A 143,660-nucleotide genomic window follows, 5' to 3' on the forward strand; every position below is an offset into this window, starting at 1 on the left:
AGAGACTTGGCCCAACACCAGAGACTTGCCCCAACACCAGAGTCTTGTCCCAACACCAGAGTCTTGTCCCAACACCAGAGTCTTGCCCCAACACCAGAGTCTTGTCCCAACACCAGAGTCTTGTCCCAACACCAGAGACTTGTCCCAACACCAGAGTCTTGTCCCAACACCAGAGTCTTGTCCCAACACCAGAGTCTTGTCCCAACACCAGAGACTTGTCCCAACACCAGAGTCTTGTCCCAACACCAGAGTCTTGTCCCAACACCAGAGACTTGTCCCAACACCAGAGTCTTGTCCCAACACCAGAGTCTTGCCCCAACACCAGAGACTTGCCCCAACACCAGAGTCTTGTCCCAACACCAGAGTCTTGTCCCAACACCAGAGTCTTGCCCCAACACCAGAGACTTGTCCCAACACCAGAGTCTTGTCCCAACACCAGAGTCTTGTCCCAACACCAGAGACTTGTCCCAACACCAGAGTCTTGTCCCAACACCAGAGTCTTGTCCCAACACCAGAGACTTGTCCCAACACCAGAGTCTTGTCCCAACACCAGAGTCTTGCCCCAACACCAGAGACTTGTCCCAACACCAGAGTCTTGCCCCAGTCCCATCAGTCCTGGCGGATTATTGATCATTTGGCGAGTATGGCTGAAAAGGGAATTGAGGACAAAAACAAACCCATAGAAAAAAAGAATAAAAAACATACAAACAACCAAACAGCCACAAAGGAGCCGGGAGGAGGGGCTGAAGGATGGGAGTGCAGCATGGGCGCGTGGCACTGGGGGGCGTGGTGGAGCGCCGGGGGCAGAGAGCCTGGGGGACGGAGGAGAGCCGGGGGGGCGGGGCAGAGAGCCTGGGGGGCGTGGTGGAGCGCCGGGGGCAGAGAGCCTGGGGGACGAAGAGAGCCGGGGGGGCGGGCCGGCCAGCTTCATACGATCTTCTTGATGCTGGGCCGCTTGAAGCTGCCGGTGCTGCGCTGCTTCTGGACCTGACTGGCCGATCCGTGGCGCGTGCGGCCGGCCGCGGGGAGCGCGGTGCTCGGAGACAACTCCACGTTCTCTTTATCAAGGCCTGTGGGGTGGAGCAACACACTTAAGACTCAATTCTGGACTGTTGTGACGTCTACTGGAATCAAGGATGTGAGGAGAACGGTGGGACAGAAAGGTGGAAATGTTGTGGGGGGGGGGGGGGGGGGGAGCTTGCATGGGCCTGACCAGAGTTGTGCTGTGAGGATGGAACAGGCCAGGGGGCGGGGCACTCGGCACAATACTTGGTTACACTTCCTGGTTACGAGACCTGCCTTGGCACAATCCCGCCCTCCTTACACAGCCCAGTAGAGATTTACAAAATTACATGCGAGGTTCTAAAAGGAATTTCACCCTGTTCACACACACACACACACACACACACACACACACACACACACACACACACACACACGCATGAGCCAGGTTTAGGAAGGGCAGGAATACCTTTGAATAAGGCAGAGAGGCTTTTCTCTTTCTCCATATCTCTCTCTCACACACACACACACACGAGCCAGGTTTAGGAAGGGCAGGAATACCTTTGAATAAGGCAGAGAGGCTTTTCTCTTTCTCCATATCTCTCTCTCTCACACACACACACACACACACACACACACACACACACACACACACACACAGTCATGTGCACATGCATGCGCACGCACACATACATGTGCTCGCAAATGCATACACATGCACACCACAGAGGAAAGGCACAAGAGTGAAGTGACCATGACAACCCGAGGGAGGAGTGACAGGAAACTGAAAGCAAAGTTGGGGATCGTCTACAAACTACACAATGTGGAGAGCAATGGTGGCAGCATAAGGGCAGCAGATGGAGGGAAGGTTGGGAGAAACAATGCCTGAACATGAAGATGCAATGACCCTTGAACACCAGTCCTATCTAGAAATGAGCAGGGAGGGTTTCATGCAGCAGAAATGAGAAAACATGGTAACTGACCACCAGGAAGCAGGGCTGGGGGTGCTATTAAAATGGGCAATATTTGAGAAGTGAGAAATGAATTTTGCCAGCCAGGACTTGTACATGCAGTTAGTGTGTGAGGGACTGATCTACAGGGTTAAAGCAGTGTGAGAGATGACGAGGGCGGGGCTAGCAGAGAGAAGAGGTGGAAGCAGGAAGATGTGCACAGTAGATACAGGCAGACAGGTTCAGTACTGAGAGAGAGAGAGAGCGAGAGAGAGCGAGAGAGAGAGAGAGAGAGAGAGAAGGAAGGGGGGAGTTGGGGAGGGAAAGAGAAGGGAGGAGGATTCCTAAGTTAGAAATAGGTCATATCTAAGCATCTAGACCAGTGATTCTCAACCAAGACAAACATCTACAACTTTGTTTATGTCAGGAACAGACGTATTTTAAATAGCAGACAACATGTTTTAAATGTACTACTTTCACCACTGCACCGTCTAAGGCACCGTCTACAAATTACCTTAAGACGGACGCAAGTGGAGGTCGTAAAGGCCCCAGAACACTGCGCACTGTTTTTTGCAGTAATTTCAATAGCTTTTAAACGGTATTTCATAAGACTACCAAACAAGTTGTATTACATAAAGTGCATGATGTACGACAACCTACAACTTTTTTTTTTTAGTGGGTTGCGACTTAATGAGAAAATGTGGGTCCCAGGCTGAGACCAGTTGAGAACCCCTGGTCTAGACTTCACAAAGAGAAAAGGATGTGACAAAGGAAAACAGGGTGTGAAGAAGCATAATATATGCGCAAGTGTGTGTGTGTGTGTGCACGTGCGTGTAGGAGTGAGTGAGCGTGAGTGTGCGTGTGTGTGCATGTCTGAGTGAGTGTGTGTGTATGTGGGTGTGTGTGCGTGAGTGAGTGAGTGAGTGTGTATGTATGTATGTATGTATGTATGTGTGTATGTGTGTGTGTGTGTGTGTGTGTGTGTGTGTGTGTGTGTGAGTGAGTGTGTATGTGTGTGTGTGTGCGCGCGCGCGCGCGCGTGTGTGTGTACGTGCGTGTAGGAGTGAGTGAGTGAGTGAGCGTGAGTGTGTGTGTGTGTGTGTGTGTGTGCGTGAGTGAGTGAGTGAGTGAGTGAGTGAGTGAGTGAGTGAGTGAGTGAGTGAGTGAGTGAGTGAGTGAGTGAGTGAGTGAGTGAGTGAGTGTGTGTGTGTGTGTGTGTGTGTGTGTGTGTGTGTGTGCGTGCGTGCGTGCGTGCGTGCGTGCGTGCGTGCGTGCGTGCGTGCGTGCGTGCGTGCGTGCGTGCGTGCGTGCGTGCGTGCGTGCGTGCGTGCGTGAGTGAGTGTGTGTGTGTGTGTGTGTGTGTGTGTGTGTGTGTGTGTGTGTGCGCGCGCGCGTGCGTGTTCTCACCTGGTGAACGCTGCGAGGTGGCCAGTGAGGTCATGGAGTTGGAGAGGTTGAGGTTGGCAGTGATGGTGAGCTGGCTCTGTACGGGTGGGTAGGGCGATGTGGGCGTCCTCAGGGCTTCATCGCTGCCCTCCTCCTCTGTGCCGGGCAGGTAAGTGTCGATCAGAGCATCCAAGAACTTCACGATCAGCTCGGCGTAGTCCGGGATCTGGGTTTGCTGCGGGCGGAAGGGAGAGGGGGTGTGGCTAGAGGAACCGCCTCCTGGGCAGGAGATCGTACCAGTGTACGGTTAAGAGAACAGCGGACAACAGCAGGTCTGGTTCTGACTGACGCTGCTGCACAGTTTCCATGGAGATGGAAACAGGTGCACATCCCACACTGTTTGTATTTATTTGTATTTGCTCTAGAAACAAATGTAAACACCAGCGTTCAGTCCAGAAGGGTTTCGAGGTTGTGCATCTCGTATCCAAGCATTCGTCTGGTGATGTGTACAGGAAGCTCAGTGACTTCATGACCCCATCTGACAAGCGGTTACTGTAAGTTACATGTGGGCAGGTGAAGGGGGGGGGGTTACTACCTTTGAGAAAGGGCCCGCAAATCTCCAGAGTCCATTAAAGCCGAAACCTGCAAACAAGGGAGGAAGTGGAGAGGAAATTTAAACGTCTTTCAGCCAGACTGCCAGTCTCTCACCCACCCCCTCAGCCAATCAGTCAGTTTCCCACCCACCTAGCCCCTGAGCCAATCCAGTCAGCCAGACTGCCAGACATTTTCCAACCCACTACCCCCTCAGCCAATCAGGTCAGCCAGAATGCCAGCCAGTTTCCCACCCATCTATCCACTCAGGAGTCAACCAGCAAACCTCCACTCATCCATCCATCCATCCTCTGCCACATGTGCATGCGTGTGTGTGTGTGTGTGTGTGTGTGCACGTGCATGCGTGTGCGTGCGTGAGCATTACTCTGCAGGTAGGACGGCTGATACTGCGGTGGTGACTCCTCGTGGTACACCACACTCTGCACGATGCCATGCACGGGGTTGAGCAGGTGGGGGTCCTGGCACAGTGACAGCAGCGTGTTGATCTTAGAGTCCAGGAGGTTGTGTCTGCAAATGAGAAGAGGAGCTTTGTGGTGCTACAGGGTCCCACATGGGTACAGTTAAACGGTGAATCACATCACGTGTGCATGTATGCTCTTGTGTGTGTGTGTGTGTGTGTGTGTGTGTGTGTGTGTGTGTGTATCTGTGTGTGTGTGAGTGTGTCTGTGAGAGAGAGAGAGAGAGAGAGAGAGAGAGAGAGAGAGAGAGAGAGAGAGAGAGAGAGAGAGAGAGAAAGAAAGTTAGAATATGTACATAAGGTACAAACTGCTGAAGGGACTTACACAACAGGAAAGACCTTTGGAAACACCACACTGGCCTCAGCTAAGAACTCATAAAGGATTCTCTGGTCAAATTCATCCGTTGTGTTTTTGACCTGTGTGGCCTGCAAAATAAAGGAGTACACAAAATGAATTCAATATCCCCTAAATGGACAAACACTTTAGCAGTATTCTGAATAGTGTGAACACTGATACAACCAGACAACAGGAAACAATAAAAAAAGATACACAGGAAATACACCACTGAAATAGGAACTGAAAACAAGTGGTGAACGAATACCAAAATACCAAAACACCCTGATGATAGAGTGCAAAAGGAGATGAGAATAAACGAGTCTAAAAGTGTGCGAGACACAGCAGAGGTGAGAGATGAGAGACAGAGAGACAGAGAGAGAGAGAGAGAGAGGGAGGGAGAGAGAGAGAGAGAGGGAGAGAGAGAGGGAGAGAGAGGGAGGGAGAGAGAGAGAGAGGGAGAGAGAGAGAGGGAGAGAGAGAGAGAAGGAGAGCAAGAGGGAGGCCCTCACCAGTACGGTGAGCAGCAGTGCTTGGATCTTGGGGTCGGTGAGGACCTCCTCGTCCAGCAGAACGTTGGACTCAGACACAGACACCTTTCGCAGGTGGTGGTGCTGCGAGATCCTTTGAGTCTCTGCACACAAAGTCCCTAAGACTCAGACTTAGTACAGTCAAGGCTGCTCTCCCATGACCGGCCAGAAGGCCTGCGTCATACAGGCTGTGAACCAGCCGCAGTCAACCCCAGATAAAGATCCAATATTCTCTGGGTACTAAGGTGCATTTTCCCCCAGTCTGGGTCGAGGGCCGCAGTCTCACCTATCTCGTAGTCGTTCTCGGCCACCCTCCTCATCTTCGGAGGCGTGGTGATGCCCGACTCCATCTCTGGTCTCTTTGGTGCTTTACTGTCTGATATCAAGTGGTCAAAGCTCTTCCTCGTCCCTGAGAGAGATGCAGGCCAACGCAGAGTGATCGTCATTTCAGGAACAAACCGCACACAAATATAACTCATTCCAGGAAGAAGAGACGTGTCAGAGTGCTCCGGTACAAAATGCCACGGAGCAAAGGAGATTATCTCAGGGTGTCAGAGTAATCAAATGACGTATATTCTGGCCTAATCCACTTGTGTTAAGGTACACTCAAGATTATGGGCGTTTTCACATTTGGACCATTTCAGTGGACTCAGACTGCTGTTTTCAGACTGCGGTTTCCTTTGCACATATGAACACAAAATGAACTGAATGCAGCTCTTGATAATGTCTCAGTTTGGTTTGGAAGAAGCAGCTACAATTCTCACAGATTAAAACCAACTTGAGAGAAATGTCTCCATGTGGAATTGTGTGATCTCAGGAAGAGAGCGTGGCACTTTTGGATATGTGGAAACAAGCATTGAACGTCAGCTCTCAGCAATGCACAAAAACATTACGTTTATTCTTTTGTTTTCAAGAGAACTGAAAACATGCATTTAAACACACAGCCTCAGCTGTATGGTCATTTCCAGGGATGGAAAGTAACTAATTACATTTACTCATATTACTGTAATTGAGTACTTTTTATGAGTAATTTGTAATTTTCTGAGTAGTTTTTGAAATATGTAATTTTTACTTTTACTTGTACATTTTGACCCAAGTAGTTTTACTTCACTACATTTGAACGCCCTCACATTACTGAGTAAAAAAATATTGATGGTGAAAAATTAAATGCGGGCAGAAATTTAAACTTTTGAGTCCCAGAACTGAAAGTCAATTGCGTGGCCTTGCTTTGCGCGCGCCCTGTCCATTGTCTCATAATCAGGTCGTAATCTGGTGCACTTTTTCCAAAAGGATGAGATTGTTCCATCTTTAAATCTTCTATCTATCAGGTTCTGTGGGATCCTGTGGACATTTTATTGTGAAAAGTGGAATCCTGTGGGCACTGTATTTTGAATAGTTTATCCTGTGAGCGTTTTAAATAGTAGAATCCTGTGCGCATTTTGTTTTATTTTGAGATGTGGGATCCTGTGGTCATTTTAGTTTGATTTGTGGCATCTTGTGGGCACTTAATTTTGTGTGCATTTTGTTTTTTGAATAATTTGTAATTTAAATTTCTTTATTCTTACCATAGTGTTGTCCGTTGGACAATAGGACTGAAAATTGTTTGCACTTTATGGTACAGGTTGTGACTGTCCCTGTGCTGTGTAGTATGGAAGTATGTTCCTGAGCCCAGCTGATCTTTTTGCAAGTGTGGATGTGCACTTGAATACACTTTGAAATAACAACTTGTGCTGAATTTGGTTCATGATTCATCCATGCATTAAATAACTGAAAGTAACTAAGTAACTTTTACTCAAATTACATTTTAAAGAAGTAATTTTGTACTTTTACTCGAGTAAATTTTGAGATGGGTAATTTTATTTTTACTCTGAGTAGATTTTAGTCAAAGTAAAGATACTTTTACTCAATTACAATTTTTCAGTACTCTTTCCACCTCTGGTCATTTCTACATCTTAAAATGCCAGACCATGGAGACCCAGGGATGGTTTGGCCCTGTAGAGTCATACCCAGGAGTTTTTTGGTGGTGGCCTGTGACGGCTGACCCATGTCCAGGCTCATAGACTTCCGAGTCCGGGGGCTGATTTGCCCCACGTTAGGGTACTGGGCAACCAGATATCGCTCGGACACTTTAGGAGACATCCATGGCTGGTTCTCTTGCAATGTCCTGCAATGAAAAACAGTTTTGAGCTGGAGGACAAAAAAAAAAAAAAAACCACCAAGCATGAGTTGTGTGTGTGTGTGTGTGTGTGTGTGTGTGTGTGTGTGTGTGTGTGTTACTCTAAATTATGTGAAAAGAAAGCATCTAAGAACAGAAGCAGCATGACCACAGAGCATGCACGCTCACAGAGCACTAGAACACGCACGCTCACAGAGCACTAGAACACACACTTATATAGAGTGGCTATATCTCTATGTAAAACTGAGGTAAACTTGTATTGTGTTGCACCTGCAGCTGGGGTCATTATTGTGCACAGAGTATGTGTCCATGGGAACATTTTCCATGGTTACGTCAGAGAGGAGGAGGGACTTCCTGTGCTTTAGGCTGCAGCGACTGCGTACTTCCTCCGATACGGTGAGCAGGGCTGCCATGACGACAGAGCATAAACAAATATAAACAAACATGGTGGCGGGAACAGGAGAACGAGCGACGTCTGCGTTGCCGGGCGCGGCTGCTGACCTGCGAGGTAGGCCACGCTCTGCGTGTTGACCTCAAACTTATCGCAGTTGAGGTGTTTGCCGACCAGGCCGAGAAGTGTGTGGAGGGTGCGGACTGTTCTGGCCACGGTGGTGGGGGAGGGGTGCCTGTAGCCTGGAACAGAATCGTACGTTCACACATGGACAACAGAGACTGCTTGTTCTCACGTGGCAGTGGCAGTTCTCACGTGGCACCTTTAAGCAGATGCCCCACAAGCGCGAAGTTGAAGTTGGAGTTGAAGTTGAGCCCTATGAAGTGGTCCATCTGCTTACAGTGCCACTCCAGGGGCCTCCGGATCTCCATGAACACCTCCTCGGGACTCTGAAGCAGGAGAAGAAGCACAAGATCTTTGCACACGACCGGCATTCCGACACGCCAACGTGACGTGAGATCGAACGGCCGTCCGACTGAACCCGGCATGCTGGCGCTCTGCTCCCACACGGGCACAGAAGCGCTGCGTACCTTGTCGTTGAAGACATGCATGCTGTCCAGAGTGTGCAGGTTCTGCTCCAGTAGTGCGGTGCCGGCTGAATACAGGTTCACCTCGTCCAGCTGCAACACTGCTACAGCCACCCAGAACAGGGCCTTGTGCATGGGCGAGTCCTGCCCGGGTCAGAGACAAGGGCACAAGCCTCAGAAAAATGGGCAAACCCGGCCTCCCCACAGGCACCGTTGCTCGCCCTGCTCGTGCTGGGGGGCGTTACCTTGGCGAGCAGGGGCTGGAGCTTGGTGAGAGCGATGACCGTCGCTTCGATCAGCACCTGGCTGTTGTAGCTATCCGGACCCTTCAGACAGCTCTCCAGGCCCTGAGAGGAAGGCGGAGGACGGGTCAACCACGGCACGGAGCAGTGGGAGGAGGCACGCGGCCTTCACGACGTCTCCGGAGAAGAACGTTAGGTGAGGGGGTGTTGTGGGTCGGGGAGGGGCAGGTACTAACCCGGTCGATGCTGAGTAGGGGACTCGCCTTGCTGAGAATGCGAATGATCTGCTTGATCTGACCGTGGGTGACCCGCTTGCTGATGCAGCCGAACACCACCAGAGCCCGGGGCTGCAGGGACGGGTTGTACTGGAAGGCGAACCTGTGGGGGGGGGCGTGGGGTAGGTCGAGGGGTTACGAACCACCCTGGAGTCTCCAGTGAGCCACTTCTCTGACCCATCCGGTGTATATGAACTTTCGCATATTAAATGCAGGGAAGGCGGGTGGTGCAGGTGACTCACTTCTGGGCGAGTTCTGTCCACTGGTCCAGCCATTTACAGCCTGGGATGTCCCTCATGCAGGCCTGGGAACACAGCACCACCACCCGTTAAAGTCTCTCACATCATCCGTGGGCTTTAATGAAATCTTCAAAAACACCCATCTAAAGACCGTTTTGCCAACCGATAACTGTGAAATCCCCACGGGATGTTTGAAGCTGTAAAAATAACATAATGCGGAACTAAGACACGGCTTAGGGTAAAAACACAGCTTCACTTTGTTCAGCAGAAGCATCTACCGCACCAGTGTTGTGCTTTTAGAGGTGATGGCAACTATTCTAGTTTTAATGCATCTCTTTTTTTGATGTTTCACGTAGGCTCCTAAATTAATTCAGCATTCAGTCTTTTATTAGTCCCTCTTTAGATGAGTCACTCATTTAAATACAAAATAAACCTGAACACATTTTTACGTTTTAAGTATTACTATGAATAAAATATGTCATCCAAATCATGAAATTAAAATGTATTATCAGAACATCAGAAAATGCACACTTATTCACATTTTTAGACGTTTAAACATGTTATCAAACCAAATGACATGTTTTTATTTGAGCCATTGATGATGACACTCAACAAACAACATTTCTGCAGTCACACACACTACTGAGGACGGCTGTTGGTGTAAGCAGCGCTCAGACAACCATCAGATCCTCCAGCTGCTCCCACCTCCATGATCTCCAGCAGGGCTTCGGTGACCGTCTCCAGAGAGGAGAGGGCGAAGGTCTCCCTCTCGTAGGAGCCCGGCGAGAAGGAGCGGTCCCGGTAGCTGGAGCGGAAGGCGATGACGGCGGCCGACTTCACCTTGCTGATGCCGAAGAGCAGGTAGAACTTGGGCAGGGAGAACTCGGTCAGGCTGAGCCTCAACACCTGCTTGGTCTCCTCTGCAGGGGGTTGGGGAAAGATCACACCGCTGGTACATTTCACATGGGGATACACAAATCACAATATACTATTGCTTAGTATTACACTATACTACTGCTTATTATTATACTATTGCTTAGTATTACACTATACTACTGCTTATTATTATACTATTGCTTAGTATTATACTATACTATTGCTTAGTAGTAATATTAACTTTAGTGGTAATGCTGACCTTCTGTAGTGCATCTGTAGTGATGCTGTGAGTGTGTGCACGTGCGCTGTGTGTGTGTTGGTGTTTTTGCGCGCTCACCGCTGAAGTTGAGCTGCGAGCAGGTGCAGAGGGAGTGTATGATGTTGATGACGAGGCCGTGGGTGGAGGCCCGGAGCGACAGCGGCCCGGTGGCCACCAGCAGCGTGACCACGTGGAACAGGTAGGGCAGGTGGGCCGCCACGTCCAGCGAGTTGTTGAAGGACAGCATGAGCATGTAGCGCGCCAGGATGGCGATGTCGTCCCACATGAGGTGCTGCTCCAGGGTGGGCGTGGGCGACAGGCACGTCTTGTCTATGATCTTACACATGCGGATGATGACCTGCAGGGGGCGGCGGTGAGGGTGAGAAACTGGGAAGGCGCCAAAGGGCGTCTGTACTGGTGACTCACCGAGGGCCGTTGATCCCAGTCAATTGTCTATATGATTAACTTCATTAGGGTTAAATGATATGGGCCAAAAATATGAAGCCCTGCGATCCACAGATGACACTGGTGACCCTGGTGACCCCTCGTTATGTGGTCAAAACCAGCACTGACCTGGCCAGAACTATTTATGTCTGTTATGTCATGTAAATGATAGGAGTCATTGTTCAGAATACACACACACTGGCGCACACACACACGTGCATGCACACACAATTGTTAGACGCCACAGTTGTTAGACTACCTTATTATGTTGCAGCAAAGGCCAATTTAGCAATAATGACTGAACAACTGATATAATCTGCAGAGGACGCGTGCTTGCAAAGGAATAAATGTGATCTTAATCTGAAAACACAAAACCAATGTTACCACTACCCATACCACAGCACACACACACACACACACACACACACAGGCAGACAGACGCAAACACAAGCTATTAGAGCAGTTAGAAGCCGTAAGCAGCCCTACAACCCGAAGTTCCGCCCTAACACCATCACAGTGGGCGGAGACAAAACTGCACACAAAGCTCACACTGCATCACATTACATCATACGCAACAGTCTCTGCACTGCATGGAGGCCAAACTCACATATGTGTCTGCTCACACACGTACGTCCGGCTGGGCGCATGCACGCACATAGACACACTCACACACATCTCTTGAAAGAGAGGAAATGAGATGGAGGCGGAAAAAGACAGGAAAAAGACAGAAATGACTCAGATGACTCTAATACAAATAAGTCGGTGGTTAATGATGTCATGCCAGATGCCAAAAATGTAAATTCTTCATGGGTCATTTGACATGAAAAGGCTGGTTCTTTGTTTAAGGTCTTTGCTGAAGGCCGACTCAGTACAAAGATTATAATAAAGGACTAATATCTCACACACACACACACACACACACACACACACACGTTTCTCTGGAAACTGTACTACAATTTATCTCTCTCAGAGAAACAAGATATTTCCTGTTTCTATGCAATATCCAAGCATTTGAATGGAAAGTTGTTGAGTGGTTGAAAAAAGTACACAAGCAACACAGACAACTGAGAGGATTATAAGAAAAGGAGATTCAAGAATTTGGGGGTGGGGGGGATTCACAAGGAGTGGACGGCTTCTGGAGTCAGTGCTTCAAGAGCCCCTCCCACACACGTATCCAGATGGCGTACTACCAGCGCATTCCTTGCATCAAGCCACTCATGACCCAGAGACAATATCAAAAGCGTCTTAGCCAAGGAGAAAAGGCCAAAATCCTGATTTCAGGTGAAAGTAAATCAAAGAAATCAAGGTCTCAGAGTCCTCAGAGAGGAAGAGTGGAGAGACACACAGGCCCACAGCTTGAGGTCTAGTTTCCACAGTGAGTGATGGTTTGGGGAGCCTTGTCATCTGCTGATGTAGGTCCACTGTGTTATATCAAGATCAAAGTCAGCACAGCCGTCTACCAGGAAATATTAAGAGGCACCTTGAGTGCATATGTTGTATATACTTTTCAGTAAGCCAATATTTATGTATTAAAATATTTTTGTAATTGTCCTTATATAAAATATTAAAATTTTCTGAGATGCTGACTTTTAGGTTTCACTGGCCAGGTACTGGCTGGCAATATACACACGCACACACACTTACATTTATCTTATATACACCACAGCGGCTATCGTAGGGAGCCAGCCAAAGGCGGGGACCTCGGCGGCCTGATCCTTGGACAGGACAGCTAGCTGTTGGGACATGGAATGTCACCACACTATGGGGAAAAGAGCCCGAGCTTGTGCGGGAGGCTGAGCGGTACCAGCTAGAGATAGTTGGGCTCACCGCTACGCACAGCATGGGCTCTGGAACCCAGCTCCTTGAGAGGGGCTGGACTCTTCATTTCTCTGGAGTTGCTCATGGTGAACGGCGGCGGGCTGGGGTGGGCGTTCTCATAGCTCCCCAGCTTAGTCGTTATGTGTTGGAGTTCACCCCGGTGAACGAGAGGGTTGCCTGTCTTCGCCTTCGGGTTGGGAGCAGGGCTCTGGCCGTTGTTTGTGCCTATGGACCAAATAGCAGCACAGAGTATTCAGCCTTCTTGGAGTCCCTGGGAGGGGTACTGAAAAGTGCTCCAATGGGGGACTCCATTGTTCTACTGGGGGACTTCAACGCTCACGTGGGCAATGACAGTGACACCTGGAGGGGCGTGATTGGGAGGAACGGCCTCCCCGATCTGAACCAGAGTGGTGTTTTGTTATTGGACTTCTGTGCTAGTCATGGTTTGTTCATAACGAACACCATGTTCGAACATAGGGATGTCCACAAGTGCACCTGGCACCAGGACACCTTAGGTCGGAGGTCGATGATCGACTTTGTTGTCGTTTCATCTGATCTCCGGCCCTATGTTTTGGACACTCGGGTAAGGGGGGGGCTGAGCTGTCAACTGATCACTACCTGGTGGTAAGTTGGATCCGCTGGCGGAGGAGGGGGCTGGACAAACCTGGAAGACCCAAACGTATGGTGAGGGTCTGCTGGGAACGTCTAGCTGAGCACTCTGTCAGGGAGGTCTACAACTGCCACCTCCGGGAAAGCTTTTCCCAGCTTTCGAGGGAGTCGGGGGACATGGAGTATGAGTGGACCATGTTCTCCGACTCTATCGTTGAAGCTGCTGTACTGAGTTGTGGCCGAAAGATCACTGGTGCCTGTCGCGGCGGCAATCCCCGTACCAGATGGTGGACACCGGAAGTACGGGATGCCGTCAAGCTGAAGAAGGAGTCCTATCGGGCCATGTTGGCCACTGGGACTCCCGAGGCAGCTGATAGGTATCGGCAGGCCAGGCGTGCGGCGGCTCAGGCAGTGGTAGAAGCAAAAACTCGGAGCTGGGAAGAGTTTGGTGAGGCCATGGAGGAGGACTATCGGTCGGCCTCAAAGAAATTCTGGCAAACCGTCCGGCACCTCAGAAGGGATAAGCAGTACTCTGTCAACACTGTTTACAGTGCGGGTGGGGAGCTGTTGACCTCGACTGAGGATATTGTCGCACGGTGGAAGGAATACTTTGAGGATCTCCTAAATCCCTCTGTCATGTCTTCCATGGAGGAAGCGGAGACTGACGACTCAGTGGTGGACCCGTCCATTACCCAAGCCGAAGTCACTGAGGTGGTTTGCAAACTCCCCAGTGGCAAGGCAGCGGGAGTGGATGAGATTCGTCCTGAGTATCTTAAGTCTCTGGATGTGGTGGGGTTGTCTTGGCTGACACGCCTCTGCAACATCGCATGGCAATCTGGGACAGTTCCTCTGGAGTGGCAGACTGGGGTGGTGGTTCCGCTTTTTAAAAAAGGGGACCGGAGAGTGTGCCCCAATTATCGGGGTATCACACTTCTTAGCCTTCCTGGTAAGGTCTACTCTAGGGTACTGGAAAGGAGAGTTCGGCTGATAGTCGAACCTCGGATCCAAGAGGAACACTGCGGTTTTCGTCCTGGCCATGGAACACTGGACCAGCTTTATACCCTTCATAGGGTGCTCGAGGGTTCATGGGAGTATGCCCAACCAGTCCACATGTGTTTTGTGGATCTGGAGAAGGCATTCGATCGTGTTCCTCGTGGTATTCTGTGGGGAGTGCTCCAGGAGTATGGAATTGGGAGTCCTCTACTAGGGGCTGTCCGGTCTCTGTATGATCGGAGCAGGAGTTTGGTTCGCATGGCCGGCAGTAAGTCAGACCTGTTTCCGGTGCATGTTGGACTCCGTCAGGGCTGCCCCTTGTCACCGGTCCTGTTCATAATTTTTATGGACAGGATCTCAAGGCGCAGCCAAGGGCCGGAGGGAGTCCTGTTTGGAGGCCACGGGATCTCATCTCTGCTATTTGCAGATGATGTTCTGTTGGCAGCTTCGGGCCAGGACCTTCAGCATGCATTGGGGCGGTTTGCAGAAGAGTGTGAAGCAGCTGGGATGAGAATCAGCACCTCTAAGTCCGTGGCCATGGTTCTCGACCGGAAAAGGGTAGCTTGCTCCCTTCAGGTGGGTGGAGAAGTCCTGCCTCAAGTGGAGGAGTTTAAGTATCTCGGGATCTTGTTCACGAGTGAGGGAAGAATGGAGCGTGAGATCGACAGACGGATTGGTGCAGCTTCCGCAGTAATGCGGTCGTTGTGGTGAAGAAGGAGCTGAGCCAAAAGGCGAAGCTCTCGATTTACCGGTCGATTTACGTTCCTACTCTCACCTATGGTCATGAGCTTTGGGTAATGACCGAAAGAACGAGATCGCGGATACAAGCGGCCGAAATGAGTTTCCTCCGCAGTTTCCCTGCTCACACTGCTACCTCTGCGACTCGGCTCCGGATAAGCGGTAGATAATGGATGGACACCATAACAGCAGCAGCAGCTCAATCATAGAGCACTAGAACATACACGCTCACAAAAGCACTAGAACACGCACGCTCACAGCGCACACGCTCACAGAACACTAGAACACGCACGCTCACAAAAGCACTAGCGTGCACACACTCACAAAAGCACTAGCGTGCACACTCACAAAACATGTAATACATATACTATAGTTATGTGACAGATTGATAATCCTCTACCGTGTGTACGTGCGTGTACGTGTTCACCTTGCTGGACACCAGTTTGACGTTCCCAGATGCAAGAGCCACAGCAGTGTCGGCCATGACCTCAGCCTTGATGGAGCCCAGGCCGCCCGTAGCACTGGTCTTGATGAAACTGTCCAGCACCACGTCCAGGAGATCTGTGATCTGAGCGGGACCGAGGGAGCGGGACCGAGGGAGCGGGACCGAGGGAGCGGGACCGAGGGAGGGGGCAGAGACAGCTTTGTTTACATGTATGGAAGGAAAAAAAAAACATTACACACACATTGTGTATTGGACACCAATATACTTTTCCTCTTCCTCATCATTATACTGTAATGATGAAGGTCAGGACCAGGAAACACAAGGTTGAATGGGCTGCATGCCAGCTGACATCCAGGGCTTGCCACATTGGCACAGTCAGTTAAAGAGACCATCGAGGGATTTGGAAGATGTAATAACCCCCTCGTGATAGATTCCTAGCCTGACACACCTGACCCAAACTGCCCCAGATCTTGGCCTGGATGGAGGGGTACATCTGCTTCTCATTGATGGTCATGGTGATGAGCTTGTCCAGGATGGCGGTGACACGCTGGCGCTTGGCGTCATCATTGTGCTTGCAGAATCGCACCAGGTTGAGGAGCCAGGGTGTCATGTACTCCAGACACAGGTGCTTCAGCTCGATACCTACACACACACACACAAATACACACGATGAGAAGGCAGTAATCAGGACAAGGAGACAATCGTTGGATTTTTGTGTTGGGTTTGTCTAATATTGACATCAGAGTTGCGAGAATCCTTCATCAGAAGATGCTTTGATTGGGGTGGGCGGGTCTATCTTAAGGGATGGAAGGACGCAGGACTGACTGGACTTGCTGAAGCCGGATATGCACTCCTCCAGGAACTCCAGGGTGAGGTGGGGCTCGTTGGCCGCCAGCGTCTTGCTGATGGAGACGATGAAGAGGGTGTTGTTGGCCGGGATGCACAGGCCTGATGTCTCCAGGAGCTGGCCCTCGATCTTCAGGTTGAAGGTGCAAGTCAGGGCACACAGGAGATTGTAGGCTGCTGACCTGAACAGGGCACAATCAATCACACATCAGGGTGGTGCAACTCCATCAGCAGATCCATTAACACCAGATTCCCAACAGCCATGATGTCTAAGATTAAACAGATTAATCTTTTTTCACAGTGGGTAAGCATTTTATTATTGACCTTTTATGTGTGTTTAGTATCTATACCGTGTGGCTTAATTTTTAAGGGGTCTGTACTGCAACAAACTACCCTGAGCTGCTCCTCGCTACGGTCAGTTACCTGAGACTGGGGTCAGAGCTGCCCAGGTTGAGGAGGGCGATGTTGAGCAGGGTGCCGGGCACGTCTTTGGGCCTGATCTTGGTGTGCTGGGGGATGGAGTCCGGCTGGGAGAGCTCCCAGCGCGTGCGGATGTGGATGATGGAGTGGACGATGGCCTCGCTCTCCTGGTGCATGAAGGTCAGGGGCGTGCCCTGGTTGGCGATGGTCAGCGTGAACTGGCTCTCGTCCACCAGGCAGATCTCCTCCACCTCGGAGGCGTAGTAGATGTCGTTGAGGAAGACCGACTGGCCCAGGACACGCGTGCGCTCTGCTGAGGTCACCTGCACTGCGGTGGAGCCCACCTGAAGAGGGGCGGGGAGAGATGGAGGAGCAGGGACAGGATGACACACCTTTGCTCCGGCCTCTAATCAAGGGCAAATAACTATTTTAATATTACAACACAACTGTGTCTGAAGTATTTTAAAACTCTTCATATACTGGTATTTAGAGACCAAATGTTAACTGAAGAGTGCTTCTGCGCCTGTCCTTTTCACGACACTGAAACGTCACCATGGTGCTCGCTGGTTTGAACCTCAGAACATGCTCCACACACCTTGATGGACACCTTGGTGTCCTTGTGTGCCAGTTTGAGGGCGTTATGGAACATCTTGAGGTCTTCCTCCAGGCTCAGCGTGGCCGCGGGAAGCTTCTGCTGGTCAGGCTCAACATATTCCGCCAGCCTTGCTGGCGAGTCAATGAACAGTAGTTTCTTGCTGCCCTTCAGACCGGTGAGGAGCCTCTCATGGTACTTGGTGTACTCCCGTACCCAGGTGTTGCAGTTGTAGATGTAGATGGCCGCCACGTTCTCATAGGCAAAACCCGGGAAGACGACGAACCACTTGGAGAGGAAGTCGGTCTTGAAACGGTTGCTTGGGCTGGCATGCGTCAGGTCCACTACTATCTCATAAGGTTTGGCATAGTAGGGCTTGAGGGTGAGCAACACGTGGTAGATGAGTAAGTCCCCGTTGATCTGCCCCGTCTTGAACCTGAGAGGAGGAGATAAAGTGGTGGGGGTGTCAGACCGATGCGAACATGAGGGCAATATTTGGGTCTGCTTGTGCGTGACACATGACAGGTGTGAAAAGGGAGAAGTAACAAAGAGGAACCACTGAAAAATTAGGTCCAACACTTATCAGAAGCACCTACAGGACACGTTAGATTTTTTTTTTTTACCTTGATGAACAAGAAATGTCTTCTTGCTGTTCAACACAAAGTGCATGTAACAGCATTCATCAAATATTACCAATGTGGAGGAAAAATGTCAACTCCAGTGAGACAGAGAGAAACAAAGAAAAAACAAAAAGAAGAACTCCTTCTACAGGTTGTTCATGACCTTTGTAAGGCCTGCTGAGGCAGTTAGGGGAGTGAAGGGAGAAATATATGTAGCAAAGACCTTTATGAGGGTTTATATATATTTTGAATAAAACCACCACAGCAGAAGTGAAAGAGGCACAGGAAACGCATCACTTGTGCATGCGAACGCATGTAGCTTGCCCGTGTATCTCCTTCACGCCATCACTGGTTAGTTCTGACTTCACATGAGCTCATTCATGTACCAACTCTTACAGGTCTCATCAGAGGAAACCACTCAACAATGCAGAGGTGAGTAACTCATCTTAGCCTAACCGAAGGTGGGATTTTGGTCCCAATTATTTCAGCATATTAAATATTGTTTGAAAAACATTTGTTTCACTCGAATGGGGCCAATTAAAGCCCAAACACCTTGAGATTTGCAGCGGTAGCAGCTTTCCTTATTCTCAGAACAGAATGCTTCTATAATACATTTTTCTTTGTCATCTGGAACCTGCAGATTTTTATTAAGAACGTTTTTATAGATCCATTTTCTAAGTCTACAATTACAGACTGTTCATGGGTCAGACACTGAGCCTGAATAAAAGCCCATAACTGTGTTAATGTATAATAATGCATGTATTAAGTGGCTAACAAATGTTTACCTTCAAAATCAATATCTTTAGAGTATATCACTAATCTGATATATTTGTAAGTCTGTCTAGTATAATCAAGCATGTTATGAGAGAGTGCACTGAGAGACCAATTAGTACTGTCACAGTTAAGCCATGAGCAGTGATTCAGGTTAAAGGAATTTGGAAAGTGGTTTAAAGGCACAATTTGGGAAAGATTGGGAATATTTTTTTCTGTAGCAATTTTATAACAGGCATGCAATGTGTCTATACCCCTAACCACAAAACGGTATACATACCCAAATATATATGAGAAGCAGAAATAACTCGCTGGCCAGCCAGGATGGATCAATATAACAAAGATTTTAATGCTTTCCTCTTCACTCTCATTACAGATTTGTGAAACTGTCCTGTTTCCTGACCTTCATTTTGGGGGCCATATTAAATATAAATGGACAATCAATAAACACTCCAGAACAAACGTTACTCCCAAATGTTACTACAATTGTTCCTGAAACAAATGGTACTTCAAATGTTCCTAGAACAAATGATACTACAACAGATCCAAGTAGTACAACAACTGACGCACAGAATTCCACAAATCCTGTGGAACAGGACTGGTTCTTTTTGAAAATAGACAATAAATTCCTACTGTATATAATTGCTGGCCTCTTAGTGGTGTGTGTTCTCTTGATGATAACCAGCCTGCGACTGGCCTGCAAGGTTCATGATTTAAAGTACTCCAAACATTACCAGGTCCGAAGCAATACTGAACCAGTCCCCACTCTAGTGTCCAGCTCCACAAGGGACGAGTGTGTCCCTGGGGACGCTGAACCTACCGAGACGTGTCTTATGATGAATGAGAATAGCAAACCAGAGGAAGAGGAGAACAGAACCCCTGGAGAGGAGACAGGAACGACCCCTGGGGGGGAGACAGGAACGACCCCTGGGGAGATCAGCAGCCTGACCCCCCCCGATCCCCTCATAGAGGAGGAAACGCCCACCATGGAGACGTTGTCCTACCAAGGAAGTAAAGTCGACCAAAATAATATCTGAGGAGTGTGAAGCTGTGATGGCAGTGCGAACGCCGGCGTGCGGAGCAACACACTGTGCTGTGTGTCTTCCATTTCAAGGCCAACTCTTGCTTTTCATTTCTACTTTGCGTTTGGTCATCTGTAACCACTTCAGGCAGCTGCAGTTTAGACAATTAAAAGGCCACTGGAAAATGTTGTTTGTGTGAATGTAAAAAAATTATTATAATGGTAATATAATATTTTTATATTATAATTATTGTATTATAATATAAGTTATAATAATTATAATTATAATTATAATAATGCTCTGCAACTGAAAACTGTCAATTTGAGGACAGAGATTAGCATTTTGGTTCGTCTTCAACAGAAACAATATTTTACATTATATTCTTATGTGATATTTTTACAATATTTTTACACTGTTTCTGCAATCTGTACAAACTACTTCAGCTAGTATCCATTACAAAGAAATAAAAGAATGATTAACACAGTTTAACATTCTGTTCATATTGCTTATTGTGTATATTTTAAGCAGAGGCTATTGCTTTTTTAAAACTCTGTTAATGAAGCTAAATGTTTTGAGCAAATCGTGGCAAAAGGTGTCTGATATTCACGATTCAGAGAAAATTGTTATGAAATTACCAGTTAGCCATATTTTTAAAATAAAACATTTTAAATGGAACAACTGTAATTAATCATTATATTTGGTCTAATATACTTCTTTTTTACACTATATTGTCTTTCAGTTTCCATGGGTAGGCCGTCTAATCGTTGTGTTCCTTGTGTCCATCAGTAATGGGGCAGCCTGCTGTACAGATGAGGTTCTTTTCTTTTAGTACTTCCACGTTCTCCACAGAGCGTACATATATGTTCAACAATTACGTCATTCATGTTTCAAACTGAGGCTTTGGTTTGGAAATCTGCACTGTGTGTTTAATGATCACTGTGTGTTTAATGATCACTGTGTGTTCTCTCCCTCCAACGTTTTTTGCCATTCCGGTTTGTAAAATGTATCATTGTAATCACATCCGTTTTTAATAATCAGGAATCTAAAGATAATGACGGTAATCTTTTATTTCTTAAACCACACATCAGCAGCATGTCTTGGAACGAAGAACGTTCACACCATGTGCAGTGACATCACACCTAAACGAGCAGTGACATCACACCTAAACGAGCAGTGACATCACACCTAAACGAGCAGTGACATGTAAACGTAAAATGTAAATGTGCCATATTTTGTCAATTGTGATTTTTCACCGCAATCGAAATGTCCTCCGCTTTTTACTCATCTGTGCGGTTAGAACACGAACACACACACACACACACACACACACACACTAGTGATTACTAGGGGGCTGTGGATCACACATGCCCAGAGCAGTGGGCAGCCCTAGCCCTAGCCCGGGGAGCAGTTGAGGTTATGTGCCTTGCTCAAGGGCACCTTAGTCATGGCCTCAGGTCTGGGAATCAAACCCACGACCCTCCGGTCACAAGACCAGTTCCCTACCAACAGGCCATGACTGCCCCACTGCACATCACACCTAGATGAGCAGTGACATCACACCTAGATGAGCAGTGACATCACACCTAGATGAGCGGCACCCTTGGGTCTCACGCAGTGGTGCTGCTGTTCACTTACAGTATCCTCCTCAGCTCACAGTCACAGCTCCCTGCAAAACCATCTGCACACTCCATCATTAGCATGCTAACATATATGAAGGTACTTCACCAGCGCTGATTAGAGCAAGACCAAGGTCTTGGTTTAAGGCAGACAGAACACTGCATGAGGTAAGACAATCTTGGCTGCATATTCTAATAGTAACAGAAGACTGATTAAATCGGCAATGGTTAATTAGGTTAATTAACTTTTGTTTGTGTACTCTTGGAGGGAAAAGGTGATGGATAAAAAAAACAAACAAAAAAAACAGACATTAATGTACAGGTTATGAAAGATTCTAAATCACAAATGTTATTCTTTATACCTATGTACTCTGTGTATGTAAAGCATAATATTTAAAGTGCTTTTGCAAAAACCAAAATACATCCCTATAATAAGTAATTCAATTTCAAGTAAAAATATCTGAAATGTTTATTTCACTTGATTTTCTACAGGAAATAACTGTAAAGATGGAAGTGTTCAGATATCATATGTACATTTCTTTATTTGCCGTCATGCTGACACCAAGCATCTATCTAACCACACGAATGTGCCTCGCCCAAGAAACAACAGCACAGACACCGAGGGGCGTTGATGGTGTGAAAAAGGCTCGAGAGAAAAGAAGTAATGGCGTTATTTCTTCTGTTAACATAATGATGGAAAAGGCTGTTGTGTTCTACACTTTATGGGGGATACTAGACAGAGCTTTTGACCATGCAGTTTCAACCCAACAACCAGACCCAACCGAACAGTCCACTGCAAAGGTGCAAGATCAAAACACAGTAAGACTGCACCATCCAGCAGGACAAAAGACCTCATCGACAGTACCATTCATATCAAGAACAATTATGGTCAAGAAGGAAGTGTCTACTTCGAAAGGACAAGAACAGCTCGCTAATCCAACAACGACAACAAACACATCAGACCCATCAACAAACACATCAGACCCATCAACAAACACATCAGACCCATCAACAAACACATCAGACCCATCAACAAACACATCAGACCCATCAACAAACACATCAGATCCATCAACAAACACATCAGACCCATCAACAAACACATCAGACCCATCAACAAACACATCAGACCCATCAACAAACACATCAGACCCATCAACAAACACATCAGATCCATCAACAAACACATCAGATCCATCCTTTCATAATACTGGGAGGTCATTCCACAGATTTACTGGGTCACAGTCTTCTCCAGAGGCGTTTACAAGAGCAGCTGAACACTCCAAGGTCACTAAACGCTTAAACATGTCTGTGAAGAACACAAGTGGTCAGTCCTTAAAGGTCCTACATACTCAAGTCAAGCCAGTAAACTCAAGCCACAGTCTCTCAGCACCAACCGATCTATGGGGTTCAATAACCAAGACAAGAACCTTAGATCACACTGCAGGTACGGCAATATCTAAAACATGGATAACACCATCGAACCAAAGAGCAAAAAATATTGTGCTCTCTACACCAATTTCCAGCGAGCCTGTCCTAGATGAACATGCAAGTGATGGGGAATCAACCTCTGGTGAATCAGATGAATCAACCTCGTCTGATTCACAAGAATCAACCTCATATGATTATTCATCAAATAAAAGCAATTATCCAATTCCAGGTCCAGTGAGTGAAATCAAAGACACGCGTGTCCATCACACTACCACGAGAGAAGATTCATCCTGGAGTCAGTCCTCCAAAGATTCATCCTGGAGTCAGTCCTCCAAAGATTCATCCTGGAGTCAGTCCTCCACAGATTCATCCTGGAGTCAGTCCTCCAAAGCTTCATCCTGGAGTCAGTCCTCCAAAGCTCTTGAATGGTCAACCAAAACACCCATATCCAGCACTGAAAAGAGAACAACTGAACAAAAACTGTTAGCAACACAAAAGGAAAAAACAGCTCAAGACAACACAAGAGGACCACGTGAAACGGAGACTAGTGAAAGACAAAGCATATCATACATTTTGCATCTTAAATTGGCTCAAATGCAAACCCCCCAACCACCCAACCTGTTTACAGAAATACATTCAGCCACTGTACCAGCAACAACTGCTTTGAGTGGAGAAAACCCAGAGCAAAGCGATCCTGTAAATCTTCAGACGTCTAAAGTAATATACTTTTCTGGCCGGTCTTCAAACAAAAGCAGCTATCCAACTCTGAATTCAATAACTAAAGTCCATGACAAAAGGGTCCTCAACACCAGCACAAGAGGAAGTTCAAGACTCAATTTCATCTCCAAACTTCAAGTGACTCAAATCAACCCAACCCATATACCAAGTTCCACCCAAAGTCACACCACCAGCTCAGTATTGCAGTCCAATGGTTTTCCCAATAATCAAAGATATTCTACCGATGCCACAACACTGTCTTACAATACTGAAGAAAATAATGTACAGAAACAAAATAAGCTCATCTTCACAACCATGGGTACAAAAACTGAAACTTCCCTTTCAGAAAAGGCCACAGGACATCATACCTTCACACCCTCACTTAAGCCCGGTCTGGAAATCAGCACCAGAGGCAATGAAAACAAGCAGAGACTGGCGCGTGTAACCAAAGAGCTGTTGCCAGACCAGAGCAAATCTTCCACAGCAAAACCATTTAAAAAAGAAGTCACAACAAGAGAGGTACTGCACACAGATGTTGCAACAGCACCTACAGTGACTCAAAACGAAAGCAAACAAGCAGCCCTTATTACAAGAAAACCAGACATCTCCACAACACAGTCTTACAGTCTGGTCAACTCAACTCCACAGAAACCTGGAGTATCCCTGTCCAGCATTCTGCTATACCAATCAACACAAGGCATGTCTCAAAGCAGCCCCAAACTAGCAAATAATCATCTACAACTCCCAAGCCTTGCAACAAGTTCAGATACCACCAGATTGCTCCTTCAAACAGTAGCAAAGGGCTTAAAGAAACCAACAGTCTCAGTCATAGCTACATCTACTGCAGTAGCAGCAACGTCACCACTAACCAGTACTGATGCAAAACATTTAATGATGGCACCAGCGTCTAGGCCCACATCAACAGCAGCACCTATAAGGAACACTACAAATGCCAAAAATATTACACAGACATTCACAACTGTAGGTGAAAAGCCCAAAGTTCAGTTCCCAAGAAATATTACGAGGCATCACAGTAGTCGGCTCTCGGCAACGCCAGTGGAGGACAGCCTGGGTGCCACCACGAGTGCCAGCACAAACCAGCAGCAGAGCACACCATTCGCCCTGACGCTGCTTCAAAAACAAGTCCCTACAAGACAGAAGGTACTAAGCCCAGGCAACTCGCATATTACAGATCAAACACTGCCTCCAAACAAGAGCCCACAACCAGTCCTTTTGGCAAGAAATACAGATTTGATGAGCCCGAGAGAAAACGTTCCAAAAGTAATACCTAAAGAACAAGATCAGTCAAACACGACATCCATTCATGAAACAGCAACTGTTGGCAAAGAAGTTATTGTAGCTAAATGGGCCACAAGGCAGTCACAATGGCCGGGCAGCAAAATACCAAGAACACTATATGCATCCGAGAAGACCAGCATAAAGCAACCAGCACTTAGGACTGATTCACAAGACAACCGCTTGGTTTCAGAGTCACCAGCTTCAAAAACATCTCAAGACTCTGACTTTACCCTGACACCAAGCTTTAAGATATTCGCTAGCACAAAAATAATAATTCTGAAAACGGGAAGGATGAAAACGACATCCGGCCAGAAAAAACACAAAATACAACAATTTCTTAGCCAACCCCCAACAACAAAAGTAACACTCTTGGAAGGGATTAATACAGAAGAAAGAAAGATTTCAGAGCCAGTCTTACTCTTTTCCGTCCTCGTGTTACTGGTGGTGATGCTGGTATTTACACACAGAATTTGGAAGTACAGAAAGAGGAAAGACATCAGCTGGGTAGCAGGTTCTCCATTACTGAACGGCATATACCAGTCACTATATTGGACCGGACAAGGCACACAAAGAGTAGAGGGCCTACCCATAGAAACCAAATGCCAAAAAGTGGGGATAGAGAGGGTTTTATTACTGGATGAAACCAGAGTCTTCGCGGATACTGTGTTTCATAACAATAACAGAGCAATTTAAGTTTCCCCAAACTGCAATTAAGCCCCAACCCTCAACACAAACCACTATTTTTTTAATTATTCAAATTGTTCCATTCTAAATTTTATTGTTAAATGAATATTTCATACCTACTATTATTAAGCAAATCAAAGTGACCAGTTAGCTTTTCAAATAGCAGTGATATGCTAATAATATTTGCATTGTATACTGATGTTCTAGTAGTAACTGCTTCACTATAATGCTTTTGGTATTTACTGCTCTATTTGTGCAATATAAATAAGTTAAAGATGGCAATAAACTAAAATAATGTTTCTATGTGCCACAACTTTCAAATAACCAGGATTTCCATCCATTTCTCATTTTTGTAAAACATTACATTGCGATTATGCCACCAAGTTTTGGTTTGGTTGTTTTAAACATCACAGTATAATGAAAATGTTTTTTTGCCATTGCTACAATACCCTGTTTGTGTCAACAGAATTTGTTTTAACAAGATGAAAAGATTGCTGGGGCTACCTCAAGGTTGTTGTGGCTACCTTCCATTGGACCATTTAGACAGAACTCACAGTAGTAACCAGGAACAGGTCGTTCAGAGTACGATTGACATAGAGGAAATTTACATACGGAATTAAGAGTGCTCTCCAAATGACTCTGTATTCATAGATTTTAGATCAAAGGTTCAGTGGTAATTTAGGCAAAAAAAATTAGCAGATCAATATGTGTTCATATTCTCTCTTCTACGTCTGTATTTCTCCATCCTATCTCACGAACTGCAGCATGCTCGCTCACACACACACACACACACACACACACACACACACACACACACACACACACACACACACACACACACACACACACACACACACACACACACACACAGCAAAGACTGCATTAGTAGGCAGAGGATACAGCACTGCTGGGCATTCTGACAGGACTGTAAAAGAATGCTGTTTTCCTGAGAGAGCAGAGGGCAGGAGGAAAAGTTGGAGTGAAAAGGCACAGAGAGCTTCCACTCTGGCTTGAGATCCTCGTCCGCTTCGCCATGGTTTCAAGCCCAACAAACTGAAGAAGGTGAGAAGATGGTAAATGACCAACGACCAGGAGTACCCAACACAAATCTAAAGAGGACCCATGACTGATCATTACTTAAATGGGGTTTAGATGAACTGTTGTTAAAATAAGTACAAGAGAGAAATCTTCAGGGAGAAGGGAAAAAAGAAGTAGAGATTAGACCTTAAACACACATTCACAACGAATGTAGCGGAGATGTTTGGTATGAAGACAGTGAGGGAGGGAGGGGGAGAGATAGAGAAAACAAAGAACAATCCAGGAAAAACAAAGGGAACATACGAGATGTGTGTGTGTGTGTGTGTGTGTGTGTTGGGGGGGGCACTAAAGTAGAAACTCCAGAGTCAGTCTTTCTTCTGCCTCCCCATCAGCAATCTGTGATCTGGGGCTGCTCCACTCTGCTCGATTCCACCACTCTCCCTCCTCCCGCAAACCCCCCCCCCCCCCCCCCCCCACCTCATTTCCTGTCCCTCGTACCCCCGCTCACACACACACACACGCACGCACCCTGCCTGTTCCACCACCAGCGTCCGTCCACAGCCTGCCGCTGCCGTGCTGGTGTGACTCCGGAGTAGCCACATCGGCCACGACAACGAGCACTCGGGAACCGGACAGGAGAGAAGGACTCGTGTAAAAGGAGGACGAGAGGACAGGAGACAAGAACTCGTGTAAAAGGAGGACGAGAGGACAGGAGAGAAGACACTGGGGAGGAAGAGGAGAAATGACATGGGAGTGATGAAGAGAATGTAAGTAATGATGCAGCGGATCACACTCTAGCTGAGGTAGTGGCACGCACACGGTTTGAAATTAAACCTGCAATGTACAGGACAGATCTGGTCAGACATGCAGAACTTAGTTGGTCAGCAATTAAACGTGTGCTCCGGAAAAGCCGTCATTTCCCCTCTTCTAATCATTCACTTAGTTCAGAGCACCACAGCTGTTCTGGATCGATCGGCTCGCCGATCGATAACTCGCAGTGCGTGGCAGAGAGACCCACCAATTAACAGCAGGGGGAGCTCAGGGGGGGCTTGCGCTGGTCCTGGCAGTATTGTGCGGGCAGAGGGGGCGGGCATGAAAGCGCCCCATTTAGTCACTCTCGTCCCGGTACGTACACTGCACCGAGGGCACGCGGGACGCCCCAGTAACCAGCCCTGCAGAGCTCTTCTGCAGCACAATGCATAACTAGCTCTGTGTGTGTGTGTGTGTGTGTGTGTGTGTGTGTGTGTGTGTGTGTCCACATATTAAGTCATGCAGCTCAGGGACTGCATCTCCTACCAGCCCTGCAGTACAAAAGCTTAGAAAGCAGAAATGCCCTGGCTGTGTTCTCCCCAGTACTGGCACGTGTCCCCGTTTCACCCATGCGTGTTTCTTCAAGAGGGGCTGAGGTGCACTAGTGAAATCCACACGCTCTTTGAAATGCGCTGAACGTGTGGAGGACCTCGAGAGCACCTCTCCGACAACCAATCGCAGTCCTGCCATTGAGACGTGTTGCGTTAGATGTCGTTCGAATTTTGAGTGTATGGAGGAGTACGATGCTGTGGAGGGTGCTGGAGCAAACTCCCCCGCCCCCCGGAAGAGAGCAAGGCATCTCTTCTTGAAGCTGTGTAAAGGGAATACATCAAACTTCACAGCATTTGCTTGTAGGATGTGAATATATATTTCTGTGTCCATCCCTGGTTAGGTTTGAAGTCGTCATTCACTGTTCCTTCTGTCTGCATGCACAGGTGTGCGCTGAAGATGTGTGACTGTATTTCACTGTCCTGCCTGCTTGTGCTGGTTTTCCTGGGAGGAGGTCTTGATGCGTCCTGCCCCCACATGTGCTCCTGCGCCGACGGCCACAGGGAGGTGGACTGCTCCTGGAAGTCCCTCAAACGTCTGCCCGCCGGCCTGGAGCTCAACATCCACACCCTCAACCTGTCCAGCAACCGGCTGTACGACCTGGACCACCGCCTCGCCCCTTACACCCACCTACGCACCCTGGACCTCTCACACAACCGCCTGACGCACCTGCCCACGTCCTTACCGCGCTCGCTGTGGGAGCTACACGCGTCTGGCAACCGCATCCGGTTCCTGGACAAAAACGACACGGCGTACCAGTGGAATCTGCGGGAGCTAGACCTGTCGGACAACCGTCTGGAGCGTGTGGTGTTCATCAACAACACGCTGCCCAGCCTGAGGGCACTCAACCTCAGCTACAACAGCTTCTGGACCGTACCCACCAACATGCCTCCCAGCCTGCAGGTGCTGGACCTCTCTCACAACTCCCTGGTGCAGGTGCTGCCTGGCTCGCTGGATCGGCTGACCGGTCTGGCCCACTTCTACCTGCATGCCAACCGCTTCTCTGCGGTGAGTGAGGGTGCGTTCGAGGGGCTCTCGGGACTCAGGCTCATGACTCTGGGTGGGAACCGATGGGCCTGCGAGGACCCGGCCAGCGTGGGTTACCTGCAGGCGTGGGTCACTCGCACCCCGGGCCGGGTGGTCGGGTGCCCATGCCACGTCTGGTCCTCCTGCGGTGAAGCCCACCTGGGCCGGACGGGTGGCTGGCACTTCACAGCCTACACAGTCTCCCCGCGTCGCCCGCCAGAAAGGGCACTCACCGACGCGCCGCACACCGAAGAGACTCCAAGAACCTCGGTCAGGCTGGTCAGGCCTCGGTCAGAGGAGGGCACCTCTACTCCAGATGTAGGCACCACTACGGGCATGCTGTTCACCGTGGACACAATCCTCACCTCCAGCACGCGGAGGACAACCACACTTCGCACCAGGAGTGTGAAGAGGGTCAACCAGGAGCTTAACAGAAACATAGGCCAGGGAAATGGCTCCTGGGCTATTTTTACAATCTCTCTAAACGTACTCCTCCTGATCACTAACGACCTTCTGAACTACTGACGTCACACAAGGCACAAATCCAGAGCTTCAGCTTCTGTTCTGGTTTTCAAGAGACAGGAAACCTGCCTAAAAACATCTAAAGGTGCTTGTATTTTAAATCATTTTAATAACTCCCACCTGCCGCTCCTACCTCCATTTAACATTATTCTGGAATTTGAACCATTTCATGCTTTTCTGGAAAACAAGCTGTTTGGGCCTCAATTGAATGCAATCGTGTCGTGTCTTTAATGGGAATTCTGTATTTTAAAATCATCCTTCATCCAGGTCTGAGCAGTGCAATTTATGTCAAGGACTAAAAAAAAAAAAAGACACAAACCTTAAAATTAAACTAAAATGGTGTATGAAAGAAACTAATCAATACAAACTTTCATTATTGGACATGTCAGCTTCTGTGACCACTTCTGCTTTGGATGTATGAAGAACACAGATTAAACGCATTTTGTATAATCGACAGAATGGACCCTCGTGTTTTTATTTCAAAAGATCACGGAAGACGCTCGGGTCTATACTTGCACTCAACACTTGTCCCATACACAGTCTGGCATAAATCAGTCACTAGGCAGGACAAATTAAAGAATTATACACTTGAGAAAGTCACTGAGGCCGCCAACAGGGGGAGTAAGATGCTGATTTATGGGCTTGTTCATTCTTTATGATCTAAATGACAGAAGGTAGAGCCTGTTGTTTGATCTCCTGCGCATGTCCTCTGGGTCAGGTAGGCTCAGTGTTCAGACACAACCACCGACACATCCGTCCCTCCCAACTCAAGGCCTGCAGGAAGACCTGCAGAAGAGCATAGAGGCTCTGCTCCGCCCTGGTACCCAGACCATCCATCTGTCCGCAAGGCTGGGACGCTGTCAAACAAGGACTGAAGACTCTTACAGTCACCTATTTTCACCTCTCTCACTATGTCGCTAAGCACTTAAATATTCACTAAATAATATCTCAGCTTTTACTGTCTTCCATTCAAAATAGAACATTGTCTTGATGAGGTTACTGACTTATCTATGCTCAAATGACCATATATACTTCTTTTAGTCACTGTGGACAAGTGTGCCCACCAAATGCTGTAAATGTAAATACTGAGCTGTTAAAATCACCAGGACGCAAACACTAACGGAGACACCATTACATTATAAAATCCAGGACCAGGATTAAATGCAATGGTATACAAATAACAATCACTTTAATAAATTTAATAACAAAATTAAAATCACTGAATATATACAGATCACACATGATGAAAGTATTTTTTTTATGCATTCAGCAAGACCACATCTCTGTAATTGGTGACATAATATACATTTTGAGAGCTTGACCGTGTAGTAGTGACCCAGAGAGTTTGGGCTGAATGATGCTCTCCAAATCAGGGAGTGGAGAACAAAGAATAAGATCACATGATCACAGATCAACCGCATAGAGGATCCAGTTAAAGGAAATGAGGAACGGCTATGAAGAATACATGGAGTCATCATACATGGAACCACGCACCCCAGTGGGTTTGCATTCAGCGTGCCCCCCCTCAGGGCAACCCTGAGTGTGAAAGAACTCTACTGACTCTCAAATGCAAAACATAAACAAAGCCTAATCAAATGAAACACTGCTTTGGTTCAGTGTCACGGGCATGCCCATGTCATTAACCAACGCTGGTCCACATTTACAAAGAAAATACAAGTCATGTGACAAGGCAGCAGTCTCATAAAACAGACACATTTTAGTTTGGGAAGAGCAGGATCCGTGCAGACCACATCATTCTGCTCTGGGTGTAACGACACAGGACACAGGTAGGCATCTTACCAACGTAACTACTGGGACCAGTATGTCAGTGGATAACCAGGCATATTTACATTTAGAATATTCAGTTATGTTGTGATAGTGGCAGAAAAAGAGCACATTACTTTGTTTAATGGACTTAATTAGGTACATATACATGAAGCAGTTTTAGTGGATCTGCATTTATACATTTATCAGTGTATATACATACACATATAAACATCTTCAGATTTTATTTAGAAAAATCTTAAGATGATTCCTCAAATAACTAGTGTTCTTGGGTGAGATACGTAGAGAAATTAAAGTTTGCATTGGAGCACAAAGTTTCTGTTCTGGAAACCTGATGTACTTCATAAGTTTTACCATCAGTCTATAACTACACAACTATACAAGTTTCTATGGTAAATATTGTAGAATCGAGGGCTTTAAACATTTACCTGATGTGGTGCAGACAACACGGGTTTAAAAGGTGAATACTGTAGTCCCAAGATCAGGTTTAAAAGGTGAATACTGTAGTACAGAGATCAGGTTTAAAGGTGAATACTAGGGCTGCGAATCTTTGGGAATCCCATGATTCGATTCAGAATCGATTCTTGGGGTCATGATTTGATTTTTTTTGCCCGATTATTTCGGATCCCAACGATTCGATTCAAAAACAATTATTTTCCGATTCAAAAACGATTCTCAATTCAAAACGAGCTACTGCAGTCTGCTGAATACCTTTATAAAGATATTATAATTGTAAAGGTTTTATCAACATATTGCAATAATGTAAACACACAAAGGTAAATATGTGACAACAAGACAACATGTCTGTTTGAGGCTGACACTCAGAACACTACATTAAACTAATAAAACTGTAGTAAAATAAATAAAATTGGTAGGCTTAGGCTAGCTGCCAGAACTGGCCACTACCCAAAAAATATATTATACAAAAATACTGCTCTTTCTGTAAAAACAACAAATTGCTTCGTACAAGAATTAGGCTTAGGCTAGCTGCCTATTTCTGAGAACATGCCACTTCCAGAAACAAAATTACACCATTTTCCTTAACAAATCACAAAAATTAAAAATATATGAAAGTGCTCCCAAAAATAAAAGTGCTGTTACATTAATAAAATGGGTAGGCTTACGTTAGCGGCCAGAACTTCCACTTCACGGATTATATATATATATATATATATATATATATATATATATATATATATATATATATATATATATATATATATATATATATATATATATATACACACATACACACACCATATTTTCTAAAAGCTGCATATATCTACTGAACTGAACACATTTAACTGATTAACTGAACTGATCAGTTTCTGAACGGTGCCTGTAGCATTTCATGTGCGACAGATTTGGCTTGTGTGTTGTGGCGAATTCCAACTCCCCTCGTTTATCCGCATAAAGACGCTACAGGTTATATTGTTGATTTAGGTTTCTATACATAAATAAGAGCTAGACTTTAATTATCCATCACAGCAAACGGCACAGCATTGCCGTCTATGTCCAAAGACACACTGGCTCAAGGGTGTTAATTATTTGAAATAAAACACACACTGGCTATACCGAAGTTCACCTCTGACCACGACTTTGCAGTATTACAGCAGTATTATGTCTAAATGAACCAAGTTATTTTTATTTTAACTTTATTTTACCAGGAGTTATAATCACTGTAACTCGAATATCATCTGTAGCATCTTTATGCGTGTGCAAACGATCAAGCCCATTCTAACCCGGGCCGGGTTGACAGTACAATCTAAAGTGTTTCCAAATGGTCGCTTTCAAAGACCGCGGAGCCGTTTGGACTTCATACGTTAGCGGCGCAACAACAAATACGGTACACTACACAACCCTCTGTAGCCTAGGCTAGCATGCCTGCACATAGTCAAAGCTGTTTCCTTGTTTTATCTAACACTACGGTGGCTGAGAAGGCACACACGCACCCGGAAAAAATTTATTTTTTGAAAATGAGAATCGATTCTGAATCGTTCAATGTTAGAAACGTGATTCGAGCTCAAATCAATTTTTTCCTGCACCCCTAGTGAATACTGTAGTATTGAGATCAGGTTTAAAAAGGTGAATACTGTAGTACTGAGATCAGGTTTAAAGGTTAATATTGTAGTACCGAGATCAGGTTTAAGGCAATAGGATTCAATCCTCAAGCTGTTGAGACCAAACTGTGATTCAGCAACATTTCAGATCAAAATTGATAATGTATAAATATATTGCTTGTGTTTGTTACAGAGCTATACATGTTTTTTATTTGTGTTTGTTTTTGTAGCATAGCATTCTAGAAGCTTATACTTAAACTATTCTTAACCACATTTATATCAAGCGTTGCTTCATCATCACATTATGAACATGTGCAGTAAGCACATCACATGTTCAGGCAGTGATGACAACAAGGAATGTCAAGTTTTCCTTGTTTTGAGTTGAAAGCTATTGAATTTTCAATTCACACAGGCCTCAAGGAACAAGATGAGTCTCCGTGTGGGCAGATTTCTAATGGTTTTAACTGTAATGTGCAGTTACATGACTACCATGACCAACTCCAGCACAGATACGTCAAGCTCCACATCCAGCAGCTCCAGCATAACCACGCCCACTTCAAGCCCCACATCCAGCAGCTCCAGCATAACCACGCCCACTTCAAGCCCTACATCCAGCAGCTCCAGCATAACCACGCCCACTTCAAGCCCCACATCCAGCAGCTCCAGCATAACCACGCCCACTTCAAGCCCCACATCCAGCAGCTCCAGCATAACCACGCCCACTTCAAGCCCCACATCCAGCAGCTCCAGCACAACCACGCCCACTTCAAGCCCCACATCCAGCAGCTCCAGCACAACCACGCCCACTTCAAGCCCAACATCCAGCAGCTCCAGCATAACCACGCCCACTTCGACCCCCACATCCAGCAGCTCCAGCATAACCACGCCCACTTCGACCCCCACATCCAGCAGCTCCAGCATAACCACGCCCACTTCAACCCCCACATCCAGCAGCTCCAGCATAACCACGCCCACTTCAACCCCCACATCCAGCAGCTCCAGCATAACCACGCCCACTTCAACCCCCACATCCAGCAGCTCCAGCATAACCACGCCCACTTCAACCCCCACATCCAGCAGCTCTAGCATAACCACGCCCACTTCAACCCCCACATCCAGCAGCTCCAGCACAACCACATCAAACCCAACATCCAGCACATCCATGCACTCTTTAAGCAGCTCCAGCACAACCACGCCCACACCAAATTACACAAACATCAGCACAAGCAATTCCTCTTTGAGCACCAATGCAACCTCTGCCTCATCTTCCATGGCTTCCTTTCCCTCCAGTTGGGCCTTCCTGTCCTTCTCAGTCAGTCTGGTGCTGTCTCTTACATAACTGACTTAGCAGCAGTGGGCAAAGCCAAACCAAGCCAGTCAGCGTTAAACAAGCTCAGAGAACTGGCTCCTCCCCAGCCAATGCACCTTATACCTCATGATTTGATCTGTGGATTAAATCTGTTTTGTGGTTGGTTGGTTGGTAATTGGTCACACCCCCCCCCCCCCCCCTTACAAAAACAAGTTATGATATTTTGATATTCAGTTTTTCTGTAATTGCAATAGATGCATGTATTTAAATAAACCATGTATTTTAAAAGTCTTTAAAACTGGTAATAAATATGATGAAAGAAAAAGAAAAGACTGTCATCTACAAGCTTTGTTGTAAATAAACCAGTTCTGTCTTAAACATGGGAACATTGTGTAAAAAGTGCATTTTCAAAGCGACAAATGGCTCTTTTGGTCCTCTACAGCTGCCATGTAATTTTAGATAATTTACAATAACAAACCCTGGCAAACCCATATTATTAGTCTCTCATTCTCACAAATATCACATTAGTCTCTCATTTTCATGAATATCTCATTAGGATAATTTGCTCACAGTTGTATCAGCAGTGTTCAGTAAGAGATCATCTCCTAACTCATTAAAATGACCAGACAACCAAATACACCACAGTTCAGGATTTATGTAAATAAGGAATTAAAAAAGCGAATTAAACAAAACATTTAGAATAATTTTATTTATACTCATATTTAGCAACCAAACTACCACCACCACCAGTACCTTACACTCCTCAGGCCTTTATGAAGTCAAGACACATCCCACAGACCTAGACCAAAATGAGTGGACCTTCAGACCTGCACCACCTCTCCATGACCACAGTGAGGCTCTCACCTGCGAGTGATGTAGTAGAAGACAGGGTTGCCATTCTTTGAGGTGCCAGCCTGGTAGAAGATGTTGAGGGTTTTCAGTGCTTTGAACTCCTCTTTCTCGTGAACCTGGTGTCTGAGCAGAATTGGCAGATGTTAGCCAAGGCACAACCTGGCTTATGCAAGCTTGATGTTAATTGTAATTGCAAGTTAATTGCAACGTTAGTTAAGGTTTCACAAGAGGATATTTCACAATGAAGTATTGGTACTGCAAAAGCATTTTTAAGGAATCCATTCTGATTGCAATGTTAGGGGCTTTTGTGATTTCACAAAATAAATTCCAGAGGAAATGTGTCTAGCATGAAGGAAAGAGGCATAAAAGCTTATATTTTTGTGTGTGGATTTTCCCATTTTAGTTCCTGTTTTTAGAGTCCATTACCTGGTCATGAACTCTTCAAACTTGGAGCTGGTTAGGTTGAGGCTGGACCAGTGTGTGTCGGCCACGGGCTTGTGTTCTGGAGGACCCAGGTAGGCCAGCAGGGTAGCCATCTTGTCGAAAGGGCGACGTCCCACTGCCTTATGGTCCCTGCAGATGAAGTGCAAACGAAGAAAAGTCACATGATCAGACTAGCAGGCAAATGCACGTTTTTAGAGTGCATTACCGTATTTAAAGGTTTCACCGCAAAACCATGAAAAACACATGACGTTCAGATGAAATATGAAAATCAGTATATTTTCAGATGCAAATGAGCACAAAGCCTACATCTGGCTTGCTTAACCTCAACACACGCAAGTCCGCTTTGGGCAAAGGCTGGAAGGTAATACACACGACTCCTGAATAGATCTCTGCTGATCTACAGCTGCTCGACAGCATGGCTTCCAAATTGCCATTAATACACTCTCCCTTTCAAATGGTGTCATGCGTGCAGTTTCACTGTGTGCTGCCTAATACCTGGTTCTAAAGCCAATGTCAGTAATGTCTGGATTTGGTCTGAGCTTAAAATTCATCCCTGAAAGATGCCTGCAAGACAGGCAATACTGGAAAGATATAGCAGTCTAGGCACTCGGCCTACACAAAAATGTCACGGAGGGTGTACATGCAGTGTATATCATACACAATCTTACCAAGTCTGTCTCATTTCCTTTAGGGCTTGTTCAAGCAATGACATGAATAAAACTAAAGCTAACAAAGCCATTCTCTTCTGACTACTATCCTACTTACACATTATATTCATACATTGCTATTACAATCACTGTTAATGTTATTACTGTTCACCACCACCAGAGTTCAGATGAAAAAGTGTAATTCGAATATAGATACATTTAGCCTAAAACGGTTCGCTCAGTGAATTCATTTGGGCTAGGCTTTGACATACGATTAACTGGATAAATCAGGTTTATGTCATATGTAACTTTCAGCAAACTGCCAGCAATGCCATTTCAATAACCCCATAAAAATATCTGTGCTAGATTAATCCTGTAGGTGTGAATGTGGCATTGTGGGAAGATGTAACCTCTGATTTTATGCCATGGTTTGTTAGAAAACACAGATAGTGAAGTGGTCCACCAGTATGTGAATGGCCTCATGCCATTAAGCATTACAATGGGTACCAGGTATCTCAAAATGTTCTCATTCCTTCTTGCCAGATTTTGCAAATTGTCCACACAGCTACAAGAATCATCTTCTGCACATCTCCATTGATGGCCAGAAGGCCTGGCGCGGCACACCTGTTGCTGGAGAGGTACTGGCCAATCTTCTCCTGGTTGTTCCACAACAGGCGGTGCAGGGCCAGCACGTTTCCGTCGCTGATGAAGGAAAGGCTGTGGTTGATCGAGTCACTGGCAGGACAGTCTGAAGCAATGTCCAGGAAAAACCTGAGGAATGGACACACGCTGGATGTTTGTGAAGTGATACACACAAAGGGTCAGCCACAGCATTATATAATCAAGGGGGAAAAAACCTCTCTAACATAAACAATTAAAAACTCTCTTAATATGAATTCAGAACACTACAAGTGTATGTGTGTACAAAACTGTAAAGGAGACCTTGACTTACATTCCATATAATTATCCTGGTGTCTGGACTACTCCTAATATTTGCCTTTAATAATTCAACACAGAATGAATGACGTCTGAGGTACCAGAGTATGCAAAACACCTACTATTAAAAACCTCAGACACACACTCGTGCCATTAGTTTAAGGTCAGAGTGCAGCTATACATGAAAATGTTGCGGGTATGTAACGGCCAGTCAGAGCCAAGCACCAATTCATCTGCAAAATACTTGGTAGTGCTTAAAATGTAAGTCCTTCCTCTTAAAGTCATGGCCTGGCGGTTAGGGAACTGGTCTTGTGACCGGAGGGTCGTGGGTTCGATCCCCAGACCTGAGGCCATGACTGCGGTGCCCCTGAGCAAGGACGTTAACCCTCAATTGCTCACTTGTATAAAAATGAGATAAAAATGTAAGTTGCTCTGGATAAGGGCGTCTGCCAAATGCCATAAATGTAAACGTTAAATGGGGACTACCCATTCATGGGGACTTCCTGTTACCAGCATTGGAAAAAATGTTCCATGCTACACAAAAACAGCCATATTTACAGCAATAGTGTTTTATACAGAAAATTGGGAGCTAGTCATCTGTCAGCTAGTCAACTCCACACAGATTTTTATTATTCATATTTAGCAAATATAAGAGGATTTTATTAACATGCAAGGGGATTTTATATTAATGATTAGGTCTAATTACATATTCTAAAAATACAGCTGGGTATATAAAGATATATTTCTGCTTTGACCAACACTCACTACCGTTCAGGTCAGGTCCATAGAGCTTATCAGGAGTAAACAAAGATGAAAAACAATTTAGAAATTGAGAATGAGAAACTTACAAGCCAATTGATGAATGTGCAAAAATATATTAAAAGAAAACAATTGGAATATTTCATTCAAATATACTATAAAATTCTACACTGGCTGCAAAGCTATTAATCCTGTTCACATGGAAATTCTGCAAACAAAAAGCAGGACCATGCCAATGATGGCAAAGACCATATGCAGTAAGAAGAAACTTCATTCAGTCAAACAAAGCTGTAATTTAGACTCTGGGATATTAACAGCAGCATGGTTCATGTAGAGAAGGTTAGAGGAAGCAGGTTCCAGACTTGAGGCAAACCTCCTGATGGAGTTTACTGAAAGTAGGCCGCCACTGGGCGATACAGGGCAGAGGAACGGCTCGTATTAGTTTAATACATAAAAGACACTTGAGATGAAAACACTAATCTGGTGCTCCAGAGATTTGGGTATAAAGACAATACCATTTCATGTTTGAACGTACTCAACGACTGAACGTACTCGATAACTGCAGGAACATCATTAACCAAATACGCCCCCAACACAATCTGAACACAATATGAAATCTTGAAAGACTAACTGACATGGAAAGCATTTCATACCAAGACAATTATATTTTAAGGGGAAAATTTTAATACATCAATAATAGAATACTCCTAATAATAATACTTTAATACTGGGAGAAATGGATTCTATAAAATAAAGTGGACAGAGGATGCTTAGGTACCTTCTAGCAGCATCAAAATTGCTCTTCACGAAGTCGTTAAACGGCCTCATGTATTCCTCCTTCGTGAACAGCACGTGATTGGCGATGCTCTGCAGGATCTGTGTGACAACAGAATGACTACACGATGAGCCTACACCCCCCCCACGCCCCCGCCCAACGCCCCCGCCCCACGCCCACCCCCCCCCCACGCCCCCACCACGCGCCCCCCGCCCCCACCCCACGCCCCCACCCCGAACTCGCTGGACCACCTTCGACATGAGCTTGAGGCCGCGCTCGATCCGCGGAGGGGGCTTCTTGTCCAGGATGCCTGCTTCGTAGGGGGAGACGATGGCCGGGTTGATGAAGCGAAGGAACATGGCGCTGCCCACGGCACCAATGCTGTTCTGAGGAAAACGCTGGCTCACCACCTGAGACGGAAGATGAAGACCAAAAAAAAAAAGTCAGACATTATAAGTATCGGTTATCAAAACGGATGACGATATTTTACTTGTATAAGTGGTACTCGTATGGCAGTTCAACGAAGCAACCGTCAATCGAGTAATTCTAAGAAGAATGAATGCTTCAGTGCTTCAGTGCTTACAGAAAAGCGTGCCACTGCTGTCCTGTAAATGTGTTAGAGGAGAAATAAGGAAAGCAAGGTGTTTGAAGTCAGCTGACTATGTAGGGGAAGATCACCTTCAGCTTTTAGTAGAAAGGTCCAGGTGCTGGGTGGAAATCAGTGTAAGTTAAGCCATTCTGGTAGGATATGAAAGCTCAGTCACAAAAAAAAGACTACATTACCCACAATGCCTTTATTCCCTCCAAACCCACAAATAGATTCTTCTCAAGCTGAGAGCCTACACAAACGGGGATTGGAGGTAGGCACTGTTGCTGGGAGGGGGGGGTCTTTGTAAAGCGCATCAAATGAGTATCAGAACGCAGGGAGATTAGTAGGATGAATCAGGTGATGGCTGTCAAGAGGTCAGCAGTTCAAAAGAGGTTTTAGAATAATTGAGTCACCCAAGAGAATGAGGTGGTTTCATTGGGTCGGGTGGAGCAGTAACGTAGGAGGTCCGCTGAACTTACGCCTTTTTTGCTTTCCTTTCTCTCTTTAACTGTGGCCTTATTCAGAAGAGAGTGGCATGTAGCCTACAGGACAGAGATAAGCACAAACAGGTAACACGACTAGCTAGAACACACACACACACACACACACACACATGCCCATGTCAAGTATGGAGCAAAAATCAATCCCTGCTCATCTCCTATCGCAATGCGTCATCGACTGGAAGCGAAAGCATATTTGACATGAGACTGAAACACACACACACACACACGCGCGCGCATGCGTAAGAAAAAATACACACCCAACATTTAAACTCGCATCAAGGGTAAAACATGCTGGAGGAAACACTGGAAGCAGTGAGAGAGGCTGCTGGCTCTTTCCTGCCCTACTGCCCATGCACAGGTGAGCCCTCAGCACACAGGGCCGGCGGGATGGAGGTGTGTGTGTGGGCGGAGTCCGACCGCCGCCCTTGCCCCGCCCACCTGGAAGAGGCAGTGACACACGCTCCTCAGCTGCGGGGGGAACTCGCTGGAGGAGCTGGTGATGGCCAGGAAGAAGCGGCTGGTCATCTTGAGAAGGTTGCGCTGGTTCTCCTCCAACACCTCACTGGGCTCCAGTCTGAGGAATTGAGGACCAAAATCAGAAAGATTTCTATTTGGGCCACAGTCGACCACCCTCCACGCTGGCGTTGGTAAATGAGGCACATGTGAAAACTCTTGAAGCCCTGCACGGTCTGGACAGAAAGGGTCGTCACGAAGATCGTACCTGGTGGGATCCACCTCGAAACGGATCATCTGCCACTCGGGACCTGTGATGACCCCTCGAAGGAGGGGTTCCAGAAGCTTCTGCAGGTAAGTAGCACCATACACCTAGAGCGGCGCAACACGGGAGACAAATGTGAGAGTTTGGCTGTTTGGAAGAGAGGGGATGGGGTAGAGGGAGGAGTGTAGGAGGAGTGTAGGAGGAGGAGTGTAGGAGAAGGAGTGTAGGAGGAGGAGTGTAGGAGGAGGAGTGTAGGAGGAGGAGTGTAGGAGGAGGAGTGTAGGAGGAGGGGTGTAGGAGGAGGAGTGTAGGAGGAGGAGTGTAGGAGGAGGAGTGTAGGAGAAGGAGTGTAGGAGGAGGAGTGTAGGAGGAGGAGTGTAGGAGGAGGAGTGTAGGAGAAGGGTGGAGTCCATCTGAACTCAACAGTGCTTTGATACCTTGAAGCAGAAGGTCATGATTTTACTGGCCAGGCTGTTTCCTCGGAAGAGCGTCTGCATGGAGTCTGCCAGCTCCACCTCCTTGGAGAACATATTCCACAGGAGCTGATAGAGTAGGTGTCGTGAGTCAAAAAGAGTCACCAGCACCCTCGCCAGCTCATCCTGGGGGGGTGAGAGAAACATGGGGTCAACCTCCAAGAACCACGGGCAGGGTGGACCGCCAGATATCAAGGCCACGTTCAATTAACACACCCACACACCATTTATTTCTCCAAATATTAGACCCATTAAATCAGGGCTGCAGAGGACATACTGTTTCGATTGTGGACTTATTCTATATATTTAATTCATTTTTATTTAATAGTTTTCTAACAGTCATTGCATGCATTAGTGACACTCATCATTATTATAACATCTTAATATAGGAAAAAATTCAACAGAAGCTGCATGTTCTTAAAAACTGGGATTTCAATAGAAGGTCCAAAAAAATGATGTTTTTGTGAATCACCACCGACCCACTGTGAACATGGCACCACACTGGCCAGCGCCATGGCGATGGGCAGCTCCCCCTGGTCACCCATCATGGTGACGAGCTCGACGAGCCTCTCGAAGCGGTCAGCCAGCACGGTCTCGGCCAGCGTGTCGAACTCCGTGCCCTGCTGCAGGATCTTGGTCAGAACCTCCATGAAGGTGGCCCGGGTCTGCAGGTCCTTGTGGTAGCCCAGGCCTTAAGGGGGTGAAGGCAGGCCAAGGGACGAGACAGGGAGAAAGTCAGGCAGTAGGAGTCTCCTGAACGCTTCATCAAAACGCTTCATCAACTGATTAGTGAACATTAACACGTATATTCTTGCTAGTAGCTCAATCACTAGCTAGGGACACCGCACAATAGCTTATTTCCCATTTTTACTGTTACAGCAGGCGTGCAGCAGGGCGGCGCTCTCACCGATGGAGTGCATGAGGCCGCTGTCCACGTTGGCGTTGAGCAGGTTGGACATGGCGAGGACGGTGCAGTGGCGCAGGGAGGCGAGACGGCGGGACATGCCCCGCTTACGCCCCCCCACCTGCTGCCCGTCCTCCTCCGCCTCGCTGCAGTCGTTCAGCAGGTTCATGAACAGAGTGAAGTACCTGGGGCGAGGAAGAGGAGGAGGATGAAGCCTGGGGGAGGGGAGGGGGGGGGGGGTTGCCTGGTTTGAACAGCAGTTCTGGTAAATCGCAGCAGCAGCCATACGAGGATCTCTATGGTCAGCTGAACGACATGCTCCCAAAGAAAGTGAGGATGCTTCGCACCAGTACATAGTGGCCCCCTTGTGAAGAGTCCACAGCCTGCTAAATGTGAGTGAGTGAGTGAAAGTAGGTTACAAGACTAACTAGGCCAAAAAATAAATGAAAACCAGTGGGAATCACACAATCACACAAAGTACTGTGTCATGGAGAAGGGTGCAGTCATACTTCAGGAAGAGCTGGGACTTGGCCTCCATGAGTTCCACTCCATCGCCCTCCTCTGGCTGGAGGGGCAGACCAGCCAGCAGAGACACGACGGCCTCCATACTGGCCTGGTCCAGGTCCCTGAGGGACACAGGACACAACAGTCGCCAAACATAAATTAACTTATTTTGAAGAAAATAGTTTTTTCCCCCTCAACAACACTTCATATACAGATTGCTTTGCCCTTGAACCTACGAGTTAGCCAGGAACAGGGGCCCGTACCTGGTCAGACACTTGACATCATCATCAGCTGCTTGGTTGGAGGTTCCCATCACCCAGTCCGTCAAATACTCCACCATCTTATTCCTGAGAGAGACGTGCATCATATCGGGTGTGCAGGAGCAAAGGCTGCTTATAGAGCCCGGTTGCCAGGTAGAGATGAAAGCCCCCTCACCTGAACTTCATCTCCTGGCAGAAGGAAAGGTCATCTCGCCGCTCCATCATGACCTCCACCAGCTGGCACAGCTTGGTTTTGATCTGGATGGCATGAACCATGTTGCCCAGAATTCGCACATACCTGCCAATATACCATTCAGACAGAAGCAAGAAAGAAAATCTGCGAATGAGGGCATTTACCCACCCAAAATGTGTTCAACAACGGGCGTTTTTTGTGGGGTTCTTCATGACACAGACACTTACCTGACCAGGTTGAGCATCATGGTCTCAATGCTGGCCTGCCCAAGGTGTTCAGAGCTTCCTTCTGTGTGGTTATCTAACAAGTTCTTCATTATTGCAATGGTCTGCTCCACAAACTGTGTGTTGGTCTCGTTGATGGGCACCTGAAAGAGACATGGAGACTTTTTTAGTGTTAATAACAGGGCATGTTACAACCAAGACCATGCGAGGCTGGTCAGGACGAGTTGGATTGTGAAGGTCTGAACCAGTATGCTGTTCTCTGTTTGCTCACCGGGCCCTGGGCGTCAAAGAACCTGCTAATGCTGTTCTTCAGCTTGGTGAAGAGCATGGGATAGAGGGCGGGGCTTAGCTCCAGCCCCACCAGGTCCTTCACGTTGTTCCGGATGTGTAGGCCCTTCTCGTGACTGCACACCATGAGCGAGAGCAGGCGGTCCAGGAAGCGGCTGAGGGGCGTCTCGGCGTTGCCCTCGCACGACCCCATGGAGACCATGGAGCTCTTGCGTTCGCTCAGGGGCCCCATCGGGGGGCTGTAGGTGGCCGGGCCGGGGGGGATCCGCTGCTGCAGACACACCCCGCCCATCGCGCACAGGAAGCCCGTCATGTTGATCCACTCCTGAGGGAGGACCAGCCAATCAGGTGTGCCGTCCCAGCTTTCGTCAGCAGTATTACATGTTCGCATGCGACGTACCTGACAGTCCTCCAACTTTGTTTTTGGGTGGGTCAGGATTAATTTGGTGGCGTGCTCCCATTTCGCATGCGTGTCCTCCCAGGCCTGAAAAAAAACATCGTCATATTATTATAATTACATATATGAAAACACACACACACACACACACAAACTAGTTAAATATTATATAGAGAGCTTATATATAAAGGGGGTTTTGTGGACCTAACACTTTCTTAAAAGCACTTTTTGTTTTTTGCTAAAACCGTAACAAAGTATGACGAAAGCATGCTGCTCAATTTTCTGCATATTCACACACTCGCGTCGTACGCGCACGCACACACATCCACTCGTGTCACTAGTGATCTCACGTTTTCTTCTGCACTTTGCAGAAAACATCAAGTACGGTTCACTTACAAATGACCATACACTTCGGGCAGGGCTGTCTTTGCATGTCACGCTACATCACTATTCCAAAGAAGTTCATGTAAAACAGAACTACAGTCATGTAAATGTAAATGTGGTTGCTGCAGACATGCTGAGGGCACAGAAGCATCAAGGAGGTGCTTATACCAAATCCACCACAAGTTGCAGTGAATCAGTTTTAGGATGAACAGGTTTATTCATTGCAGCTATCATCTCCCCTATTGCAGTGTGGTGTGGGCCTAACCTCAGTGTTCCCCGGTGTGGGGTGTTCTATCCTCCTTAGTAAAGCCATCACCCTCTTCTGTAGGGCTGAGCGACCTGGAGGAAACACACACACACACACACACACACACACACACACACACACACACACACACACACACACACACACACACACAATATCTATACAGGTGGCACACAGACAAAGCCATTGCTGCCCTCTTCTGGACATCCACAACTTCACAGTCAAGAAGACCTTTCGATACATTTCCCTCAGTTTTCCTACTCTTTTAAGCTTCACGTTCATGTCTACCTATGCACAAATATAAAGTTCACGCCACGCACCTGTGGCCATCATGTTGCTGACGGAGGCAAACTCCATGAAGGTGTTGTAGTTGGGCAGTATGGTCTGCACGGGCACCTCGTCCACGCTACACCGGATGTCGGCCTCTTCGCACAGGTTGCGGAAGCAGGACATGGCCACCAGCACGGCCTCCATGTCCGGACTCCAGAGGAACATGTAGAGGCTGACCTCCAGCTTGGCCTGGGCCAGCCGGCAGTTGGGGATGGCACTGCCCACTGTGGCACGCTCCTGCAGGGGGTGGGGTCAAATGCAGGGTGGGCGGAGTCAGAAGGGGAGGGGCGTTAGGCGATATGAGAAGGCGGCTCAACAGGGTGTGTTAACACGCGGTGGGATAACAGTGTGCAGCTCACTTTGTTTCGGAGGAGGAACTTGCTCCTGCAGATCAGGATCTCCCGCAGCCACTTGAGGATCTCTGTGCTGCTGATCAGCTGGTGGCCAATCAGCTTCGTGCAGATGTAGACGAGGACCTCGGAGCTGAAGGACAGCACACACAAGACCACGGAGGGTTTAGAAGATCACGGTGAAGCTGGGGAGCTGCTGATCAGGGCTCGCCACCCTTCAGGAATCATTTGGGAAGTGGGTCTTAAACGTTGGTCCACAGAAAACACCCACTACAAAAACCCACCCACTACGAAACTGAGCGTCACCCAAAACAAGGGAGCGGAAAACGGCCCAGTTTCGAAATGACTTCATCTCAAGAGTTCCCACTGAAATATGTCAAGTTCCCAGACGTTTCGCTGACTTTCACTCCCCAAAAAGTGGAATTTCCGTGGCCCATAATGAATGGAAAAATAGTCCATCTTTCTAACAGCAGCAGTTAGAAGCCCATATAAAAGTGAAGGTAATCTTTGCTAAACTGTCACTATGTCCTGACAATAAGACAAGAGACAGATAACCTGGCTCCATTTACTGCTACTAATGCCATTTGCAAGAAGCCACCATGTCCCAATCAAAATTCTCATTTTACTTTTCAACTATTCATTGGGTTTCTGTTGTCAGAGATCTAAAATACAGAAATAAGCATGTGCTCGTTTCTTGTAATTAATACATTTTGCCACAGAGGACTGTTTAAAAGATTTTCTTTTTGGTTATTTGCTGGCCACTGGCCAGCAATGTTGAAACTTCACAACATGCACAGCAAGCCTGTGTTCTCCACAGGTCTTTGATCTGATCCCTGAGGTGCAGAAGCATCTTCTGCTCAGCACTCCCATGCTACCTGATGTCCCAGAAGGTCTCCATGTGAGCGTCTGGATTCCACAGCTCGATGATCTCAGGTTGATGCAAAACCAGCAAAGCCTTCCAAAGACAGAACATGATATTATTGGTGCACGCCTTTGTTAGCTCCAGATTAGACTACTGTAACTCACTACTGTCAGGATGTTCAAATAGGAATCTAAATAAACTTCAAATAGTTCAAAATGCCCAGCCAGGGTTCTGACCAGAACTAGAAAATTTCAGCATATTAGACCAGTCCTATCAGCCCTGCATTGGCTCCCAGTTAAATTCCGTATTGATTTTAAAATTCTATTATTAACATATAAAGCACTGCACGGGCTTGCTCCTGAATACCTCCAGGAACTTATTTCCTACTATGAACCCCCACGTCAACTAAGATCACAGGGTGCTGGTCTTTTATTAGTTCCACAAATTAATAAGGTAACAGCAGGGGGAAGAGCCTTTTCTTATAAGGCCCCCCAGCTTTGGAACAACCTTCCAAAATGCGTACGGGACTCTGACACAGTCACAATCTTTAAATCTAGGTTGAAAACCCACCTATTTGGTTTAGCGTTTGATAATTAACATAGATTATCCCTTAGATAAAGGTAGAGATCCAGGGGTTCACAGACGAAGGGTTTTATGGTAGACTGGGGCGCTGGTGCTGTCGTCCTGTCACTGCTCGTGGTCACTCAAGTTTGTTGACAGTGCAGTGGATGGATGCCATTGTCTCAGAATGCCCCCAAGCCTATGTTACCTTCTGGTTCTGCCTTTTTAGCTAGGCTGTAATAATTTAACTTAATGCCGGAGTTGCTGCCACACTCCAGAAATGTTTATAATTTCATCTGTCCTGTATATGTCCTCATACAGAGCTAATTTTCCCTGTTTCACTTCTCCACATGGCTGCCCGCCTGCTTGAGGAATAATGAGATGAGGAGAGACCAGCGATCCATCCTGGGCCGGCCACCTCCTGCCTAAAAGCCAAGATATACTTGCTGTTAACTACGCGTTCGCATACGCATCATGGCTGCTTCGCGTATCCTGCGTCGGTTTGGCGCGTAGGTCTTGCACGTCCTCCAATAGTTAACGCGACGCGTACGTGAACGTTGTCTACGCGAACGCATGGGCAAACAGCAAGTATGTTTCCAGCCTAACCGGATGCCTACACCATGATGGACATTATTACATCTTTTTCCTTTTCTTTCTCTTCTTTCTGTCTAAATTGTTGTTGTTGTCATGGTGACCGGTGTCAGCCAGAGGAGGATGGGTTCCACCCCTGAGTCTTGGTTCCTCTCAAGGTTTCTTCCTCATGCAAAAACTAGGGAGTTTTTCCTTGCCACTGTCGCCCTTGGCTTGCTCACTGGGGGCTAGGACTCGGCACTTGTAAAGCTGCTTTGTGACAACAACTGTTGTAAAAAGCGCTATATAAATAAAATTTGATTGATTGATTGATTGATTGATTATCGCCAGGGACACATGCTACAATCAAAGATAAGCTGAATTAAATATAATAAAACACTTAAAACAAACAAACAAAATTTGCAAGCCAGACTACACCTTTACGAACAGCTCACAAAGGACTGTTTTAATCATTTTACTTGATATTACAGACAAGCGAATGATTTCAGGGATGTACATATGGGTACAACCACCACCCTCATTCTCTTTCTCGGGTGTGGGTGACTCACCTCCATGGCCTCCTGGGAAATGTCACCCATGTTGCCGAGAGGCACCAGCTGCACGAGGCCTTTGATGAGCTCAGCTGTGCTGCTCTGGGTCTCCGGGGCCTGTTTGTCTGGGTTCTGTTTGTCTGGGTTCTGTTTGTCTGGGTTCTGGTTTGCATAGGCGTTTACACACGTTGGTTAGCACCAACACTGAAACAGTGGGAACAACCTAGGCCAATGCAGCTTTCATAGCTAGTTTGTTCTCGGCTAGCCAGATAAGGCAATACTTTAACAGAAAACACAGTTATTAATTTGTTATATTATACACATATATATATATATATATATATATATATATATATATATATATATATATATATATATATATATATATATATATATACAAATAAAATGTAAACAGGGAGCGGGCCCAGGTTTAATGGTCATATGTTATTAAACACGTTATTATTATGTTTACATTTTATTTGTAGTTGTTCGGTATTATTTTTACACTGTGTAAGTGTAAAAATAATACTGAACAAACATGTAAAAAAAATTTTAAATGTAAACATATTAATAACATAATTCAAGATCTTAACAGTCAGATATTCCCAGACACACACCATCACGTAAAGTATAAACCCAAACATCCTCACGTGTAGCATTAGCTTGGGGTCAGCGTGGATGAGTTTGACCAAGGCCAGCAGAAGGTACTTGTGACTCCGTATGTCCAGATCTGTGGTCTTGTCTTTGAACTTACGACTGGTCATCATCTCCTTTAACGTCAGACTCTGGCGATCAAGAAGGTGAGAGAGAACGGCAGGTGAGTCGGAAACAAACCCTCTCCAGAGTCACTTTGGCCAGAGACTTTAGCACCTTTTGACCTTTTACTACCAAAATGTTCCTGTGTGAAAGACAATAGCATGAGAAGCACATGTGCAATTCAAGAAGAGAGGCATGCAGAGGGAGCATGAGATGACACGCAGCCCAAGACACACACACACACACACACACACACACACACACACACACACACACACACACACACACACAAAGCTGGTTTCTTTCCGTCTTGCATATGTTTGATTATAAACTTCAAATTAACAACAAAAAATGGAATTTAAAAAAGTCAGGATAACATATCCGATGGGCCGTAAGGTGACCTCAGAAGTAGGTTACCTAGGCTACCCATGTAAGTGAATTCACAAAGACTATTGAAACACTGAGGTGTTTTTAGTGGTGTGATTGGCCGGTATCTTGCATCAGAGTCATGGGCAGTGGTGTGCGTTAAAATAACATTTATTTGCATAACAAACAACTATCTGTGTGTGTGTCTCTCTCACTGGTGTCATACGCTGCGGCGTGTGTGTCTCTCACCAGTGTCATGTGCAGCGGTGTGTGTGTGTGTGTGTGTGTGTCACCAGTGTCATGTACAGCGGTGTGTGTGTGTGTGTGTGTCACCAGTGTCATGTGCAGTAGTGTGTGTGTGTGTGTGTGTGTGTGTCACCAGTGTCATGTGCAGTGGTGTGTGTGTGTGTGTGTGTCACCAGTGTCATGTGCAGTGGTGTGTGTGTCACCAGTGTCATGTGCAGTGGTGTGTGTGTCACCAGTGTCATGTGCAGTGGTGTGTGTGTCACCAGTGTCATGTACAGTGGTGTGTGTGTGTGTGGCTCACCGGTGTCATACGCAGCGGCGTGTGTGTGCTGCAGCCCAGTGCAATGCGACCCAGCGTCTCGGCGAACATAGCTCGCAGCTCACCGGAGTAGCAGTACACGGCATCGATCTTAGGCCACCAGTCCAGAGGAGACTAGATCGTCAGGAGAGAGCAGTTAACCCATCACTCACACACCATCAGGAGAGAGCAGTTAACCAGTCACTCACACACCATCAGGAGAGAACAGTTAACCAGTCACTCACACACCATCAGGAGAGAACAGTTAACCCATCACTCACACACCATCAGGAGAGAACAGTTAACCCGTCACACACACACCATCAGGAGAGAGCAGTTAACCCGTCACTCACACACCATCAGGAGAGAGCAGTTAACCCACCACTAACACACCATCAGGAGAGAGCAGTTAACCCATCACTCACACACCATCAGGAGAGAACAGTTAACCCGTCACACACACACCATCAGGAGAGAGCAGTTAACCCGTCACTCACACACCATCAGGAGAGAGCAGTTAACCCACCACTAACACACCATCAGGAGAGAGCAGTTAACCCATCACTCACACACCATCAGGAGAGAGCAGTTAACCCGTCACACACACACCATCAGGAGAGAACAGTTAACCCGTCAATCTCACACACAACATCAGGAGAGAGCAGTTAACCCGTCAATCTCACACACCATCAGGAGAGAGCAGTTAACCCGTCACACACGCACCATCAGGAGAGAGCAGTTAACCCGTCACTCACGCACCATCAGGAGAGAGCAGTTAACCCGTCACTCACACACCATCAGGAGAGAGCAGTTAACCAGTCACTCACACACCATCAGGAGAGCAGTTAACCCATCACACACACACCATCAGGAGAGAGCAGTTAACCAGTCACTCACACACCATCAGGAGAGAGCAGTTAACCCGTCACTCACACACCATCAGGAGAGAGCAGTTAACCCGTCACTCACACACCATCAGGAGAGAGCAGTTAACCAGTCACTCACACCATCAGGAGAGAACAGTTAACCAGTCACTCACACACCATCAGTTAACCAGTCACTCACACACCATCAGGAGAGAGCAGTTAATCAGTCACTCACACACCATCAGGAGAGAACAGTTAACCCGTCACTCACACACCATCAGGAGAGAGCAGTTAACCCGTCACTCACACACCATCAGGAGAGAGCAGTTAACCAGTCACTCACACACCATCAGGAGAGAGCAGTTAACCCGTCACTCACACACCATCAGGAGAGAGCAGTTAACCCGTCACTCACACACCATCAGGAGAGAACAGTTAACCCGTCACTCACACACCATCAGGAGAGAACAGTTAACCCGTCACTCACACACCATCAGGAGAGAGCAGTTAACCCGTCACTCTCACCATCAGGAGAGAGCAGTTAACCCGTCACACACACACCATCAGGAGAGAGAAGTTAACCAGTCACTCTCACACCATCAGTTAACCTGTCACTCACACACCATCAGGAGAGAGCAGTTAACCCGTCACACACACACCATCAGGAGAGAACAGTTAACCAGTCACACACACACCATCAGGAGAGAGCAGTTAACCCGTCACACTCACACCATCAGGAGAGAGCAGTTAACCCGTCACACACACACCATCAGGAGAGAACAGTTAACCCGTCACTCACACACCATCAGGAGAGAGCAGTTAACCCGTCACTCACACACCATCAGGAGAGAGCAGTTAACCCGTCACACACACACCATCAGGAGAGAGCAGTTAACCCGTCACACACACACCATCAGGAGAGAGCAGTTAACCAGTCACTCACACCATCAGGAGAGAACAGTTAACCAGTCACTCACACACCATCAGTTAACCCGTCACTCACACACCGTCACACACACACCATCAGGAGAGAGCAGTTAACCCGTCACACACACACCATCAGGAGAGAGCAGTTAACCAGTCACACACACACCATCAGGAGAGAGCAGTTAACCCGTCACTCACACACCATCAGGAGAGAGCAGTTAACCAGTCACTCACACACCATCAGGAGAGAGCAGTTAACCAGTCACACACACACCATCAGGAGAGAACAGTTAACCCATCACTCACACACCATCAGGAGAGAGCAGTTAACCAGTCACTCACACACCATCAGGAGAGAGCAGTTAACCCGTCACTCACACACCATCAGGAGAGAGCAGTTAACCAGTCACTCACACACCATCAGGAGAGAGCAGTTAACCCGTCACACACACACACCATCAGGAGAGAGCAGTTAACCAGTCACTCACACACCATCAGGAGAGAGCAGTTAACCAGTCACTCTCACACCATCAGGAGAGAGCAGTTAACCAGTCACTCACACACCATCAGGAGAGAGCAGTTAACCAGTCACTCACACACCATCAGGAGAGAACAGTTAACCAGTCACTCACACACCATCAGGAGAGAGCAGTTAACCAGTCACTCACACACCATCAGGAGAGAGCAGTTAACCAGTCACTCACACACCATCAGGAGAGAGCAGTTAACCAGTCACTCACACACCATCAGGAGAGAGCAGTTAACCAGTCACTCACACACCATCAGGAGAGAGCAGTTAACCAGTCACTCACACACCATCAGGAGAGAGCAGTTAACCAGTCACTCACACACCATCAGGAGAGAGCAGTTAACCAGTCACTCACACACCATCAGGAGAGAGCAGTTAACCAGTCACTCACACACCATCAGGAGAGAGCAGTTAACCAGTCACTCACACACCATCAGGAGAGAGCAGTTAACCAGTCACTCACACACCATCAGGAGAGAGCAGTTAACCAGTCACTCACACCATCAGGAGAGAGCAGTTAACCAGTCACTCACACCATCAGGAGAGAGCAGTTAACCAGTCACTCACACCATCAGGAGAGAACAGTTAACCCGTCACTCACACACCATCAGGAGAGAGCAGTTAACCAGTCACTCACACCATCAGGAGAGAACAGTTAACCAGTCACTCACACCATCAGGAGAGAGCAGTTAACCCGTCACTCACACCATCAGGAGAGAACAGTTAACCCGTCACTCACACACCATCAGGAGAGAGCAGTTAACCAGTCACACACACACCATCAGGAGAGAGCAGTTAACCCGTCACTCACACCATCAGGAGAGAACAGTTAACCAGTCACACACACACCATCAGGAGAGAGCAGTTAACCAGTCACTCACACCATCAGGAGAGAGCAGTTAACCAGTCACTCACACCATCAGGAGAGAACAGTTAACCCGTCACTCACACACCATCAGGAGAGAGCAGTTAACCAGTCACTCACACCATCAGGAGAGAACAGTTAACCAGTCACTCACACCATCAGGAGAGAGCAGTTAACCCGTCACTCACACCATCAGGAGAGAACAGTTAACCAGTCACTCACACCATCAGGAGAGAGCAGTTAACCAGTCACTCACACCATCAGGAGAGAGCAGTTAACCCGTCACTCACACCATCAGGAGAGAACAGTTAACCAGTCACTCACACACCATCAGGAGAGAACAGTTAACCAGTCACTCACACACCATCAGGAGAGAACAGTTAACCCATCACTCACACACCATCAGGAGAGAACAGTTAACCCGTCACTCACACACCATCAGGAGAGAACAGTTAACCCGTCACTCACACACCATCAGGAGAGAACAGTTAACCCGTCACTCACACACCATCAGGAGAGAACAGTTAACCCGTCACTCACACCATCAGGAGAGAACAGTTAACCCGTCACTCACACACCATCAGGAGAGAGCAGTTAACTCATCACGCTCACATAAACTCTCACACCATCAGTCTGAACTTACATTCGTGATAATCCTGTGCAATGAGTTCACCAGGACAAAATGGAAGGTGGGTGGTGATGATGGCGCCAGGCAGACCTGTATGAGAAAAGGAACGAACGAACACGTGTGCGCACACACACACACACACACACACACACACACACACACACACACACACACACGCACAATAATGAGAAAGACTACTTCACATTAGTGATCCTTCATGATGGTAGAGCAGTTTGTCTGTAACATTGCCACTACGCAGTGCTACTTCTTCTAAAGTTCTGGAAGTGCAGTAGACCCGCCTGACCTGGAGGGGGCGCCAATATGGCTCTCAAACCTTGAAGTGCTGGTTGTTGTGTGGGTTGATGCGGAAGCAGGAGACGAAGCAGTCGATCATCAGGTCCACGTCGGCACTCTGGCTGCCCGCACCACGAGAAAACGGCTTTGCCGGGTTGAACAGGAGGGCCTGCAGGGGAGGGGCAAGGGGAGGGGCAAGGGGAGGGGCAAGGGGAGGGCACCAGGTCAGTGAAACCAAGGAGCAAGCTTAGCTGACTGGCTGTTAAAATATGAAGCATCATTTAGCTATGGTTCATATATGGAAGGTTTTCCCAAAATGAGGACAGAGTATATGGCAGGAGGACTGAATATGAAAAGCACAGAAGACTCAAGAGGACCAATAACTATAGCCTTCACAACCTATAGGGCCACATAACGTCCTCTGCATTCAGCTCAGTTCCTTATGACAAAACAAATTTTTAAAAATAACCGTGCTTTATTAGACTCACAAGTCAAAAATATATTTCATTTGCAAAAAAATGTAGGTGTCCCCAAAACGAAAAAAACAACACCCTAAGAACTGGTCACCCTAATCAATGCTTACAAGGTTACTGTGTTTCCTCTCACACACTTACATCTGTGGCCGGATGACATATCTACTGCTTAATCAAACCCATGACCTGGGCAGGCACTTATTTATATCTTCAAATAACGACGCAGAGTTGGCCCAATACTAACGACTACTAAAAGTGCACATATCGCCTTGAGAGAACGAGGCACGGTCAGAACCTCGATGAGCGGACCGTGGGCTGGGCGGGGGAGCAGTTGGGTCAGCGGGGACAATGTGGGGCAGACAGGACCACAGACCTTCAGGTCCACCACGATGGACTGCACCAGGAGGAAGATGATGGAGTGGTCCTCCCAGTTGATGTAGGTGGAGGCCTTGCATAGCTTAACACAGGCGATGGCCGCACTCTCCGTCAGCTGCTTGCTGCTGCCGTGGCCAGCCAGGGCTTTGCGCAGGTTCTCAAGAAACAGTTTCTGATTGGAGCGGAGGAAAGACGGGTTAACCGAGCTTATGGAGCAGGTGTCATCGGGCTTCACTGGCCCATATTGTGCTGGTCACCATGTGACACGGAGGTTATAAAAGAGTTCATGGACAGATTCACGTGAGAGACGAGTTCAAGTGTGTGTGTGTGTGTGTGTGTGTGTGTGTGTGTGTGTACGTACCTTGTTGGCCTTGGTCTCCTGCACGGGTTCTCGGGACAGCTCCTGCGTGATGTTGGGACAGAGGATGAGGAGAATGATCTGGAGGGGCCACACGGCAGCTTTCCTCTTCGCACTCTCAGCAAAACTGTCCACCAGGTCAAACAACTTCTCCGCACAGTCTACCCCACACACACACACACACACACACACACACACAAAGAAAAGGTGAGAAAAGAACTTTAGTGCTTATATATACTTTAAACAAGCAAAGGGATTCAGAAACACCACAGAGGATGAAGAACAAGACCTGTAATAAAGTCTCACCTGCCATATCAGTCTGGGGACGCTGGTATAGCATCGTAAACTCATCTGGGTAGTTCTCCACCCAGTTCCAGAATGCCTGCACGAACGCGCGCGCACACACACACGCACGCACGCACGCACGCACGCACACTCATTAAAACCACTTTCCCAAAATGGTAAACATATACTGAGCAAAGTCACTAAAACTTTAGTAAGAACGTTTGAACACTCTCCAACATCAAAAGTAAAGGTTTAGATGTTTTATTAACTTTTCTACTTGTGTGCTACAGTAATACATGGCTGGTTGTCAACAAAGCGCAGGACACTGCCATGCGCAACACTCCCAGTGAGTCTGGTAGTTCCATCATTGTGGCAGTCACCACTTGAGGGCAGCAGAGAGCACTGAATAAGTCCAGCTGATTCCTAGAGGAAGACAGCTGATTCTTAAGAGGGGGCAGCAGCATGAACTTGCCTTTTCTAGACTGCAGATGACGCTCAACTGTGCCGGCTTCTTCAGGGCTTTAAATTTGAACACGGTTTCTACAGGAAAGGAAATAAAACAAAGTCAAATTCCTGACAAATCACAGACTGCCATCTCTTTTTAAAATTGCAGACGCTGTACGGAGGCAAAGGAGACTCGCATCATGTCCTCAACACACGGAGCCCACACCGTTCAGACCAGACAAGCCGGGCCTGGTAAAGGCTTCTGCAGCACTGAACCCATGGTCAGGACTCTGCGCTCCAGCATCAAGACAAACGCGTACTGATGAACACAGCAGGACAGCAACACGCACCTTGCAGGAGTTTTTTGAGTTTGGAGCAGTCCACGTTAATGTAGCGGATGAGCTCGATGTCATGGACGTCCACGGTGTCCTCCGAGCACACCGTCAGCTCCTGTAACCTGTGGGGGCGGACGACACTGTTCACTTCGCCCGTGTTGATGGCTACTGTAGCTCCGGGCCAGGAGCCAAACGCTAAAGACACGAGCGGCGTGCCGAATTCTGCAGCCAATCAGCACTTAGCATTTCTAAAGACTCAGGCCACGTAAAACCAACTCTGCAAGGCAGCATTGTATACGCAGTAATATTATAATGCTATTTCATAAAACAAACAAAAACAAAAGGCACATTTAATGCAATTACTGCAGGATAGTCTGTAAGACGGCAAGAGGCTGGAGACTCCTGGCTAATGGCTACACACCATCCCCACAGAACACAAACAGGGTACGGCAGCTGAGCGCAGAGACAGGTGGAGACGGGGTGAGTGGAGCGCCCTCTATAGGAAGAGATCACACCGCCCTCGGCACCTCTCGGCTCGCGGGTGTCTGTCACCACGGCCACCTCGGGGGGGTGGGGGTGGTCAGCTGACGGCACAGCGCGTGTGTGAGTGTGTGTGTGTACCTTGTGGAGATGCGGCTGAAGACGGCGTTGAAGTTGTTGCAGCTGAGGGAGAAGAGGACGCCCGAGGCAGAGTTTCGCACCTCTGCCGCGTACTGGTTCCCCTCCCTGTACGTGTGGATGAAGTGGCAGATCTCTGGGAGAAGCTGCTTCACCAGCATGGTCTCGTCCAGACGCATGCAGTCCTTCGGTTGCTGGAGAGGGGGATAAGAGAGAGAGAGAGAAACAAGTTCTTGCAACCTGTGCTGTTCATATTCTGTACATCGCCGGGGTTCCGGTAACCAACAGCTAAGCATACACACATGGATCCGAATCATTCACAGAACCAAGCTGCAATCCCGGCGAGACAGTGAGCGTTGTGCGGAAGAGGGAGGAGGAGACAGGAGGAGGAGACAGACGGAGTGAGACGGCTCGAGTGACAGCATGACAGTAAGCGTGAGAGATTAGTCAGGCTCCAGACACAAGGCCCTCTCCTACGGAGAAAACGGCCTTCTGAGCAGGGGCACAGGAATCACGGGGGCCGCGCGGGACACGTCGGCTGGTGGTAGAGCCTCCAAGAGCACCAGGAAGATGTATCCAAGACGAGGAGAGGGGTCAGTTTCAGGGCGAACCCAGAGGACAAAGGGCAGCCCCGAGGTTTAGGAAAACGCACTCGTGTCCACAAAGCTCCTCTTACAGAAGCAGGCGCAGAGCTGTCTAGCTGATACCCGTCTGCCCTTTCTCCAACACAAGCAGAAGCAATAAAAACGTTGTCTGCAACAGTTAGAGCAATTACACAGCCACAACAACCACGGCAACCGTTACCACGCCTCCAAGGCCAGGCACTTCGGAAGAGTAGGTTTACGTACAGCGTATTCCCCAGAGTCCGAGTACATTGGAGGCGTGACGTTAGCTCCCGCCTGACCTCGGTAAACAATATCCAGTAACACTTCAGTCTGCCGTCGCGGGACGCGGAGTTCATGCCTTGGGACTTTCGGCTGGGCCGTGTGGATCTGATGCACCTTCTGCCTGCAACAGTGGGACGAGGCTCACGGCACAAAGAGTTTCACCTCCAATAGTGGTCCAGATAAAAAAAAATAAGACCTCTTCACAGCAACGCTCCAGGGAGCAGAATTGCGGCCCTGGGACGGCAGGTCCAGCTCTGGGGAACGGGAGCAACATCCCGGCTGAAGCGGAGGTAGAGAGTAAAGGTGGAGCTACTGCATGAGGAGGAAGGACCTGCAAACCTGCCCTACACCAGAAGGGAAGGGGGGGCGACAGCAGGCGTTTCAGAGCGGAGGAAGAGTCAGCTTACCCCCGCGAGGCACTTCTCCAACGTGTCCAGGATGATGAGCTGGGACAGGTAGAGGTTCTTCTCAGCAGCTTCCCCAAATATTCTCTGCGAGAGGCACAACAGTGGATCAGAACCGGAGCACGGAGCAGGAGCACGGTCGGGTCATGCACTCCAGCTGCTAGCGTCCGACGGCCTGCTGTCGAGCACTCCCCATACCGAAGTCCCACAACCCAAAGCGCAGTGAATTCTAGCCTGCTTCCGTCTTGAGACACCCCAACCCCCAGCAACTGAAATATGATGTTCATTGAGAAACAGTGTTAGAGGCAGTAAAGCATGTTGAACCCAAGGCCCACAACACTTCTATACAACTCTCAGCGGTGTAGGAATGCAGCTGCGCGTGACCCGAATGTGCATAACAGATGGGAACTTCTCACCATTAGAATTATTTATGCCATTTCCTAACCACTCGCATATTTGCGCAGTTTCTAACCACTTCTAACCATCCGTGGCCCTTAGCGTTAAGTACAAATGAAGGAAGATCTCACATACATGGACGTGAATAACAGGAGAGGGAGAAGAAACACTCACCATGTTGTTCACGTTCTTCAGTATGTTGGTGAGGCCACTGATGACCAGGGAGAACTTATACTTGGAGATGTTGATGAGACATTCCCTGTTGTGCTCCGTGCTGACTTTGGTGTGCGTGTTCTGGTGTCCGACCTTCACCGGAAGCTTTAAAAACAAACAAACAAACAAACAAACAAACAAACAAGATGTACAACACAATGAGTCCAGAGGGTTTAACAGGTCGGACAAACGTTTGACCTAAATGGTGATGAGGACGAGCGGCCATTCAGACATTAGAACCGAGTAAGGCTGGGATATCGCACACAGTGCCAACCACATCACAAACACAGCGGCGGTGCGTCACCCCGAGGCCTTCGCCGTGGTTACACACGCACACACAAACGGATCAAGCCGCCTGTCAGACGACGATGACTTTAGCGCGGTGCTGCACCTCTATGGGACACGTGCGCGTACAACTGCCGCAGCCTCACACACAACCCAGGCAGAAAAGTACCCAGAATTCCATCTGATCACTACATATTTCACTCATTTATGACACAGCACGAGTGGGATGGGGTCACCAACCACCAAAAGTGTACAAAAGTGATTAGCTGTGTGTTGACCTCCCTTACCAGGGTGGCAAGTGAAACAGATAAAACAAAGACAGAAAGAAATGAGAAGAAGAGAAAAGACAGAAAAGGAGAGAGAGAGAGTTTGGAGAGTGGGAGGAACCATAAAGAGAGACACACCAGACCTGCCAGGCACCCAAACAACAGAAACAGAAAATGGAAATGTGAACCTCGGGATCAGAGGATGCAAGGCAGGAACACACATGCAGTTTCTCCCTCTCTCTCTCTCTCTCTCACACACACACACACACACACACACACACACACACACACACAACATGTTGACATCCATATTCATGCCAGGCCGGCAGACACAGGGACACTTTGTTTTGCTGGGCGAGTTCAAAATTCCCTTTAGGCCACCGCCAAGCTCTTTTCCTTGTGGGCACTTTGGCGAAAGCCACCATGTCGGCGGAGACCAGACGGGCTGTCCCTCCAAGTCCCTTCACCCAGAGCACAGGAGGACAAGGCCTACAGACCATAAGTGTTTCAGCCTCTCAAGTTCTTAAAGAACCCCTTTTAAAAGAACATACGCTTTCTAATAATCTGTGTTTCAAAACAAACAAACAAAAAGTGCACAAGCTTCTTAATTAGCGGACCTCTGTATACGACCTACCAGCCAGACCAGGCCAAGATGTCCAGCAGGTGAACGTCCGAAATGCGGATTCATGTTCTTGGGGTTTCATTCATGCCCCCCACCCCCCCCCCCCACCCCACACACACACACACACACACACACACACACACATTCCACAACCTCTGTGTAAGTGTAAACGTAAACTGTGAAGTGTTCATCAAGCAGTCCTGCCCATTGTGGGTGACTAACTAACTCAACCTGGGTCCTCAAACCTCAACTTGACCCCTCCAACCCCAACACCACTAGCTACAAACAATGCTATCTCTCGCACAGAGTAAGACTGCTTATGTGCTTACTGAAATCTCTGCCCTTAAACACAAGTGCTAACATACACGGCTCAATTTACCTTTCCCATGATCAAGCCAGTGAATAACATTTTTTTCAGAATTGTCTGTTTCTACTAATCACAAAGCAAAAATTACTGTCAGCTGATAGAGTCTGCAGTTTTATTGTTTTGTTTCAATCCGATAGCACAATTCACAGTGAATACACACTTGCACTGTCAAACTGGGGTCGGACGGACCTCTAAAGCAAAGCTATGCATCATCTATCAACCCATGGAGCACCCCTTCAAGGACCCTAATTAATATGAACAAATTATTTTAAAATGAAAAAAAATAGGACATTTAAACCTGAAATGAAAACTTCGATCCTCATTAACACTATTTACATGGTAGATTTCAAAGAGGCGAAGAGCTGATTTCAGTTGCACTAAAGCCATTAGCCCCAAATCCTATTTTACGATAATCTGTAGCTAAGACCAAGCTTAGCATTCATTAAGATCTAATGAGCCACATCCTGGTAAAGACTGACAGCCACTCTGAGAACACAGAGGCCAATCTCACCCTGCGGGGCTGTTAAATACATCCCACTATCTGCTTCCATTGGCTTACAACAGGAGAATGCTAATTAGCACAATTAAATATTGATCAACCTTGATCTGGTGACACAGGCAGCCAAGACAGCTGCTATGATCACATTAATCAAACACCTTCGTGGACACAGGAACCTTGATGCACTCAGACTGTACGTTTGGTATCCTGACCCTGAAGTGTCCAGTCTGATGACCAAACCGCACTTTGAGTCCCACTTTGTGTTGAGCGTTAACTCTATTGCAGCACCTGCTATATGAGCTACCGCTATTATAACATCTATCCTTTCTGTGCCATGCCAGTTCAGCAACGCAGGGTGACCTGAAGACCATTAACATATTTATCGAATTCCAGTGCATTCAACAGGTGAGCACTACAGAACAGGATGCCTGTAGCTCGGTGAGACCAATAGACTAAGCGCGTGAAACATTAGTGCCTTTCAAAAAGTTCAGCTCGATTAGCGCAGGGCATCTCTGCCCACATGTACAACAGTGTAGTATTCATTTCTCCAGACAAAAGTGAAAAAGATTTCACATATTTCCCAGCCAACACACCTTCGTGGGTGCCACACAGGCTGGACATGCCCTTTAACGGTTCTACACGTGCAAAGGGTTTAAATCTAAAAGGAAGACAGAAGAGACAGATTTGGCTATAAAACTATTTTGAAAAGAACTTAAGTGTTTAACTTGTGACAAGCACTTTGTATGCACTTCATTCTGACAAACGAGTTTCATACCGCACTGCTTACTACAGAAGATTAATAAAGTGTACAGTAGTCGTCTTTAACGGGAGGTTTTCCAAACACGGATTAACAATTACACCTGGATTACAAGACTATTGTCTAATTTATATTAAACTCTCATGCACATTGCACAGGACTGGCTTAATCATATTTGTAACGTTCAAGACCAAAAAAAATACCTCTGAAGTCTTTGGCCAGGGGTGTGTGGTGTTTTTAAAAGCACCTGGAGGTGAACGGTGAGCCAGACTGGGTGACGGTCGCGTTAACGGAGGCCACGACTGAAGACGCGCTGATTTATTCGCCTCCGCTCGCTGACGGCGGGACCCCGACCCCGAGCTAGCGCAGCTCGGTGTTTCAGGTACCAGAACCGAGTCATTTAAAGTCGTGTGTGTTAACTCACAACACGCCAGCCACACAAACCCACCGCAACTCAGCAGCAGCTGGTCGTGCCGCGACGTAAAATAACGGCTGTTCGTGAACGGGAGACGCTGTGAATCGCCCCGAAGAGTTCTTGCGTTAGCCAGCCAGCTAACGTGCGCGCTCCGGCCGTCCCCAGCCTCCCCTCCAGCCGGTGGTGCCGACGGCCCGGTCCAGTTCCTCACCCACACCGAGGGGCTCCTACACAGCCCCTTTGTGTATGTTCCTCCCTAGACCGGGACCACGGGGAGGATTTACGTGAAGGGAACCACCGTGTAGCCCAGACGCCCGTGTGGACACCGTCTCCCCCGCGACGTGCCCCGTGTGGCATCCGTTCACTCGCCCCGGTGCGGTTCTGCACAGGGCTGGAGAGAGCTGGCCATCCACCCTCCATCGGTACCACAACCGGCTGGCCAATCCTATTTATTTAGATGCAAACAAACCCCTATATATATATATATATATATATATATATATATATATATATATACACACCTTCTCATAATCTGTGAGCGACTTGTGCATCAAACACGGACCGTGCACCATATGAGAAGGAAGACATCGGCTCCTGCACGCTCCTACCTGCTCGTCGAATCTGTTAATTACGGCCTGGACCCATTCCACGGGTTTATGCGCCGCCATGGCCGGCCGGGATGAACCCCAAAAGGGCTACGTGTAACTCCTGTATTAATACTGCCTCTTCTGCGATCTGCGACCCGCTAATCCTCGAATTCGGATGTCAGGGCCGTGTAGAGGGGGTGGGTTGTTATTTTCTCTTTTTTTCATCAGAACCACCACCATGCCGCCATGACAGTGCCGGAAGTTTGAATCCTCTTTTCCAGTGAGGCAGCAACACAGCAAAGCGGCTGCGATGGGAGCGCTACTGCGCATGCGCGGCCCTATGCAGTGTGTCTACGAGAAATCTTGAGTTGGGAGGATTGATACACACCAAAATAAAAAAAAATGTTTTTAGCAGTTTCTGTCGAATCACCTGTTACTCTAAAGGTGAAAATACTGCTCCTCCATGTCACCACAATCCATTAACCTTATGCACTAAGTTAGGGAACTTTGAGCTTCCACAGATTACTGCAGGAAACAAACCCTATGAATAAGAACATAGCAAGTAGTGTCAACTGATTCACCGTCCCTGTGGATAACGTCATCATGTTTACTTTCTGTTGTGTGTATGACATCAGGAGTATTATGGGCTAGATGGGATGTTAACTACCCTTTTAATACTTCCGGTATTCTACATTTCTTCTCCCAGTGTTTCGTGTAAACGCGCACATGCCAAAGCGTTTCACTGCTGGCTGTACCGTGTATGAATAAGCGACAAATAAACTTCGAATTGATATGGTAAGACGTTCACACAAAAAGATTCAACCAGAATTTAGAGTAGTAGATATTGGCAAATGGGTCTCAAGATTAGCAAGACTGTGGAGCATTTGCAATACGAAGCCCTGATGAACGATCTAAGGTGGGCAATGTGACTAATGGAAACATATAGTGATGGCATCATACAGCCACACACACACACACACACACACACACACACACACACACACACACACCCTGTTCCTTTGAGGAGCCCGTCTGATGTCTGAAGTTTGTGTGAACTGGGTTTAGTTCTGATAAGGAATTACTTGGGGAATGTGGAAACCCCCTATTTCTGAATTGGCCAGTCATCTGTGAAGTTACCACAGGACCATCATCATCACACATGGACGTAATTTTGATTTCAAAAGTGGGGGGGACATGGATTCGTCGCTATTTAAATATTTGGTTTTAACCGTAAAAACTGGGGGGGACGAAAACCGGCTTTTGAAAAAGTGGGGGGGACATGTCCCCCCTGTCCCCCCGTCCCCCCCCAAAATTACGTCCGTGTCATCACAGCTCTAACCTGAGGACACTGTATTTACCTGCTTCTTCACTGTTCCCAACAGAAACGTCGGTCTAAGGGTGGAACTGCTACCCACGTGGGGTTCGGGTTCATTCGATTACATGCAAGGCGACAGAACTTAGTGGAAAAAATCAGCATAAATATGTGAATTTCAAACTTTAATACATTGAAATATGATTAAATTCAACAAGAGTCTCAAGAAACAGCTGTGATTAAGACAATGTATTTTACAATACTGTATCAGATTAAACTTCACAGGTTCATTGATCACACATTTCTTTAGTTAAAAAAAGCGTTTTAAATTAGTTTTGTCATACATTGCTATAGCCGATCACAGGCCCGTTGACAGTCTTGCTGGGCATAGGCGGAGCCAAAGCAGGGGCCGGGGTGGCACTGGACCCCCCTGAATTCTGATTGGCCACCCCAAGTGCCCCCCCAGATGACTGACATGTCACCGCATCGCACATCTTGTTGAGAGCCTGTTGCGTTTTGTAATCGGTAATAATACTCAATGCTCAATTTCATTTAAAACATGCAAGCAGCAGGCACGACGGAGAATTTTTTTCAAACGAACGTGTTGTGGCGAATTCCGAGTTCCCTCGTTTGCACACGCATAAAGACGCTACAGATGATATTCCGGAGTTACAGTGATTATAACTTAGTTCACTGAGCACTCTAGTTTTGTCCTAACTAGATATTTAGACATAATACTGCTGTAATACTGCGATGTCGTGGTCCGAGGTGAACTTCGGTATAGCCAGTGTGTATTTTATTTAAAATAATTAACACCCTTGAGCCAGTGTGGCTTTGGACATAGATAATGCAGTTTGCTGTGATGGATAATTAAAACCTAGCTCTTATTTATGTATAGAAACATAAATCGACAATATAATCTGTAGCGTCTTTATGCGGATAAACGAGGGTTGTCGGAATGCCCCACAACACCGGCTGACAGTAAAAAGTGTCGCACGTGAAATGCTACAGGCACCGTTCAGAAACTGATCAGGGGTGAGTTTCCCAAAACGTTCTTAGCGCTAAGTAACTTCGTAACCTCGTACATTTCATACGAGGTTACGAAGTAGCGCTAAGAACGTTTTGGGAAACTCACCCCAGTTCAGTTAAATGGGTTCAGTTCAGTAGATATATGCGGCTTTTAGCCCGGTGCAGCTTATAAAACATTTTACTTTCTTTTTTTTTAACTTTGTAGGTGCGGGTAATATTATGAATGAATTATATTATAATTTTACATATTGTACATAAATAGTAAAAAAAGACACTTTTCTAGGAAAAATATTATACTACACATTACATCTACAGTGGTTTCTTTGCCCCGACTTAAGCTTGTGTGACCGTATCAGTGATGTAAGTTACTGAAAATATGTAGGCCTACTCAAATGGAATTAATTATTTCAAAAACAGTCACTCAATGATCGAGGGAATGCTGAAAGCAGCTTTCGTATTTCGTATATTTGGATTGTAAGATATGCCAGAAGTAGCACATCTGTGTTTTTACTTTTACATGTTGTACATTTTGCACATTGTTAAAAAACTGCAAATTTCATACACAAATCTGATCTCCTGCGTGTTTAAGATGTACTTGATATGAAAAGTATAACATTTACAGATTTTGATTGCAATTGAATGCTTTTCGTAAATATACATTGTCATAGTCTATGGACCCCCTAAAATAGCTTTGGCCACCCTCTGGCCACCCCAAGGATAAAAGTCTAGCTCCGCCACTGTTGCTGGGGCCCGGGACAAGAAAGTCCCCCCCCCCCCCCCCGGACGTCATTTGAATTTCCTCTGTAGCAGACAATCCTTGAGTTAGGTCATATAGTATATAATATAGCCACACATCAAAGCTGTTTCTGACAGCTGACTGGTTTATACTTGACGCGGCGCGAGGGTTCGCGCGGCGAAAATGACGTAATTGCAGTGGCACCGCCCGTGCGCGAGGGCCTCACGCGCTGTCGATTCGGGAGGTCGTGCACTATGGCGTCAAAATAGGTCCTATCAAAAAACTGAATCCATAACCAAGAAATTACGTTTTGTAATTGAGAAAACTGTCGTTAATATTGAGAGTTAAAAAAGCAGGTTTGTAAACACAATCTTTATGTTTTTATGTGTGTGTGTAGAATGGGGTGGGTGGGCGGGGCTTAACTCCATCAGCCAATGACTGTGTAAATCCCGCCCACCTGTAAAATCAGGTCCAAAAGTCAAAAGCGAGAAACTTCTGGAGGTGAGACCGAGACTGAGAGAAGCGCGAGCGAGAAAAGGCACAACGAAATGAAAATGGATTCTTCAAGAATATTAAACCCAAAATAGACTATTAAAAACATAAATATTCTGTTTACAAACCTGCTTTTTTAACTCTCAATATTAACGACAGTTTTCTCAATTACAAAACGTAATTTCTTGGTTGTGGATTCTGTTTTTTGATTCTCAAAACTATAGGACCTATTTTGACACCATAGTGCACCTCTCGACTTTTGTAACTTCACGCACGCCGCGCCTCAGCGCAATGAACAAAGTCGTGTTTGCAGGGTTCATACACCTTTATAAGGTGGAATTCAAGCACTTGCACGTCACTTTAAAGGTCCATTTCAATATTTTCCAGCACGTTAAACTTATTAAGTTAAATATTTATACATATACTCGAAATAATTCGCTTTTTATCACATTATTTAATGGTTGTTTATTTTCAAAACGCCCAATCTTAACTTCTTCACGTTCTCTCATGTTTCGTCCTGGAATTACAAGAGGCTCGCATTTGTTAACGTAATACAAGATAACTGTTCAGTTAGATATTTGTTGTGAAACGAAGTAGTTACAATTTCAAGCATTTTCAAGTACTTTAGCCTAAATTCAAGCACTTTTCAAACCTGGAACACAATGTAACTTTAAAATTTGTCAGGTCAAATTTTTTCCTTTCTTTTCTGCGCTCCAGATTTCTGTATTTACTTTAACTATCCACCACTGTATTTCCCGCTGTTGGGCGGGTACCGGCCGGCTACAGTCGGTGCTGGATCAAACCTTTTTCCAGTGGGAGGCGGGGGTGTATGCACTTAATGGAAAATATGCAGATAGGTAAAAAACATATATATTTTAGCCATTGAGCTTATTTTGAGTACAGAATTTTATATTAATGAAAGATTTCAAGATTATTAAAAAATTATAGACTTTAAATAAAAAATAAATTGCTGGGCTCTTTGATGGGCCCCCTTGGCCCTGGGGCCCGGGACAACAGACCCGGTTGTCCCCCCCTGTCGACGCGGCTGGCCGATCATTCTGTAAGCAGAAAAAACTAAGTTCATGTTTCCTCCCGTTCAACCTTTTATGAGATCATTTACCAGTCTCATGCACCAAAATGGGTTCAGTTCAAAATGGGTTCAGTTCCCAAAGGGACATTTGGGAGGAAGAAGGCAGACTTGTTGCTCACTAGGACTGTATGAACGTCGCACGCAGAAAGGAGCACCAACACTAGTGAGAACAGCATGATGCTGGAGGAACAGTGCACATACTGTACAAAAGGAGCACCAACACTAGTGAGAACAGCATGATGCTGGAGGAACAGTGCACATACTGTACAAAAGGAGCACCAACACTAGTGAGAACAGCATGATGCTGGAGGAACAGTGCACATACTGTACAAAAGGAGCACTAACACTAGTGAGAACAGCATGAAGCTGGAGGAACAGTGCACATACTGTACAAAAGGAGCACCAACACTAGTGAGAACAGCATGAAGCTGGAGGAACAGTGCACATACTGTACAAAAGGAGCACCAACACTAGTGAGAACAGCATGATGCTGGAGGAACAGTGCACATACTGTACAAAAGGAGCACTAACACTAGTGAGAACAGCATGATGCTGGAGGAACAGTGCACATACTGTACAAAAGGAGCACCAACACTAGTGAGAACAGCATGATGCTGGAGGAACAGTGCACATACTGTACAAAAGGAGCACCAACACTAGTGAGAACAGCATGATGCTGGAGGAACAGTGCACATACTGTACAAAAGGAGCACCAACACTAGTGAGAACAGCATGATGCTGGAGGAACAGTGCACATACTGTACAAAAGGAGCACTAACACTAGTGAGAACAGCATGATGCTGGAGGAACAGTGCACATACTGTACAAAAGGAGCACTAACACTAGTGAGAACAGCATGAAGCTGGAGGAACAGTGCACATACTGTACAAAAGGAGCACCAACACTAGTGAGAACAGCATGATGCTGGAGGAACAGTGCACATACTGTACAAAAGGAGCACTAACACTAGTGAGAACAGCATGATGCTGGAGGAACAGTGCACATACTGTACAAAAGGAGCACCAACACTAGTGAGAACAGCATGAAGCTGGAGGAACAGTGCACATACTGTACAAAACCGATCCTGGAGGAAACCCCCTATCTTAAGAAATATGAATCGGTTAAAGGGGCAGTTAAACTAGCCTGTGTAAGCACTAAATCAGCATAATCAGCACAAGCATGTTTTCTTAGCACTATACAAAACGATATCAATGATTTTATTTACTTGACCCTGACCAAACCGTTACTTCAATGGGCCTGTACAAACTCATTTAGCATACATGAAAATTATGAGTCTGATTTGTCGGTAAGTAGCATTTGGAAATTATTGGTGTTTGATTTTAATACAGGTGGTTATTAATACTTCAAAAGATGAGAATCATGTACCATAGCAATCCATATAAAAAGGCTAATAAAACAGAGCAACTCTTCCCTTAAAGGAGTTTATTGAATATACCCGCAGAATACAAGGGAAAGCCTGTCCCTTGCAGGTCATGGCAGGCATAACCACAAGTGTGTGTCTACGCATCAGATTCTTATGTAAATGTTAGATGCATAATTAGCATGTCAGAGAAATCACAAGATAATTCATTAATAGATTATTCAAATAGGTGATGTTCTATATGAGACCTGAGATTTGCTTTGCAAATTTACTGCAGAAGCAGTATGAAGCAAACGCATACAGTAAGCAAACAAGCTGAACTGAACAACTCTGAGTGATAAAAAAAAAAAACTAACATTAAGTACATCGGGCTTTGCATTGCAACTAGTGTATTTGTGTCTTTGAAAATATCCTGAAAACATTATCCAAAACTGAGCACATTTATTACGTTTCATTAAAACATTTAAAAATTATAATGCCCAACGATCACTTTTAGATCAATGTCTTGATGCAGAATCAATATCTTCCGGATGACGTCCATTGATTTTTACACCATTACATAAGTCAAGCTAATATTACCGTCGACCTCCAAGATGTCAATTTCCTGAAACAGGAAGTAACGGTGGTTGTAAGTGAACATTTGTACACCGTTGACCATGATCTTGTAGCATGGGTTGTCACATATGATGGACACCTGAAATAGATCATTTAGTAAATTAACCGTTATTAGGTCCAACCACTCATGCCACACGATCTGATCACAGACGCTACGTGATGTGGACAAAGTGTTGGGAGGAGTTGCGCACCTCGAAGGGCTGGCCTCTGGAGAAGGGCACGCCCCCACCCCGCTCCTCCGCCCCCCACCGCTCCTGCAGCAGGCTGTTCCGCACCACCACGCCCTCGTTGAAGCGCGGGTTGAAGTGAAATGCGAGGCCAGAGCTGAAACGCAGGTTGATGCAAAACCTGGAGGAAAATGGTAGAAACTTCAATAAACACCACCTGTTAATACTCCGCTTGGCCAAAAGTATGTGGACACCCCTCCCAATTATTGACTTCAGGTATTTCATCCATACACCCTTCATGCTTCTGCTAGCGGGCCGCCCAATGTAGGATGGGTTCCCTTTTGAGTCTTGGTCGTCGTCCCAAGGTTTCTTCCTAATCTCTGCCTAGGGAGTTTTTCCTTGCCACTGTTGCCCCTGGCTTGCTCATTATGGATCTGGACCCATGCAATTGTAAAGCCACTTTGTGACAACATGCGTTGTAAATAGCGCTATATAAATACATTTGACTTTGACATCCATCCATGAAATCGAACACATAGCTTTGCAATGTCTACAAGCGCTGGCTGGTTGAGCCGAAGAGCGCAGTGGTTTTAAACCAACCACGGTTGAAGCACGCTGCCTTCGCCACAAGTCAGTTCTGGAAGTTTCTGATCAGCTAGATCATCACCCACCCAATTCCATAGTACTTTGATTTTCAAACGGTGTTAAAACTGTGGCAAACGGCATTAAAACTATGATGGTCAGTTGTCCACATACATTTGGCCATACAGTGCATGTTACTGCTTTCACTGAACCTCAGTAAAACATATTAATATCAATGATGTGTTGCAAACAACATTTGCCCAGAACTTTGCAGGTGTTTCGTGAATCTTTGTAGTGCTCATGACATCTGTGTGCACCTGTCTGCATTGTGGTTGACAACACCTTGGACCATAATCATTTTTCCTGGGCACAATCCACCTTGGATAATGGCTTTGTAAGGCAAAACCTATGGAGACATGAAAAACTACATATGATAAAAAAAACTATACATGATAAAAATACTACCACGTTTTATACCCCCTTTTTTAAGGCTATACATGGTTGTCCAATCATGAACAGCACACACTTTATATCTTCTTAAGTAAGAGACATTTAGTAAAAAGGTACAGACAATTTGGTACAGCAACTGAAGCTCTAACATAGCACACGTCGTTTGGAAAAGCCCATATGCAGTGCATTGTGGGATGTGTAGTTCTTACATATTGTGGAGGACAGTAAGGAGGAGGATGTGACTGTGAAGACAAACAGAATGTGTTAAGAGAGATGATACATTCTAATTCCAGTAATATAAAATAATAAACAAAAATAACAATCAAAAGTTTTATTAATAAAATCTAAACAATTACATCTAAACCTAATCTAAAAATATTTTCCAAAAGAAGAAGACCTGTCATGATCTTGTATGATCTTGAGCTAATCACAAAATACAGACGGCTGGAACAACAAACTTTCTTAATTTGCATGCATGCATCACTGAAGTAGAACCAGAAAAAAGCATTTACCTAAAATAAAATTTAAACTAAACTAAAGAACTTAAATAAAGAGAAAGCATCAAAGCTTACTGTAGGCTGGGGTGGACCCCATCCACCCCTCGGCGGCATTGTACAGGGTGAAAAGTTCTGCGCTTTGTTTTTGCTCCTATTTCGCTGTAAATGAAATAAGTTTTTTTGTGTCTGTGTCTTTGTGTGTAATGGCAACAAGCTGAAAATGTTTCCTTAACAGCACTTTGTGTTATTATGCCATTGAATAACTACCTGGTGTGGAAAGCCGGGCTCTAGGATGTCAGGAGTCTGTAATAAAGAATCACACAATTAAATGGGTGCATTTCACAGCCGACAACGTCCTCCCATATATTTGCTGTTGGCAAATACTTACTGTTGGATTTTGGAACTCAATGGACTCGATCTCTACGCCTCCGTCCACTGAAACTGCGTTCACACGAGACACAGAGAGACGGTGCAAGTACTCCATGAAATGGGTTCCGTTGACTATTACCTAACAGTGTCACAAGAACGAGTCGATTCAGTTATGATGTGCCTGTGATGCACAACACGTGCCAGCTGTCGCGAAACATGCAACGTGATCGTGAAGCTGCAGGATCTTCTTTCTTACGGAATACGAATCACGGTTAACCAGGAAGGTGAGAACGAAGCTCGCGCCTCGGGGGAGCGGGCCGGTTCTGCTCCGTTCCTCCGAACCCCAGGAGCCCTGGAAGGTGTTGCAGACCACATAACTCGACCACTTGCTGTAGCGGGGGTTGAAGTGGAGGGCTATGTCCGTCGACCCCACAGTACCACGTTGCAAATTTACATTAAAGCTGTTAAAACAATTCAAAACGGTAACGGTTAATTGAGCACTTTTTATAAAACGGACTGCATGAATACATCTCGTGTAGCTCACCTCTCTGCTCCTGGGAGAACTCTACCTTTTATCGTGATAGACTTTCCTTCGAACAGGCCTCCCTTAATTTGACCCGTAAATGGGAGTTTCTACCAGGAAAAGCATTCAGCTACACATCATTTTTTACTTCATGAACCAGCAGAACCGTTTAGCAAAACAATTCCGCCACACCTTTCATGCAGAAAGCATCATACATTTTATTCTTTGCGCTGCGAAGACTATGGGGCGTCTTACGGACAGCGAATTAAATTAATGAAACATACCACACATTAAAACATGTAAAAAAATGGTAACTTTGATGTAGATTGAAGCACTTACTGGATTCAGATAAGAGTATTGTTGAGCCATCTCAGTGGTGAACTGTCAGAACTGAATTACACCGTAGACAAGGTGCAAAGGTTTAACCACGAAGGCTGTTCGCTTTCGATTTACCTGTATAGGTGTAACTTATCTTATCACTACATTTTTTCATGCTGTTTAATTTGGCAAATGTCCATAATTCCTTCAAATATGACATCCACGCACAACCACAGGCACTTTACAGGCTTTGTTTTATTGTTTTCGAGGATGAAAACAGACAACATGTACATGTATACAGAATGATAGCCACATGCAATACAAAAATATGAATTTGTACATGACAACATGTATTCACCCATTCTAAAAAATTTACATTTTTACAGTGCATTTGTACATTAAAAAATATAAAGATATATACATCTGAAATAGGAGATCAGTTCTTATTCAAAAATGTCATGATGTGCATTATATATAAAAGTTTCATATAAATATTAAAAGAACGGCTGGCTGTACAATAAATAAATCAGATTTATACATGTATATTTTACACTTTGACATTTCCATACCACAAATACTCCAGTCTTTTACAGGAATTAACCCATATATTTTTAACACATTACACACACACATGCACACACACACACTCACTCACACACATACACAAAAACACAAGCACCCACAATACCCATCAACACACAAACTCGCACGAGAGGTAATGTTAACGGTACTTGGAATGGAACATGGCCATGCTTTCTGTAACCAAAGCAGAAGGACGTCGTTGGACACTAAATGTAATCAGCTGAAAACTGAAAAATTAAAACTAAAGTTGAGAAGACAACCATGCTTCTCAATGGTTGACTGAGAGCAAGCACAGCGAACAGTCATTAGGGGTGGACCAGTGGGGTATCAAAATGGGCTCCTTGAACACAGACACTCAATTTCTATCTGGAAAACCTTCACTGGCTTTGGCGATTCTTTCACTGCTTTCTGAAGAGACCGTGGCTCTGTGTCTGCCAACAGTTCGAGTTCATTCAGAATTGCTTTCCTACACTCTGTTAAGGAGATATTTTGGGGCCAGTGATACTACGCAGCCAGAGAAGCAAACAAGGGTGTGACAGGATCTGACCCCATGTCCGTGCAAAGAGAGAGAGAGAGAGAGAGAGAGAGAGAGAGGAAGAGAGGGAGAGAGAGAGAGAAACAGTATAAGAGAAAGAGGCAATATCACACAGCGTTTAAGGAGACAGAAGCAATGTAAGACCACTGAAGAAGCTAGGGAGAATTTGTGGCCACCTCCACCCGCGAATGCTTCACACGCCTGCCTCGGACACGGTGTCTCGCCTGCCTCGGACACGGTGTCTCACCTGCCTCGGACACGGTGTCTCGCCAGGCCTCGGACACGGTGTCTCGCCAGGCCTCGGACACGGTGTCTCGCCAGGCCTCGGACACGGTGTCTCGCCTGCCTCGGACACGGTGTCTCGCCTGCCTCAGACACGGTGTCTCGCCTGCCTCAGACACGGTGTCTCGCCAAGCCTCGGACACGGTGTCTCGCCAAGCCTCGGACACGGTGTCTCGCCTGCCTCGGACACGGTGTCTCGCCTGCCTCGGACACGGTGTCTCGCCAAGCCTCGGACACAGTGGTCTCGCCAGGCCTCGGCGTCCCTGTGGGTTTGGGGGGGGGGGGTTGGGCGCCTCCCACCGGTCAGGCGCTACAGCCCGCGGCTCCGGTTCCAGCCAAGACACCGAGTGCCAGAGACGGTGAGTCCAAAAGAGACACAGGGGGAGCCGCCGACGCTAACTCCTGCGGGTGGGGGAGGGGTGGGGTGGGGGGGGGGGGCAGAAGGGAAGCTCAAGGCCCCCTTCCCCTCGTTTCTCCCCTGGGGGAGCGAGAGGAAGCGTTAAAGGCAGGGGTGTGGGGAGGCAGAGCAGCAGAATTGGGTCTGGCACATGCAGGCCGTGTCCTCCAGGTCCAGCAGAGTCACGGAGCTCAGCACGCATGCAAGGCGGAGCCGGATCTCACTCGCCTCGGGTTCAGACAGATGGCTACAGCCTACAGAAGGAGAGAAGGGAGGACAGGGGAAAGAGAGAGAGTGCATAAGGCTGTTAATACGAGTTTAGAAGTAGGAAAAGCAGAATGAAGCTGGAGGTGTGGATCAGATGTTAGCGGGACCGCGCTCGGACGCAAACAAGTAGGGCGGAAGGTGAAAAGAAACCGAACGTCCAATAGTTTCTGGCGTAAAGCAGTAAGAGAGAAGCTGGTGATATATCAGCCAATCCAACGAAGGCATTCACCCCGCCGCACACACCCAGTCTGGTGTGGTCGTGGAGCTACAGCTGACCGCTCACTCTCTGCAGACTGTCGATCAAAAGGTCGGGCTCGAGGTGGTCGGCCACACACCTCCACACGCGCCGGCCGCATCACAGAGTGGGGAAGGAGGGCGGGGTCAGGTCGGGCCCAGCAGACCGCCCCCCATTCTAGCCCCGTCTCTAGGATACGTACTCTGCGGACTTCCAGAAGTGGCCCGGGTGGGACAGCCTACGGTTCAGCTTGGGCAGCTTCTCCAGTAGGTCAGCCAGCTGCGTGAAGGTGGGTCGCTCGCGTGGGTCATACGACCAGCAGGCCGACAGGATCTCCTGTGGGCGGAGTTACAGAGGGGACTATAACTCTACATCTTTCCTAGTAGTTTCAATAATAATTGAGCAATATGCCTTAACATTAATAACTAAATAATTATCATGTTTAAAAGCTTATTACATAAGTCTATTGAAAACATGAGGAAGGAAAATAAGTTGCTTCTACTTCTAAATAGATACAATAAATTCAACAATTCAGCCCCATCAAAAAGATATAAAACATTTTCATGAACTTTATATAGGCCGTGACCTCACCGTGACCTCCTTGCCAAGGCTGATCTCTGCTAGCACCTTGTTGATGCCCTCTCCGCTGCCCACCTGCCAGATGGTGGCTTCCACTGGCTGGTTGGTGATTGGCCAGTCCCGCGCCTGCAGCTCGTACCATATAGTGCTGAAAGCAGTAACGATATGGACCGGGAGGCGGGTCAGACTGCATTTCCAGCAGTTCTGGCAGGTGTTTGTGGGAGGGTCTCTTACCCAAAGGCGTAGACATCGGCGGCGTCTGAGAAAGGCAGGCGGTCCTCGCTGTTGCCTGGACTCATCTTACGCACAATCTCTGGAGCCAGATAGCAAATCCAACCATGGGGAAGCTTCAGTTCGTTCTCCCGCCTAGACACACCCACACACAACTGTTTGTTTACCCTGGACACACCCACACACAACTGTCTGTTTACCCTGGACACACCCACACACAACCGTCTGTTTGCCCTGGACACACCCACACACAACTGTCTGTTTACCCTGGACACACCCACACACAACCGTCTGTTTGCCCTGGACACACCCACACACAACTGTCTGTTTGCCCTGGGCACAGTGTCTCATCAGTGAGGGCAGTGAGCGTTCGTTACCTTCCCTCCTGAACAACTCCAGAGATCCCAAAAAGGCCAAAGTCTGTTATCACCACTTTGTTGGTGTCATGAAAGACGTTCTTAGACTTCAGGTCCTTGTGCACAATGCCCTTTGCGTGCAAATAGCCCATTCCCTATTGGGGAACAGGGAACCAATGAAAACAAGGCTGGCAAATCGAAATAAGGGGGAGGGGCCATAAAGAAAAGTTAATTCAGTTCATGTAGTTGCGTATGATTACAAGGAAGTATGTGTTAATATATAAGCTAACCTTCACAATCTCTTGGGCAATCTGTCTTGTCTTGTTGATGTCCAAGATGTTCTTTGTATCTCTCACAACTGAATACAAAGTCCGGCCTTTACAGAAACTAGGAAGGAATTACAGAGTTTTAAACTAGCAAGTTTCATAATTATAACATATAATCAATCCAACTATTTATTGTTGTAATATAAAACACTAACACTTCTACTGATTTCTACAGATATAGAGAAGTGGTCCATTTTTCACTTTCTGCACGCTGACTGTTGTACAGTAATGGAAGAGTACACTGGGACCAGGACTGGGTCCAGGACTGGGTCCAGGACTGGGTCCAGCACTGACCTGGTAATGATGGCTAGGTGAGGAGGTGCCATGCAGGCTCCCATGAACAGCACCACGTTCTCGTGCCTGGTCTGCCGGTAGTTCATCACCTCCTTCTTGAAGAGCTTCAGGTGGTCCTGGTTGTTCCCGTCGATCTCCAGCAAGCGGACGGCCACCTCCCCGTGCCAGCGGCCGCGATGCACCCTGCCCCAGCGCCCCTTACCAATCAGCTCGCCCAGGTCCAGCTGCTCGAAGGGGATGTCCCACTCCTGCAGGTACACGCTGGTCTGGCTGGCCTTGCGCGAGATCGGGCCCTTCCAGTGGGTCCCGCCTCCGGCCCCGCCCCCACCCCCAGTACGTGAACTAGGCAGGTCGTCCAGCTCATCTCCCTCACCCTCTCCCTCTGAGCCACCGTCCAGCCTGCCCTCATCCTCTTCTCCCTCCTCTTCCTCTTCTCCCTCCTCTCCCTCTTCGTCCTCCTCATCCATGCCTGGGTCTTCCTCTTCCTCATCGTCATCCAACTCTTCCTCCTGCGAGACAGCCGAATTTGTCAACTCAGCTGTGGCCATGTAACACCGGGCTGCCAGAAGACGCTCGGTTCCAACGCGATGTTCACACACGCGGGCACACGCGGGCACACGCGGCTCTGTGAGAGGCCATCTTACCTCCCCATCATCGTGCTCTGCCAGTTCATCATGCGCATCCTGTGCTGACGATTCGGTCTCGCTGTTGATTGACGGGAAACAAAACATTCAACCATCACAAACACAGCACGTCAACGTCAACACAGACAGCACACTCATTCAGGCAGGGTTAGTCAGAAGGGCCGCCTTACACTGGATCTGGGACGGGTTCTGGGTGAAGAGTGCTGGTGCTGGACACATCTGTGAATACAAAACAAAAATGGATTACGGCCAAAAATTTGGTCTGTGCAGCTGCAAAGGAGAATGAGTTTGGCAAAGAAACCATTTCCTTTTCCAGCACCTGAACGCATTTGATTTATCATTAACTCTTTCAGTTATTGAGATCGTACGACATGCAACACCGTAAATGCCCAGAAGGAGGCATCCAACCCCAAGCGAGAGCGTGAGGTGAAGTTAATTCAAACCCAAAACCTCATCAAAACGATCACTAAGGCATGGCATCGGCTAATTAAGGAGTACAGACCTATCTAAGCTCACGAGGAGCTGCTGGCTGGCCAATAGGAGTTAGAAGGAGAGATTGTGGGTGGGGTGAGAGCTTATAAGGGTCTCTCCCGTACACACTCACCAGGAAAGATGAACTGCTGTCTATGCTGAAAGTAGCAGGCAGCTTAGGAGAAGAGCGTGTGAGAGAAACCAACAAGCAAAAAGGGGGGGTGACAGAGGTCAGGGGTTAAAGGGCAGCTCGAGACCCATGGATGTTCCTCCTTAGAGAGTAAGCCATGTTAGTGCATTACAGTTCGAACAGGAGAGAAGCACATTTGAAACTCATGTAAGCGTCACGGTTACGACTAATGGGCCACCGTAAACGCATGAGGATCTTTTTAATGCCTCGTGTCTGTACAAATACATATGATATAAACAATAAATTAGCTGCAAATGACTTTAGTAGATATGACCAGGTGTCCAGTGGAGTCACCGTGGCAATGGGGAGACACTCACCTGGGAAGTGGAAGCGGTTGTCACGGTGACCCTTGGGTGATGGGTTGGGGGGTGGGGTGGCACTGGGGGGGTTGCTCTGTTGGAAGGGGGCAGGAGAGGAGGGTGTGGAGGAGGTGGTGGAGGATGGGTTACTGCTGGAGTCCAGCTGATTCAGCACAGGTGGATGTTCCTGGGGGGGGGGGGGGTGAGACACAGAACACTGGTGTGAGCAGAGATGACATCATAGTTATTTTTAGCTGATGGTGGGAATGTGGCTGAGTGACTCATCAATTTTATATTGAAATTATAATTGAGAAAGAGCTCAGTGCATATATAACAAGCCGTAATATTGTTAGCAGTGTTGTTGGGATTCTTAGATGTGTACATATTTTATTGCTTTCTAAATTTTTATTAAAGTAAGACAAGCCAGTAATTACACTTGACAAATGTTTTATGCTACGAGTACACATCTGACCTTACAGCTCAGATTACATGACATCAAACTTCATTTGCGATCACAATATTGCACAGAAAAAAACTCCCCCAAATTTCTCCTAAATTGTATAATCATATAAAATAGATTTGACCTGAAGTGGGACTCTTGTGGAAGTCCATGTCATAATCTTTGGTGATCAGTAGTAATCCGTGTAAAGGTGAGATGGCCTCTATGGTTTAAATACAGTGTGCAGACATTACTGTTCTAGTGGTTCATCATAAGGGCTGTACCTTCTTGGTTAATGCCTTTGGCAGAGTGCCAAACTGTGGTGCCTCGGACGGCCGGTCCACCGGGTTGTTGATGTCTGATGGTACGGACTCAGTCCTCCTTATTTTAGTGACTGGTAGAGAAGCATTGTGAAATATGAGAGCAAACCTTTATAAGCGCTCTGTCATTTAGACCCTCTGAATTGAAAACAGAGCACTTACTTGGGAGGAATGATATTCTGCAGGAAGGAGCTTCTTTTGTACATTTATTATGACACTTTAACCTGCAGAGATGAAGGCAGCCATTACAATACAGGTGAGTGGAAACGTCCTTGACTTTCATAATGACTCAATGGAGCACTTCAGTTACCATAAGCCACTTCCTCTGGACAACTCCCTTAGCAACCCCCCTCACCCCGCCCTTAGCAACCCCCTCACCCCGCCCTTAGCAACCCACCTGCAGTGTTTGCACTTCACTCCAAAGATCATGTTCTTTTGGCATACTTGACAGGTCTGTGAGAGCCAGGACTTGGTGGAGAACCTTAAAACAGAACACATGTTCAACCCAGATCACTATTCTCGCTGCCATTAGCCTTTATTATATGCTAGATCACTCGATTTTTAATGATTAGCAGAGAGAGCAGGGACCATATTGGGGGGCGGGGTCCACCAGAGAAGGGGCGGGCTTACCTGTGAGTGACGGCCAGGCCGATGTCTCGCCTCACAGCCTGGGGAGAGTTGCGGTGGACAGCTATGCTATCTGCGTGTGGGTGAGGTGTGGGGCGGAGGGAGGAGACAGAGAAGAGAGACACGTCCAGAATCTTTCTTTCCTTCCCAAAGACACAAAGCAGCCTTTGAGGGAGTATTGCATGACTCTCTGGGCAGGCAGAGATAAGAGACAAGTTCTCTGAATGGAAACACAAGGTCAGAGGATCTCCTCACATTCCTGCCCCCACCCGAGGCAAGGCTTCCACACACAGTGATGCAAACACAAACAGAAAATGGGCAGTTTGGGAGCAGGATCACAGATAACCCTTAACCACCCTGAACCAGTGCAAACATTCAGACAGCACAAACCCAGAGATAATCATTTGCTTCAACCGATACTCAGTACATGAAAGACATACGCGCATCAGAGTCAAACTTTGGATTTGATCAAAGTTGAAGCATGAGCAATTTTGGTCTTTACTCAATACAGCTGAGGCCGAGTACACCAGTTCCTTTTCAAAAGGCTTTGTGGTGCTAATATCAGACACACTGCCGGAGGTCCCACAGGCTCTAACAAGATCTTTCTGCTGCACTAAAGAGAACATTCAGTCACTTCAGTAGAGCATTCTCCTGGGAATAAAGTACTCGCAGTCCCAAGCACAGGACCATCTAAGCATACACATTCTTCAGCTACATTGGGTATAGCCCTCTACCTGTGTGTGTGTGTGTGTGTATATATCTGCATGTGTGTGAGACTCACTCCTCAGGCCTCCATACTCCTCCAGCAGCGTGGGGGTCCCTGGGAGAGTGTAGGGGGCGGTGGCGGGCACAGCGGCGGGCACAGCTCCGGGCGTGCGGGCGTTCAGCAGTGGGGAACGGGACGAAGTGTCCTCACACCCGTTACCATTGATCTGGACGTTCAGGAAGAGCTTGTTCTTCTTCCTGCACCTGGACACACACACACACACACGTACACACACACACACACACACACACGTACACACACACACACGTACACACACACACACGTACACACACACACACACACACACACACACACGTACACACACACGCACACACACACACACACACACACACACACACACGTACACACACACACACACACACACACACACACGTACACACACGTACACACACGTACACACACGTACACACACACGTACACACACACGTACACACACACGTACACACACACGTACACACACGTACACACACACGTACACACGTACACACACACACGTACACACACACACGTACACACACACACACACACACACACACACGTACACACACACACGTACACACACACACGTACACACACACACGTACACACACACACGTACACACACACACACACACACACACGTACACACACACACACACACACACGTGTACTCAAGAGCTTGCCAGGTGCTGTAGCCAAGTCATGCTGTGCACACATGCAGGTAGAAGCTATAACACAACACTGCTCAACACGGTATTACAATGACTATCAGTCCAGGTTACAATGGGCACTGAGGTAGCTTAAGACTATCTATGTATGAGGGTGGGGGTGTGTGGATAAGGGAGGAGGTGGGGGTGTGTGGGTAAGGGAGGAGGTGGGGGTGTGTGGATAAGGGAGGAGGTGGGGGTGTGTGGGTAAGGGAGGAGGTGGGGGTGTGTGGGTAAGGGGGGAGGTGGGGGTGTGTGGGTAAGGGAGGAGGTGGGGGTGTGTGGGTAAGGGAGGAGGTGGGGGTGTGTGGGTAAGAGAGGAGGTGGGGGTGTGTGGGTAAGAGAGGAGGTGGGGGTGTGTGGATAAGGGAGGAGGTGGGGGTGTGTGGGTAAGGGGGGAGGTGGGGGTGTGTGGGTAAGGGAGGAGGTGGGGGTGTGTGGATAAGGGAGGAGGTGGGGGTGTGTGGATAAGGGAGGAGGTGGGGGTGTGTGGGGTAAGGGAGGAGGTGGGGGTGTGTGGGTAAGGGGGGAGGTGGGGGTGTGTGGATAAGAGAGGAGGTGGGGGTGTGTGGGTAAGGGGGGAGGTGGGGGTGTGTGGGTAAGGGAGGAGGTGGGGGTGTGTGGGTAAGGGAGGAGGTGGGGGTGTGTGGGGTAAGGGGGGAGGTGGGGGTGTGTGGATAAGAGAGGAGGTGGGGGTGTGTGGGTAAGGGGGGAGGTGGGGGTGTGTGGGTAAGGGAGGAGGTGGGGGTGTGTGGGTAAGAGAGGAGGTGGGGGTGTGTGGGTAAGGGGGGAGGTGGGGGTGTGTGGGTAAGGGAGGAGGTGGGGGTGTGTGGGTAAGAGAGGAGGTGGGGGTGTGTGGGTAAGGGGGGAGGTGGGGGTGTGTGGATAAGGGAGGAGGTGGGGGTGTGTGGGTAAGGGAGGAGGTGGGGGTGTGTGGATAAGGGAGGAGGTGGGGGTGTGTGGGTAAGAGAGGAGGTTGGGGTGTGTGGGTAAGGGAGGAGGTTGGGGTGTGTGGATAAGGGAGGAGGTGGGGGTGTGTGGGTAAGGGAGGAGGTGGGGGTGTGTGGGTAAGGGAGGAGGTGGGGGTGTGTGGGTAAGGCAGGAGGTGGGGGTGTGTGGGTAAGAGAGGAGGTGGGGGTGTGTGGATAAGGGAGGAGGTGGGGGTGTGTGGGTAAGGGGGGAGGTGGGGGTGTGTGGGTAAGGGAGGAGGTGGGGGTGTGTGGGTAAGAGAGGAGGTGGGGGTGTGTGGGTAAGAGAGGAGGTGGGGGTGTGTGGATAAGGGAGGAGGTGGGGGTGTGTGGGTAAGGGGGGAGGTGGGGGTGTGTTTGAATAAGGGGGGAGGTGGGGGTGTGTGGGTAAGGGGGGAGGTGGGGGTGTGTGGGTAAGAGAGGAGGTGGGGGGTGTGTGGGTAAGGGAGGAGGTGGGGGTGTGTGGGTAAGGGGGGAGGTGGGGGTGTGTGGGTAAGAGAGGAGGTGGGGGTGTGTGGGTAAGGGGGGAGGTGGGGGTGTGTGGGTAAGGGGGGAGGTGGGGGTGTGTGGGTAAGGGAGGAGGTGGGGGTGTGTGGGGTAAGGGGGGAGGTGGGGGTGTGTGGGTAAGGGAGGAGGTGGGGGTGTGTGGGTAAGGGGGGAGGTGGGGGTGTGTGGGTAAGGGGGGAGGTGGGGGTGTGTGGGTAAGGGAGGAGGTGGGGGTGTGTGGGTAAGGGGGGAGGTGGGGGTGTGTGGATAAGGGGGGAGGTGGGGGTGTGTGGGTAAGGGAGGAGGTGGGGGTGTGTGGGTAAGGGGGGAGGTGGGGGTGTGTGGGTAAGGGGGGAGGTGGGGGTGTGTGGGTAAGGGAGGAAGTGGGTTTTGTATGAGAGGCTTCATGACAAGGAGGTCAAGGGAACCATGGTCCAGGATAGTCCCTGACCAAACCCTCCGTCATCATCCTGTTTCGGCATCACGTAAGGGCATACATGACAATGTGTGTGTGTGTGTGAGTGTTTGGTCACTCTTACTTGCCCTCTTTTGGACATCAGGCCTGGGAGTGTATCCTGTTGTGACAGTGCTCATAAACTCTGGGAAATCTGTAGGGGATTAGCCTAGGGCATCTACACAAACATAGACCCTCTCTCTCTGTCTCTGACACACACACTTCCAGAATATAATACAGTGGAGGAAGTGTGCCCTATTTCCAGTTGGGTTGTGGGTTGTAGCAGTAAACAGTGCACAGCTGCCCACGCTCTTGGCTTTAGTGCGTCTACCAGGGTTGCCAGATTGCTCTGGCGATTCCATCAAATCAGGAAGAGTGTGAAGCACTCAAATAAAGGAAGGGAAACACTTCAAAACTCAGGAAGGGCCCTGCTGCAATTCAAAAGCAGTTTCCTCTGTTTCATTGGTTTATATCAAAATGTTCAATCTAACCTTCTTCAGGCCAGTAATATTATTCATATTTATCTCTCTACCACCAAGTAAAAGAACCCAACAGCCTTCAGTGTTCAAATAATATGGATTTTTTATTTTAAGAGGAATAATCTTTGATTTTAAGATTGCATTTACAAAACATTAGATAGTTCACACACACACACATACACACACACACATGCATACAATATAAATAAATGCTCATGTGATACTCATTTAAGCTGAGCTTGAGAAACTGCTCTCCAAAACAGGAAATGACTACTTGATGGTGGGCGTGACCTACTTGATGGTGGGTGTGACCTACTTGATGGTGGGCGTGACCTACTTGATGGTGGGCGTGTCCTCGATGCGATTGCCCAGCTGGCTCTCGTGGCTCTTGCTACGTGTGAGGGTGATGTTGGGCAGCAGGTGGAGCACTTTCCGGGAGGGAGGTGGGGGAGTGCAGGGCGGCTTCAGGCGGTGCCGTCTCTTGGAAGGCGGGGTGATGGGCGGGGTGGAGGTGTGGCCATGAAGACGGACGGGCCGGGAGGAATAGTAGGGACTGGGATCCGTCAAGCTGTCGGCGTAACCGTGGGAGACGTGGGCCTCTGCGGCGGAGAGAACGTGGCGAGGGTGGGGGAGGGGGGCAAGAGGCGTGGAGGGCGTGGCCGGTTGTCGAGCAAGAGGGGAGGGGCTGTGTGGCCGGAGGGGCCCGCCCAGTAAGGGGATGTGATCAGCTGTGGTCAGGCCACCACTGTCCCGCCTGGTGGGCTCAGACAGCCAGCACCCTCCATCCTCCTTAAACTCTCCTGGAAATAAAGCAGAGCTGAACTAAACACACAGCATCCTCCAGTCTTCATTTACCAACACAGGCACCTTTCAACTAAACACACAGCATCCTCCAGTCTTCATTTACCAACACAGGCACCTTTCAACTAAACACACAGCATCCTCCAGTCTTCATTTACCAACACAGGCACCTTTCAACTAAACACACAGCATCCTCCAGTCTTCATTTACCAACACAGGCACCTTTCAACTAAACACACAGCATCCTCCAGTCTTCATTTACCAACACAGGCACCTTTCAACTAAACACACAGCATCCTCCAGTCTTCATTTACCAACACAGGCACCTTTCAACTAAACACACAGCATCCTCCAGTCTTCATTTACCAACACAGGCACCTTTCAACTAAACACACAGCATCCTCCAGTCTTCATTTACCAACACAGGCACCTTTCAACTAAACACACAGCATCCTCCAGTCTTCATTTACCAACACAGGCACCTTTCAACTAAACACACAGCATCCTCCAGTCTTCATTTACCAACACAGGCACCTTTCAACTAAACACACAGCATCCTCCAGTCTTCATTTACCAACACAGGCACCTTTCAACTAAACACACAGCATCCTCCAGTCTTCATTTACCAACACAGGCACCTTTCAACTAAACACACAGCATCCTCCAGTCTTCATTTACCAACACAGGCACCTTTCAACTAAACACACAGCATCCTCCAGTCTTCATTTACCAACACAGGCACCTTTCAACTAAACACACAGCATCCTCCAGTCTTCATTTACCAACACAGGCACCTTTCAACTAAACACACAGCATCCTCCAGTCTTCATTTACCAACACAGGCACCTTTCAACTAAACACACAGCATCCTCCAGTCTTCATTTACCAACACAGGCACCTTTCAACTAAACACACAGCATCCTCCAGTCTTCATTTACCAACACAGGCACCTTTCAACTCTCCTTTTCGTTCTCCTGCCTCGTAGGCTTAGAGAAATCCAAACCAAACCTCCCAGCACACCTGATTCAGTGGCACTCTTCAGGCAGGAGAGGGCAGCACTGAGCCGGGCGCACTCCTCTGTACTGGAGCCCAACCTCCTCATGGTCTCTCGCACCTGGGCGCCGGGCATCTCCAGTAAGGCATCCAACGACAACTTCACAGGGACCGCCTACGCAGAGAGAGCAGGACAGACAGCAAGGCTGGTGAGAGGATACACACACACACACATACACACGAACGCATACACACACGCGCGGGCACACGCAACATTTTTTTTTGGCCAGTCTTGTGCCAGTCAAACGGGGGAAACTGGGATGCTGTCGGCGCCAGTATCTTCTGTATCGACACCGGGCGCCCCTGAAGTGGTGGTGGTGTGACGGCGTTATCTTCCACACGGCTACCTACATGGCCTACAGGCCAACACGCTGGACGCTCTGCTGCTCAGAACGACTGCATTACTGCTTCAGGGCTCTTGAGAGTGACCTAGAAACATATTAATTTTTTTTTTTGCACTAAGTGGAGGTGACCCAGTGCCTTCATGTGAGAGAAACTGCCCCAGGGCTGAACTGTAGCACTGTTACCTTAAGCTAACACAGAAAGGACCACTGACCTTGGACTGTTAGCCCTTAGCATGTAGCCACCTCACAACTTCACGTACTCAAGTGTGCATGGAGTATGTGACCTAATCAGCTCGTTTTCAGGGACAGTGTAAATACAGGGACAGTGTAAATACAGGGACAGGGCTGCATGGACATCCATGGTGTGATACTGCTGCAGTGCTCAGAGGCGACCAGCCTGAAGGTGAGCAGCACAAAGGACAGCTGACCACGACCCACAAGCCCCGCCTCCCCCCTTGTCCACTCACACCCACTCCACTCACAACCCAATGGCAACTGTTTCCTTGAGAAGCCTGTTCCTCGGTTTCTCTCCTTCACTCTCTCAGCCTCTCCTCTCTCTCTCCCCTTCTCTCTCTTCTCATCTTCTCTCTCTCTCCACTCCTTCTCTAAAGGCCCTGATACACATGACCTCTTAGATTAATTAAGCCCTAGCAGGTAAACCCATTGCCTAATCACAGAGTTGTAAGATGGGAGGGCAGGCGTGGCAGGTGAAATAAAGCTCCTGCAGGTGGCGCTCCCTTAACACCTTTCAGCTTAGACGTCCCTCCCGTAGAGTCCGATCACACCTTTAAACTTTGACTTCCTCTCCATTTTGAAACCGCATCAGGAATTCTCTTTCAACATGTGTCGTCTAAAGGCCCAAGCCTGCCTTTAACCATGACCGTTCTTCAAAGGACATATACCAGCAGTAACTGTTTTAAGATCTGCCCTCAGGTCGTGTTATGGCTCCCCGGGCATCTGCATGTATGTTTTGACAACATGCAGGCCCTCTCGCACCGTGTGGTTGTAAGGACTACAACGTGCGTTGGGGAGGAAGAGGAGGAAGAGGAGGTCCACTCGCAAGGTTAGTCACAGCTCCCCCCCCCATCACAAAAAAACCCTACTGTGGGGCTTTTCACTGGGGCATCTCTGCAAATCCCCCACATGGAGGAGGGGTGTAGGGGTCAAGAGTCAACAGCTATCACCCTATGGAAATATGAGTGTTATAGATGAGTGTTATACTTACTTTGGTTTAAAAATTATTTACAACTGCTAATAAAAATGTTTTGTGCACTTTGGTCCTCAGAAATGTGTTTTATGTCAGATTTACATAAAACACCACAAACCAAATGAAAAATGTGGTTTTGTAATCCCCTAACTGTGCATTTAAGCCAGATAAGACATAATATTAACAAACAAGGATGTTAGTTCTTGTTAGTTTACCACCTAGGGTAAAAGACCTACAGCCTAGTGTAAAAACCTACACTCTAGGGTAAAATACATAAACCCTGGGGTAAAAACCTACACCCTAGGGTAAAAGACCTACACCCTAGGGTAAAAGATGGTTACAAATGTGGCTACATTAGACTGTTGGATGGATGGACAGATGGAACTTTCTTGATCCCAGGGGGAATTGCAGAAACGTACAGCAATATGTTTCTCAACACCAAAGCTCTTAATGATGATATGATATATGTAAAAGTAAATAAGGGAAAATAACAAAGAAATAGGAGTAATGCAATTGTAATGATTGAAAGTAGCAATAATGATAAGCCTGTATGATCAACTATTGATTTTACCATCTCACTGTAAGGCCCTCTCTAGGTCCAGAGTGCACACACACACACACAGGCTCCACCCTGCAAAGGTTAATTACGAATTGCAAAAACTCAGTTCTCAGCATGGTCCAGAGAGAGAGAGAGAGAGATAGAGAGAGAGAGAGAGAGAGAGAGAGAGAGAGAGAGAGAGAGCGAGAGAGATAGAGAGAGAGAGAGAGAGAGAGAGGTCTGACTCAGCATGCTCCAATACCTGGAAGACTCGATTGCAAGTGGTTTATGGTCTCTGTGGGTTTGGAAAGAATTGCTGAACCAATGCCACAAACATTAATGTCACCTTCAGAACAACTCAAAGCCTGTGATTTCATCTCTCTCGTTCACACACACACACACACACACACACACACACACACACACACACACACACAGAGCCTCTGTGAATGCAGGGAATTCACATTACTCAGCTAAAGGGAGGAGTCTCTCAGTTATACCAATAACAGGACATGTCTGGGTGGGGTATTTGACTCATGACCCCCCAAACACACACACACACACACACACACACACACACACACACACACACACACACACACACACACACACACACACACACACACACACACACACACACACACACTGTTCATGGATGTACACATACATCTTTAGAGTCTATGTTAACAAGTACAAAGAAGCACTGAACTCTTGGTTTGTGGTCAAAAGCAGAAACATATCACATGCCTCTACTGACCACTTTCAAATTACCAGAAATGTCCCATCCTCATATATTAGATCATCTTGGGTCACAATCAGTTCTCATAAACCTGTCTGTTGCTAAAATTAAATTTTTGCTAAAAATAGTAAAAAAATTGCTAAATTTGCCTCAGCATACACCACACACAGACACAGGCATACACACACACAAAGACACAAAGACACACACACACACACACACACACACATGGCATATTGGCCCTCTACCTCTATGAGCTCGGGTCTCAGGTTGATGATGCGTAGCCAGTCCCCCAGTCGTGGGTAGCTGTCCAGGGCCTGTGGCCTGTCAGCCTCCGGCACCTTCAGCTTGCAGTGCAGCTGCTTGCAGATGTACTTCATAAGCTTCACCTGCAGGGGGCAACAGAGCACACAACAGAGGAGGGAGTGACAGGTTAGCCAGCGATGAAGAGGCAGACCCAGGCAGGCAGAATCAGGCTGACTGAAGGCCTAGCCACCCTGCATAGTTTCATCTCATTCTCCTTAGCAAAGCATTATTGCAAATTGAGTTTAGGTATAATAATGCAGCTGCTTTTTGGAGCTGTCCATGACTACATCTGTGGAAACAGTTACAATGTGGAAAGCAAATAATGTTAACACAGAAATAACTAAACCAAATAGTGAAAGAACACACTAAAAGGCTGATCTTTATTACAATTAATATAATATATCTGGGTGTATATTAATACACATTTAAACATTTTAAAAATACCAAGCTTCAGGGAATAATCTCACGATTCACCTTTGAACAAACGTTTTGCCCAGCCTGTAATTCCCTTCAAGGCACCCAAGGTCTTGCACAGATGGTTGGGAATGTTCCATAACCATCAAGTGCTCTCGCTCTCTCTCTCTCTCTCTCTCTCTCTCACACGCACACACACACACACACACACACACACACACACACACACACACACACACACACACACACAGTCAATTTTTCCCCTCTACATGAATGTATGCATTATAATATGATGTATTATAAACATGATCATACCACAGACAGTCGTTCAAAAAGATTGAAGGTGTTAACTTGCACTACAAGACGTAATCTGGTATGGTATAGAGTAACAGTGCTGCCTTTCCTGTGAACGCTTCTGTGTGAGCACGTGAACCACGCTGTCCCATTACGAGTCCTTGAGAAAGACTCCTACAGTGGCTGAAACTGTAAATCACTCTGGATAAGTTCCAAAGGTGAATAAAGTGTCTTAATGTAAATAGAGAAACGTAGCGGTGGTGTCCTACCCCATGGCTTTACACAGGACTCTGCAGAAAGATGCCTGCTCTCTGCCTACAGGTGGACTAACCGTTTTAGTATCTACTTAATTGAAGGCCAGTGCTGTGTGCCAGTCAGGCCCGTGCTACTGAGAACGGCAGGAGCTTTAAACAGCCTGGCAGGCTGCTCATGTCTTGAGTCCTGAGAGGCATCTCAGCGTGTGCTTCAGACCTACATCTGCAGGGACACACTTGCGTAATGGACCACTGCAGCTAATTTTCCACGTTCAAAACGCCACTGGCAGCATCACCATCATCACATCATCACCGTCACAGCACACGTGAATGTTAGCATCCACTCACGCACCCAAAGGAGAGACAATGAGATGAGCGGCACCACTCTAACGAGCTCCACCTAATTACGCATACGCTGAAGAGTTTGGGTGAAGCACCCGCACGACGAATTAGTCTCGACATACGAGACATGCTGCAGGAGAGGTTCTGTGCAGGACGAGGGGTCTAAGCTTTATTCCGACAGCAGGACCGCCAGTCATGGCCTGGTGGTAGGGAACTGGTCTTGTGACCGGAGGGTCGTGGGTTCGATTCCCAGACAGGCCATGACTAAGGTGCCCTTGAGCAAGGCACCTAACCCCAACTGCTCCCAGGGCGCCGGGCTAGGGCTGCCCACCACTCTGGGCACGTGTGATCCACAGCCCCCTAGTAATCACTAGTGTGTGTGTGTGTGTGTTCTAACTGCACAGATGGGTTAAAAGCGGAGGACAAATTTCGATTGGGGTGTAAAAATCACAATTGACAAAAATATGGCACATTTCATATGCAATCTGACTGGTACCTCACCCACAACCCCCCCCCACCTCCACCCCCCAATCTTTTTTCTCTCCTTCAGCAAAGAGGGCCGTCAAACAGATATAAATAGCTGTTATTATATGGGAACAGCAAGCAGACCTCCTCTTGGGGGGGCGTCTGCACTGCTGGCATGGTAACCGAGTGTCATGGAGAACATTGCCGCCAGTGACGGCAGGGGCATCATGACATCAGCGCTGCGAGAGACGGCGGGTTCACAGCGAGGCTAACGGCCCCCGGCACCGTCCCCGTGGAGCAACAGCACGCAACGCTCCAACATCTTCAGACGCGCCCGTCTCCTCTGGGCTCTTCTCCCCGGGTTTCCAGCCCGTGTTTGGGTTTTTTTGTTTTCCACCATTTTAACCCCCACCTCCTATCCACCCCCCCCCCCCCCCCCAGCAGAACGTCAGGATCTTTTGGAATAACAAACCTGATGTGGGAGGGAACGTTCTCCGAGGCATCTCTCCCTGATCCTTCACAAACAAACAGCACGGGATGAATTTTCCAGCTCCGTGGAGAATGCTGACCAGAGCAGCATGACAGAGACAGTGAAGGAGAGAGAGTGGGAGAGAAACGAACAGAGAGAGAGAGAGAAGCACGAGGGGGGGAGTGAGGGTGGGGTTTAAGTCACATCATCGGATATCTAGGATGTGGGGTACTTTCATCTTAACACAGCTGTTGCGCGCTCTCTCTCTGTCTCTCTTTGTGTTTTTAACGAGGACAGGTCATGCAAACACCTCAGCAAGTGATGACGCAGGTAGACGGGTGGTGGGGACATCAGAGTCTCCCTCTACCGCATGGAGCAGGAGGAGGAGCTGGCCTGACCAGACGGGCGTCCGTGCGGCTGCTCACTGACGCACACGCCGGCCCCGTTACCACTCATCCTTTCACACACACGCCTGCAGGACGGCACTCCTAATGAGCGTGGCACCCAGTGGCCTGCAGCCAGTCAGGATGGGACAATCGCCCCCAGAACTTCTCATAGGAACCCAAAAGCCAACACACTGCTACTAGAGCATCGGACACAGGCTGCGCTTTGGCCAGGGCTGGACAGGCGAAGTCTTGGGCAGACGACACACCATAATCTGAGGTCCGTGCTCTGTTGATAGGTCAGAATTCTGCACGGAGGAGCTGACGAAGAGCACGTCTGCTTTTAAAACGACTGTGTAGTGTCATATGTCTTTACCCATTCGCGCACGATTATATCTCTTCACCGGCTGTGGTATTATATCTCTTCAGCCAGCTGCATGCTATTATATCTCTTTTCCAAGCAGGCAGCCGTGGGCTGTGAAGACGTCCCTGAGAGCCGCCCACCCGTCACCTTTCGAGAGGCCCGACGAGGGACTCGAGTGGCTTCTCTGCCTCGTTCTGCGCTCGCGTTCCCCTCACGCAGACACGCCGCCAGCTCACCACCTAACAAAAAGGGCCATTTCCAGCCTAGGGAGAGGCATCCCCATCAGCGTAAGTGGTGAAACAGCCGTCGAGGGGCAGAGCGAGAGCTGTGTGTTGTTTTGTTTCTTCATCTTTGATGAATGCGAGCGCTCTGCTCCGGCGCACTAATAAAAGAACAACCTTCCGCCGCCACCACAAAGCCCGGAGCCTCTTAACGTCTCAGCCGCAGCTCGTGGAGAGCCGGGAAGAGGAGAGGTGTGTCTGTATAGCAGGCCTGAAATGCAGGGAAATTAACCTCAGTGAGAAGAATGTGAAAGGGTTCCCTGTGTGGACTTCCTGCATTTAGTCGTTCACACGTAGCTTAACCTGGTGCGGATGTGTTCTATTGGATGTGGACGTAGATGTGGTCTGACCTGGTTATCTCGGCTGCCACTGGTTGGCGCTAGACATTAGGCAGATGAACTGATATTGTTTTCCTCAGTTATTCGCTTGTGTCCCTGATGCTAGAGCAGGATTCATCAATCGAGTGGATTTAACGGCGAAGGTTACGATCGTTCGGGCCTGGCGCCCATGTACCTGATCCTGGCGGTGTCAGAACCCAGACATGCTGCCTCTCTGGGTTCTCAAAGGTGGTGCTCACCCGTCCTGTGCCCACCATGACTGTGAATAGTCCCGCCATCCACAAAAGAGCTCCTCAAACCTATCGCTGTGGATCAACACACACGGGGAGAGAGGCCAAAACAGGAGACTCCCACATTATCTGAATCGCCGGAACCTTCCGGAACAAGCCTAGCTTTGTGTGAGGTGGCGTTGAGGCGTTGAGATTGTGGTCAGCCGGGGCTCAGTGCGTTTGTCATGTCTGTGTCCATGTGCATGCATACACACACACACACACACACACACACACGTACTGCAGGTAGTTAGGGGATCACGCAGCCATCACAGAGAACAATACACTGGTGCAGGTGTGACGTCAGGTCTCCTAGCAACCACACTCACTGGTCTTCAGTGTGGCTTTCTCAGAGTGGGATTTTCCCACAGACAGACCACATATCCAGCATATCGGCTAGGAGACAACAGTTTTACAACATGCACGGAGAATTACTCAGCTCTATGGCAACCAGATGAAATCTTTAAGCTTTGATGTCTTTACAGCACAGTGCAATCTAGAATACTAGAATATGTCTTAACTAAGATCTAAATGTAGGGCCTGGTTTCAAGTTTGTTTATAATGTGACAGTCCTTAATATATTTTAAGAATGCCTTAAGAAACAACTTGCTTTGAACTGGATATTCATGAAGGCCGTTAGGATTCATCACACGTCAGTGTTCATGATGAATGATGGGAATGCCTTCTCTCTCCACCGCAGAACCTTTTCAGACCTGGCCTGGTAGTGTACGCACCCCTGCACGACAGGGGAGGAGTCTGGCCCTGGCCTGAGGAACAGGGCCTGCCCACCCAGATGGAAGTAAACACAGGCACCATGCTGCCATGGCAACGCGGCCGTGACGTCCGCGGACGTGACTGACAGCTGAAGGGCGTGACCACACCCAGCCCCTCAGAGCCGCGGGGAGAACAGAAGGCCAGACGGCAGACCTTAAGAACAAAACGAGACCCGGCGGTGCGTCAGGGGCGTGTCCCCAGCCAACGACGCGTGTGCTGGCCCTGCTGCGGCATCTCGGCCCTCCGCTCGTTAGCGTGCTGCTTAGCGCATCTTAGCGGATGCCTTTGTGTTTAGCAACGATGCTCTGTGCGCAAGTGTCTGAGAGCAGCTTCCTGTTATCCGACACAGACTCCCGGTCCCTGACCACCTGACCAGACAGGGGCTTGATGCTCGGACTTACCTAAACCACCCACCCAGACCCCCGGGGGAGGGTACAGTTAATACATCAGTGAAAATCACAAGTCGTTTGCATTTCATTTCCATATAATGACAGAACACCACAGTTAGGGCTAACAGTGGACAGCCACTTAAAGTAATAAAGCTAATCTGAGGCCAGATATGAGAGAGGCCTTTAAAATGACACAATTTAGGCTTCTGCAAACAGCACTGGAAAAGCAAGCCAATCTAGGAGGTCTTATTACAAATCATATTGCAATGGTGCAGAGAAACGTATCCCACTATCAAGCAACCCAGCATGAGGAGAAACTGGACCAGAAGAAGAGCCCACTAACCACACACACGCATGCACACAGACACGCATGCACACACATGCACGCACGCACTCACACACGCGCACACACACCCTCGCTCCACCTGCCCAGCCTAACCAGAACCCAGAACCAATGTAACAACCTGATCATAAGCTGAACGGTTGCCCTGTGACTCAGTGTTAACCACCGAGTACAAAACAAACAGCACAAAGTTCTCTTCAATAATAGAACATGCTTTTTTATCCATGTACAGCAATGCAAGTCTAATTTAGCATCGCAGAGAAAAAATAGATCTACAGTTGCAGCTCACCACACAAGGGGGTGGGGGGGGTTGATCAGTGCTGCAATCACCTGCTCCTCTCTACACCTCCCCCAAACACAGCTAGCTGGAAGCCACGCCCCTCACACAGCTGATTGGCTGCCTCACCTCATCATCCACCCCCCCCCCCCCCCCCCCCCCACTCCCCTCTCACTCAGCCTCTCTGCACGTCACGCGATCGTCTTATTTAACAATCAACACTGAAAACACGTAGGAAGAAAGACAGGCCAAATATAGACACCGCCACAATAGCGCTCGCAGCGAGAGGCCAGGACACACACACTCCCTGCCCGGAGAGGCCACCAGGGGGCGCGCTCTCTCTCAAGCCCATCCGCTAGCAGATATACCGGCCCGAGGCACAAAGTGCCCCTTACAGAAACAGGGTGACTGCGCTCTCCCGTGAACCCACACACTGAACTCACACTGTTGGAACAGCACAAGGTCTGTCGCCTTCGCACGCTCAAGACCTCGGTGGCCAATAGGTCAGAGGGCGGGAGGGCAGGGCGTTCAGGGTGAGCTGGTGGGCGCAGGCGCACGTCAAATGCACCATGGGAAACGGGCATACCGTAGCCGGCAGGCCGGGTGTAGCCGACAGGCCTTACACAAACAGGTTTACTCCTAAACAGGGAAGCGATTGCTTTTCGACTGGGGGAAAAAAAGCGAAGGTATGTCTGGGTGGATCTACTTCCATGACAGCTGCAGTGTTCCACAACTGAACGCACAAAGGGTACGCTTCACACACTGCAACAAGGCAGGCTCGGTAAACTTGGGAGGGCCATCTGGAGGAGGAGGAGGGAGAGAGAGAGAGAGAGAGAGAGAGTGGGTAACACCAGTGGTGCGAGTCTGGTGCAGGCCAGGATCAGCGTGTCTGAGCTGAAGCACCACCTCGCGGTACTCCAGCTGGAGAGGGACTCCCCACTCACGAGTACGGCCTGGTGTAAGAAAATAAAAAAATAAATAAAAAAAGAACGGCCTCGAGTGGAATAACAAAGTGCTGTTTGTGTCTAATGTGAATTCAAGCCTCTCTTGATTGCACTGAGGTCCAGGTGTCGATGACAGTCAGGTGGTGGTTGGGGGGGGGGGGGGGGGGGGGCTTCATGAGTGGAACGGCCACTTTAGCGCAGTGAATGGATTAATAGGACATCCAGGGCCCAGTTACACTGCGTGAGGATCAACAAGCTCCACTCTGCCCTGCTCAGATGGCCCGTGTATGCATGTTTTCCATGTCTGGGGGGGCACGGTGGTGCCTGACCCCTTTATCACGACACCTCCCACTAGCCATCACCGATGAGCTCTACCATTCCACCACTAACTGAATACTGTGTGACCCTGGGGGCAGGTCAAGGGGTGGGGGGGGGGGGGGGGGGCAGATTATGGGTGCCTAGCAGCGGCAAAGACCCAAAGGGGAAGTATGCCCAGACTGAGAAGCTGACAGGGCGAATCCTCAACAGTCACGCCCCCCCCTGCTTCCTGAAGCCACAAGCACCCAAGGCCCCAGATGGCAGGCACTGGACTACAGGTACACGGCCAGCCGGCTTCCCGCTCTGACAGGAAGCAGAAATGAAAGTGGCAGTTGGCCAAGGCACACCAGAATGGGCTGACTGGCCACGCTTTGTTCCAACTGCCTGCCTGATATTTGGCCCCTCGAAACACCGCAACAAAAACACCGCGCCAAAGCTTTACTCTCGAACCCACCACGGTTTAAACACCACCACAAACGTGATCATCCCATCAGGTTCTCGGGTGGCGCTGGGCTCGTGGGGAGATGTTTCGGAATGCCCGCACTCTTCAGCATCTCTGGTATCTGCTTGTTAATAGCTGCGCACCGCCTTAATGTTTGGCACCAGCAACCCGCGCGCCACCCCGATCCAAGTGACTATTTCACAGCTAAACTTAGACACCAGTGGTCCAACTAGCCGCTATGCCAAGTAAGCGCAGACGTCCATGAGAGACGTGTGAGCAGCGCTCTGATTCAGAGCCTTACTTTCATCTGCTGATTTCTAAAGTGGAAATCTGAGATGTACAATTAGGAACATGTACTTCATGCATGAACCACAGTAGTAGCAGCCAGTAACCTAAACCGGCCTGAAGTTTGCCAGACTACATCCCGGCCCGTTTCACCGGGAGACTGGAGCGATTCTCGTGACGTTATCAAAAAAAGACTCTGAGGTCAAAGAAATTAGCAGCCGTCCGTATGCTGTAATATAACTCACACGTATCCAAACTATATGCGAAACTCGTGAGGACAAATGAATAGACTTTAATGAACAGTTACAATGTTTAAAAAATACCGACAGATGCGTTTTTTTTAGCATACACCCCCACCCGTCGTCACGGAGGCGATGCGGACCATCACCCAGTGCGCAGGCGACCCGGCGGGCCACGTCATCCGATACACGAACCCATTGATTCCTCATCGATGAACCCAACAGGTGCAGTGGACGCACACTTCCAAATCCAACTGCTCTCTAGTGCCGACGTGATGGCCATAGCGTGCTGTCAGTCACGGTCATAAACTAAGGCCAAAACCACGACGCAGAAACGACGCCCCCCCCCAATGATTATAGTTTCAGTATCGTAATTGTTTACATTTCCAAAGCGGGGGCTGCGAATGCAACACACAAGAAATCCATCACGTAACCTACACATCGCATCGGCGCACGGGAGAGAGCGCACACCTCGGGTATGTTCTACGCAGTCTAGTGCAGCAAAATATCCGGGGGTTACTGCCAAAAATATTTCACCAAGCACCCACAGAAGGAGGTCAAAAATAAATAAACCACCAACCACCGGCGACCACGTCTGTTCAACCCAATATCGATAGATTACTGTCCTGTGAACTCGTGTGCAGTGTGGATTTACCGTAGTTCGGGACATTATTAACAGTTGGTTACACTTCATGTTGCACCACAGATAGAGTGGGCTACGGCGACGTCCCTACAGCACACACACACACACACACACACACACACACACACACACACACACACACACACACACAGCCCGGAGCAGCATCGGCCGTAGATGACACTGCAAATCGGCCTGTAATGTCAGTGCGCTCCTGCCTGTGAATTACCTCTAAAGTGCGTATTTCCTGCTGGGTAAGATCGTTGGACGCCGCGCATTTGGTCCGGAGCCCTCGCAGGCTGGAGATGGAGATTTCGATCATGTTTTGGATGAGTTCGCACTGGTGTAGCGCGGCCATCGCTGCGCCAGTACCACCATCCCTCTCACCGCTTCCGACCATCATTCCTCTTCTACCATTCACACAGTCCATTCCTCGTCATTTGGGCTCGGCTCGGACGGGCAGATATGAACTACAGACGGGAAAAACGTACGGACACTAAAGATGCGCTGCCATCAAACACTTGCAACCGACAGTCTCTAAGACCTTAAATAAAAGAAAAGCGACGTTAAAATAAAAATATATATCCTGTGGTCCGAGGCTACAGCGAGTCCTGTTGTACTGTACGAACAGCGTGGTTGGACGGATCCGTGTGCGATACAGCTCTTTCTGCTGCCAGACTCCTACCCCCTGTTCCCTGGCCGCTCACACAGGCTTTTACCGTCTGTCAGCTGTTAGAAACATCGTGTGACGCTATGCACCCTGGGAAATGAAGTCCTTAGGCGAGTGGCCGAAAACAACCAGATGCAGTCGAGAAAAGGGGCACTAGCACAAATAGCAGCCCTGTGCTTTTATTCAGAATAACTTTTTCGGGTTATTTGGCGATATTTTCTTCCATTACTTGGTTCATTCGCTCTACTATGGCTAATAAAGATGATTAGATTGGGTTAAAGGTGCAACACACAAACTGATTATGAAATGAGCTTTTTCCTGTGTTCACATTCACAATCGCTCACTTGTGCTCATAGGCAGAATAACAGACTTTAGGACTGTGACCTTGGACACCAGTAATGGACAAATGATTCTGAGCGAGTTTCGCAGTAGATATTAGACCTGTGTAAATAAAACGGAGAGGGAGAGATGGAGAGAGGGAGACTTGGGACAAACCAGCCGCCACAAATGTTTCTCGTCTTTGGAAGGTGCGATTTTCTCCCATATTAAACGTTCCCATGTCAGTGCTGAATCATTCTGCCTCTCACACCATCTGTCCCTCTGAGAAGACAGTGCTTCAGAGAGCGCCCATCGCTCTCCATCTGATGCCACATATATTTTCTAGATCAGTCCTTATACTGGGCTCCGAGCTCGTGGTAAGATCATGTGACGGGATGCGCCTGTTCCTGCACTGGCCGCCTCCCTCGTGTCACCTTACTGAAGACAAAGGCGGTGAGAAGCCCGTCTCGGTTATTACAGGACACCGCCTAGTCACGCACGGGAAGGGTTCGTGTCGGCACATATTACTCGATAAAATTCTGGCGCATGTAAACACATAAAAAATACAATTGCAACGCTTATACAAAATAATGGCTTCGTGACGTTTTAATTATTTAAAAAGTGCATCTTGCTTGAAACGTCAGCCACGTGGATCTATCTTGCCTCCAGCGCGTGTAAAATGTCCTAATCACCAATGGGAGAAGAGAAAAGTGCGCGAGCTCACCTCACCTGCCTCCCAAGGGCACGCGAAGGCCGCGCGCGCTTCTCCATCTAATTACCACAACGTGATCAGCGAGGTCGTCTCGAACCAATCGAACACAGGGCCACTACACCGCGCGCACCTGGGTGTGCAGAGCGTTTGTCCTCGTGAACAACGGGACGTCTGGCGATCGCACGCGGGCCTCCTCATCTCGTCGGCCGCGGAGCAATTGGCATTGGTTATACTCCCTAAGTCAACCATATACAAAGTCAACCATTCTCAGAGCAGTAGGAAATTACTGTTTCTAATTACTTTAAATTTTACATTAATATTTAACTCAGTATTATTTAATTAGTAGAAATAGCAATTCTATACAATAATTCGTTTTTAATCCAATTCTTAAATCCTTAACTGTAACACCAACGTATCGATGTTCTCGACGGTGTATTTAAATAGACCACAAAGCGCTTATGAAAGTCTGTCCTAAACGCAAAAGTAATCATTTTCGATCTGAGGGGTGGAGAGAAAGAACGCGTCCATTCTACTACGGAATTACACACAATAACGCAAAAGGCTGGAGATGATGCAAGTGACGTAATGTACGCACGATCACCACGACGGAATCCAGGTGCAAGTTTGCAAACGTAAGCCAGGTTAAGGTTAATGATGACGGGGAGAAAGCTCTGAGGGCCTGACCTAGCCAGAAACACTTGCCTATCCTGCACTACTGTCGGTCTTTACTCCTTCCAAGCGCTCTACGAGCACCTTGCTGGCGTTTTTACTACATGAAGCTCGCTGTATGAAAATCTGTAGATATTGCCATTTTCTTTGATTAATAACATTTCTGAAGCAGAGTTGAGCGTAGATTTCAAGCATTGGTCTTTGGTTCCACCTACTGGATATCTTGGGTTACTGCAACACATGTTCGAATAACTCGGTTACGTAGGCTTTAGATGGAAATGCCAATTCTGGTCTTATCTCCATCTTGAATAATAATTTTGTTGAAAGCATTCGAAAAATGTATACTCTTATGCTGCACACAGCATGTCTGGTTTTGGGGTGAACAAAATTGATCATTTTAATCCAGGTGACTATGTCAGGTCTTTATGCATAAATATTCGTAAATTGCATATTGATGGAACCACGATTATGCTTATCCCATTGAGGGTAGTTCGTGTACTGTAGCTACCTTTATATTAAGTTCTCATTCTTGTTTTTTTGCGGTTTACGAGTATGACAATTATTCTACTTCTGCTTTCCTCTGACGTCTTCTCGGCCAAAAAGTGTGTCGTGACATCACGCCCTTTTTGCACGCAATAGACGTAAAACCTGGTAAGCAAACATGCGCTGGTCCATTGCGCCCCATGGGACACGGTTAAGACGCGCCCTCTTCTGGTAGGATGTGGGAGTGACACACAAAAGCGTGACGGAGCTTAACAAGTATCACGGTGAACTGAACTTCCTGTACAGAAGGCTCATGTGCCCTGTGAAGCCCAGAGAGGCTTGAGGAATTCTTCACTCACACTCGAGACAGGATGAAAGGAAGTAAAAACAATTGATGGAAGACGTGGAATGCTTAATTGAAACAATGGAGATGCAGATGTGAGAAGCTAAGAGATAAAAGTACCTGTGTGTGGACAAGGGCTTCAAAGCGCATCTGTCTGTCTATGAACAACATAAACAAGGAAATGATTGCAGGAAAGGGACTTGTTGCATTTACTTTATATACACTCATTTTAAGTCACTCCTTAAAATTTAATAAACAGAACTATTTAGCCTAGTGTACAGTGACAAAACACAGGCACACATTTTAAAAAGTCTTTTAATTTGATTTCATTTACGAAAGTAATTTTAATCAAAGTAAGGGATTGGTACGAAGAGGGTCCACACTGCACTGAGAGTGCAACAGAGTGATGATGATGACGGAGTAATCATCTATACTTCAACGCCGAACGGAGGGGTCCCTCTGCGTTCACACCAATTCAGACAGGAAGTTCAGCACTAGAGACTGAATTTTTAAAGTCATAAAGAAGGATGACTGAGGAGATTCAGAGTTATTACATGAGAGTGCATAATATATATATTATATAATATATATACACACACACACACACACACACACACACACACACACACACACACACAAGCCACATTCTTAGGTACACCTGTCCAATTGCTCATTAATGCAAAAGTCGATTCAGCCAGTCACATGGCAGCACTTATTGCATTTAGGCATGTAAACATTACATTTACGACATTTGGCAGACGCTCTTATCCAGAGCAACTTACATTTTTATCTCATTTTTTATACCAGTGAGCAATTGAGGGTTAACGTCCTTGCTCAAGGGCACCTCAGTCATGGCCTCAGGTCTGGGAATCGAACCCACGACCCTCCGGTCACAAGACCAGTTCCCTACCACCACTGCCATGACTGCCCCAAACATGGGTAAGATGATCTGCTGCAGTTTAAACCGAGCATCAGAACGGGGAAGAAAGGTGATTTAAGTGACTTTGAACGTGGCATGGTTGTTGGTGCCAGACGGGTTGGAGTGATTATTTCAGAAACTGCTGATCTACTGGGATTTTCACACACAACCATCTCTAGGGTTTATAGAAAATGATCCAAAAAAGAGAAAATATCCAGTAAGCGGCAGTTCTGTGGGCGCAAATGCCTTGTTGAGGTCAGAGGAGAATGGCCAGACTGGTTTGAGTTGCTGCAGATTTGTCAGCTGCACATCCATGACGCAAATCTCCCGTTCCACCACATCCCAAATGTGCTCTATTGGAATGAGATCTGGTGACTGTGGAGGCCATTCAAGTACAGTGAACTCATTGTCTGAGATGATTCATGCTTTATGACATGGCATGTTATCCTGCTGGAAGTAGCCATCAGAAGATGGGTACACTGTGGTCATAAAGGATGGACATGGTCAGCAACAATACTCAGGTAGGCTGTGAAGTTGACACGATGCTCAATTGATACTAATGGGCCCAAAGTGTCCCATGAATATATCCCCCACACCATTGCACCACCACCTGCAGCCTGAACCATAGATTCAAGGCAGGATGGATCCATGCTTTCATGTTGTTGACGCCAAATTCTGACCCTACCATCCAAATGTCGCAGCAGAAATTGAGACTCATCAGACCAAGCAACATTCCTCCAATTTTCTATTGTCTAATGTTGGTGAGTCTGTGTGAATTGTAGCCTCAGTTTCCTGTTCTTAGCTGACAGGAGTGGAACCCGGCGTGGTCTTCTGCTGCTGTAGCCCATCCGTTTCTAAGTGTTGTGCGTTCAGAGATGCTCTCTGACCTCTGACATCAACAAGGCATTTGTGCCCACAGAACTGCTGCTCACTGGATATCTTCTCTTATTTGGATCATTCTCTGTAAACCGTAGAGATGGTTGTGCGTGAAAATCCCAGTAAATCAGCACTTTCTGAAATACTCATGCAACACCAACAACCATGCAACATTCAAAGTTACTTAAATCACCTTTCTTCCCCATTATGATGCTCTGTTTGAACTACAGCAGATCGTTTTGGCCATGTCTACATGCCTAAATGCATTAAGTTGCTACCATGTGATTGGCTGATTCAACATTTGTGTTAATGTGCAGTTGGAAAGGTGTACCTAATAAAGTGGCTGGTGGGTGTAAAACATTTTTTATATATCTATATATACACACTATATTAACATGAGCACACACATAACTTGTGTTTGTGCACAAAAGCTGTATTGGTGATGTTAATGCTCCTGAGTTTAGGCAGAAGACCCGTCCGGCAGCAGTGCTGTGTACTGTGATGAATATCGACAGGGAGTTTGTGCTTGTGTGGAGCCCTGAGTCTCAACAGAATGGAGACGCCAACCAGTGCATGTTTACCACTGCCCTCCTCCTCCCATGGTCACGCGTCAGTTCTAGACTAAAATAATCACCGGCAGAGCACATGGATGACATGTAGTAGCTTCCATTTAAATGACGTGATGAATTTGGTAAACAGAACTACCGCTAAAGTGTAAACGAAGGAATCTTAAGCAGAGGACTAAATCCCAGTGTGCTGCCTCGCTGAGGCGATGATGAAGCGTAGTCTCTCCGGCCGGATGGTGCGTTTGTTCCTGTGCTCGGCTCAGCAGGCTGTGACTTACTGCAGGCCCATCCGGATAATGAGAGGGGCGGATCCGTAAATGAGAGGGGCGGATTCAAAGGTCGACCCACCTCCAGGGAGAACAGCAGGGGCACAGCATGAAAAATATCACTCTGCAAGGACACACACACACACACACACACACACACACACACACACACAGTTAATTAACTCCTCAGATGTTAAGCTCTTAAGCTCGGACTTAATAAAGACAGGCGGAATTGCCTAATAGGAGTCCAGCTATTTACAATCATCAAGACTCTATGGTCTTGCTCCCTTTGTGTGATCTCTTACACCCTTACACCCTGGATCTCACACAATGATCCTCTGGTACTGGTCTGCCTATGGTGTCTAAGACCAGACCAGTCACTCCAGTAGGCACCATGGATCCTAATGAGCTGTTGCATCCCACAAATATCTCCACCACCACACTTCTTCTGTTTCAGATCTCTGCTGAATTTTCTTCCTTAGTTTGTTCTTTCTTTGTGTGCACATTCTCATTGCATTACTGTTTTTTGAAGTAGCCCTGAATGTGAGAAAGACACTGTATATAAATTACATTAAGGTCAAAATAATAATTTGACCTCTGTATGTATATAGTAATATAAGCTGAAGATCCATTTCAGATTTCCTCAGGCAGTTTCTGTGAGAACATGAGCACTTTCAACAAAGGCGGCATGTAGAAGTCTCACCATGACACCACTTCCTTGGTCAGCTGGTCTTTTTTCTGAGCTCCTGGCCCCCTGGAACGGCCGTCGTCCTCTGGACACAGGTTGAGCTGCATTAGGAACAGTGCCAGAAATGACCTCATTTCTCACCAGGAATGCAGGCGAGAAAGGCTTACCTGCTGGAGGTCCCTCAAGCTCCTCCAGAAGGTTGGTGGTGGAGGCAGCCGTGCTCAGTCTAAGGCCAGGGTCAGGGGCATACCACATGTACTGAACGCTAACATTGAGCGTTTGCATTTCTGATATGATGAGGACTGACATTTCACCAGCCCGACTGTGGCCATTAGAGACATACAGTGGTGTGAAAAAGTGTTTGCCCCCTTCCTCATTTCCTGTTTTTTTGCATGTTTGTCACACTTAAGTGTTACGGAACATCAAACCAATTTAAACAATAGTCAAGGACAACACAAGTAAACACAAAACACAATTTGTAAATGAAGGTGTTTATTATTAAAGGAGAAAAAAATCCAAACCATCATGACCCTGTGTGAAAAAGTGATTGCCCCCCTTGTTAAAACATACTATGGATGCATCTCAATTCAGGGGCTGCAGCCTACATAGACTGCGCAGACCGCAGCCCACGGAGGCCACACACTTCGAAGGCCGGGTAGGCTGCATCTCACGGCTGTTAAATGAGACAGTCTAGTCTACGCAAGACGTATGTATTAGGGATGGGGAGATTCACCGATTCACATCGGTGATTTGGCACACATGTCTGCGATTCGACTGCACCGGTAGATTCAACGTGCATCGGGTTTAATTTGCGGGCGAATTTACGGTGCATCGACTCTAGACTTTTTGCATCGGCGAATACCATGGTTAAATCGGGTGTTTTGTTTTCCAGTATCTATTTCTTATTCTAACGTATTTACAGAGGCAACATACTTTTTATTTTTATTGATTTCTTTTTTTTCGAGGCAACTTAAATGCACCATCGTGTCCTCAGGTACTGACGCAAACACGCAGACGTACACAAAAAAAGATGGAGGGAAACGAGAGCATTAGCAACGACAAATATATTTAATGCACCAAAAAAGACACACAAATCAAACGTGTGGGAATATTTCGGGTTTTTTAAGCAATGTGGTCAACTTGACAAGACGCACGAAATCTGCAAACAATGCCGTAGGGCTATCAAATACGTTAGTAGCACAAGGAACCTGGCGACACACATGAAAAGACGGCACGGTGTGGACATCTCTGCGGCCGCTACTCCCTCGTAAGTCTAGCAGACAGTAGTGTTGCAAATCATAATTTTCACTATGTTAATACAGTACTTTTAAAAACTGTTCACCTTATGTTTTAAACGTTTTGTATAAATATAGATGGAGAAAATAACTGAATAATTCACTCGAATAAATTAATGCTCTGTCTGAATATACTAAATTATGCATTTTTTTATATTATGTATTGGTTTTGCTCCATTGAAAACAACCAGGGGTGAGTTTCCCGAAACGTTCTTAGCGCTAAGTACTTCTTAACCTCATACGTTTCATACGTGGTTACGAAGAGCTACTAACGTTTCGGGAAACCCACCCCAGATGCATACATCCCTTAAATTGTTAGAGAGTAAAGTAGAATTGTGCTATTGAATTAAGAAAACTGATGGGTTAGGCCAATACATCCTCAAACCTCAACTAACTGTATCGAATGATCATTTATCAAACCGAATCCTCATATAATAAGTCATATCTTTATCAAATCATTTTGAATCGCATCATATCGTGAACAGGAGTGATTTGTATCGCATTGTATTGACAAGGGGTTTCAGAGTATCGCAGTTATATCGTTTCGGTGACAGTGTATTGAGATGTGTATCAAATCTACCTTAGTGGTGAAGATATACATCCTTAGTATGTATGTTTGCGTGACCACGCTCTGCCCCGTTATATATGTGTTACATATGTGTTACATACGTTACATACGTGTTGGCGAGCTGTCCGACAAAATGGAGCCAGAAATAGCATTTTTTATATGATATTTTAATAATTGGCATATTATTTAGCATCTCATTGCAGTATAAATTTCCATATTTAAAAAAATACCTACATTTAAAAACGAATTCTTTGGCCCGTACACTAGAATCCGCCATGTCGCCTGTTTATTGTTCATAGAGCAATGAATCCTGGGATATGGAGGGACGTGAAGGATACTCAGATGCATCCTTCGTTTTCGGGGTTTTGAAGGCTACATTTGTCGGCTGCATAAGAAGGAGCCCACCAATTGGGCCAGCCTTCGGCGCAGCGCAGTGACGTAACCGGCCTACAAATGCCCACTTCATGGGCTGCAGCCCCTGAATTGAGATGCACCCATATATAACTGTGGTTTTTCACACCCGAGTTCAATTCCTCTAGCCACACCCAGGCCTGATTATTGCCACACCTGTTTTCAATCAAGACATCACTTAATTAGGAGCTGCCTGACACAGTGAAGTCCACCAAAAGATCCTGTAAAGCTACACAGAGATCCAAAGAAATTCAGGAACAATTGATAAAGAAGGTAATTGAGATCTATCAGTCTGGAAAGGGTTATAAAACCATTTCCAAAGCTTTGGGAATCCAGCGAACCACAGTGAGAGCCATTATCCACAAATGGCGAAGATATGGAACAGTGGTGAACCTTCCCAGGAGTGGCCGACCGCCCAAAATTACCCCAAGAGCGCAGCGACGACCCATCCAAGAGGTCACAAAAGACCCCACAACAACGTCCAAAGACCTGCAGGTCTCACTTGCCTCAGTTAAGGTCAGAGTTCATGACTCCACCATCAGAAAAAGACTGGGCAAAAATGGCCTGCATGGCAGAGTTCCTAGAAGAAAACTAAAACCACTGCTGAGCAAAAAGAACCTTAAAGCTCGTCTCAAGTTTTCCAAAACACATCTTGATCCCCAGGAAAACATTCTGTGGACCGATGAGACAAAAGTGGAACTCTTTGGAAGGTGTGTGTCCCATTACATCTGGCATAAAAGGAACACTGCATTTCAGAAAAAGAACATTATACCAACAGTAAAATATGGTGGTGGTAGTGTGACGGTCTGGGGCTGTTTTACTGCATCTGGAAGACTTGCTGTGATAAATGGAACTATGAATTCTGCTGTCTACCAAAAGATCTTGAAGGAGAACGTCCGACCGACCATCTGTTCGTGACCTCACGCTGAAACGAACTTGGTTTCTGCAGCAGGACAATGATCCTAAACACACCAGCAAGTCCAACACTGAATAGCTGAAGAAAAGCAAAATGAAGACTTTGGAGTGGCCTAGTCAAAGTCCTGACCTGAATCCTATTGAGATGTTGTGGTATGACCTTAAAAAGGCCGTTCATGCTCGAAAACCCTCTAATGTAACTGAATTAGAACAATTCTGCAAAGATGAGTTGGCCAAAATTCCTCCAGAACGCTGTAAAAGACTCATTGCAAGTTATCGCAAACACTTGGTTGCAGTTGTTGCTGCTAAGGGTGGCCCAACCAGTTATTAGGTTTAGGGGGCAATCACTTTTTCACACAGGGCCATGATGGTTTGGATTTTTTTCTTCTTTAATAATAAACACCTTCATTTACAAATTGCATTTTGTGTTTACTTGTGTGGTCCTTGACTATTGTTTAAATTGGTTTGATGTTCCGAAACACTTAAGTGTGACAAACATGCAAAAAAACAGGAAATGAGGAAGGGGACAAACACTTTTTCACACCACTGTATGCTCACGTCAGGAACAGACGCGTACAGGGGTATCTCTCTCACATCACACAGTCTATATGCGACATCAGACACATACAGGAGTATCTCTCTCACATCACACAGTCTATATGCGACATCAGACACATACAGGAGTATCTCTCTCACATCACACAGTCTACAGTTGTGATCAAATTTATTCAACCCCCAATGCTGCGAAGGGTTTTATGGAATTCAGTGCACATTTGTAATTGTGTTCATAATGAAATCTTACAAGGACTTGTTAAAGAACTAAATGCAACTAAGATAGCATCAATTTTTTTTGTCATAAAGTATTAAATGGCCTTTTTGTGATTTCTTCATTGACACAATTATTCAACCCCTTTACGACTACCACTCCTAAGAACAGAGGTTCATTCCAGTGTTTTCCATCAGGTATTGAAAACATCTGTGGATGTCAACGAGCAGCAATCAAGCATGATAAGCACCAATTAGGCAGATTTAAAAGGACTGTGATACTCAGCTCCTTCTAGACATCTACTGGTGTGTTTCCAAGCATGGTGAAGGCAAGAGAATGGTCCCAGAAGACAAGAGAAGAGGTTATTGCTCTTCACAAGAATGGCAATGGATATAAAAAGATTGCGAAGTTGTTAAATATTCCAAGAGACACTATCGGAAGTATCATTCGCAAGTTCAAGTTAAAGGGCACAGTGGAAACGTTACCTGGTCGTGGCAGAAAGAAGATCCTGACCGCGACTGCTGTGCGCTACCTGAAGCGTAATGTGGAGAAAAATCCCCGCGTGACTGCTAAGGAACTGAAAAAAGACCTGTCAGATGTGGGCACTGAAGTTTCAGCTCAGACAATAAGGCGCGCACTGCATAACGAAGACCTCCATGCCAGAACGCCCAGACGCACCCCCTTGCTGACTCCAAAGAACAAGAAAAGTCGACTGCAGTATGCCAAAAGTCATGTGGACAAGCCACAAAGGTTTTGGAACAGTGTACTGTGGTCAGATGAAACTAAATTAGAACTGTTTGGGACAATGGACCAGCGCTATGTTTGGAGAAAGAAGAACCAGGCTTATGAACAAAAGAACACCTTGCCTACTGTGAAGCATGGCGGGGGGTCAATTATGCTTTGGGGCTGTTTTGCTTCTAATGGTACAGGAAAGCTTCAACGTGTGCAGGGTACCATGAATTCCCTTCAGTACCAGGAGATCTTGGAGGAAAATGTGATGGAGTCAGTCACAAACCTGCGGCTTGGGAGACGTTGGACCTTCCAACAGGACAATGATCCGAAGCACACATCCAAGTCCACTAGAGCATGGTTGAACATGAAAGGCTGGAACATTCTAGAGTGGCCATCGCAATCACCAGACTTAAATCCAATTGAGAACCTCTGGTGGGACCTAAAGAAGGCAGTTGCAGTGCGCAAGCCTAAGAATGTGACTGAACTGGAGGCTTTTGCCCATGAAGAATGGGCTAAGATACCCATAGGTCGCTGCAAGACACTTGTGTCAAGCTATGCTTCACGCTTGAAAGCTGTCATAACTGGAAAAGGATGTTGTACTAAGTACTAAAAAATAATGTCACTAGGGGGTTGAATAAAACTGATAATGATGTGAGCACAGTAAAGACATTTGTGGTTATTCCATCATAAATATTATGTTATGTTTGTCTAATTTATAAGTGCCTCTTTGATATAATTGTAAATAAGATGACTGAAATGATCAAAATCAATGTCAAACTGGCCAAAACACTTTATTTCAGTGGGGGTTGAATAAATTTGATCACAACTGTATATGCGACATCAGACACATACAGGAGTATCTCTCTCACATCACACAGTCTATATGCGACATCAGACACATACAGGAGTATCTCTCTCACATCACACAGTCTATATGCGACATCAGACACATACAGGGGTATCTCTCTCACATCACACAGTCTATATGCGACATCAGACACATACAGGAGTATCTCTCTCACATCACACAGTCTATATGCGACATCAGACACATACAGGAGTATCTCTCTCACATCACACAGTCTATATGCGACATCAGACACATACAGGAGTATCTCTCTCACATCACACAGTCTATATGCGACATCAGACACATACAGGGGTATCTCTCTCACATCACACAGTCTATATGCGACATCAGACACATACAGGAGTATCTCTCTCACATCACACAGTCTATATGCGACATCAGACACATACAGGGGTATCTCTCTCACATCACACAGTCTATATGCGACATCAGACACATACAGAAGTATCTCTCTCACATCACACAGTCTATATGCGACATCAGACACATACAGGAGTATCTCTCTCACATCACACAGTCTATATGCGACATCAGACACATACAGGAGTATCTCTCTCACATCACACAGTCTATATGCGACATCAGACACATACAGGAGTATCTCTCTCACATCACACAGTCTATATGCGACATCAGACACATACAGGAGTATCTCTCTCACATCACACAGTCTATATGCGACATCAGACACATACAGGAGTATCTCTCTCACATCACACAGTCTATATGCGACATCAGACACATACAGGAGTATCTCTCTCATCACACAGTCTATATGCGACATCAGACACATACAGGAGTATCTCTCTCACATCACACAGTCTATATGCGACATCAGACACATACAGGAGTATCTCTCTCACATCACACAGTCTATATGCGACATCAGACACATACAGGGGTATCTCTCTCACATCACACAGTCTATATGCGACATCAGACACATACAGGAGTATCTCTCTCACATCACACAGTCTATATGCGACATCAGACACATACAGGAGTATCTCTCTCACATCACACAGTCTATATGCGACATCAGACACATACAGGAGTATCTCTCTCACATCACACAGTCTATATGCGACATCAGACACATACAGGAGTATCTCTCTCACATCACACAGTCTATATGCGACATCAGACACATACAGGAGTATCTCTCTCACATCACACAGTCTATATGCGACATCAGACACATACAGGAGTATCTCTCTCACATCACACAGTCTATATGCGACATCAGACACATACAGGAGTATCTCTCTCACATCACACAGTCTATATGCGACATCAGACACATACAGGAGTATCTCTCTCACATCACACAGTCTATATGCTACATCAGACACATACAGGAGTATCTCTCTCACAACACTCAGGTCATACACTACGTCCTGAAACGTGTTGAAGGATACGAGTGATGTTTGAGGAGAGCCCTTTTTTTGGACTTTCTCCGGCGGGTTTTTTCAGAAAATGATCTGGCGATTTCAAAAAGCTTCTTCCTCGTAGCTGCACAGCACAAGAGCAAGAACAGACAGACATAACTGACAGGAACCAGTTCATTCTTCCTCGTAGCTGCACAGCACAAGAGCAAGAACAGACAGACATAACTGACAGGAACGAGACAAGAACAGACAGACATAACTGACAGGAACGAGTTCATTCTTCCTCGTAGCTGCACAGCACAAGAGCAAGAACAGACAGACATAACTGACAGGAACGAGTTCATTTCATACATCTGTATAAAACTTCTGCATCACTTTCCTTCTTCTCAGGGACATAACGAACGTTGTAAGCATTTCATATACACCATCACGTTTTTTATTTTGCTTTTTAAAAATATTTCTGACATTTTGTCTGAAGAAAGATAGACTGAAAGAAATAGGAAGAGGAAGAAAAGCTATTACAAATGTAAAATCAAGTCTAAAAATTGCTTTAAAGGGGCTAAACCAGAGGTGGGGACTCGAGTCACATGACTTGGACTCGAGTCAGACTCGAGTCATTAATATTAAGACTTGACTTGACTTGAAAAAATATTCAGAGACTTAGACTTGACTTGGACTTTTACACCAATAACTTGGGACTTGAATTGGACTTAAACCTGTTTACTTGCAAAGACTTGATTTTTTTTACCCCAAATCTAAATTTTGAAACGCATATTAATATTTATAAAGTGCGCCCCATTAATTTCATTTCCGTCCTTCTGACGCAGACCGGCGTTACACCAGATTCTGTGAGCGTCGAGTTTTGTGACCACAGGGGGCGCTATTTCACAGTTTCTGTTCAGAGGCACAAACGCTTTACGAATGCTACGTAAACTACGCTGATGCACTTTCTTTACTCGTTTTGTTGGTGTCCACGAGCCAAAATATGACAGATGTTTATATTTACATTTATCGTCTCTTAATTACATAAATCTACTTAAACAGGATTTACCATCCCCTCACCATTGCAGCCAACAAAGAAATCATGAATGGGATGTACAGGTGAGCCTTTTTAACTGGGGTCACCAATTCTGACGGCAGCCATCAGAATATGTGACCCCACTGAATCTCCAGGTAACAATAGTAGCCTACACCGTGACCCCACAATAACAGAAAACAATGAAAAAATAACCCTAACCTTTTATTAGTCTATATTTAAACATTTTATCCAAATGTTTAGAATAACCATTCGTAATGACAGCATCTTGCTTACGATGAAGCTGGCTATTTTCGTGTAAAATTATGTAACGAAACATTCTTGTTTAAGTACATTTATGTAATTAAGAGAAGATAAAATGTAAATGATCTGTCATCTTTTGGCTGGCGGACACCAACAAAACGAGTAAAGAAACGCATCAGCGTAGCATTCGTAAAGCGTTGGTGCCTGTAAAAAAAAAAAGACTCGAAAGGACTTGAAATTCCAAGTTTCAGACTTGGGACTTGACTTGACGGTTGCTTGTCTTGACTCGAGACTTGACTTGAGTTGACTGTCTTTGCTTGAGACTTGACTCGGGACTTGAGGATAAAGACTTGGACTTACTTGAGACTTGCAAAACACTGACTTGGTCCCACCTCTGGGCTAAACACAAGCTAGGAGAGCACTCCCTAAAAACAGGCCATGTCCTGATGAGGTGCTTGTGTCACAGCTAAAGATCTAACCGTACTGTATATTAGAGCCATCCTTCATCTACATTACTAAATTTAGCAATGACGCAGCTCCGACTGCAGCGGAGCCCGCACGTGGGGCCCCAGAGAGAAAGAACCAGGACGTGATCCCACGCACAAGCAGAATAGACAGACCCTCCCATGCAGGACGGAACAGGCTCCCACCCCTTTAGTTACTCTGCACCGGGTGTGATTTATGATTCAACACGGCAAAACAAGGTGTCACGAGCGTGATGGTTGTGATGATTGTCTCGTGGTGGGAGTAACGGGAGTGTCCTGCTCCTTACATTTCCCCATGTGCTTGAGCTTGTCCCGGAACAGGGCGTCATCCGAGGGGCAGACCTCTACAGAGCCTGACACACAATGATTTCCTGCAGAAAAGGCATGAAACAAAAGAATCATGCACACACGTGCACAATCACTCAAATAATGATTTTGCAACAATTTACATGGAAGCTTCGGAGATGGGTTTGGGGAACGGTCTGAATGCAACTAAAACCTCTTCCACAAATAAAAGGTCTATTTTATGACAATGCGAACGACCTACTTATCTGTGCGTGTGTGTGTGACTTTGTAATCACCTTGAGCACATCACCGACTGGATGCGCCAAGATATTAGAGGTGTGCCAAAAAATTGATTCATATATCAAAAATCGATTCTCATTTACTACGATTCAGAATCGATTTTAAATGTCCCAAAATCGATTCTAAGTTGTGGTGAACTCTCGTGTTATGCAATTACAAAATTACGCGATACTTTACGCAGCAGGTTCTGGGACACACTCATGTGCGGAAAAGGTTCAAAACAGATGGAGTAAAGAGATTCAACCTGCCCCGTCTTCATTTAAGGCAAAAATATGGGTTCATTTTGGTTTTTACCGAATGCCGGGGAAGACCGAACTGGACACAATGTAGCTCGAGTGCAAGGCTTGTGTAACGCGGTGAGCACGGGAGCGTTAATATAGAGAAGGGTGAGAAATAATATAGAGAAGGGTGGACCCAAGTGAAATAATATAGAGAAGGGTGGACCCAAGTGCCGGTTCGCAAGATCAAGACGTTTGACACTTGTCACATGTATAAGCGAGAGGGAAACGCGCACAGCAACCCAGAACGAACAAACAAAACAACACGGAAGACTCGACCGTGAGGGCACGGAGTAAATAACAACGCGGAAAATACAACATGTGAAAAATAACACTCAACCGTAGTGAGACGGGAGGAAGAAACAAAATATAAACAGTAACTAAAATACAGCACGGATAAATGCAACACGAAAACGAAACCAAGGACGCCAGCAGAAGTAACTGCAGCAAAATAAAACCCTTCCCAAAAATAAAGGCAAAACGGATAGGAAGAAATACAGGATTGGGAAAACTTGAGATGGGTCAGGAAGCGACGCAGGAGATAGACACTCAAATAAGTAAAGAGAAAGCATAACAGAGAGGTGGCGAGACACCAATAAACGATAAGCAATCACAGAGAAAGCAGAGACTGGCTGAGAACGTACGGTCACGCTGGTTTTGTCTGGGACTGACTCTGGTGCCCCTAGCAACAGCTGGGGGAACTGCATCCGAGCCAGCCCTGACAGCTTGCAAAATGAAGCTCAAGAATTTTGGTAACACAACAAAAACCATTTTATTTTACCAAAGCACTTTATTTTTGTTAATTAAATGTGAAAGACACTTCATTTAATAAGATCATGCAGATTTTATAGACTGAAGCAGACATTTTTATAAATCAAATCGTTTTTTTAATCAAAAATCGTTTTGAATCGAAAATCGATTTTGAATCGAATCGTGGCCCCCAAAATCAGAATAGAATCGAATCGTGAGATAGTAAACGATTCCCACCCTACAAGATATACAGATGAATAAAGATAAAACACATCATCCATGGCAGAGAGAGGCATGCGCTAGCTGCGTTTTTGGACGTCAAAGCCCTCAAATCTGAAGAGCGCACCCGTAAACATAGACTCTGCTTTCAGTTTTAGCACTCACAACAGATCATTCACCAATCAACAAGATCAGAGCTTTGCTGAGTAACCCAGAGCTAGAGAAAGCCGTCCATGCTTTTATCTATAGTAGGGCTGATTTCTGTAGTGGTCTTCAAAAAGGACTCTGACATCACTGCTGTTCTAAAGTCCTCACACTGGCTACCAGTATAGTCCAGAGTTGCCTTTAAGGTATTATTACTGGTCTGTAAATTGCTTAATGTTGTAGGACCATTGTGTCTTTGTATGGTATTGTTACTGGTATCTACATCACCTATTTGATATGCTATGTTGTAGTAAGCTAGGCAGAACCCTCAAAATGATTCTGTCAGTCCTGCCCCAAATACAGACTAAGCTAATAGAGTAATGTTCAGCCGTTATAATGCTGTTAAATGGAACCGGTTTTTAAACATTTTTCAGATTACACATCTTTATTTTCATCTTTGTACATGTTGAGGATAATTGGTGTTATTTTTAATTAACTAATATTTAAATACTTTTTTTTCCAAAATTTCCTTTACATTTAATTTAGTTCATTTTTTATTTATATTAGCTGTATATTTTGTTGTATTTTTGTCACAAACCTTCTTGAGGTGACAGATCTCAGGATGTCGTAAGCTTTATTGTAGTAAGCATTATTGTAGTAAGCGTTATTGTAATAAGTGTTATTGTAGTAAGCTTAATTGTAGTAAGCATGATCTCTAATCTGTAGTTCATATCCAAAATTTTAGAGATAGTAGTTTATTTGCAACTCTCTTCCTTCTTACAGACAGAACATGTCAGAGTTATTCCAGTCTGGATTTAGAGCTCATCACAGCACTGAAACTGCACTGACTAAAATACTAAATGATCTCTTAATATCCTCTGATAAAGGACACATTTCTTTTCTCATACTGCTAGACCTCAGTGCTGCTTTTGACACCACTGATCATAATATTCTACAAAATAGGATGGAGACACTCATTGGCATAAGAGGTCAAGTACTCTCTCCTGGTTCAGATTCTACCTGACAGATCGTTACCAATTTGTACTAGTAAATAATGAATGTTCAGAACGTACAAAGGTAAAATATGGTGTCCCACAAGGATCTGTACCGGGCCCCATATTACTCTCATTATATATGCTACCACTGGGCACTATTATTCGTAGGCATGGTATTAGCTTCCATGATGATACGCAGACTTGACTTTATTGTAGTAAGCTTAACTAGTAAGCTTTTTTTGTAGCAAGTGTTGTTATAGTAAGCTTAACTATAGTGTTGTTATAGTAAGCTTAAGTGTAGTATGTGTTATTGCAGTAAGTTTAACTGTGGTAAGCGTTACTGTAGTAAGCGTTACTGTAGTAAGCGTTATTGTAGTAAGCGTTACTGTAGTAAGCGTTACTGTAGTAAGCGTTATTGTCCTTCAGGGTCTGTGTGAGGCTCAGTGTACCTCCTCTCTCCAGCGCCAGCAGGAAGTCCCGGTTGCGTTGCAGCTCCTTCATGAACTCCTCATTCTGCAGGAAGAGGGCAATACGCTCATCCTCCAGGTACTGCTTCAGCTTCCCGTCCTGCTCCGAAGCCCCACCCACCCCGCCGGCACCACCCGCCCCGCTGCTGGACGCTGATGAGCACTGCGTCAGGGATGACAGCGAAGATGATGAAGAAGAGGAAGGCTGAGATAGGTTGCTCTGAGAACGCTGGGGAGAGAGGAGGAGGGGTTTAACCTTGAATGGCAACCCTATCGTCTGAATCTACATTCCAGTTTAGTTTAATTTAGTTCCAGGTTATGGAAGTTTTTCAGCAGGGCTTTCATATGAAGCAAATTCAACACAGCAGATTATTCATGTGACATTTTCCACCTAACCTAATGAATCAGTGAAATCCTATGCTGAACTCCACATGTTCCTCATGCCAGCAGGCCCCTGTTGCAGGGGGATTACAGAGACTACAACTGTGGACAGATCCCAGAGACACGGTGCCTGAGGTAATGATCCATTACAGCCCATGAAGAACGCCATAAATCTACCTGCAGACTGTCTTGCTGTTGAGGCAGAATCCGCAAGAAGTCATCAGGGAGGTTGCCTAGTAACGGCGGGTTCCAGTTCCTGTAGCCGCTGACCTGACGATGCCCAGGAGGGGGCAGGGCATCAAACCTGGCAATAACGTTGGCACATGAAACCAAGGTCACTCCTCAGACAGAGACCCATCAGTGAGCATTAAAGCTAATGAAGTTCTCCCCGCCTTTCTTGTTCGCGGGCTGTGGCCCTTCAGGTAATTATCCCTTTGTCCCAATTACACAAAAAAAGGGTGGGCTGATGTTATGTCTGGAGAAGTAATGATATTTTCGCAGCAGAAAGAGCAGCACCTTTGGCAGTCTACAACACCCACAGGCGTACGTTCAGAAGGTGCAGTAACAACAGATCACCACCAGAGGGGGCATTAATAACATGACAGATTAATAACAGGAACCTGTTCAAAGCCTTTACAATGTCAGCCAGGGAAAGCTAAGATTCCAGAGGTATCTTAATTCGTAATTCGTAAATTACAACTAGTCATTCCAGTAGATCCCTCAGGGATGCTTGAAGAGGCCCCGTGTCTTTCCCAGCTCTCTCTTGCCTAGGAGGAGGGGTGGGCGGGATGTCTGCTGGGTGCTTCCTGTCATAGATGTGCATGTCATAGGAGGGCGGGGAATACACGGGTGGAGGTTCCTCGTCCGAGCTGTCTGGCTCCAGTGTTCTCTCCAGGATCTGTACACACATACAAACACGGAATTGTCCCAGATTAGGTGATGTATGTATGCTAAATACATTAATAATGCATCTAATACATCTAATTAATGCTTAATAAGAGGATCCAGCAATCCTTGCTTGTGTGTATAACCTTTCTTCAAAACCTTCAAGGTTCCATGTTATCTATAAATCCATGAAAATGTATAGGAATACATAATTTATCCAGGAAACAATGGACTCTTTGCATCTTTTTTTCATTTGCATTGCAGCCAGCTTCAGATCCATCGTGCTACAGTCGACAGAGCAGACATCCTCTGGGGCAGCTAGGGCCGTCTCTGGCCACAGCTGTGCATGACGCCGGTTTAGCACAGGGCAGGTGCTGTCGCTGCCTGGCAGTACCGCCCGACCCAGTTGCTTGAGGAGGTCTGTGCGGAGTTCAAATGCTCCGCTCCTCTCGTGGGAAGCCCCGCCCCTTCCTGGGTAGCTCCACCCCTTCCTTGCTCCCCTCTCCTCCCCTGCAGAATACGAAGTAGATGGTTTGGGGGCAGCCCACTCAGACCAACCTGACTGCCATGCACCGCATGACCGGCGCATGGAAAGAATGCGGCCAGAGAAGGATCAACATTAAAAATACATGATCTCCGCTTGACATGCACCCGTCTGCTGATCTGGAGTGGACACGCAGTATCTGCAGATGCAGCAGTATGTTGTGATTTACTTTGGAAAGAGGTCATAGCAGTATTGAGAAGCTAAGGGAGAATGTATGTGAAGGTGTATGCAGAGAAACATGTAAATACATGTAATATGAATGTATATGAAATATTCTGAATTTGCTACTAAAGTGAGCACATGGTTTCTCTCATCTTTAGCCAGTCCTGTATCCAAGACAAGGGGGTGTCCTGTGTTATGTATGGGGTCATCTCTCCTGTGCCTCACCTCGGGGGGGATGCTGTCCTCAGAGTCAGAACTGTCGTCCAGGCCCTGGGCGTCCAGGCTCAACTGCAGGAGCTGGTCGATGGTGGAGTCCACGGCGCCGTCATTGGACCGCAGCACACACTCGATCACCTCGTGGTCCATACTGGGAAACATGGTCTTGAAATCGTCCATGGCCTGGTTGAACTCCAGCCGCCGCACCTGCCGTGGCGGCTGGCTGTTGTTGAGGTCTGGAGGGGTGCCTGAGACTCCGCCCCCCTGTGTGCCCCCGCCCCTGCCATCGCTACGACGGAAAAGGCTGGTCATCATCCGCACTGTCGCCAGCTGACGTGCCGCGTTCCTCCTCCCCGTCGGGAACGCCGCCCTCTCGAAATGCTGCCTTCTGGACCCGTGCTAAACCCCGCCCACTCCACCTGAGGCCCCACCCCTCTTGTTCTACTCCCACCCCTCACCACACCCCTGTTATCCTCTCATGGTGCACACAGAGTAGGAGAGATGTGGACAGGCTGGCAGCATCGACTGGGTCCCTCCTCTGCTGCTGCGTGAGTGCCAGCAGCATTCAGCACTAATGGAGGACCTCAGACTCGCCCACACTCAGACTCGCCCACCACTCAGACTCGCCCACCACTCAGACTCGCCCACCACTCAGACTCGCCCACCACTCAGACTCTATCAGCGATTCAGACTCTTGTTCATGCATCTCCTGAGGATCTGCAACAGAGCAAAGGTAGAAATGCACTTAAATCATCCCATATTACAGAAAAAAATCACTTTACAACACCATCTGAATAAAATCATTCATAGGAAAAATGCAGATTTTTTTCATGTACACATAATCCCAGGTTTACACCGTCACTGCTCCCCTGACGACAAAATATTCAGGTTCTTCTCTTTCACACCGCAATAATGAAGCATTCAGTGAGCGGCTACTGGTAAAAAAAAAAGTCTCAGAGAACCAAAATTCACCTCTTGCTGTCAGCTAAGAGGATCACAGACAGGTATACATGACACACACACACACACACACACACACACACACACCAGACGCACACACTTGAAGGTGCCTGATCCAGCTGTCTGTTCAGATTACGTCTCCATGTTTCTTTATCCACTGGACACCCACGAGCCTACCACTTCGGGCATCCCCGTTCCCATGGCAATACAAGCATCCCTGATCACCAAGGTGATTCGGGCCAGTGCCAGAATGGACGCGAAGCTGTGGCGATGTGTCACATAGGATGTCCAAGTGCAGACCAGAGACAAGAGGATGTCCAAGTGGAGATCAGACTCAAGAGGATGTCCAAGTGGAGATCAGACTCAAGAGGATGTCCAAGTGGAGATCAGACTCAAGAGGATGTCCAAGTGGAGATCAGACTCAAGAGGATATCTGAGTGTGGGGGATGGGGGTGGGGGCACATTTTTTGCACATTGTGACATTTTCCATGGTCATAACTAAGGGTGGGCATAGATTAATTTTTTAAATCTAGATTAATCTCACTGAAATCTTGAAATTTATCTAGATTGCTACCCAAGTAATAACTAAAAGTCAGTTTTTGAGATAGGGTTTCTTAATACAGAGGGTGCATTAGACCAAGGGCTCATCTCCTGTTTCCAAAATGCATCAATGACTGTTTGAGGAAGCTGTTCTACTTTGATACTTGAAGAAATAAAACATGCTCAATAAAATGTAGGCTACTCGGTTTATTCAGTTAAACATGAATTTGTAAGCCTACATACTGTACATTAAAAGGGGTTGATAACATGTTTATTCAGCTAAACATGATATTTGAAATGTAAGCCAACATTTAGTACATTTAACCTCACGGACGTAATTTGGGGGGGGACTTTTTCAAAAGCCGGTTTTGGTCCTCTGCAGTTTTAATGGTTAAAAAGAAATATTTAAATAGCGACGAATCTAGCGCTAGGACCATGCAGAAAACGACCGCTCCGGGCTCCGCTCCGGTAACACTTTACGTTCCTAAAAATGAATTTTCCATGAAGCAAACCGGGCGACTTTGTGGCTGCATCCATGTAAACACACGTACGATTTGTAATTCACAGGTTTGAAAACTCGTTCTCGCCCCTACTGTGCAATTTGGTTAGGAATACAGCCGAGCTAAACTATCAAGTTGAAAGTCATCATAGTTTGCTTACCCATTTTGACCCAGTTCCCAACCCAACTTTAAGAATAGATTAACGGCGATAATTTTTATATCGCCCGATAAGCGTATCAAATTAACGAACGCCGTTAACGGCCCACCACTAGTCATAACACAAGTTGCGCCATAAACTACAGATGTCCATCTGCCCATACGTACCACACTCGAGAAAGGTCATTAGGGCCACACAGGACAAGTCAGCATATGTAGCACAAGACAGGTGAAATCACTGGAAAAATCTGGCAGAGTGCAACATCCAGACCCGAACTGTGGTCAGCTGGCTCGTGTCCAGGTCCAGGACGAGGTCGCTGAATCAAGTGCCCACTGTAGTCAGGGGAAGGCACAAGGCCCATTCCACAGGGTTTCCCCACATCAAATGTTTCAAAACACAGATAAAAAAGAACAATAGATTGTTGCTTTATAATTGATCAGAACATTTGCAGAAGCATATTAATAACCACAGAGAACATCCATCCATCCATTTTCATCCACTTCTCTGTGTCTGGGTCGTGGGGCAGTAGCCCGGGCCCAGGTTTTCCTCTCCCCAGGAACCTCTTCTAGCTCTTCTGGGGGGATACAGAGGCATTCCCAGGACAGCCGAGAGATACATTATATTGCCAAAAGTATTCGCTCACCCATCCAAATGATTGGAATCAGGTGTTCCAAGCAGTTCAATGGCCACAGGGGTATAAAACCTGGTGTATGGTGTAAGCCACGAAGTGGTAGGTCACATAATTGACGGAGTGGGGTCAGTGGATGCTGAAGTGCATAGTTTGAAGAGGTCGCCAACTTTCTGCAGAGTCAATCACTACAAACATCCAAACTTCATGTGGCCTTCAGATTAGCTCAAGAACCATGCGCAGAGAGTGTCATGGAATGGGTTTCCATGGTCGAGCAGCTGCATCCAAGCCCAACACCACCAAGTGCAATGCAAAGCGTTGGATGCAGTGGTGTAAAGCACGCCGCCACTGGACTCTAGAGCAGTGGAGGTGTGTTCTCTGGAGTGATGAATCACACTTCTCCATCTGGCAATCTGATGGATAAGTCTACATTTGGTGGTTGCCAGGAAAACAGCACTTGACTGACTGCATTGTGCCCAGTGTAAAGTTTGGTGTAGGGGGGATTATGGTGTGGGGTTGATTTTCAGGAGCTGGGCTTGGCCCCTTAGTTCCAGTGAAAGGAACCCTGAATGCTTCAGCATACCAAGACATTTTGGACAATTCCATGTTCCCAACTTGTGGGAACAGTTTGGAGCTGGTCCCTTCCTCTTCCAACATCACTGTGTACCAGTGCACAACGCAAGATTCATAAAGACATGGATGGCAAAGTCTGGTGTGGATGAACTTGACTGGCCTGCACAGAGTCCTGACCTCAACCAGATAGAACACCTTTGGGATGAATTAGAGCAGAGACAGAGCCAGGCCTTCTCGTCCAACATCAGTATGTGACCTCACAAATGGTTTCTGGAAGAATGGTCAGAAATCCCCAAAATCACACTCCTAAACCTTGTGGACAGCATTCCCAGAAGAGTTGAAGCTGTTCTATCTGCAAAGGGTGGACCAACGTCATATTGAACCCTATGGATTAGGAATGGTATGTTACTTAAGGTCATTTGTGAGTCAAGGAATGTGAGCACATACTTGTGGCAATATAGTGTATAATCTCTCCAGCAGGTCCTGGGTCTTCCCCAGGGTCCCCTCCTAGTTGAACATGCCCGGAGAGCCTCACCAGGGAGGTGCCCAGGTGGCATCAGGACCAGACGCCTACCAGATGGCTACTCTCTACATGGAGGAGCAGCGACTCTACTCCAAGCCTCTTTCGGATGACCGTGCTCTGTACCTTATCTCTAAGGCAGAGCCCGGACATGCGGAGTAAACTCATTGTGGTCACTTGTATTTGCGATCTCATTCTTTCGGTCACTACCCAGAGCTCGTGACCATAGGTAAGAGTTGGAATGTAGATTGACCAGTAAATCGAGAGCTTTGCCTTTTGGCTCAGCGTTCCTGTAGAGAACATATTGTTAATCATTTATATTTTAAATGCTTCAAAGGCTTCCAGTGATTAAATCTATCAAAGGTTAGACACAAGTTTGCAACAAGGTTTTATAATATAAAAACAGAAGAAGCTTTATAACACTTAACCAATAACACCAATGTAACAAGTCAATATTCTGAATACACAAACAGCTCAGGCCATCTTTAATAAAGTCAGGGAGCTGGACAGAGGATTAATTCTCTGTAAATCCATTAATGGACTCAGTTCTTGAGCTAATGCCCATCACTTTGACCGGAGTGTCTTGCTGAGTCCAGAGAAGATTTGGTCACTTGCCATCAGTAACTAAAAAAACAACCCCTGTTATTTTTGATCTTTTCTAAGACGCTGCTCTTTTGATCGACATGACGATATCTACAGTGAGAAAGGATTCTGGAAAACAAAATGGCTCCCCAACCAGACTCTCTTTCCTCAGGCATTCACCAAATGAGATGAGAAGTGACAAGCAAGAACTCTGCCAGAATGGTAAGTTTTAAAAACTGTCCTCCTCGGAGGACAGGCAGTAGTTTCACTGAATCAGTTCTGAAAGGACTAGACCCCAGACGAAAATGCAAATGATGTCTGACAACTGTCTCTGGGGCTACAAGCTGGGGAGGAACACCTGAGGTGATATTCTGTTCTAGTAACACACTCACAAACTTTCTCTCTACACATTACGTGCCATTTATACCAAATGCTCTACCCTAGGGACCACAAGAGAAAGTGTTTTTTTTTTTTTTACTGTATGTAGTTTGACACTCTGGAAACAATTGTAATTATCATTCCCTTAAGATTTACTGTAGAACAAACATTCTCAGTCCAGTCCTCAGGAATGTCAGCCAGACCAATGTTCCAGCTACTCACATGCCCAAACCCAACCAGCAATCTCTGAAGAGCTCATCGCTACCCTGGGTGTATCGGGAGATGGAACACAGTAAATATATGTGAACTGGCTGGCGGTCTCTAAGGATCAGATTTAGAACCGTAGAATGCTCTAATAATACTGAAAGATCGACATACCCGGGCTCTCAGAACGTTTCACTAAAAACGGATCAGGTGAACCACATTGCTGCATTCTGAATCAGAATCCTAACAGATTCCTTCCCCAACCAATCCCCATCCAAACATGGAGTGATGTGCATTAGTGACGGTGAGAGAGCTGGCACTTCATTTGGCTGGTGCACTGCACACAAACATTCTTCTTTGTGGTTCTGTGGTTTCTCTCCTCCTTCACACTGGGACCAAATGAAATCTATCTTAATCCCACATATTACAGCAGGAGAGCCCCCCTTTAGACGATCCAGCTGCAAAGGTTTATTTTACCTATTGAGTTGGTAATGGGTGTAAAAATCTGAGGTCAGTATTTGATATCCAATACTTGCTAAATACTTTTACGTACAAAAATGTATGACTTCAACAGAGCACGGATTATATATTGCATCAGGTCAAAAAAGACAGCAAAGTAGCACGAAGAAGTGACCTAATTAAACATTGCAGTTGAGTTATAAATAGTACAAAAACAGTTTTTTTATTTTGTGTTTTAGCCCAAGTTGATAATGCTGATGCAGAAGGCAGGGCTGCCGTTGTGGTCTAGCGTGAGGCCGCAGTCTAAGTCCTTTCCCCTCAGTGGCAGCAGACATTCCGGATTATTGCTCCACTCCGGCTAAAGGGAGTGATAATGCTGGAGTAATGGTACCACACAGCACACTGCTATCACAGCCAAACAAAAGGTGACTATATATTACCTGCTCTCCTGAGTCCCAAAGTTTACTGAAAGCAAACTTATGGTCGTTTTTGTTTGTGAGTCTGTGCTGCGCGTCGCTGTGCTGTGGCTAGCTGGGCAGAGGCTATCTGGGGACTAAGCCCAAATTATCTGACGTGAATAGCTTGCAGCAGAATTGACAGAGTAAAGTCAGCCACCCTGTGAACAAAAAACGTTCCACTATGCAGAACCTGAGGGAACACACAAGCTGCAGACCCAAAACGTTCATCCCTCCTTCTCCAAGCGCTTCAGTCGTGATAAGGTTGTTAGCAGGCGCCAGTGCTGCTTGCCTAGCGTGTTGTTTGCATCAGTTACGTCGCTTCCTATCTATGCACTCGGCTAGTAAGAGTTCGCTCAGCCCATGTCTCTGTGGCAAGCCCTGCCTGTCAGTCCAGATATGGTGTTGACTCTCAGACTAATTTAATCATTAAGGATTACGGGCTTTGAGGAAGCCCTCCGTTCAGGGATGCTACATAAAACCAAAGGATTTAGGACAAACTGATTTAAAATGTGAAGGGCTGTACTGTAGTATGCCTCCAAACCCAAGATAAGGTTATTTTGATTGATGCACAGCATTCAAACTAGCACTGCTGTTCGCTCTGAATCCAATTAAGAACCTAACCTAGTCTTCCCTAATCTTATAATACCACAGAACACTGATCCAGTCAGGGTGGCAGCGAAGTGATAAAACTGACAGGATGTTCAGATAATATAACATAAAATATATTACACAACCCTAAGCAGTGATCAGGAATTCAGCAATAAATGAAGGGTCCATATATGCCAAAAATGAATAAAATCAAGATCCCTGGAAGAAACAAGCAAACGTTTATCATGTTTCACCTGGCACAGGACGGAAGTGCCCGGCTGGCATGAAGAGAGGGTCAGGGATGCAATTAACACACAACCATAAACAAAAGACTTTTGGTCATCGTAAATGGGCCAGATCTGAAAGATGTGCCTGCCAAAATCGGCCATCTTTGAAACTGGCACCATGCTCTCACTTCAAAGCAGGGCCAAGGGAGGGCTGCAGTCCAGAGCAGCAGACTGTAGCGTCTGTCAGCCTGGGCTCCAGGTAAAGCACTACATGTCCTGACTGTGGCATAGCTGAAGGCCTTAGTCAGAGTAAAGTAATTGATTTTTGAAGATTACACCGTTTATCTGCTTACTTTCCCAAATTATATCATGATGGGAGCCAAAAAAGAGAGAATTAGATTCTGCCGTTTCCAAACAAGCAAACCATTTGGGGATTTTTAATGTTGTCTTTTTTTTTTTTTTGGTTTTTCTATTTTAAGCCATTCACTGTTGGTTTTAGCATGAGAGCTATCATCTGCATAGATAAAGAGTGCAGTCTACAAGTCTGAAGGAGAAAGCTTAGCTCTTAACACTCAACACTGTGAACATGCCGTCTGTAATTGAAAGATCAACAAGTTTCAACACTGCATCTTCAGCAGGGCGACTTTACAGAGCAACACCAGCTCCTGTTCCTCGGTACACCAGAATCAAAAGGGCTAGACCATCATCCTTTAAAAGAAAAATAAATCCCACCACTAACCCAGATGCCTACTTCCTTAAGGTCTGTAACCAAAGATGCTTATACTATATTAAAACGAAACCAGAAACAAGAGAGTTTTTCTATTGTCTGGTGTTGGGAAACTGAAAACAAAATTAAATTCTTTTGAAGTGATTATCTGCTTTACTGAAAGAGGTGAGTATCTGTTTTCAGTAGCAACAATGAGGTTTTTGTGAAAACAAAATTGGAACTGAGGAGAATACAGGAATGGCACTGAAGCAGGCGCTGTTACCACAGTGGTCCCAGATAGCACCCTTGTTTATGACCCGCTTTAGCTGAGAGAAACTAGAGGGAGAGAGAGAGAAAGAATGGAAAACAAAGAAAGAGGGAGATAAGCAGGAGTGATGCATTCTGAAACACTGAAGTTTTCTTTATATATTCCTGCCTTTCCAGAAGCCTCCTCTCTGTGTGCTAGCAGTGTGATTAAAGCTTGCATTAAAAGCTAATAAGGAGTACTTTGACACACAAAGCGGGCATATCTGGGTCACACAGCACAAGATTGCCTTTCACCACAGAGAGCAGGAGAACACACTCATGCATGGAAACACACATACAGACAGGACATATGCATCTTACATACCGAGACGCCAAAAACCCCTGTACTTGAACATAAAAAGTCCAAATGCCTTCTTCAGGCAATCTTGACTTATGCTCACAACTCAGTAGAATTCTAGGTGGTAAATTCCAGTTTGTCTGGCCTACGCTGGACAGCATCTTCTATAGACACAAGCAGTGAGGCTAATTATATACATTAATACAAAAAGTAAATTGCTTCATATATTATTACAGAGACTATTATATTATATTATATTTTGTCATCTATGGTCAAGTTTCCTGGACTAAATCTAAACCTAGACTAAAAGGAATTTTCAGTGGTAGTCCACCATTGACATTGCAAGACTAGGGCCGATTCATGTCCAGGAAACCAGCTCTATATATGTTTGAACCATTATATTTGAAAAGTAGAACACTGACCTAAATATTTATGCCTGTCCTTGGCTAATTTAGTTCTGAGCAGCCTTGTGAGCTGCTGGCACGCTCACAGACCTGGTCATGAAAATAACGATGGTGACTCCAACAACACCTAATAAAGCCAAGCAAAGGTAAAAAATTGAAACCATCGTGAATGCAGAGAGTCAGAAATGCTGCGTTATCCAAGTGACACCACGTCACAAGGACACAGTTGCTTGCTCTGCCATTGTCTGCCTGACTTCACGTGTCATGGAGGAAACACACGTTAACCCTCCATCTCCTGGACAAAGAAGTATTATGTGACATTAAAGAAGGTGTGAAGCAGAAAGCGGTGACTAAGAGTGGTAGGATGCTGGCGAAGGCTGAAACGAAGCGGTACCAAGAAGGGCTGCATCTGGAGCAGGAGCACGCGTGAGCCAGGAGGCACCCTGATTTCTTATGGTCCTGTGCAGCATACCAAGATTAAATCCAGAGGCTGTGTGGAGATTAGCAGGAAGTGTGTGAGGTTACTGATACGAGAGTAGATGCACGTTATGTAAATAGAGGATGGGAAACGGTATTACCCATTAAACATGACATCATTCTCAGAAAATGTTAAACACAGAATAGGAGTATTGATTGAAAACTGAAATCACCCCGTAATTTGGTTTTGCAACTATGATGGTATGTGCGATGTGTGTCACTGACTAGGTGTGTACTCACCTGGCTATCACTGTTTGACCAGATCGATAGGATGTAAGAGGAAAGCTCGCAGATGGCTGAGGATTGCAGCCAAGACCGATGGAGACCAGCTCTAGGAATCTTCCCAGAATCTTCCAGGACCACAAAGCGAATCAGGTCACGGTCATATCACACCTCCACAAGGGACGCATTGGTTCTAGAGGTTTTGCAGTAACATCAGCTTGGTATGTGCAATGTTCACTCTTATTTTTTAAAGGAACTCCTGCGTGGAAGTCCTTTGCTTGATAAGTAACAGCCTGGCACTGTTTCTGCCAGCACACCCCAGTCCAAGACCCTTGTGCCCTGGCCCAAGTGCCCTGCAGATGCCCTGCTGAACTTGATACATGCCAAAAAGGAGCTATAAATCACGTGGAACGGCCAGTAAAGTTATATATCAGGCTCCAGCAGAGCAGAGAAAGGGTATAACAGCTCACCTTCATGGAGAGGGGTGGGGGGGGGGGGGTGTTAAAATATTACTTTGGTGCAAAAAGATGCACATTATAAATAACAGCAATGATGTGTCAGAGTCGGTCACTAGCCATAAGAGGGTGGGGGAGGGTGTGTGTGTGTGCATGCGCTCCTGCGAGAGCAGTCACTTTTTTATAACACATCAAACGCTCTCTCTGCAGTGAGGGAGAGTAACATGGCTTAAACATACGGAGGAAGGAGAGAACGGACTAGTCTGCTAAACTGATGTCACACACGTTACACTTCATCATCAGTTAAACGTCACCTTGATCAGTAGCGTCATTAAAACAACAACAAATTATCTTTTTGCTTCCAATAAAGTACATTGTTGAGAAATGTGAACGCGTTTTTTTATTAGAGGGAAACAGTCACAATAAAGCAATATTTTGTGTCGAATTTAGCTGCGGACATGTAACCCCCTTCCGAAACCACGCAAATCACTGCCAGAGTTTCCGCTTTGCGTGATGCTATAATGAAACGTGAAGGCAAAATAATACGGATACACGGCACCACAATATTTGGTTAGGCAAATATTATTCTTCAGCGCGCGCGGCCTTATTACCCCCATTGAAATAGAGTCACCGATGATATTTTAACGTGCGCTCCATCGATTTTGTCCACCAGTAGCTTCCCAGAGCTTCTTAATTTTAATAAAACGAGGAGTCGTCCCTTTTCAAACTAAGCAAATCTGAATGCAAGTAGCCATGTAAACGATACCCTCCGGCACAGGCGATGAGCATACAGGAGTAAACCCCTTACCAGGTGAAGCGGGAGAGATTCCAATTCATCGGTGACACATTCCTTCGTATCTCAAAAAAACATCATCGTCGTCTGACAGTTGCGCACAGTAAAAAAAAGAAGCAAAGGTATTTGAAAAAAAACGGCGTCTTCCTGTTAAATCTCAAGTTTGGACGGGGCGCTTCTAAAGGAGGAGATGCAACACTTGCGCTATAGCCAGTTTTTGTATCCACAGCGTCGACAAGTGGAACGAACGCGGCCATGCGCACGTGAGTTGGGGAGCATCCTAGCGGATACATGTGAGCAGTACACCCAAGTTCCCAACGACATGTTTCAGAAAACACGTAAAAGTTCTTAACTATTTTTTTTCTTTGTGTTATGTCGATGTTCCAGTAAAATGTATTTAAATTAAACGACAAACAGCATTTGCAATCATAATGCAGTAGACCGTTACGTTTTATCATTATAGGCAGATGGTGAACAACAGTATTGTGCACTGAAATCACAGGCAATTATTCCTTTAGCGTGGCTCGCAGTCTTTATCCCCGAACTGAGCAAAAGGAATGAAACAAAAGACCTTGAACCAAACCACCTGCTCTGGACAAGAGATTACGCCTCCAACTCGCACAGCCAGAGATTATAGCGGCCTGATGGTATAGAGATCCGCAGGGTGCGTCACGCATGAGGGGGATCGGATGGGTTATAACGTTCCCTCTATAGACCCATGGAGATGAAGATTTGTTTCACTTGACAAAACTGATGTACTGAGAATTTCCATAGTACACGGCAAAGAGGCCATATCCAAAAGGCCTCAAGTGGGGGATGGAATGACAAACGGTACCAGATGGAGTCGGATTAATAAAAGATTAAAGAAGCCGGTTCATTTTCGTATTTTTCTGTTAGTGCGTTAAAGTTGTCCTATACGTCCAGCGGTCAGGAAAGGGAGTTATCGATTTTCTCCTGTTGCCAGTGACCTTTCAGGATGTGTGATTTCCCGCCGCTAGAGTACATTAATAGATCTACTACAATTCAGGTCAAACAGCCATTTTCTCAATCTCGAGACTTCAAGCGCCAAAACCAGTTCAAGGTCGCCCGCGCGCTCGAGTAGCGTCATGGCAACACGGCGCGTGCACGTTCACGCCGCGTCATTGGAGCCAAACACAGTAGATCGTTTAGCGCACGAGAACTGGCAAAAAATACATGCAGATCCCCTTCACACCAAGAATATATCTGTGTGGACGCTCGGGACTGCTGCATCTAGCAGCAGAAGTCTTATTCCTACAGTATGTGTACGTTAAAGGGCAGTGGGGCCGCCATGTATGAATAGCCTCTTTCTTCCTCACATACCTGAACCAGAGCGCAGCTAACGCGCTCCCACATTCTCTAACAGGACGCTGGTCGCTCCTACTTTTCATAGCGGATGGAGGCTTCAGGAAAAGTATGTTAAAAGTGCAACGTAAACTATCCAGGCAAAAAGCAGCGCAATAAATCAACTACCACGAACGCCTTCCAATGGGGTCTTCAAACAATCCCAAAACCCGCGAATGCCCAACTAGTCAAGACCACGACCACACGCGTGTGTAAAAACTACCGCCTACTTGAAAAGACGGCGTGAATGAAAGTACAATGCACACACAGGATCGTTTTATACTTTTCTTTTATTTAGACAACCCAAATAAAAGGCACATAAAACATTGCGCATGTTTACATAATTATTTCTGACAAACATACATTTAAAAAAATGTAGGAATGTTTTCCTTTCTGCTAATCAGAAAGCCTAGTCTTCATATATACAAAATTACCATTGTTAATGTTCTAATACAAAAGTGTTTTTTTTATTTTTTTTTTTACTTTTTATAAAATGTTATCTTGCTTTTTCCTCTTTCACATGTCTATTTGTACTGTAACTACCACATCCTCAGAGCTAAACTGATTTGTACAAAGATATACATTCAACTGCCTTCACAGGGGTCCGAAATATTCCAACTCATTGAGTGAATTAAAAATGACAGACTCAATTCATACTGGTCAATTCATTTCAATTGCATTTCGAGACTGGTTTGAATTTGGCAAACAAAAGAGGCAATTGTAATGCATCTTTTTCTCCTTTCTTTTGTTTAAAAAATAAATGTGTAAGAGCAACACTTTCCTCATGACTGTTATTTAAAACTAAAATGTAAAAAAAAAAAAAAAATTCAAAGAAAAAATATATATATCAAACTACCACATGCATGCATTTCTTCCCTCTTCCAGACGATATAATGCCTTGCACAAAGTGAGCGCTGTCGCCATTTTGGCAGAGCAGGGCAGGAGGATGCTCTCACACCCGTCTGGGCGGAGAGGAGGGCATGAACGCTCCACCCAGGCAAGATCTCCTTGCAACGGTTCCCACCTCACTGACTGTAGCAGGACAAACAACTGGCCAATAAAAATAACAATAATAAAAAAGCTAAATTAGTGTTTTCACAACACCACACTTGCTCCCTCATGTTAGCTAGCTCCATTTTCGTGGAGCATGTAGTTTTTAGTGAGACACGTGATCACTGAAGCAAATCAAAGCACGAACCTGTGCACCAACAGTGGTCAACAGCGTACCTAGCATCACATTGGCAGGGCTCCAGAACCCCTGTAGTGACCATCAGCACACGTATCCTTCTGGACTCGTGCTTTTGTAAAACAGAGTGTGTTGTAGATCAACTCCCGAGTGCAAACTCGGGCAGGTGGCTGGGCGGGTCTGAGGCCCAAGATACTGCCGTCCACCTCAAACCCCCCCGCCCACGCTGGAGACGCAGGACGCAGCAGACCTCCAGGGTCGGCCTCACCAGGCCAGGCCTACCGTGAGACTGCTGCAAAGGCTCATGGGAGGAGGAAAAAGCCCTGCGATAAACTGGAGTCACTAAAGTCAAACTTCTATAGGTGACGGACGCCTTTAGGCCCCCCCACATGGGCAGGGACTTCTGCACCCTGCAACCCCACACACAGTTTCAGCGGGGGAGGGGGTGTGCATGAAGAGATAAATATTTACAAAATAAAAAGTTTCAGTATTTCCAGCCATAATGCTAGAATTTTAGATAAAATAAGCAGTTTACAGGGGTGACTGGGCACATTTCCTGAGCACAAAGTCCATAAACAGGGTCGTTGGGAGGAACAATAATACAAACAATAATAATGAAAAAAATGTTAAAATCAAGGGTATAAAATTATGCACTAACTTCCCTGTTAACGTGATAATAGTTTAAATAAAAAATGTAAAAAGAAACTAAATGCAGCTTTAGTCAACCACTAGATGGCCCTGTAATCTCTTGGGTGGTTACCCAAGACTCAGCTTTGATCTTTGATAATACTGTCTTTTCTCACAAGGGATATACTTTCAGTGCAAGGTCCTCTCTGTTCCTGTGTGTGTATATGATATATAAACCTAACTAATGTCAGAAAAAAGCACACCCAGCCTTTCAGAATACAGAGTACAGTTAAGAGTGTCTTTTCACTGCAGTTTGGAAATGTTCACAATTGTAGCTGGTAAAAACTCAGTAAACTGTAAAAGAACTGTACAAGATGCAGTTACTGTACCTCAAATAATAAACACGCAACTTTTGCCCACCCGTTCCACAAAAACCCAAAGAATACACTCGCAAAGAAAAAAAAACGAATACAAAATAAAATAAAAAAAACAGTAAACCCCTCCCAATGCCTCCCAAATGTGTTTAAAACTCATTTTCTAAAAACATTAAATACTGATTAGCAGACTACAGCTAAATCTTACAACTTAAAAGAAGGCTCACTGTTCTGGGAGAGGAGCTGATGAACTGTAACATCAGGACTTATTGCATTTGTCCTTTGGAGACCCCTCACCAGTCCTCGGGGTCTGCGTGTGCAGTGGTGGCTGAGGGGAGAACCGCTTCCGATGGACACAACTCGCTCACCGTGTAAGAAATCCTTCAGGAGGAGGGCGAAAAAGAAAGAACCGTGTATAAAACTTCACAGCAGCTCAGCTAGGTCTGTGATGCAGCGTTGCTTGCAATGCGACTGGAGGATACCTCCAACCGCACTGAAAGAGAAAACACTCGGGGGGGGGGGGGGGGGGTGGCGGCTGTACGAGGGTGGTGGAGGGGGGGTGGAGGCGTGGTCAGCTGGTAGGGAGAATCAGGTTCGACTCGGGGGTGCCGCCTCTTCCGTTCACCAGTGTGGCGATGAGGGCAGGACCTGGGAGAGAAATGGCATGGTCTCCATGGGCCTCATGGCGATGTTGAGCGGCCCGGTGATGTTCATGGGCATGGGCGTAGTGATGGCCACCGGGTGGGCGATGTTCATGGACGCGCTGGCAGGGATGTTGACCGAGGCGATGTTCACAGGGCCCGTGATGGTGACCGGGTGTTGCAGGCTCACCGGCGAAGTGATGTTCACCGTGTTGGTGGTGATGTTCATCTGTGCGGCTATGGTGACAGGGTTACAGGCGTTGCCACGGTTAATCGCCGTGGTGATTGGAGCCGAGGAGGTGACGGGCGTGGCAGAGGCGGAGTTGCAGACTTCGTGGCTGTCTAAGAAATGACAGACAGAGGGGAGGAGTCAGGGATTTTTGTGGAAGGTCCTCCCCTTCCCACCCATTCCCCCTTTGTGTGCAAAAACTGAAGTATTTAAAAAGCAAAACACACAAAAAAAAAAACCCCAGCATAAAACATCTATGGGCTGCACTGAGTACAACAGTAACATGGTCTATCACTCAAAGATCTCCTTGCTTGGTTCTTTGAGCACTGACTGATGTCTGGTGAGTCTCCCAACAACCTTCTGCATTTTTTTTCTGCATTGTGTGTGTGTGTGTATGTGTGTGTGTGGAAACCCTCCACCCCAGTCAGGGTGTCACAGTAGGTGTGTGTGTGTGTGTGTGGAGACCCTCCACCCCAGTCAGGGTGTCACAGTAGGTGTGTGTGTGTGTGTGGGGGGAGACCCTCCACCCCAGTCAGGGTGTCACAGTAGGTGTGTGTGTGTGTGGAGACCCTCCACCCCAGTCAGGGTGTCGCAGTAGGTGTAGGTGTGTGTGTGTGTGTGTGTGTGGAGACCCTCCACCCCAGTCAGGGTGTCACAGTAGGTGTGTGTGTGGAGACCCTCCACCCCGGTCAGGGTGTCACAGTAGGTGTGTGTGTGGAGACCCTCCACCCCAGTCAGGGTGTCACAGTAGGTGTGTGTGTGGAGACCCTCCACCCCAGTCAGGGTGTCACAGTAGGTGTGTGTGTGGAGACCCTCCACCCCGGTCAGGGTGTCACAGTAGGTGTGTGTGTGGAGACCCTCCACCCCAGTCAGGGTGTCACAGTAGGTGTGTGTGTGGAGACCCTCCACCCCAGTCAGGGTGTCACAGTAGGTGTGTGTGTGGAGACCCTCCACCCCAGTCAGGGTGTCACAGTAGGTGTGTGTGTGGAGACCCTCCACCCCAGTCAGGGTGTCACAGTAGGTGTGTGTGTGTGTGTGGAGACTCTCCACCCCAGTCAGTGTGTCACAGAAGGTAGAGGTGTGTGTGTGTGTGTGTGTGTGTGTGTGTGTGTGGATACCCTTCACCCCCACAGGGTTTCTCATGGATCTACATGTTTACCGCAATAAGGGTGTGTGTGCACGTGTGTGTGTGTGTGTGTGTGCGCGCGTAGCTCCCTCCCCTGGTCGGGGTTCTTCACATGGATCTACATGATTACCTTTTCGCAGCCCTGGCGAGTTCCACTGCCAGTCCCCTATTCAGAAATACAGACACAGAGTGTTATGAGGTCCAGCCAGCCAGGGCTGTGGCTAGGGGCCTTTTTTTTTTGTACCCCTCATCAAACCCGTCCCTCCCAGTAGCTACTGGGAGCAGGTATGGCTGGCTGGGGGCGTGGCCAGGAGCGTGGGGCTAAACGCTGCTCCAGGTCTCAGCAAATCACCACGTCCCGCTGCCGCTCCTCTCACCATGACCACGCCGTGCCTATCTTGGCGCGGCCCTAATCAGCCAATCAGTGCAAAGGACAGGGGAGCTCGGAAGGAGCTGCGAGGGAGCTCAGCCTCAAATGATGCTGCGTGATGAAGTATCTGCCGCATGGGGATCATGGGTACGAGTGAGCTACTCATACTGTGCCATTCACACCCTGTTTCCGTCGCCACGGTCACACGATGCAAGCATGACAATCAACGCACAACACCATCAAACAACAAAAGCAGTAATGGCGAAACGGGGCTGTTATGGGTATCACAATTACGAGTGTCAAAAGACTGCTAATGCATCCACCTGTTCACAAAAGCAATGCAAGTGACACACAAAAAAGGTGTGACGTCTAAGGAACCTCCGTATGATGAGAAACAGGATGGGTTTATAGGATGGATGGATGGAAAAGCAATGATGCAAACGATGGAAAACGCAGAGTAGCGTCTGAATGGAGGGCGTCGTGCACACAGCAAGCAGGTGCAGCCCTGCTGTGCCTCTGTAATGAGTCAAGTTTAAAAGACCTAATCTTTCTGGCTCCAATAAAAAACAAAAAGGCAGTGGATGTAGCAGACAACCTAGAGGCACTCCGGTGGCCTGCATGACATCATTACGCCGTTCTGTGAAGCTCTGTGATGCAAAAAGTCCATGGTACTCTCCTGCCCTAATGATGGTAGAGCACTTCTTAATCTGCCCACTTTGACACCGGTAAGCTCAGGTCCTGACCCTATTGGCAAGGCTGGCTAATTTAACTAACCAACTTGTGTCCGATGTAGTTATCGTCGTTCAGTGGCTGTGCTGCAGATGTCCTAATCCACATCCGATTGGAGCAGTCTGAAATATTCAAGAGAGCTCAGCTGAGTGGTGCCCCTCCCCCTCCCAAAGGCTGGTTAGAGCGAGTGATGGAGAACACAGAAGCTTTGAAGTGTACCCTGGAGCACTATGAGGGCGCTTCTGATCGAAGGCCTCAGCGTATGTAAAAAGGCCCAAGGACACGGTCATATCTGATCCTCCGACACTCTGCCTCTGACAAGCTGCCATGATATATAGTCGGAGAGGGTGGAATTAAAGCCCCATTTTGCATTCTTGACATGGAATGGGGGTGGGGGGGGCGTAAAGGGGACATGAAAGTAGCTTACGTCAACATGAGGTGAATATTAGTTTAAAGCATGTCCAACTACCAATTAGAGCTACATGACTGATCCTTACTGAGGATCCAAAGTGGTATGATGGCTGGTGCAGTGGTCCACGAAGAGCTAGGACCCCGAGGCCTCCGTGCGGGGCCGGAGAAGTTGGCGGCCGTACCTTTGCTGCAGGAGTTGCTGAAGTTTGCCTGGCCGTGCGTCTTCAGGTGGCTGGTGATGTAGGCGGCGCTCAGCATCTTGCCGCAGATGTTGCAGGTGACCTTGCCCTCGTGCCGGATCATGTGTGAGCGCAGGCGGTCTTTGGTGGCGAAGGCGGACGTGCAGGCCTGCCCAAAGAGCGGAGAAGAGTGAGTGACCCGCCCGGCCCGTTGCCGGAGACCGACGCTGGACTACCGCCTACAGCGGGTCAGTGCAGCACTCTCCAGAAGGCCCCTTTCAGAGTTTACTACACCCCTAGGTAGGCCTGTCACGATAACAAAATTCATAACGATATATTGTCCCAGAAATTATCGCGATAAACGATAATATCGCAGTGGCTCCGCCCATGCACGAGGGTGTCGCGCGCTGTCGATTCGCGAGGTCGTGCATCTCCAGAGTTGCAATCTCCTCCCCCCCCCCCCCCCCCCCCACCCACCCGTCAACAACTTTGGGCTAGTTTAGGCTTCTGAGGGGCGGGTTTTACACTGACTTTGTGAGGGAAATTTTTGTAGAACCTGGCAACCCTGTGCACCTCAAATTTTGTTACTTCGCGCGCACCGCGCAATGAACAAAGTCATGTTTGCAGGATTCATACACGTTTAAAAGCACTTGTACATCACTCTAAAGGTCCATTTCAATAATACCCAGCACATTAAATTTAATTAAGTTAAATCTTTATTATATATATATATATATATATATATATATATATATATATATATATATATATATATATATATATATATATATATATACGAAATAATTCACTTTTTAATCACATTATTTAATGGATGTTTATTTTCAAAACGCCCAATCTTAACGTCTTCACGTTCTCTCATGTTTCGTCCTCAAATTACAAGAGGCTCATAGTAAGGAGTTAACGTAATACGAGAGAACTGTTCAGTCAGCTATTTGTTGTGAAACGAACAAATTACAGCACTTTTCAAATCTGAAACACAAAAGCAACATTAAAGTTCGTCAGGTAAATGTTCATTCCCCTGTTTTTGAGGGGTGTTTCTTATACTACCACATATCGTTTCGAACAACACTGCAAAGAAAAGCAAGTATAAACGCTTCCACCGTTCGCGGAGGTAGGCGACGATCACTATAATAAACAATGTGATAAAAAGCGAATTGTTTCGAATCATTTCGAGTCCTATTAGCCTCGAATACGTTCGCGAACACGTCTCCACGTGTATGTGTGTGTAGGCACTGTTATTGACACATGCGCTCTCCGTGTACTGCACTCATTTCCTAACCTGTAGATGTCGCTCTCTGATCACAGATTCGTCTTCCCTTAAGGGGGGAGGGTGCGAGAGAGCAGCACTACGTGCCTTTCTGAAATCTAACGTAGTTGCGGTTTACTCTCGTGTAAACAAATGTGCGAGTCTAGGGCAGTTCCGCTGCCCGCTAGGGCAGTCATGGCCTAGCGGTTAGGGAACTGGTCTTGTGACCGGAGGGTCGCAGGTTCGATCCCCAGGCCATGACTGAGGTGCCCCTGAGCAAGGCCCTTAACCCTCAATTGCTCACTTGTATAAAAAAATGAGATAAAAATGTAAGTCGCTCTGGATAAGGGCGTCTGCCAAATGCCATAAATGTAAATGTAAATGTGCGAGGAAACCCAATGGCCAATTATCGACATCAGCAAAAATGATTGCGGTAAAAAAAATTATCGTACGATAAGTCGATAATGTAATTATCGCGACAGGCCTACCCCTAGGTCAGGTGATCTCGGTACAGCCGTGGGGCTTAAAACAGGCCCACATTTTCACTCTCAGTGGCTAATACGTGCTTAGGAAACATGTCTCTTCATCTCTGTGTGCTTATAGCAAGAGATTTAAGCACTAAATCTTGTCTACAGCAAACATAAAAAGGCTGAGGCAGTGATCTATGATTGGTGCAGGTGGTGCTGGTGTCATACCGTTACTTGGCATTTGAATGGTCTCTCTGAGGAGTGTACATGTTTGACATGACAACTGAGGTGATCAGGCCTGAGGGAAGAGGAAAAAACAAAAGAAAAACAATTAAGAGCATTTATCTTGTAGCAAGACAGAGATAATGGAGAATAAGATTTCTGCCGTTGGCCCTAAATTCCTGAAATGAAAATCATGGAATTTAGGCATTCGGTTGGTTGTTTTGGAAACTTTACATCACTCTACAAACAGTACACCACATTCGCTCTCTCGAGGCAGCCCCCTGCCAAGGAGGTCACAGTAGGTGTGGCTTCAAGCTGGCTCCGCCTCTGCCATCATGGACAAGAGTCACGGTGGACCTCCTCAACCACGACGGCCGCCCCGCTCCCTATTCCCCGCCCCGTCAGTTAACGGACAGCGCGCGACCACGACCCGACGCGGCTCAGCGGCCGCCGTGCCGCTATACAAACTTTCTCAAGCAGACGGCTCGAACCCTTTCTCCGGAACGTTCCACTGGCTCCGACACAGACCCGCCAGGCGCTCGGACTGTAGGACGGTTTGTCAGCATGTCGGCTCTTCGCTCAGACAGCCGGAGAACAGTTGGCGGGCTAAAAACGGCTCCTTTCTGCTCGACTCACATTGCTCACCCTGAAATTAATCCCCAGATTATTAGTCACACAGCACCACGAACTGGAACAGGATGCGGAGCGAGCATTGCTGACGTACGTGGCGCTGCACCTCTGAAGGGGGGACAGATAGAGATAGATAGAGATAGAGATAGAGATAGAGAGAGAGAGAGAGAGACACTGTGGCTTGCTTTTAAAGAAGCTGCCATCATGGCTCGTGTTACATCGTGTTACATCCTTTGGGGTTTGCAGAGAGTACGAGAGGGAAGCCTGAAACTCACACCTAACAGGCCTCCGTCAGTTCCTGTACTCCATCTCCCTCCCGCCTCCTCAAGAGGGGAGGGGCAATGAAGCCTAGCTGAATGTATCCACAGTGCTATATGGGAATCAAAGCAGTTGGCTTCAGTTAACCCCCCCCCCCCTCCCCCCAACACATGCACACTTTGGGGAGGGCCCACTCCAGGAGGCGGGGCCAGCAGGCTACCGCGTGCTGGGTAGCACAAAAGCAGACAGTCACAACTATTCACTGCCGCTATAAATCAGTCAGAGGCAGCCGGAGGGGGCGAGACAATGATCACGTCATATGGAGCAGCAGATGGCGGAGAAGACTGCGGCTTTCTGCGCATGCTCCAACAACGGCTACTAACGAAACCAACCCACAACCCCACAAAAAGAACAGCCCACTGACATCACTCAAATTCTGTCATTTGAGGCGGTAACACGCACTACCAACAAGAGTGATCCGCTCACGCGCACCGCCCCGGGGCTGAGCACCCTCTTCACGCACACTCCGCTAGCTGACAAAGACGTCACATCTGTGAGAGCGCACAGCTGGATCGGATTACCAGACGTCTCGGACCCCACAGGAAGGAAATACCTTCGGTTACACGAACCCTATCGTGGAGACACTAACACCGCAACGGCACGTGGGGGGGCGGACGCGATGGAGAGCTACGCGGGACGGGCTCGACGAGCGGCTGTAAAGCGTCCTGCTGCAACTCCGCCACGAGAGGCCATACCTCGAGAAGCCCTTCCCACAGACGGAGCAGACGTACGGCTTGTGGACGCCGCCGTCGTGTGAGCGCACGTGGTACGTCATGCGGTCCTTCCGCTTGAAGCGCTGCTGGCAGATCGGACACTCGAAGGGCTTCTCGTCGGAGTGCGACAGCTTGTGCCGGTTGAGGTGGTAGACGTCGCGGAAGGCCTTGCCGCACATCTCGCAGCCATGGTTCTTCTTCACCGGCTTGGCCGACTTCTTGGGCACCCCCTGGTGGCCGGTGCCGGGTGCCATGCCAGGAGCAGAGGTGCCGGAGCCCGGCGGGGGGGCCGCGCCGCTGGCCGTGGTGAGGATGCCCGCCACGGTGGAGACGTACGACGTGTTGCCGCTGTTCTCCCGCGCCATGGTGGAGATGAGGGGCACCATGGTGGGCGCGGTCGGCGTGGTCTTTTTTGGGCGCGACACCATCTTGACGCCCGTGTGGCACGACTCGTGTCGGCGCAGGTGGTAGCTGTCGCGGAAGGCCTTGCTGCAGTAGCCGCAGATGAACGGCGTCTTGGTCTTGTGCTCCTTCTTCACAATGGGCATGGGGCCTCCGCCCCCTCCTCCGCCCCCTCCTCCGCCTCCCCCGGTTCCACTGGCCACGTTGTCCTTGAGCAGGTCTGCAGCGCTCACCGGGGGCTTCTGGTCCAGCGGGATGGGCATGACGGGCTTCTGGTCCTGAGGCTCAGCCCCGGAGTTCAGCAGCGGTAGAAGGCTGTTGGGGCCCACCTGGTGCTGGTGGTGGAGGGCTTCATTGGCTTGCTGAGGGGAGACGAGAGAGAGATTTCAAACCAATGCTGCAAGGATCACAGTGAAATTCTGGAACTGTGACCTGCACACTCACATGGGAATCACAGATAAAGCAATAAAGCATGTTGGGAGCTGAGACTAAATAAACATTCCCAATGAATATTCAACACTAGAAATGCAATATACACCAATACTGAACCACATCTTAGAAACAGTAACAAATACCCCCCTCCAGGGAAACTGCATAAAAAATGTGACCATGCCAAAAATCGAATTAACACTTTCAATACTTTAAAAGTAAATTGGGCTGAGAGGCAATAGTGGGTGCCACATCCCTCACACGTGTGAGAGGAGAAGGCAGCTCACACCACACCCCTAGTGTGGGGGTCTAGGGGAGCGATCCCACAGAGCAGAACTGGAACAGGACCGGTGGGGGGAGAACCGGGCTCAGTGGGGCTTGGCCCCTACCCCTGAGGTCTGAAGCCCCACGGTACACCTCCAGCTCTGCCCATAATGAGCACCATTTTAAAGTTTAGCTTACATTTCCTCAGTGAACACACACACACACACACACACACACACACACACACACACACACACGAGAAAACAGAGTAGGCAGACAGGAAATTAATCATGCAATGATTATGCTTCCAGAATGGCTCACTTAATGAGTGAAGGCTGAGTCATGGGGCAACTTTGGGAGCTCAGTGATGCTACCTTTTTAAATACTGATCTGGGACCAGTTTTCTGTGCTCACGACCTTCATCAAGTCACCCTACATTAGGGTCATAGGGCATCTACCAAAAAAGATTTGCTGCCGACTCCTGCAAGGTTGGCCGCTGCAGAATCGGACCGCTGACTTGGAGTGGCATTTTGATTAAATGCAAGCAGCACCATTTGCTCAGCCGGCCACCGGATGGCGCTAGTCAGCGCAGGCGAGACGGAATGAGGGACATACTGAAAATGACTGAGCACACCAGGGGAAATGGCCAAACAAACAAGACTGAGCCAAGCGTCTGGAGATCACCACAAAAAACAGCAAGTGACTCATTTCAGGCGCGCAGGGTGTATTGGGGATGGCCGGCCCCGGTCAACATTCCCACTGGTCTGCCCGACGACAAGCGAGGACACGATGGGCACGTGTCCAATAGCAGGTCCTCAAAGAACCACCAGGAAAACGTACAGAATCAAAGTAAGAAAATCTTTCCCGCTCTGCACAGTCACCACCTGGCAGCTGCCCAAACATTTTGGGCCAATCACGTGTCCTTGGTATTTCTGGTTAGCGCTTAGTCATAGCCGAAACCGGCTCCATGAATGTCATGAATGAAACACTCTGTGAAACGGGGGCAATGCCAGCATGTATGGAGACACACAGGAAACCAAGGGTCCCGTCAGCCTGCAGGATGGAAATGGAGCAGGTGTTTGACAGCACACCAAACAGCGATATCACCCAGCTTCAGGCTGGTGGGCAGGTCACGTGACTGCGAACATAGCCGGATGAAAGCACGACTGGATGTGCAACTTAAAGTCCACAAGACTTTACAAGTACAGTCCACAGACTGCACAAGAACGCAAAAAGGTTGAATACAGGCATGTAAACCCTTCCCTACACTACTTAAACTCAACGTACACAAAACAGCATCCAACGGCTTCCATGCCGTGACCAACACATGGAATGCTGTTAGTAGATCTTCTATACTGTCAAACGCATGATGTTACTGATGACAAAAACGTGTCTGGGCCAAAATTAACAGAATGAGACAGATCTCTTCTAGTTAAGACACCTCGTGGTAATTCCCAGCACGTCCAATTAAAAGCTGCGTTTCCGAGCCCGTGCGTTATGTCTGAATCTGCGAAGTCCCGTCCTGCAGATGCGCGCTGTCTCCCCCCCCCCCCCCCGAGGGGAGGGGGGGTCTTGAACACTTCACACGGTGCATCAGCACAAAAGCAGGCTGGGATGCCACTGGGCTGAAAAAAAAGTGCTGCGCCTCTTGCACCATTGTTGTTCAATGGAGCATCTCAAATGGCAGAGGGCCAGCACATATTAGGGTCCCGCCACGGACACAATCATTCCTTAATCTCCATTATGGCTGCAGACCCTGCCCAACGGCCCTCTAAAACAGCACTGTGCCACGGACGCAACAGGCCAAACCAACCAACCAACCAACGAGAAACGGCTTGTGTGTGCGTGTCCCAAAAGTTTTGTAGGAGCCTTACCATAATTACAGTCCCTTCATAAACACATTGCTTGGCAAGTCGTGACATAGCAGTGCTCGAGTCAAAACGATAAGAACAACCAGTGACGGGTCAATGCAGTACTCTAGTGGGCTTATGGAGAGGAACGGCGCTGGACGGAACGTCGTCACGTTGCGCAAGTCGTTCATGTGAGACGGCGGCCCGCGTCCAAGCGACTCTGGGAAAGGAGGGCGCCGCAATTAAGACGAGCGCGTCTTCCGCAGTCCAGAAAGGCCAGGGTTAAACACCTGACCCCTCACATTCGGGTTCAGCCATGCATCCAGCAGCACAGTCTGACGTGGAAGGAGACAGGTGGGGGGGGGCGTACATGTGTGTGTGTGTGTGAGAAAGACAGAGGAAGAGGGGAAAGAGAAAAAGGAGAGGGAGAGAGAGAAGAAAAAATTAATTCCACATTTTGGTCCTCATTTCATCTGCTCCATTGTGTTGCCCCCCCAAACCGGAGCAGCGATGCACTCGGGGCCCAGCAGGGGGTCTTTGTACGGGAGTCTTCGCTTATTTGGTGCCTCCATTCATTGGCAGAGGGACTGAATTTCTGCACACACCCCTCGGTGAGATACCGAGGCCTGCCTTGCAGACGCGGGGCGACCTGGGAACTCACAGGAACGCAACGCTAGGGGGGATTGGGTGGGGGGGTTTAACACCCACCATAGGCCTACTGTCTGTACACCTGCCTGGTCGGTACCTACTGGAATTCTAGCTGCCCCCGTTATCATTTCAACATTTCTGCGAGAGTGGGTCAGAACCTGAGCCAGGAAGAAAAAAAGAGAAAGGGAAAGAGAGAGAGAGCAGACAGGCATCCGGACTCCCAGGCAGTGTGATTCTAGCCTGCTGTGCCTTCATGGCACTCAAGACAGTTTTGATCCAAATCGGTTCTGAAGGCCGGGGTCACTCCAACGCAAATAACATCCCAAACCGCACCCGGCTCACGAACAAGCAGCTTGTGAAAAGGCGGCTGTCCCACAATAGACGACGCTGGGGCTCGCTTCAGCCCTGCAGCACATGGTAATTCATTTTTGAGCTTATCTTGCATTTGAATTTGAAAGGAAACAAGAGAAAGTGGAATGGGCGTTTTGGGGGAGGCCTGACAAAAGACGCCCAGTGCTTCTCAAGGAGAGGGAGCAGGCTGCAGCACTGTACGAGCTCCACGTAATATTGAGACAGTAACTTTGTTTTGCATCACCTTTCTCACAGTCTCGTTTAGCACCAGCAAGTCCTTCCACAATGAGCTCATGTTGAATAAACGCTGCTTCGTTGCCTGATGAAGCAGTATCTAGACTGATGAGTAGACTCCCACTGGCAAAGACTACTTTAAACACATCCTATCAAAGGCAATATTCTTCTCAGGAACAAGATCGTGCATGTTTGCCTGGGTGACATGGAAATGTTGTCTCATGCTCTATAAAAGGCAAGATTAAAAAGGAAGAAGTTCCCGTCTCCTGGCACAGGCTCGACAGAACGCCACAGAAAAATTCTAGAGAAAACCAAAACGGAGAAGGCTCCGGAGGTGTGATGCGACCCCGCAGAAGTCGGAAGAAATAGCGTAGCCACGCCGGCCCCGTGACGTGCTCCAGGACGGGTCAGAGAGCAGGGGGAGGGTGGGGGGTGTCAGTGGGGTCATTCAGTACCTCACTAGCTACTGAACTGGAAACATCCTGAAGATCAGTGTCTGGAGTGGGGGGGGGGGGGGGGGGGGGTTGTCATGAGAGAGAGACACACAATAAACCACCGAAAGAGAGATGGGGGGGGGGGGAGTGAGAGAAACAGGGGAAAAGAGAGAGATGTGCGTTTCTCAGCTGGGCGGGAAAAGACCGGCCTGGGTGAGCTAGAAGCGGCAGTGCTGGTGCTACTGGGTTGGCGGCGCTAACAGGGGCCCCAGCTTCAACTCTCCCTCTTCGCCGCGCTTCAGCGGAGTAATAAAGGGATTACATGTGCTTCCACTCTCTCAGGGCCCGCACAATGCCTGCCGTGCACAACCATTCACATGAAAGGACCACCAAACTAAACCCTCCCTCCCCAACAACAGAGTGCTCCACTGCTGTCCAGATGCGAGTCTTCTGTTGGTTGGAAAGTTGATCCAAGCGGTCCGATTCTATTCCTGCTTTTCCTCCTCGTCCCGCCAAACAGCCAAACAGCTCCGACTCGCACTGCCCCAATTTTGCCCCAAAGTGCTGGCACAAAACTCTGAAGAGTGCCCAGTTTGCTCACACCTTCCACAGAAGCTGGTAACGGGGCCGCTTTGGCTACAGGGACGCGCGCCCGAGCGGACACAGTCCCGCAGGGCGGGCTACGAGTCCGCTCCACCGTACCTCGCCTCCAACCCGGAGCGGCGCAGA

The 143,660-nt window shown here is 47.3% G+C and overlaps 7 protein-coding genes and 1 long non-coding RNA gene across 17 annotated transcripts in view; 2 read left to right on the top strand and 6 right to left on the bottom strand.

The window, feature by feature from the left end:
* Positions 1–822: 822 nt before the first annotated feature.
* LOC143487624 (neurofibromin) lies at positions 823–62,478 on the bottom strand. Of its 4 annotated transcripts, none has more exons than XM_076986655.1 (57): positions 62,202–62,478; positions 58,344–58,487; positions 57,777–57,860; positions 56,486–56,676; positions 55,880–55,986; positions 55,558–55,625; positions 55,107–55,182; positions 54,804–54,961; positions 54,441–54,614; positions 53,635–53,763; positions 53,316–53,390; positions 49,489–49,620; positions 48,470–48,604; positions 47,838–47,981; positions 46,151–46,230; positions 45,285–45,408; positions 44,916–45,162; positions 44,596–44,669; positions 43,950–44,033; positions 43,533–43,874; positions 43,265–43,404; positions 43,020–43,142; positions 42,848–42,931; positions 42,590–42,706; positions 42,084–42,265; positions 41,656–41,867; positions 41,141–41,302; positions 40,707–40,810; positions 40,424–40,559; positions 39,896–40,024; positions 39,145–39,303; positions 38,897–38,994; positions 37,048–37,194; positions 35,759–35,905; positions 35,345–35,455; positions 17,225–17,657; positions 16,633–16,973; positions 16,189–16,391; positions 15,812–16,005; positions 15,346–15,486; positions 10,395–10,674; positions 9,887–10,101; positions 9,185–9,246; positions 8,904–9,045; positions 8,671–8,772; positions 8,429–8,569; positions 8,161–8,287; positions 7,949–8,080; positions 7,718–7,853; positions 7,278–7,435; positions 5,558–5,680; positions 5,254–5,375; positions 4,733–4,833; positions 4,315–4,457; positions 3,934–3,980; positions 3,360–3,573; positions 823–1,070 (listed from the first exon to the last, which is right to left on the bottom strand). In XM_076986655.1, exons 1-57 carry the CDS (start codon positions 62,259–62,261, stop codon positions 928–930), a joined length of 8,379 nt encoding a protein of 2,792 aa, XP_076842770.1. In that variant the 5' UTR covers positions 62,262–62,478; the 3' UTR covers positions 823–927. The 4 variants fall into 4 exon arrangements, with proteins under 4 accessions (XP_076842770.1, XP_076842771.1, XP_076842769.1 ...); XM_076986656.1 differs by having other exon boundaries at positions 39,962–40,024; positions 62,202–62,477; XM_076986654.1 differs by having other exon boundaries at positions 39,962–40,024; positions 43,533–44,033.
* LOC143487611 (oligodendrocyte-myelin glycoprotein) lies at positions 26,896–29,694 on the top strand. Its single transcript, XM_076986641.1, has 2 exons — positions 26,896–27,186; positions 28,165–29,694. Exons 1-2 carry the CDS (start codon positions 27,167–27,169, stop codon positions 29,327–29,329), a joined length of 1,185 nt encoding a protein of 394 aa, XP_076842756.1. The 5' UTR covers positions 26,896–27,166; the 3' UTR covers positions 29,330–29,694.
* Positions 30,029–34,403, top strand: LOC143487573 (uncharacterized). Its single transcript, XM_076986593.1, has 3 exons — positions 30,029–30,146; positions 31,048–31,113; positions 33,584–34,403. The coding sequence occupies exons 1-3, from the start codon at positions 30,029–30,031 to the stop codon at positions 34,255–34,257; spliced, it is 858 nt and encodes a 285-aa protein (XP_076842708.1). The 3' UTR covers positions 34,258–34,403.
* A 5,789-nt stretch (positions 62,479–68,267) lies between the features above and the next one.
* Positions 68,268–71,913, bottom strand: LOC143487543 (galectin-9-like). Its single transcript, XM_076986531.1, has 10 exons — positions 71,763–71,913; positions 71,445–71,533; positions 71,157–71,361; positions 70,920–71,039; positions 70,799–70,834; positions 70,607–70,690; positions 70,244–70,276; positions 69,902–69,990; positions 69,027–69,183; positions 68,268–68,914 (listed from the first exon to the last, which is right to left on the bottom strand). The coding sequence occupies exons 1-10, from the start codon at positions 71,790–71,792 to the stop codon at positions 68,768–68,770; spliced, it is 990 nt and encodes a 329-aa protein (XP_076842646.1). The 5' UTR covers positions 71,793–71,913; the 3' UTR covers positions 68,268–68,767.
* A 65-nt stretch (positions 71,914–71,978) lies between these two features.
* ksr1a (kinase suppressor of ras 1a) lies at positions 71,979–96,929 on the bottom strand. Of its 5 annotated transcripts, XM_076986527.1 has the most exons (20): positions 96,417–96,929; positions 87,606–87,746; positions 84,497–84,644; positions 83,013–83,475; positions 79,597–79,784; positions 78,819–79,005; positions 78,586–78,669; positions 78,351–78,412; positions 78,153–78,262; positions 77,448–77,616; positions 77,074–77,115; positions 76,640–76,688; positions 76,470–76,530; positions 75,826–76,334; positions 75,496–75,592; positions 75,227–75,360; positions 74,853–74,984; positions 74,631–74,766; positions 74,242–74,375; positions 71,979–73,791 (listed from the first exon to the last, which is right to left on the bottom strand). In XM_076986527.1, exons 1-20 carry the CDS (start codon positions 96,615–96,617, stop codon positions 73,785–73,787), a joined length of 3,054 nt encoding a protein of 1,017 aa, XP_076842642.1. In that variant the 5' UTR covers positions 96,618–96,929; the 3' UTR covers positions 71,979–73,784. The 5 variants fall into 5 exon arrangements, with proteins under 5 accessions (XP_076842642.1, XP_076842644.1, XP_076842641.1 ...); XM_076986529.1 differs by having other exon boundaries at positions 71,979–74,375; positions 78,819–78,888; XM_076986526.1 differs by having other exon boundaries at positions 71,979–74,375.
* A 4,546-nt stretch (positions 96,930–101,475) lies between these two features.
* Positions 101,476–117,462, bottom strand: cuedc1a (CUE domain containing 1a). The gene is made up of 9 exons (XM_076986623.1): positions 117,043–117,462; positions 115,994–116,124; positions 115,404–115,530; positions 114,828–115,074; positions 111,695–111,778; positions 109,674–109,767; positions 102,865–102,923; positions 102,713–102,782; positions 101,476–102,133 (listed from the first exon to the last, which is right to left on the bottom strand). Coding segments are annotated over exons 1-9 (1,119 nt in total). The 5' UTR covers positions 117,349–117,462; the 3' UTR covers positions 101,476–102,132.
* A 7,924-nt stretch (positions 117,463–125,386) lies between these two features.
* LOC143487595 (uncharacterized) lies at positions 125,387–128,512 on the bottom strand. The gene is made up of 3 exons (XR_013124302.1): positions 127,484–128,512; positions 126,239–126,413; positions 125,387–126,011 (listed from the first exon to the last, which is right to left on the bottom strand). It is a non-coding gene; the product is annotated as an uncharacterized LOC143487595 (long non-coding RNA).
* Positions 128,513–129,230: 718 nt separating this feature from the next.
* vezf1a (vascular endothelial zinc finger 1a) overlaps positions 129,231–143,660 on the bottom strand; it is a 16,351-nt gene continuing 1,921 nt past the window's right edge. Inside the window, exons 2-6 of one of the 3 annotated variants that reach the window (XM_076986503.1) lie at positions 138,338–139,083; positions 136,665–136,734; positions 134,706–134,871; positions 133,144–133,179; positions 129,231–132,000 (exon numbers count right to left, since the gene is read on the bottom strand). In XM_076986503.1, the coding sequence (XP_076842618.1) occupies positions 131,639–132,000; positions 133,144–133,179; positions 134,706–134,871; positions 136,665–136,734; positions 138,338–139,083 (1,380 nt within the window). In that variant the 3' untranslated portion in view covers positions 129,231–131,638. Of the gene's footprint in view, positions 132,001–133,143; positions 133,180–134,705; positions 134,872–136,664; positions 136,735–138,301; positions 139,084–143,660 lie in introns of all 3 variants that reach the window. The other 2 variants (XM_076986501.1, XM_076986502.1) reach the window with 2 other exon arrangements.

The sequence above is a fragment of the Brachyhypopomus gauderio genome, unplaced genomic scaffold, assembly GCF_052324685.1.
Source record: "Brachyhypopomus gauderio isolate BG-103 unplaced genomic scaffold, BGAUD_0.2 sc47, whole genome shotgun sequence".
Lineage (NCBI taxonomy): Eukaryota > Metazoa > Chordata > Actinopteri > Gymnotiformes > Hypopomidae > Brachyhypopomus > Brachyhypopomus gauderio.

Bases quoted from the DNA above. Each gene is read 5' to 3' on its own strand.
- LOC143487611 (XM_076986641.1), top strand. From the start codon at position 27,167: ATGGGAGTGATGAAGAGAAT. The intron at 27,187-28,164 runs GTAAGTAATGAT...CTGCATGCACAG, and splicing joins ATGGGAGTGATGAAGAGAAT to GTGTGCGCTGAAGATGTGTG.
- LOC143487573 (XM_076986593.1), top strand. From the start codon at position 30,029: ATGTCCTCTGGGTCAGGTAGGCTCAGTGTTCAGACACAACCACCGACA. The intron at 30,147-31,047 runs GTACCCAGACCA...GACACATTTTAG, and splicing joins AGAGGCTCTGCTCCGCCCTG to TTTGGGAAGAGCAGGATCCG. The intron at 31,114-33,583 runs GTAGGCATCTTA...CAATTCACACAG, and splicing joins TGTAACGACACAGGACACAG to GCCTCAAGGAACAAGATGAG.
- LOC143487624 (XM_076986654.1), bottom strand. From the start codon at position 62,261: ATGGCGGCGCATAAACCCGTGGAATGGGTCCAGGCCGTAATTAACAGA. The intron at 54,962-55,106 runs GTGAGACTTTAT...TGTGTGGGGTAG, and splicing joins TCCCCAGACTGATATGGCAG to ACTGTGCGGAGAAGTTGTTT. The intron at 8,570-8,670 runs GTAACGCCCCCC...TGACCCGGGCAG, and splicing joins TCCAGCCCCTGCTCGCCAAG to GACTCGCCCATGCACAAGGC.
- cuedc1a (XM_076986623.1), bottom strand. From the start codon at position 117,348: ATGATGACCAGCCTTTTCCGTCGTAGCGATGGCAGGGGCGGGGGCACA. The intron at 115,075-115,403 runs GTAGATTTATGG...CTCTCTCCCCAG, and splicing joins AACAGCAAGACAGTCTGCAG to CGTTCTCAGAGCAACCTATC. The intron at 109,768-111,694 runs GTAAGGAGCAGG...TGTGCTGTGCAG, and splicing joins GCTCAAGCACATGGGGAAAT to CTACGAGGAAGAAGCTTTTT.
- ksr1a (XM_076986526.1), bottom strand. From the start codon at position 96,617: ATGGACTGTGTGAATGGTAGAAGAGGAATGATGGTCGGAAGCGGTGAG. The intron at 87,747-96,416 runs GTAATTCACAGG...TGCCCCCTGCAG, and splicing joins AGGAAATACGCACTTTAGAG to GTGAAGCTTATGAAGTACAT. The intron at 75,361-75,495 runs GTTAGCTTATAT...GTTCCCCAATAG, and splicing joins TTGCCCAAGAGATTGTGAAG to GGAATGGGCTATTTGCACGC.
- LOC143487543 (XM_076986531.1), bottom strand. From the start codon at position 71,792: ATGGCTCAACAATACTCTTATCTGAATCCA. The intron at 71,040-71,156 runs GTAAGAAAGAAG...TGACACTGTTAG, and splicing joins TTAACCGTGATTCGTATTCC to GTAATAGTCAACGGAACCCA. The intron at 70,277-70,606 runs GTAAGCTTTGAT...TTGTCTTCACAG, and splicing joins GGGGTCCACCCCAGCCTACA to TCACATCCTCCTCCTTACTG.